The 125,260-nt window shown below is 40.1% G+C and overlaps 5 protein-coding genes across 13 annotated transcripts; 2 read left to right on the top strand and 3 right to left on the bottom strand.

The window, feature by feature from the left end:
- Positions 1-45,153: 45,153 nt before the first annotated feature.
- On the top strand, positions 45,154-79,400 carry LOC111263047 (serine/threonine-protein kinase D3). Of its 3 annotated transcripts, none has more exons than XM_022837790.2 (15): positions 45,154-47,216; positions 63,709-63,818; positions 66,738-66,917; positions 67,351-67,790; positions 68,713-69,013; positions 69,425-69,673; positions 70,075-70,353; positions 70,505-70,744; positions 71,720-71,917; positions 72,122-72,310; positions 72,577-72,717; positions 72,910-73,002; positions 76,207-76,302; positions 76,811-76,918; positions 77,325-79,400. In XM_022837790.2, exons 2-15 carry the CDS (start codon positions 63,780-63,782, stop codon positions 77,703-77,705), a joined length of 2,934 nt encoding a protein of 977 aa, XP_022693525.1. In that variant the 5' UTR covers positions 45,154-47,216; positions 63,709-63,779; the 3' UTR covers positions 77,706-79,400. The 3 variants fall into 3 exon arrangements, with proteins under 3 accessions (XP_022693525.1, XP_022693527.1, XP_022693524.1); XM_022837792.2 differs by lacking the exon at positions 45,154-47,216 and adding an exon at positions 54,599-57,282; XM_022837789.2 differs by lacking the exon at positions 45,154-47,216 and adding an exon at positions 59,769-60,417.
- Positions 79,401-86,294: 6,894 nt separating this feature from the next.
- On the top strand, positions 86,295-90,129 carry LOC111263048 (ribosome biogenesis protein BRX1 homolog). 2 transcript variants are annotated; one of them, XM_086969436.1, is made up of 6 exons: positions 86,295-86,434; positions 87,801-87,947; positions 88,144-88,305; positions 88,438-88,758; positions 89,108-89,192; positions 89,752-90,129. In XM_086969436.1, the coding sequence occupies exons 2-6, from the start codon at positions 87,804-87,806 to the stop codon at positions 89,817-89,819; spliced, it is 780 nt and encodes a 259-aa protein (XP_086825562.1). In that variant the 5' UTR covers positions 86,295-86,434; positions 87,801-87,803; the 3' UTR covers positions 89,820-90,129. The 2 variants fall into 2 exon arrangements, with proteins under 2 accessions (XP_086825562.1, XP_022693530.1); XM_022837795.2 differs by having other exon boundaries at positions 86,300-86,434; positions 89,108-89,290.
- A 729-nt stretch (positions 90,130-90,858) lies between these two features.
- ND-24 (NADH dehydrogenase ubiquinone) lies at positions 90,859-94,229 on the bottom strand. The gene is made up of 5 exons (XM_022837800.2): positions 94,082-94,229; positions 92,714-92,924; positions 91,913-92,066; positions 91,545-91,734; positions 90,859-91,320 (listed from the first exon to the last, which is right to left on the bottom strand). Exons 2-5 carry the CDS (start codon positions 92,922-92,924, stop codon positions 91,132-91,134), a joined length of 744 nt encoding a protein of 247 aa, XP_022693535.1. The 5' UTR covers positions 94,082-94,229; the 3' UTR covers positions 90,859-91,131.
- Positions 94,230-95,564: 1,335 nt separating this feature from the next.
- LOC111263049 (uncharacterized) lies at positions 95,565-104,278 on the bottom strand. Of its 5 annotated transcripts, XM_086969422.1 has the most exons (8): positions 103,735-104,278; positions 100,772-100,797; positions 100,296-100,487; positions 98,793-98,978; positions 98,299-98,455; positions 97,576-97,699; positions 97,385-97,461; positions 95,565-96,864 (listed from the first exon to the last, which is right to left on the bottom strand). In XM_086969422.1, the coding sequence occupies exons 3-8, from the start codon at positions 100,439-100,441 to the stop codon at positions 96,736-96,738; spliced, it is 819 nt and encodes a 272-aa protein (XP_086825548.1). In that variant the 5' UTR covers positions 100,442-100,487; positions 100,772-100,797; positions 103,735-104,278; the 3' UTR covers positions 95,565-96,735. The 5 variants fall into 5 exon arrangements, with proteins under 5 accessions (XP_086825548.1, XP_086825544.1, XP_086825547.1 ...); XM_086969418.1 differs by having other exon boundaries at positions 97,385-97,699; XM_086969421.1 differs by having other exon boundaries at positions 97,385-97,699; positions 98,299-98,452.
- Positions 104,279-107,310: 3,032 nt separating this feature from the next.
- On the bottom strand, positions 107,311-122,522 carry LOC111263045 (uncharacterized). 2 transcript variants are annotated; one of them, XM_022837787.2, is made up of 9 exons: positions 122,008-122,522; positions 121,226-121,573; positions 119,290-121,074; positions 117,581-117,636; positions 115,939-116,075; positions 109,707-109,857; positions 109,087-109,275; positions 108,664-108,789; positions 107,311-108,350 (listed from the first exon to the last, which is right to left on the bottom strand). In XM_022837787.2, exons 1-9 carry the CDS (start codon positions 122,087-122,089, stop codon positions 108,183-108,185), a joined length of 3,042 nt encoding a protein of 1,013 aa, XP_022693522.1. In that variant the 5' UTR covers positions 122,090-122,522; the 3' UTR covers positions 107,311-108,182. The 2 variants fall into 2 exon arrangements, with proteins under 2 accessions (XP_022693522.1, XP_022693523.1); XM_022837788.2 differs by lacking the exon at positions 121,226-121,573 and having other exon boundaries at positions 122,008-122,520.
- Positions 122,523-125,260: the final 2,738 nt, after the last annotated feature.

The following is a 125,260-nucleotide window of genomic DNA, read 5'->3' as shown; positions in this document are numbered from 1 at the left end:
TAGATATAGCTTAACAATATTATTTGAAAATGTATTTGCTTCAATTTTGGCTTAAAAACTTCTTTCGGTTGCACAATTTATGTATATACTTCAGGTTTCGCTAACTTCATCGTTTGCATTTTCGCAAGTATAGAAGCTACAATTATAGTTCAAATGCGGTCGACCAGTTTGCCGAGGGCATTCTGCAACGGAAATCATCTCTCTATTACAATTTTAGAGCTATTTATTTCAAAATAAAAAATCGTTAATAATACGAAGATTAAGAATGTTGATTACTTCACCACTACGAACCAACTCGAGTGTTTAGTTAAAGACGTGCCTTTCTAAAGCTAAAGACGTCCGCTTCTGCTCGAACATTTTCTGGAACGTTCTTACATTTTCAGTACTAGAATGCCCTTTTGATAGTGCAGTGGCAACTCGTTTGTTTACCATGCTTGAGCTGAGAACCAGCCATCTGGAGAACTTCTTAATGGCAGTGCTGGCCGTCAAGCTAAAAACATTTACTTATTACTAGTAGAAAAAGAAATCCTATGACCAAGTACCATATCTTGCCAAGTACCATAGGTTTAGATCTGTCCGAGGGAAGCATCTTGGTAAACCATTACGAGTCACATTTATAAACAATATAGTACTGCGAAATAAAGCAATACAAGCTTCTTGTAAGTCAATATATAACACAAATGATGCACTAGATTGGTGTCTTTCTTTCTACGTAGTGTACATACGATATACATACAAACGAGGCCCAATCGTCTTAATAAAATCACTCCTTTTAGCTCGCAGTTCATATTGCGATTCGGTCCCAGTTTCTTAACAAACCAACTGCTGTTCCGTCAAGGTATTTATTGCAGTGCTTTGTTGAATTTAAGTGACGCTTTAAGATAGAAGGACGTAGCTCCCATCGAAACGTCTCGTTTAGAATCGAACAATCGGCCTCACGTCTCCCGAAAAGACTTGAAATGTACAAGTATAAAAAAATCCATTAGCTTGTATGTGCAGCGTCGTTCAATGCGTGGCCATAAAATAGATATACGAACATGACCGGATTTTAAACGAGGAGGTCTTGCTGCTTGTCCTTTCTCGTTTGGCCATTGAAGTCTAAGTCACGCAGCCTGCTGACAGACATCTCACAGCGAACTCGGCAATAGAGCGAAGTTACGGGGAATCGGCATTCTGGAGAAAAGTTCTATCGGAAATATCTGTGACCGTAATCACTCAGCATACATAGTATAACGATAATGGGTAAGATGGTAACGAGAGAGTGGCACCATACGACAGTTGTGCATAAACGAACTCGCAAAATCTTTTTAATGAGATCTTCAAAGGGAACCTCTGCAGTAAGAATGGAATGTGACAAAATTAACGGAAGAGAGCTACGAGTGAACCGCGCGCACCTTACGGCAGGTTGGGACGCATCTTCAGCGCGCTCAGAAAAAACAAACTAGATAAACATATATAGCATATGTATAGTTATGGAATCCCCTAAGTGAAATCAGCCAGTCGAGTAACTACTTGTGAATTATCTGTGTGCTTACGAATAGTTGATCATAGAAGCCATCCCGCCTTGAATGTTGCAAGTAAATTAAGCAAGTTACCTCTTTATCGATCGGATCGGCAACTTACCTAGTGTTTACCTAGAAAACTTGAGAAAGTTCATGGTTTTGGATTCCAATTCATATTACTTTGGTGAGCAGGGAGATCGGATGTGGATACGGTTGGATAATATCTTTTAAGAGCGATAGACGTATCTGTGCATGTATACGACGTCCATCTACACTGAACAATATGATAAAGTCATAATGGACGCAAAACACAGTTTGCTTACCACTGTACTCTGTAGTAAAATGTTGTAAAGGTGTTCATTGAAAAGAATTCGCTTATCTTCGGTGCCTTACATAGGGCAAAATCGTATAATAATAGTATCAATTACCGCGCCCGGCTGACGTTAAAGCGTAACATTTAGTGATGTTTAAGATGGTGCAAGAAGATAAGGTGGCAAATTTAAGCATCTTCATGCACGAAACAATCATCATGTCAAAATGAGAATTTAAATGCATGGTAGATTGAATGTGTCAAAAGCGAGTGTACGACGTACTAGGACGGCGATCTGTATTCGCGTACATTCGTTGCATGCCTTGAGCCCTGTCATGGTGTACTAAATCTGTTAGCACTTCGGTGTGTACCACGCAACGAGAGAAACAATAATGAACTTTACGCATATTTGTTCTTGCGTGTCAAGTTTGTCTCTGGAAGGAAGCCAAGATCATAAGCAACAATTGAAACAAAAACGGAAGGCATAGCCCTTAGTTTTACCGTTGTTATGACGTGCAATCGGAAGATCAGCAGAACAGACAAACAAAAGGCCCTTTGTAACCTCCCACTCTGCAAACGACTGTTTGATCTGTAGCACATATAGACGTTAGAATGTAGCCCTATCAAGCCAAGCTTTTCCCCCACTTGATATTCATTTCATCAGCTATAATCGAGTCTTTGAATCCTTCGATTGTCGCTGTGTAACGACATGGAACGGGTTACGCCAACGAAAAGAACAAGCCCTGGCGTATAATTAATCTTCTGGCGGTCGGTGAGCCAAAACGAGCTTTTCCACATAATGTCTTCGTGTTAAAGTATAAGTGCAAACAAGATTGAAGGGTACCACTGATCCCTAAGCCCCTACAGGACGTCAAGAACTTCTAGACTATTTGCATTTTGTGTATATATTTTCAATACGAAAAATAAAATTAGACCTCTACACGTCGTTATCGGTACGAGCTGCGCCCGAATATATTCGTATGAATGTTGAACTGACCTTTTCTTGTTCCTTTCACGTCGAACTGCTCAGGCTATCCGTTTGTTTATTGAGGAGGCTCCAGATCGACATGGGATGTAACAATTTAATGACGTACCTGTACCCTAATTAAGAAACTCAATATGCGATTTAGCCACTGGCGTATGAAAACCCTCCGTTTTGCAATATCACTCAAAACACAAAGACATACATTTGTTTCCTTTAGCACTCGCTCAGATTGGAATTGAGGAGGATAGGTAAACATTTTGCATCCTTGACACACAGAATTATCGAATGTTTTTTGCACATTAAGCGAACTAGTTATAATAACATTATTATTAAAGACACACTAGCTACCTAAAGCAATTTTATGAGGTCAACACCACTCTTTGACACAACCATCATCACCATATGGTGGGTAAGTTTAAAAGAACATTGATAAGTTTGTCTCTGATAATTGATGAAGTTTCGTCGTATCAGGGAAAGATATATTTTGACTTCAATAAAACTAAATGATCTTTCTAAGAGCCGCTAGACGTCAGCCCTGCTTGTTGTGTACATAGATCAACCCATCTATTACAACGAACTTTAAAATCAAACGCTTTGTTTCCCATCAGAGATGATTTTGTACACGAGAGTTTCTAAAGAAAACCTACCGCATAAACTGCACACGAACTTATCCAATCACGTAGAAATTTTCTATCAGTCTCTAGAATCACTCCTCAATGACGTGTTACGTGACAACAGTTTCTCTAGGTAGAGAATGTTGCTTTCATAGCGCGTCGGTTTCTAAGCCTAATATGAAACATGGCATATTCATTTGAATTACCGTCATTTATATAGATACTGGGTGAAAATCACCATGTCCCTGTAAAATAGGGGACAAAAACAAGCTGGTCCCCAATTTGGTAGGCCCGACAATGAGGACTTTATATTAAGCAAGCCATAGCTGTCTACTGCCTGCAGAGCCGTGTCTGTATGACACGTCTAAACTTCCTTTGTCTTCTTTCATGGTTGTGCAATGTAATCTCCCTTCGAAACATTGTCTGGTCCGGCAGGTAATTCAATCATTTGACCTATGAGCGCTATAATATAGTCCAACAAGATTGTTCTTCTAGTTGCTCTATCACTTATGCCCCTATGGGTTTAGATTAGTGATCCTTCTTTACTGTTCGTGGAGCTTAATTAAGCAATGTCCGGATTTTTCAGCAATACACTTTGCGGGCCTAACTACCTCACGTGTAAGTTTGAAGGATAAAATACTAGGGGGTAGATCTGTATCACCTTACTGCTCCGCCGCATGGCAGCTGTTAATCACGTCTTAACGGCAGTAATAATCGTTGGAGGATCGTTGCATGATTTAGGGTTGAGGCGAAAAGCGTTCCTGTCTTTTAGGATTAAGCCAACCGGCCGAGTTGCAGGCAACTTAGAACAATGCAATTTCTCGTCGGAAAGGCTGGCCAGTCGTACAAGCTTTGTATCAAGACTTTAAGAGTAGCAGCGTTGTAAGAGGGGCTTCGTCGCTTCAAGTTCTCTTTGAAAGAAGGCTTTCACTTACATACAACATGAAGATTCCCATAAAACTCCACACAAAGTAAGATATTGCCTGTACCAACTAAAAGCACACTGTGATTTTCAGTATGTTTCATTTTGGTACAGAGATTGGAGGCCACAACTACTAGCTTTGATGCGTCACTTCGAACCAATAAAAAAAACAACTTTAGATATATACGATGAAAAAAAGCTTTCAGAATTTCTACATTAATTGTAAATGTTAAGCAACGATTAAAGAGGTTACATACAAATGAATCTTTTTGTAAATCAAATCGTTGTAACCATGTGTATCCAGTCGCCCTTTGCGAAGTAAGTATTGCCCTATTCTGCTCACTTCACGAAAATTGACGTTATATAAATAAGTATTTATAGAAAGATAAAATACGTTGTTTCCTTTTCATCCTTTCCATATCCGTATATTATCAAGATTTGCTATGCTAACAATCGGTAGATTCAACTGCAACTACTACGTTAAACCGGTTGGAAGGATCCCTCGATCTTGATGGCCATCAAGAATTGCTTTACCAATTTACTGTAACAAGCCGATTCAAAAGCCTCAGCACTGATTCAAAAAAGATCAGAGGGTTGGAGGCTAGTGGAATCCTTTCGACAAGATTAGACTTATTACAGAAACTGGGATTGCGCCCTTCGTTTTATGGGTAGTAGTAGCTATGATAGCGCAGAAATAAGTGCTTCTAACGCGGCAATAGTTCAGTAAAACCCAGATAAATTTGATGATAAAAACGTTTGAGTGGTGCACGCTCCATAAGCCATCCAATTTACACTAAAAAAAAATTATGACAGAATCGAGAAAATAACTAATATGCAATGTCTTTATTTTCCCAGGTGAGTCGGTTTCAATTGCAGACACGGTTTAAGTTTGTCTACGAGTACCGTTATGTTGAATTTCTGTATGGGCAGAAAGTTCAACTCTAATTTCTTGCGTTTACATGCATTTGGCACGTACATACATTTGCTTGAGTCCAGGCACCCTGGCAGGTTTCATGCACAATATGTTTAGCCTTGATCCTGGGCGCACAGAATAGCACTAATGGCTGTCTAAACCTCTCAGCACCTGGTGCCTATTTTCGGAGCTGCCATTCACAGGTTCCTTATCGTTGATGCTATGGAGTAGTAACAACTGCTCTATGCATATACATGTCTGCCGCCTTGATACATATATGTTTTCGGATGCTGCAGCTTACAGCGCAACGGAAGAACCGACAGACTATTTTCCAATAGTGTTGAGTAGCGCATCTCTAAATAAGTGAAAACTCGTCCTGTAGTGGGGGGAGGATAAGCTTCATTTTATTTCATGGAAGTTAGTACGTTCGCTTGCGGACGCTATGAGCTTAGTACAGAGACGAAAAAGATCCTGCAGAGCAATAGGGACTCTAAAAGTAAACGGATGACGTAAAATGACTATAGCTATGTTCGAAGTCGTTGCAGGTTTTACCTACACAAACTGCTAGATATCATCGAGTTTTTCTCATCATAGAGCATCAGGCGCAATTTAGAAAGTATAAATACTGCTATTATCGCAACATAGTAATGAGTTTTAGCTGTGATAGACCAAGTCGAAATTTCCAGAGCTGATCCGATCCATCTCGGCCAAATTGAGATACATCTTTGATGTTTCTCTTTGACAGCGGCGGCTAAACAGTCACGCTTCTGCAAATCTCTGTTCTAAGTGATCTGTTCTAAGTGTCTGTGCGTAATAGTAGCATTAGTATTACTTGCAGAATCAATTTTAAGCATATATCCATATATGCAATGTAAATAGTTTAAGCGTTGCTTATTTCGAAAATTTCGAACGAAACAATTCGAAATTGTCCGACCTCCTTAACACAAAATAGTACGGCACCTAAATATATATATATATATATATATGTATATGCAGCAGGACAAAATAGGTTCACAGTTGGGTTTACAATAGCAAATAGGTAAGTTCACTGTAGTACACAAACATAAGGTCCGACTGACAAATAGAATGTTTCACTTAATCTGTGAATGCTCAGCAACACTCTCTTAATTTCCTCTTTCTCTGAGTCAGAAAAAAACAAAGAAAAAGTGGCACAATTTTTCTTTATAAAACTTAAGTAAGGCAATTTGTATTGACGGAGTATGCTAGATTCGATGGAGCCTCTGGCTGCTCTTTCAGTTCATTTTGATAACTCGCCTGATATACAAGCAACTATTCAGGTGTAAATTTGAACCTAACCCAGTGCAGCTTTAAGCCTAACCCCGATGCTCTCTCCTAAAATAAATGTGTCAAATTAATAGGAAAAACGAATAGTAAAATTAGCGTAGGTCTCAAACAATTAAGCGATTATCAAGTGATGAAAAATGTTTATTGAAACTCCGCCATATTGTGAATCAAGGTACTGTTACTCAAATAACAGAGCTAGTACGCTAGGGCGCGATGACTTTTGAGAAACATGCTCACAACCGTGAAGGAATACGCTTCTGGCGAAGGCCTTCCGGTCAGTGCACGGCTAGTGTATCCTGTCCACTAGACCAAACTATTTACGCGCATAGATACCTGCATACCGATTTTTGTGATATGAAAACCAACCATGTTAAAAAAAAGCGTCAGGGAGTGCCCTAATGAGTCGTGTAGAAGCAAGCCGATCGAGCTTCGCTTGATTGCAATCAATTCCTATACTCCATCTGGAAAATTCGGACCGACGAACGGCTTACGCTGAATTTGGATGCTTTTTCCTGTTATCCTAATATCCTTTTTGCACCGCATCAATACTAATTATCGTTTTTTCTCAGTGCAATATCACTTTTTTCATTTCTTGGACTAATGGACAATTTATCATGGTACTACTATACCGTACGCCACTGCGTGGATCCTAGACGAGTTCCTATTTATTTCATCATATTTATTTACAAGTACACATATTTTATACATCATCAAGGTATTTCCAATTCCGCCCATATGTAACTTCTAGTGTATAGTGTAATAATGATCTGAAGCAATGCTTCATGCTCAATGGGACTCGAAACATATAGCAATAGTAATAGTACATATTTTTGCCAGCAATTAACAATATATATATATATATATATATATATATATATATGGCCTTTTCAGTTCTTTTCGTGGACACACAGAATGGACAAAAATAAATAGTATTTGCTTGCCTGCCGAGAATCGTTCGGGTTTATACATCAACTAATTGTCCGGTGAGCCATGTCTGTATCGTCGTTTCGTACAACTATAAATAATGTAGGAGATTGCGCGACCAAGTACACAAATTTAATTTGCCGTTTGAAAGATAGATTTGGCAGTTTTTCCTTCGGTATTAAGAGCATCATCAGCTATTTTAAGGTCTTTATCTACTGCACTATTTCATCTTTACCATAGTTCTGGCTCGATGATTGTGTTTCTATGAAGAGACAGTTGTGCAGAAATGATTTCAAAGAAAAATCTTCAAGTTTAATGTGCGCTGTCAACCCTAGACTGACCCGGGAGTGCTAATTACATATCCCAGTAATACTGGGTTTACGAGGAAGGTATTACAAGCTTCTACGACAAGTACTAATTAGAATGTCGATTCCATAAACTAAGCTTATTTGCTTTGCCACGTTATTTTTAGAGAGCAATTGATATTATTTTGAGGCGGGATGAAGTTTCTTTAGTTAATACTAATTTCCTTCTTGACTGTTCGGCCCGTGTCAGCGTCACTGCTTTCAATAGCAGCGGCCCAATCAGCTAAGGGTTCTCCTAAGTCCTCGCAACAACGGCAAGGAAAAGCACAAGGGATATTAATGTAAGTAGGAAACGTCCAGTATCCGCACGGGTAGCACACAACAAAGTTTGTGGTCACAACTGTTTTTTCAGGGCCATCATCGTGCTAGACCTCTCAGAAAGGAGCGGGTTCCTGCAGATGTTCATGAAGGTCCTGCTTTGTCGCTGAATAGCATAGGGGAGTTAACGCCCGGCAAATGTGTTATTGTTTATCCCTGAGTGGATAACAGCTGCACCTTGTGCCTAGGAGGGCTATTCATAACGAGCGAAACAGTAGGCTGTGCGTCTGTGCACGACACTAGGAAGAAATAAAAAGTTCTCTTTGCCGTTGCTTGTGACGGATTTACCAACCCAGTTAACCAAATGATGGGTCGCCCATTTAGGGGCATCTATAAATTCATACCTATTATGGCTAGATTAGCTGTAGCCAGTATAGACTCATTAAAAAGATGCCAACCGCGTAAAGGCTTGGATGCTTCTGGTGCCTGGAGGCTTTACAAGCCACGGGAAAATATTTGGTTTTTTAGCACTGAAATTATCTGGAGACATCAGTGGCTGCGACGCGCAGATGTTGTTTAGGAAATAAAAGTTGTTATTAAACAGAGAGCAAAGATAAGGACTTTTACATACGTTTTCAGCCAATGGTGAGGTCTCGGACTTCGAAATTAATTGTATTCTAAAAAGACCAAAAATCATGCTTTTCAAATAAGCAATCACTGCACGCTACACTTCTATGAAAAGATATACCGTGAATAGTATTTATTTGGCACAGAGAGAGGATGGAAAAATACTTATTGGTTTACCAAAATATCAGTTCAAGCCTGCATTTGGGATAATGCACGGAGCCAATTCGCTATGATACATACGGAAACATACTTTATGCATGTATAAACCAAAGCTGGCCTCTGGTATGATCGCTCATCTCTGCGCAACGTGGGACACAGAGAAAGTAAATCTCTAACGAGCATCCTTATCGAGCAGCTCGGCCATCCAGAGACCTGACATAATAAGCCAAAAAAATAGGACATTTTCAATTCCAAAAACAAATGAGAAAAGGTTTATCATCGTATTTTTGGAAACTATTTTAAGGCTAAATACTTGATAACTATCCACGGACAAGCTATCGCGGTCGATTGGCTTTTATCGAATCCTGAGAACCAAAAATACGTTGCTGGAATTATTTGCAGTTCTATACAAGAACGGGCTTCACAGCTCTCGTTCAGGGCCACGTGATCTGTTTCCAAGAACCGGAAGGCTTACTTTGCCGTAAACTTGTTATCTTTAGGAGCATTTTCCAGTGCTTCTTGAGCCGACTAGCAGTGATACTTCGCTCTACTAAGAACAGTTTGTATCATGCTTTTAAAACCAGCACGTGGTTTCTCACGTAGGATTTAGCTAGTCTTTATCGATTTTTGCTAACACTATGAACATAAACGTTCCCTTCCGTGTCGTCAAAGCCAGAAATAGTAACCGTTTATGAAGATTTTCGTTGTATATTGCTATGTGACTAAGCACAGTAACATATACCGCAATAGTTTATTTTCGTCACACAATCGTAAGACCTATTTATTGATATTTGTTTCAATATACTTAGCTTTTCCCCAGCTATTCGGGGTGATGTACCATATTGAAGAAGAAGAAAAATTCTAATTGCGACAACCAAGCGACAACAAGCTATATATACGTTTGGGCAACATCTCATTTTCGTAGGCATCATAAAAATGATCGGTGTGTAAATAATAAATCCATTCTGACCCACCTTGAACGAGGCGTCGTTCTTCTGACCGAGTCTCGATTTTGAATAAATATCTGTATCAGCTGAATTTATTGCACTAAATTCAATTTTATTATGTTTGGTAATTTACTGTTTTAATATACTATCATATCATTCAGGTAATTATTTCCGAAATGATCGAGTGGTTTTTAGGTCCGCTGCGAGCACTGTGAACTACAACTCATTGGTTTCCGTTTTGTGACGAGAACGCTTGGGCATCTGTTGTGTATGTAAATTCAGTCATTCATTTTGTGAATATATGATCGATTCTCCTATCTAGGAAGCTGACATTTATCATTTACCCAAATACGAGATATAATTGTTTTAGATAAACTATAGTGGATCTATAATGAATCTAGCCGAGACTATGTGCCCCGCAAGATTACTACTACTCAACATTAAGAGCTGTTTGATGGCGTGCAAATCAATTAGAGAATAAGCGGAAAAGCACTAAAGAATATGAAGCAATGCGGTCTTTCTACGTCCTTTGTGCCGTCGATCCTTTGTATAATAAGGAGTACCTTACTAATAATGTTCCGAGTTTTTACACACACTTGAAGCTTGTACTAGCCGTCTAGATGTTGACGGCTAGGATTGCAGAACATCACAGCAGTACTGTTCCCAGCTGCGTCTCTGTGATTCTTCAAGATAGAATTATGTCAGACCGCTCCAAGTCAGCCTGGGTTGCGTGATATCTTAGAACGGACTCTAGAGTAGAGACACGGGAGACACTTCATTTTTTTGACCGCACTTTGAAAAGGACCAGCTCAGCAGAGCTTTGAACTAGAACGTTTATCACAACGTCTCTTGCAGACTAACATTGCAAATCAAATTTGTGTCAGGCTCATGAATTCCGCCATTTAGTTGTGTTATAATAATGTATGGCAAAGCAATTGCTAGTCTCTGGCTGTATCATATTCGGCTTTATGCACACGGTTTAAAAAAAACAAACATTGCCATAGGTGCTTTCGGCTATGCCAGAAGTTTCCTTTCCTAGAAAGTGTGTGTCAAGTGATATGTGTCTATGCACGAGCTTGATACACACAGAGCTAACTGATCTATGTCGGTTCGGAGCCACACAGCATATACAAAGCTGGCTCGTCCGAACGATGGTGGCAATAGCGCGTACCGAAATGGGTTTTCTCTTGCTCGCTCTCGACACTTGGTAAAAGGGCCACGGATACAGGGCGTCTGGATACGAGAAAAAACACAACACACTCAGTCACTGCACGACCTTCATCTTTTGTGGACGGGCTGTTTTCCTGCTCATTGATTCCATAAAGAAAGCTTGCATTGTAGCAGAAAGTGATCAAATTCAACGGAGCGACATGTCAGAAAGAAGAGGCCGGACTCATCTGGAACTTCTCGTCTCAATTTCATACAGCGATTTACTGGAAGAACAGGCAGAGTAAGAGTCCGCGCGGAGATATCCATGCCCAAAAATTAAGCGCTCCTGCTACGAAAGCAGCAGAAGTAGCAGGTGTCTGCTCGATAGTTGTGATAATGAAAATAGTGATGGGCCTCGACGCTAGCAAACAAAGCACTAGAAAAGTAACAAAGAGTCCCATTAGTACATAGAAGGATTAAACAGAATGAAGAAGCTTTGATGAAGTAGCCGGGTATTCGACCTGTGCTTTCGACGTTCTAATTCTGCGTCGACATTACTGTCACTTTAATAAGCGTACGACGAAGTCCTTTAGCAAATCCATCAAACAGAAGATCCTAATTAACGTAGTATTTCAGCAAGAATGATTTCTACGCTTCGTTTGGTTTACTTTATTAAATAGCCCTAGTGACATCCTAGCTATCACAAAGATCACACGGTTGTGTTTCAAGTTTTCATATGACGTCTATAGGCAAAGGCAGACTCTCTTTTTCAGTTGACTCCTGACAGATACGAAAAGTAATATCATAATAGCTTTGTAGCTGAAGCACTTCCAAGACAGTCGTAGTGATCGATATAGAATCGGCGCACCTACTATTGGATGGAATCTTTAAGAAACACCCTGTACTGTATATCGTCATATATAGTACAGGGTGTTTCTGTTGATGCTATCATATGATTTGCCGGACTTTTCAACGCCCCACTAATATACGAAGAAAGAACAGTCCGGCTAAAACTTTGAAATGAGCTTTAAAAATTTCTGTGTTAGCTATATCCTTTTTGCATAGCTTTAAATGCAACCCGTTTTTACGAACGCCTTTTATTGCTCTTCTGGAGAGAAGCTTCCAAGTTCAGAGATCAATCATAACATAAATCTACCTTTGGTAAAACATCGAGTCAAGGAGCCAAGCTATATAGGGCCATTCCGCCCCACCCGATGGCTTAGCCTATAGCGTCGTAGATTCCACATCAGAATAAGTGTAGAAAGTAAAAAATTTCGACAGAACCATTTCCCAGTCATGTCGTCTGTAAATCAGAATCATGTAGAAACGATAAATAATCAAACACGAATGGGTATGTGTAAATCAATCAATTTGAGCTGTGTTACCCCAAGTGGGTATACACTAAAGTTGAAACGTATAAAATGCCCCCATAGAAATGCGCGTGCATTTGGCGCAAATGTTTGAAGGGTTACGTCGTTTACGTGTACTGACATTGACAGCGCATTATTTATAACTAAGCGAATATTTACGAGATAATGAAATTTCCCAAATGTCTTCTGCCGCCAGTGATCGACCGCTCCATGTTTTAAGTTGCAAGAAGTCGCCAGGGGACTTGTCGAAACAATCGTCGACTTCTGACAGACAATAACATTAGTGAATGATGTGATACCGGTTATTCATTGCGAAAAAAAAAACGTGACGATCAGGCAGTATCAAGTATTTTTGACGTGTTACATAAGGAAAACACAACTATACCGTGGTATACGATCCATGTAAATATAGCCTTCGAGGAAATCCTTTGTGAGCTACAATTTTTCTTTAGGATGGATCGCTTGGAAAGAAATTCTGTGTTAGAAGATTCAGTTGACGTTTACTAAATCCTAACTCGAGTAAATAAGACAATTTAATTAGGCTTAATTAGTAAATTTAACTACAGTTTGGTTAATGAGACGCCTTGGCGTATGTCGCTGATCTACTTAGTGTTAAAAACCTACCTCAATGAAACAAGGTAATTTTTTAATGATTTTAAAAAGGAACTGACACCAACCTGTAATTTGCCATTTTTGAATACCAATAGCATAATATTTCCTATTGAAAAAATTTTGACTAAATAAAAAAAAAAATAGTCTAAAAGCTTCCGTGATCTCTCTAACGTTTTCCGTCAGTGTTCATGTAGTCCTGTTATCTGTGTGAAATACATCATGGCTATTACATAAGCGGTGAAGCAGTTTCTTCTTTTAGGCACACCAATAAAAAATAGCCTTAATCTAGGTCATATGAAGAGAACTGCTTGCGTTTTGCTGACAACGAGTATATATAACGCAAAGATAAATGGCCAATAAGATCGCGACTGCTTTGATCCGTCTCCGACAAGTTGATGACGGCATAATGAACGCTGAGCATGTATAACGGTAGCACATCATGACTATGAACGAGGACATGTTTGTTGCTTGATGATGTTTATGTCGTCGAAGACAAACGTCTAAAAGATGAGCTAAGACCAATCTTTGTGCGGCAGAGATGCAAGTTTTATAAGGCGGATAACAGAACACGTTAGGCCTCGCAACACAAACAAATGTATATAAGTATAATCGTTTCGTATATGAATACAGTAAGTACTATTTGCAGTTGAGAACTGGTAACTGGTTCTTAACTGTGCCCCGTCATTTTCATAAGTTTCGATACATCAGCGTAAAAGGGGAGCACATCAAAAGGCATCAATATTTCAAGTATCCTATTGCTATTTTCAGAAAATAAAAGGCCATTTAAATAGAGTTATATATATACTTTGAATGAACTTCAGCGCACATGTAATTAATATTGAAATTCAAGTTTCTTCAAATTGATTACAAATCTCGTAGGAATGAGCTATTGAATCACATACTTCAACAATAGTTTCACTTAGTACTAGACCGCATCCTTCCGGTGTCGTCAATTTCTGGCATAGACTTGAACTTCAAAACAGTATTTGGCAACGGTCACTATACCGTCAAAAAATATGGCTTAATTAATCATTTTACTAAAATACGACACTCTTATAACTCTATAAAACACATGCCGCCCCTGTTGGCCAGTGAGCGGAATTGTGTCGATTAACATTGGATAGCGGCATTGAATGCGGCTTCATTGCTCTAAACGATCTTTGCCAAGAACGAGGCATCGTGTGTTCGTTTTTCTAGCTACCATTTGCCTACACCATTGCGCAGAATTAAACTTACGAATTTGAAATGCGGTAAATGCTTTCTCTTCTGATATTAAGTTCACGACTTGATTGTGTTCGAGATGTTTTGCTATGTCTCTCTAGTGCCTTTCGTGTCCTGATGAGGCTCATCGATGTCCCTGGTCCTCCGAAAGCTATTTTTTGTTCAGTTAATTGTAAGTCGCCCCAATGGAGCAGTAGGCCGTTAATCAGGGACAATATATGCGTAGACAGCTAACATTTCGACTTCGAGCTGGCAGCTGTATTTTTGACCGTATAATTGAGAAAACTTGGACGGGCTGCTTGTCGCAACGGGCACCGCTAGAGCCGCTACTCGTGGTACCAAACGAAAGCCAATTCGTCATAAAACAGAGTAGCAAACTCGCCATGGCTGACAACGGTACACCGCTTTCAGAATTTGAATAACGATTAGCTGCTATTCGATCTCTGGGCGCCGGGAAGAGTTGGGCTAAAAAAAATCGAGCCCCACCGAAACTGAACGTTTCTGTCTTGACTGATTTTCGTCTATATTACTCCTACTTTTATTTCTGCTATATTTTACTTCTGTAGAACCTGAGCGTGGAACAAACCGGAAAATCCTTATTAAAGTATAGGTTTAAAAAGTTCAAAAATTCATCAAAATGGCTGATTAGGTCTTCCAGGTAAGCTTAAACGGTTAGTTTCTTTGACTCTGCACTTTTTTTGCACGTACCTCAAATTTTTTGATCGTGTTTGCTTTTCTGAGACGTTTAACCTACTACCAGCCCCTAATTTACTTTCGCCTGGCATATTTCTTACGCAGAGTATTTGAGTGACATTCTAACGAGGTCACAGCTCTTGTTCGATCCTTTCGGTGGAAGGAAGTCGTTTGTGGTGCCGGAAGAGGTATTTTAAAGGTGACAACTAACTAGTGTACGTTCTAAACTAATTAAGTCCGTCATCCCGCAACAGTGGATGATGCTTATCAACATAGTTGTCAGGAATGACACTTCTGAGTCAATCTAACAATTTTTTTTTTATATACAACTAAACAAAATATATACAATTATTAATTTTCAACATGTGTCATCCGATATACTAAACACACTGGTATGTATACTGGGACAGATGAAAGCTTTGAATGTTTTATATTTATGATGTATATTTATTTCGTAATATTTCATCTGATATATAGGTATACCGTAGACATTCCAGCGATAGTAAAATGGGGCTTATAACAGATCGAAGGTCTGACAAATGCAAGCACATAGAAGTGATAGATATATATATATATATGTGCGTAAATGAACACATACCTCGAGTTATATAAAATCAGAGTGAAAAGCTCTGAAGCGCTTGTTCCCAGCAGCCGATGAAAAAGATTAGCCAGTATGCTCTGTTCTGAATGCAACAGGTGGATTGCCGGCTATACGGCCGAGGACGCCTAGAGCCGCTTGAACGACTGCCTAATTCAAAGTTGCCCGTAACGGTGTTCAATGAGACGAAGATTAAGTGATGGGCTGAGAAAGTACGGCTGACTCAGAGCCAAGGAACGGAAATTGCCTCCGCACTATATCGGGACGCGCAGGCGTCGACATTTGCGCGCTTAGTTCGATTTCACTGAAGACGTGAAAATGTTTAAGAAGAAGCTGTGCGAAGCCTTTTCCGCAAAACGGGACCGGTTTGCGGGAACGGTTCTTCGTCACTGTAGGGACACTGGTGAGATCTCAGTGAGTTTGAATGTCGGATAATGATGAACCTGAGTTTATTATATTTTCAAGTACTATTCGACAAATGGGGAGATTAGTGCTTTTTTCTAATTTGCCTATCGCAGCGAGGATAAGTTCCTGTAATGAGTTGATCCGCATATTTCGCTATTGTATGCCGAAGGCACCCGATCCCGTTCCCGAAAACCCACCCACTAGGGATTGCCGGTTGCGGTTGCCAAGGCACGACAATCGTTAGCAAACTCCAGCTGTGTCAGTGCTGAGGCTGGGGACCGTATTGCGGATCCGCACGCCGGTAACTAAAAACACCGCTTGCAATGCTTTGAACAGGGCGCAGGAATTAGACCGTTTTCGTTGGGTGGCGAATGTTGCGAGGCAGATGGACCGTCAGTTGATTCACTTTCAATGATGATACAGCGCGTTGAATTAATTCAAGTGGACGAGGACCAGTCTTGCCAAAATCAACCGAAGGCTCGGTGTTTCCAATTCGTCATCAGAATATAAAATAGGACATGTACGTAGCTGCGGTGTGTGCCGGCCTGCGCGAGAAATCTGTTTCATCCTGCTCCGCTTCCCAGGACGGGGCCAATAGTTGTAATCACAACAAGCACGTCCACTGCAATAGTGTGCTTCAAAATAGCGAAAGGTCTTTTTGTGTGGCCTGCTGTCCGGTATTTGTGCTGCATGGCACTTCCGATAACGTTAGACGCCGAAACCAGTTCCATCCGACACTCGCATAAGAAGATCGTGAGGAGCCCGGGGAACCGCAGCCAAACAGAGGATACCGGGAGCGAAATTTCGCTGGATACGTATGGCTGGCTTTCAAGAGACCGAATATTATGGGGTAAATATTTATGAGTAAATATATGCCTAAGGGTATATAAGATCAGAATAAGTGATTATGAAGCGCTCTTTTTTGCCAGTTACTGACCCAGCTACATTCATTTGTTTCAATGTACGTAGTGGCAGTAACGTAAATTCTTTGTTGATAGATATCTTAAATAATTTAAAAAGCTTTGGTCCCTAATTCACAAACCGTATGGAATTGGATTTACACTAATTAAGAAGAGATCCCGCCTTGCTGGTAAAAAAAAATACAATGTCATTTAAGTTCTGTAATGTACCAATTCACAGTTACACTGAAATGAAAGTTCTTTTGTTTGATGAAACCAGTTCCTTTGTTACTTGTACCGATTGACTTAGGCCTCGAGTTAAAGGGCGTCGGTGGGTGTGCCATTCGTTTGAAGTTTCTGCTGCCTTCACTCGGTTTTACGTCCTTTCTGTGCTCATTTTCATTCAGTATTTTTCGCACAGAATTCTGAGACGGCGCTTGCCTAGTTTCGAATCGATGAGACCGGCATTTGGGTAGTGGCTAGGTAAGTCATATTTATTACGCGAACGCATTAAACGTCGCGTTCGTCATGGACGTGTTTTTCTTTTTTGTGCGTACTTTACCCCTTGACTAAAGGTTCTCTATTTCGAGCAACAGTATATACTGGGATCCTACTGTCAAGCACGCTTTTCGTCTATTGCTTCATTATTTACCCAATCGACAGTTAGCTAGCATACCTCGAGGCACTTTATTTCCGCTCAGTTAGGAACCAGGAGCATTAGATGGTATACGAACCGGTACGTTGCACAAAAAAAAACTAATTTAAAACGATGCACCGCTCTAATGATGTCTGGTGTAATAAAATGCTTATATAAACGAGACACATTGTAAACACGACTTGTAGAATGAAGTGAACTACAACTTTAGACAGGCTACTTCCATCCGAAGTACAGATAGCGGTATGACTGAGGTGGCGAGAAAAGCACAATGCAGTAATAAATAATCAAGTAGACACCCATTCTGCGACATAGTTGAAACAACACAGCTGGAACTCATTCACACTAATAAGACGCCCAGACAAGTAAATTTGCTATCCTTCACACAATTCTCCAAGAAAAGATCAATTCAGAAGGTCAAGTACCACGACTAAGTTTTTTTTAACTTCCAATCTTGTATACTATGGTTGGGGGGTGAGCTTATATTCGATGAGCTAAGATTCGGTGGTAGCGTTTTCGGGGAGGATTCGAGCGGTTCCTGTTCTCTTAGGACTCGCCGTTGTAATTTTTAAGGGAACCCTATAAATTATTATATATATCAAAACCTGGTTTAGTGGCAACTTTTAATTCAGTTTAGAACTATTCCTTCGATGCTGGATCGAAAAAATCCCACAAGGGTCGATAATCAGCCAACGCGACGTTGGTGGGTCGGAAGTGGGGTACAGCAGAATACGGTGAAAATGGTCATACGAGTATTCCTGCCATCTCCTTACTTTCAACCTGTTTCTTTGCCAGCGAACTGTATAAAAAAAAGAATGATGCATCGAAAAACGCTGACTCACTCATTTTTTGCAGAAACTCAATCAACCAAAAATAAAACGGGCACATCGAGAGCCGCCTCAAGACGTGCCAGGCGTCGTGTTAGGGGTGCTAGTATCTGTGACGCTAAATGTAATGGAAAAGCCTACAAAAAAAATTAAAAAGAGTCAAAAAGATGTTATTAAAAAGGGTTGTTGAGCCTACATTAGGAAAGTTTAGAAGACGTCGCCTTTGCCGGTGATTGGTGATTCTTAAGCACCGTCACCTAAATTTATTTGCGCATCGTCAATATTCATAAAGTTTCGCGTACGACTTTTTACATTTATCAGTAGCGCTGATAGAAAAATGACAAATACGGATCCCCTTGGTCCTAATCGCCATTACTTCTTATTGTCGGTAATATTTTGTTGCTATTAAGAAGATGCGGATCATCGACATGATTTTCCGACATAATGTAAATCTGCAAGTTTAATACAGTATTAAATGAAAACGTAATGAAGAATGTAGACAAATATTATTGTAGATTATACATCAGACTCTCAACTGTGGTAAGCTAATGGCATCGTTCCTGTACTTCGTTTATATGACTGAAGGTGTCAGGCGACTCGGGGGACCGAGCAAACATGGATGAGAGATCCTATGCTAAGGGACGTCCGGATAGACGTTGAGACGTCATCAAACTAAAATTAGAAATTTTTCTTACTCTAGGATTCCGTCAGTATCGTAAAAAAAATATTTCGTAGACTCGTGCATTGGGCATTGCACGATATGGTTTTTACAACGGCCGCTTATACTTAAGCTGTGACCCAATACAATGGATTTGCACGTGCAAGCTTCACTTGAAGCAAGCTACTGTATTATACAGCTATAGTTAGACTATAGATAGCCATTGGACAGGGAATGACATTGTTCTGACTATGATATGAGGTAACATTCTTAGGGGGTGAGGTTCATATGCTTGTTAAGAGTAATTTAAATCGAGAGTCATTATCTGAAGTATAGTTATGGGTGGTTAGCTCATGTAATACTTCAATTCGAATCGCCTGTCAGTGTATATAGTAGCTGGAAATACTGCTGTTTGGGGCTGCATATTCAAAACATCTGCGAAGTTAATTACCCACTTTTGCTAGATATAATAGTAGTGGTTATTGGGTAGTTTGATCCCGCACTGATATACTGGCCCGATGTAGACGTGTGAAAATCTGGCTCAATGTAGGCAATCTTTGTGCGATACACTCGTGTGCTCGCACCTGTTGATACAAGAGATAACCCGCTGACCTAAAGGAGTGAACAATTGCAAAAAAAAAAAAGGATCCGAGAAGTTGTTTTTCCAATGGACCGCTCCCAACGGGAAAAGCGTTCGGTCGGGATCGATCATCTAGCGAATAAATTTTTTATTTTCGATCTTTCTTTTCCCTGGTCACAGATCATCTATATTTACTGTTTGTTTCACTAATTTGTCAAAACTAATATAGGGTATTAGGATCTCTGCAGGGGGCGGTTATGACTAAGCTGAGTTCCGTACTATGCTATGCTACGCTACTGTTGACAATACTATCAACTGAACGCTTTTATCTACTGTCAAACTAATTTCAAGGTCGAAGGGAATCGTTTCTAAGTGCTGTAATAATGGTAGAACATAGAAGTGTAACACTAAAAAAAATTGTTAAGAAAAATTAATTATTATTATTATGGAGGCAGGTACAAGTTCCAGAAAATAAACTCCAGTTACGAAAACCACACACGACCGTTATTGACGACTGGCGACCAAGGGTAAACATTGTCGCAAACCGTTGAGCAAGGAACAGACGTTATTTGAATTCAGAGCCACCCCGGTTGCTCTCTACGGAATCTGGGAACACCTCATCGACGCAGCTCCGAGAATATGACGGACGAACACCTTCGGTTCGCCATAGGCCTGTATTTCTTATCGTTGGACAGATACATATAGCCTCTAGGAGACATATGACTATTTGTGGAGGATTCGAGATGCCATTTCAAGCTCCTCACGACCCCTGTCTATTTAGAGTACATTAGTATAAAGGAAGAGAAGAATGGTAGAAATGCGAGCTTTTTATGTATGATACGAATGCTATGACCAATGACGCCCGAAAAACGTCGAACAGAACGAACCGGTACAGCCTTTGCAGTATACGGATTTTGTCATATCATATATAACACATCTTATATAAGTTTCAATTTGCCGGAAGCTACATGTATCTGCACCAAGGTGTGGTGCACTATGCTCCAGTACACGCCGCATACGGCGTTACGGATACGGTGCGGCACCGTCTTCGGACGGTCCCTGTGATCTAGCACGCCATTCCTTAAATTTCAACTTCATATATTCATGCAAAACAATTGAATTTTACTAAACACAATTCGTATTGGCCGTCTATGCAATGTTGCAACAAAAGCCTACCAACACGTTCCAACGCAAATGGGTCCCATTTTCCAATAGTAATAATAAAAGAAAAAATTTCGATCAAATTGAGCATTGCCATATGCTGCGTTTAATTCTATCTTGCTTCATAAAGCATATAGGTTTCTTCTACTTTCTTTATATTGTAAGTACTATGAAAGTGGTGCTCTTGTTCAAAAGCCACTAGTATATTGTCGTTCTGACTTTTTAATAGTAGAAGGACAATTAGATGAAGGACCACAATATGGCTTCTTAGGGCATCCAAATTACCACTAACTCAAAATAATAGAAAAATACCGAATGTATTTAGTTTGTTATTTCTGAGATGTTGGACAGAGTACACCATCCTTTACTTTCGTTAAAAACGTTATTTAGTAGTCTATTCCCGTTTGTAAATGATACGAAGTGGTTCAGGGAAATTGCTCAAGGAAGAAAAATCTGTATATATAGAGATTCGATAAATGAGCGAGTAAATGACCTAAAGTTATGGAATAACTTGACATATGGAATAACTAATGACAGTAAAAAAGCAGGGGTACATCATTTTCAAAATGACAACTACACCTCCACCACGAAACGTGCAGTTGAAATAACTTTCATATGTATAATAGCAGAAATCAATCAATAGCTGTTGTAAGTATTAATTAATTGTCTTATTATCTTTACAACGGCCTAGTCACTCTTGTATGCACGCGTTGTGATGAAACGTGACGATCATATCCTGAGACACGCATAGAGGTAACGCGGTGCATGTAATCAACGTTCATACGATGTGCATCACTTCGATGCGACGTGGAACGAAGCACTCTAACTTGCTTCCTATTGTAAGTTGTCATCAAAACGCTTACAGACGTGTGTTGAGTAAAATCTTAAGCACAGATGAAGTGCTAAGACATATTTATACACGGAAAAAATAATTTACGGGGTGGTCAAATTATCTGTATGATTAAAACCTCGATTGTTCAATTCCTGAATCGATTGTCAGCGGAAATAACCGCTTTCAGAGACTTCGCGTCCAGCTAAAGACAGCATGCGAAGTCGTGCGAAACAACTCTCTGATACTGGAATTGAAGTTGAATTATCGAAGAGCACATACGCTTTTGCCGACAGCCGGCCTACAGCATTGCACCCTACGAGCGTGAGGCAACGTCCTACAATGATAATAAATAAAGCTATGTGTCTCTATTTTACCTTATGTAACTGGAGAATATAGGTAGACACATTTTGCCCGGCCATATATGATTTCGTGAGCGAATGGTCAACGCTTAACGTTACTGACCCAGGCATATTATGTTGTAAGACTGCAGCAAGAGAGTATCGCAAATATTGTATTGGACTTAACAATTGGAATCTAAACAATGCCATGGTCGACAACAACGGCTTTTGCTAACAAAATGGCTATGACGATGTCATGGCTAATGGCAGTATGGGTTCTTATTGCTAAGTAGTATGAGCGTGTACTCTTCCACGTACGTCAATCTCATGCATAACTCAGTGTTGCGCTAGCGTTACCCTGTGAGAGGTTCTGACCGTCGTGAGAGATCCACGCTATCATTTAGGTTCCTATACACCCTACCTAAGAGATTCCTATTAGGTGGGTGTCCTCCTACCGCGCCCTTGAATGAATTTTATTCATCTAGGCTAGCTAGGTTTCAGTGAATAGCCAGATTTTGAAAATTCTTTTATAATAACTCCATGCATAACGTTGGGAGCGTTGTGTCTAATTGGCAAGTTCACTGAAGTCTGTTGTTGAAATTGTTGATGGAAATGTCTCAATGAGCCTTTTTTTGTATTGCTGAAAAATGTATCATGCTTGCTCACATTTGTCCTGCTAGATTACACTATTCTGTGTTATATCAAGTTAATTAATCGGCCTGATTAATCAATAGTTGTCCTGTAGCTCTTTTTACTAATTACGTACCTTAATTATCTTAATTGCACATAGTTGTTTACACACGATTACCTAATGTTAAAATCACTGCACTAGCGTAATTTCTAGCGAGTGTAGAACGATATTACATACTCACTTATCGAAATAATAACGTCTCAGGTATTTAGCTCGTGGCAGCTGGCTCCTTTCAGCATGAAACAAAGTCCATCCGTATGTCATTTTTGAACCTAAACCACTTCGCGTGTCTTTAAGTTCGTAGAAAAACGTGTTACTCTTGAACCGTCACGAGGTCTTCCTCCAATAAGCTTATCACTACTGGCAATGTTCTTTATTTGCATAACCCTAGAGCTGCTCACTCCCGCGTGTGTCCTGTCTCTTGTCTTGCTGTCATCGAAATTGCCTTACTTCACTGACACATACGTTTTCTCCGCATACACACGTTAGCGGATTCAAACCAGCTCTGTCGTATTCGTGTTCTGCAATAATGGTATATACTGCCACGTTTAGTCGTGGTAATGCTGATAGTTACGGCTACGAACCACCAGCTTTTCCACCACAAACTTGAAAAGGTCGTAAATTATTCTTTCATTCTCTCGTGACGCTGTTACTGTTATTTTTGCTCTAAGAGTCTTCTATTTGCCCTTCTTTATTATCTGTTAGTTCGACCTGCTGGCCTGGGGGAACTTTCTGGAAGAAGCAACAGCACCTACATACGTCTCTCTGCCGGTTTGTATTGCGCTGGCCTATCCATATTGGTTCATTGCACGCTGTAGTGAGGAAGAAACCACTTTCACTTGTATTCACTAGACCACTTGGCTCAGACATCTTTTTCCGTTTTCGACCGGATCGGAACAGCAAGCGGAAATAACCGATAGGCAGCTACCGTACATTGTTGCTACATGCCATAGCAGCCATCGTTGCTACTGCTGCAGCTGCTAATTGACGATAAGTGTTGTCGCTGCTAACCTCCGGCTGCCGCCATCTAGAGCATAGCTGATATTTTTGTCTACCTTTTTGCCTGCGTTACTGCTATGTTGGCCTGCTGAAGGTAACAGGGACCGAGTTAGAAGCCAGCTATGCGTGAAAGGTCGTCCTGTTTCTGTGTGATTCAGACGACACTCCAACCACACTCCACCACGTCTTCGAGAAATGTCGCTCCGGGGTCTATCGCCTGCGTTCACAATGGGCCGCCATATCCATGGCCTCTTCATAATAGATCAGTCACTTGCTGTTGCCGAAGTGCCTCCTGGTCGCAGTACGGCGCCCTGGTTTGGAGTAGTATTGCCATTATCTCACACTGAAGAATGCGCGTGTTTTTCGCCTAACATGCTCCGTGCGTAATCTCTTCTAATCCCCGTCCATCTGCGCCTTCTTCTCGGTCGTTCTTCAAGGGACTCAGAAAAACTTTTTGTCCTTCCATATGGTGTCCGTGCGTGCGCCTGCCTATCGTTGCGCTATTTTCGATGACAGTTTGATTTGGAGCATGTATTCGATCTCACTACAACAGAGACATTCACGTCGCTCATTTCCCTATAAGGTTCGTCAGTTCGAAAACGGTACCCGCCTTTGAAAGGCCCTGACCTTATGCCAACATATAACAAAACTTCTTATTTTCGAATGTTACAATAACTGATAGAAATGTTTGTCACCTTCATATGGGAAACGTTTTTAGAAGATTTTTATCAGTAAATGGGTACAGCAAGGGATGTCGAGTAAATAGCAGAGTATACTTTGTTGAAGTAGCTGCACTCACTGGCCTGTAAATTGTTCTTCTCATATAATTACCCTTAGGCGCAGACAGAACGCGAAGATGAAATAAAAAAAGAAAGATATATTAAAAAAAGGCGACTATAGGTAGAGTCAAAACATCGTCATATTGGAACGCTAACCACACATCGGTTGGGTGCTTCCGTTTGGTGCATACGTGCTCTCAAGCTTAGCGGGCTGAAAATGTTTTATTGCACAGATTTAAACTGGTCAGATTGGCTTCTAGGTTAACACCATTGCCTATTCATGCTAGAGGGCAACTTGGAAATACGTCTGTCACGAAGAGAGGGCTTTAGTTTGTCTTTGTTACAACTATCGAACAGTTATAGCAAAGGCAAACAAGCGGAAGGCGTGGTTTTATTTATTTATTACAAAATATTTTTTCCAATAAATTTTTCTTCAACACTAAATGAGACTCTTGTCTAGCATTCGGGTCGTCGGATGTAACCAATGTGAAAGATCTACACTGTTACGCTAAATATCAGTAGCTTGACCGTTCCGTAACGTACATTGCTATTGTTCGTTCCGTCAACTCGATACCATCCTCTTACCTCCAAATATTCCTTATCTATTTTTTTTGATGCACCGAATACCACTCTTCAATGATACAGGGAGGTTAAATGTTATCCGGAGCAAATCCACAAACGTAATAGAAAATATGAATTTGTTGAACAATGCTAACAGGCGTCTTGATAATGCCTACTCTTCGCGTCGTTGGGTTACTTTCGAAGATGATGCACTCAACGATAAACGGTAGCGTATCGTTAAACTGAAGCTCGTCAACAATGTCGCGAGATGATCCTATCAAAATTACGTTGAGGCTATTTCAAGCATTTAGGACTTGCAGCCCGCTAGAGCAAATCCATACAAATATATTAATGTTTTGTCTACAGATACCACTAACTGAACCAGAGATATAAATACTTAACGCAGAAGAGTATGTACACCTAGAAACCAGAAAACAGAAAACCTATAGCATTCACTATCATTTTGGTAAGGTGGCTGACGTATTACTGAACAGTTGAACATTTCCTCTAATAGTAGATAATACTATATGTAAACTTGATTTAAGTGAAAATTCATGCGAATGCTTTCCCATGTATCTCGGTTATATTGCAGATCAGTAATTACACAGTTTTTTTTTTTTTTTTTTTTTTACAGCAAAATAAACTTCTCGTTGGTGCCGTATATGTATGCACAGTGAGCCATGGGTACTAGTTCTTCTCATTATCGTGTTCCTGCTAAACCCTACCAGTGTAAACTTCCGATAAACGTTTCCTAAATGTTGCATTTGCTACAAACGGGAAAGCTTAGGGTCAATGATGCCTAGTTGTTATAATTATAATAAGAGGAGCGAAGAACAGACTCGTCGAGCGACAAAACCGTTTTGCCGCATTCCTATGTCTCATCGTGAATTTAAGAGCAAACCTTATAGTTCTACTACATTCTGACGTAGGTGCATCCTGTAAAAGCATGAGGTTATCCTTTATGTGATTAGGCTCAAGTGCGCGATTCACTAGGTAGCTTGGAATACGTTTAACGAAAATACCGCGGATGCTAGCATTACGATATGCATGTATGCGATTTTGTTGACCTAACGCTTAAGGCTGACATGTACTGGACCACGTTTCAGTTATGATCAAATACTCATTACTGATTATTAGATTTGTTTTTTTCCGCAATAGACTCACTTAGACTGGTAACGGACATTCGTCGATGATACGGTATCACCGCTCTTCTTTTATGCTAGCACTGGCCCTAGACAATTGACGTCGCAAATGGCCTTAGAAAAGATGTCGCACATAGACGAATTCCTCGGGTCGTCCCTCCTCGATCTGCGTACCCGCATCGAGTCTGTTCTTTTTCTTCAACTGCTGTCTTCGCTTCTTCCTTGGCTGCACACTGTCGTCGCGTTATCGCTTGCAATATACTACTGCCGTGCAACGGTGTTTTACGTTTGTATTCGCTTCTCGAGATCGCCGCTATTCGTGCATACGTCATTGACAGTTTATATTCGAAGGATGTCCGTTCCCGTGAGTTTGGAGGTCGGTACCATCTCCACTAACAGGTCTAATTCGGTTTATTCAATCCGAACCCTTATCTTTTCCTGACCGCTCTGTAGTTCGGGTTTTACGTCCGGTATCAGCGTTGCGTATGCTATCAAACGGCTGGCTTCGAACCTAACTTTTCCTAATTTGTGGAGACAATGGCCTGACTTGGTTGTCAGTGATAACGACGTTGATTCTGCTGATTGCGGAACAACCTGTGTTCTGACTGAAAAACGATCTGACTGCCACGTTGACAGCCACGGTTATACGCTATGATTTCCTTTGGCCTTCCGTGTTTTCAGTTTGTACTGCCAGTTTCTCTTGGGATGAAGTTCAGTGTGCTTTGCTCTTACACATCTACAACAAACTACAAATGCCTCGTATTTCTTTGAGGAACACAAGACGTCTATTAAAAGGTAAAAAAAATGTCATCGATAAGTTGAGTTTAAGTTTAACCCCAAATTTGAATGAGCTTTTCGGCATCAACTTGCGAAACAAGCTTTGGTCTTGGGGAAGACCTATTGAAAACTTTTCATGCCACTGACTTATCTCTATATTATAATAATACCTAAACGATTATATTGCCGAAATTCAACACATAGTTTGGGGGGTGAAAAATGTAGGGCGAAAACATGATACCATGGAAACCAGCAGTAACATGTTCAGTGTATGGGATAATTTCTAAAGGAAAGGAACTTCGATAGACACAATAACGGACCAAAAAAAAAGTCTTGAAAACAAGTAATTGTGGCTATACGACAACAAGTATCTGCTATTCACGAGATTTACAGCGTTGCGCCAGCAGGAGCCCAGTTTCCGAAGTAAAGAAAACACGTATCCTCTTTCAATACATTGTCCTCGCGATCTTTGCAAATATCATTTTTGCTTCGCAGCAATTTCACGCGATACTGCAGAAACTTCATCCTTGCACTCCTTTTCAGATACATGACTAGCTCGGGGATCCTTTTGCGACGTTCTAACACCGTCAATAGGCATCTCACATGATTATGCCCAATGAAGGTAGCAAACGTTATCGATAATGAAATCTGCCACGTTTCTGTGCATGCGCTCATATGTATACGGTGTGCTTCGTAAAGAAATAGAAGCGATCGACTTCGCCAGTAGACTGCATCCGTAACGCCTGTGTGACGTTCGGCTACTAAGCCTTTTTCACACTAACATTGTTGATACTGACCGGGTTTTTTTTATACTAAGGCTTAATACAGCCCTATGCATCTATAGCCTTAATGTCAAATATCCCGTTGCCTTTGACGGCTCACATGTTGTGCTATTTAACGCCGTGACTGTAAAATGAGGACTAAACAATAACACAAAATGTTCAACGCGTAACTTTAAGGCCGAGCTGTAAGGAACATTGTATCTGTTTTGACAAAGCCGAGTAGGCTCAAAGTGAGTGACTGAGAGCTTTATTAAGATTAGTGTTCCTTAATTGTCGTGATATTATTACGATAATTTATTAATGGTATTGTGAGCACAGAACACAGCTATAAGGCCATGCCGAGTAAAGCTAGAAGGATTAACCCTATTGTGCTTATCCTAGCAAACTTTATGAATGCATTACTTCAATGATAAAGCGCGCTCGCTTTATACTCGAACGAGTATATAAATAGATATACAAACGAGTGAAAAGAAGATGTGGGTTGCAGTCGTCAAACTTGGTCTAAAACGTAAAAGCTAAGACGGGACAAAATTGTATGTTAAAATTAAATAGTCGAACATGCGCGAACGTTCGACTAGAGCTAGCTTAGAAAAGTCTCGCTTCAAAAATTCTGGGATAACTTCTTCCTCACCGTCCTACTTAAAGCCTGACTTAACCACCTTACTAGTCTATTCCGTGCTAAATTTATGCTTAAAGTTTTTTCTAACCATGCCCTTGTGTCAATACAGACCTACTAATATCGTTAACTAATAATAGATATATACAACTTGAAGCGATAATAGTGTTTATGGTGCTCCATCTTGGAAGGGGTTTTGTTGCTAGAAACAGGTCGAGCTAAACCGTCCTTATATTCAACTGGTCCTGGGCGCTCGAATACTAGTGTCATTAATAGCGTAAGGGCAAAAGGGTCCTGATTTTGCTAATGCATTTCATTGAAGTATTCGTCGTCTCTAGCGCATGTGACCAATTTCTGTTGCAAGGAGGCAGTTGCTGAGGCGAAATGGCACGCCGCTATCACCATAGCCGACCATGTTTTTAATGTACTGACAGGAAATTAATGAATATGTGCGACGGCGAGTATCACTCAATTAGCTAACAAGTTTGGATGTGTCCTACAATCCATTTACCAAGGACTATCGAGAGTATGGAAAAATGCGCTATGTTACACGTTAGTCAGGAGCAACCTAACGTCAGAAGTTTCTCAATATGCTTCCTTGCGTACATGTATATAGAAAAACATATAATATTTTAGGGCAGGCCTACAATCCAGGGCCTGCTTGCTTTTAGTGTTTCGAATTATATTATTAGGGTAGATTGAACAGGCCGCTTTTAGGGTAGGCAAGAGTAGATCGAAATACTGACCAGTGGCTTTATATACTTCCAAAAACATTGTTGCTTTTAACAGCAGGTAGAATACATAACTATGATCCTTAACGTACCATATAGACGCGTGCCATCTATCAAGGCTAGTAATTATTTTCGTATAAACATTTTGCACGCTGACACTGTCCGGCCTCCTAGAAAAAAAATTGCCCTGAATTCGAGGGTGGAATGAAACCGTTAAGACTATAGGAGCTTCTGTCTCCATTAAACAAAAAAACAAACACCGCAGGCAGGACCCTTTACTTCGTCCATTTTTTATATGGTCAAAGATATCATTTACAAGTGCGTCCTTCATGTGACATAGCCATCCTTCATTTCCTGTTGTAATGTGGCGCTGAGTCGCAGCCGAACATTTTGTTTAGGATTGCTTCTTCTATGTGAGGAATAACAAACGGTTCCTCTATACAGCTACTTAAAAGAGTAGAATCCTGCAAGGAGTCGAGGATCCTACACTGAAGTAGAGGTAGAATATACGACTACTGACCAGCTCATTCTAAATACGTTAATGTCAGTTTATAGTAAATGCCACTTTATTCCAGAAGAAAAGTCACCTTTCCTCTTGTTTACCCCATTCCTACTTTTTTTCCTCTGTGCAAAATTTGGCTTTTAATCTAGGCTTGACAAAGGGTACTTTTACAGTAAGACTCATCAGTTCTCTTTTGCACATTGTGAGCCACAACTTTTTGCACTAAATAAGTATATCATCATCAGCTAATTAACAGTAAAGCAAATCAATGGAGAGTATTTGTGAACAGATAAATAGATTCTATTAGTACGGTACCACCATACTGTCGCTTGATCTTAACCACTACACTTATTTACGTGAACGAAAACAAACCTGATTCAAAAAGAAAAAAACAGTTACGTTCACACTAGTGACTATTTCATATTGCTAATACGTTTTAAAGTTTCGCCCTTGTAACGTAATGAAGTACCCACTGAACTAACGTCGAGTTTGCGCCCTCTGCGATAAAAATGCTTATAGAAGAAAAGCTTTCCGTCTATCCTTGAAGAACGTTTAACTAATGACGGTAATGAAAGCATTAGGGCCTATAGAGAGCTGACTTTAACTATCTATGAAGCCAAACGATCGCCGTTGCTGGGCCGCATTAATTGATGGAGACGTAGGCTCGTGCGTTACCTGCCTTAGAATATAAGGCCAAGCAGATTTTTTGTCCTGCGTCCTCGCATACGTCGTACACGCACGGTGGACGTCACGTTCACTAATAATTGTGAGAGCTTCAGTAGATACTCAGGTAAAATAGGCCGACCTAGAGATACGATAATTAAAAATCTCGTTACATCACATAAACGTCTCTATATTCAGTTATTTTTTTAAATACTGATTATGATATGAAGGTGTTATTCCTAAAAAAACACAGCTCCGAAAAAATGAAGTTAAAAATTGCGTCTTTGACTCTGCAAATGTGAACTTAATCGATGATTGATTAATTAGTGACATGAAACAGTGGCTTTCATCCACAGACAAGTTGTGTGATATGACCAATTTGAGCGATACCTTGAGTATTACCTGGCTCTTATCTGTAGCTGGATCCCTCGACAAATAATCTATTGGAAAGCAGTTAAAAAAGTGGAATCACCGGTCTGTGTTCATACCCCTCTATCAAATCTTGTATAGATATGATGAAGGAATCAAACCATTTAGATAGCTTCATATAGCAGAAAACAAACAAATCTCAGAAAGGGCACAATCTAGCACTATGCAGGCGCGGAAATATCATTGTTTGAGAAAAGATGGTTAAATTATTATCGGAAGGAAACTTGACACACCCTCGAGCCTAAGCGTTGTTGACCCTTTAGCACCTTTCATAAGTCGAAAGTTGTTTTATTTCTCTCGCTTATCATTGTCCTAATACAACGTAAACACAGTTCTGTATGTAGAATGCGTGCCCGGCCTATCACGCTAAGCCTACTCTGCATGCTGGAGAAAGCTTAAAACATCATGTTAGTCAAGCGGAGTTCCCTTGATTTATTACGAACCGTATTAAGCCCTCTGATATTTTGCCTGGTATAGGGTGTAATATCTAAAAAAGAGCGTAATATATGTATGGTTGTGTTATTCAGCAGCTCGCTGTTTATTCCGTCCATTGTGCTATCGAAGAAGTAAACTTCGTGTCATTGTCTAGTGCTCAAAATGAAGGAATTCAAATGAGAGAGAAAGAGTGTGCTCTGGGTGAGGTTGTGAGAGGGAACTATAACCGAAAGTAAAAAATGGCTATTGCGTAGGATTACGCTTGAAACGATCGACAGCGTTTTAGTCAATCCGGTCTTCTGCTAAATTTATCTTCAAATGTATTCTTTTTAGGGGCAGTGCTCGGCTTTCCAGATGTAGTAATTAGCATCGTAGCAAATGGTACTGTATTCCATAGGTTTAATGCTATCAGTAAGAGAATCTGCCGAAGTTAAACACACCTATACAATGTACAAGATAGCAATTCGTCTGGGGTTTGCCGAGCATCATAATTGATTTTTGCTAGCTTCTAGCAACTGCAGTCTTAGGTCAGTGGCCAGATTTCGTTCTGAAACCTGATTACCAGCGAGTTTGATAAGCCTTTAGAAAATCCTAACCGTGATGCAGTAGCTTTGAATGTTCAGTCGAGAATTTGATAGGTCGGAGGATCGTTGCTAATGGGAACGCTTTCAGGCGTCAAGGTTGATCCGTGCATATAGATATACATAGCGCGAAATAAAAAAAAACTTTGGCGGTTGGAAAACCTTCATTTCACATACGTTTAAATACTAGAGGGTGTGCAAACGGTTGCATGCACAACTATAACACTGAGGTATACAAATACCGTACTATCATTTCTATCGTTATAACGCTATAGAATATGAAAGTGCAACACCGAAACAATTACATTACTGCATTTTGCCCAAATCATACACCACAATGGCGTGGTTCCAAAACCTTGAATCCATCCAGGACTTGTTCGGCGCTTTACGTCGTTCGGTCTTGTTTAATGAGCCATTCCCGTTCACCGTTAACGAAAACAATGTTGAAATAGTCGGCATACAAAACGTACGGTTGCGTCTATATATATATAATTTTTACTATGTGCGGTTAATAAATTTATAGTGATAAATTTTATAGTATTTCAAGTGGATTTATCATGTGAGTCTTTGAGCAAGAAATGGCAGAATGGCGGTAAGTGTTGATCCAACGACCAAAAACTGTCGGTCATAAGACGCGCATTGGTGCTCTTTACTTCTGTTATTTTGTTTTCCTCTGAGTCAAGAAGAAAGGGTTTCCGCTTCACGTTTATATCGAACAGAGTATACGAGGAAGGCAACAGGCGTTGACCCTAGGTGACAGTCGCGGAGTGACACCTGACATTTGTGACGTAAGGGCCTTCGTGGCCCTTCAATAGCAGCTTCAAATTAGTATGTACATTTCTCGTCCCGAATAGCTAACAACTCTGGTTTTCGAACTCCGTTCAAATACGACATAACGTAGTTCAAGACATTGCATACGAAATGTTCGACGACAAGCTGCGCTTTGACGGAGAATTCTGCAAGGAGCAATATAGAGTATTTGCAATTGGACTTAGTCTGTAGACCTGCGAGCATCGAGTCTGAAAGAAACGGAAATACCCAGCTACAAAGATGTGCAAAGCAAAAGAGGTACAATAAGAGGTTCCCGATTAGGTTAATACAATAGCTGAACGCTGGTCATGTACTTTTGACGTACATCAGTATCATAATATATCCTGTGCTATGTTTATAACGTAGTACTACAGAAGTTGCAGGGATAGCATTAGAGTGTCCCTGCAGAAAATGTGATCCATATACAAATTCACCCTTGATTATATATATATATATGTATATAGGAGGAATGAAGCAAGTGGCATAATTTACCTTACTTTATAGTCATGACATGGTACCTAGCCGACCCATACAAAGCCAACATCTTCACCCATCTATGCCATAATTTGTTACTTGAAACGTGCGGCGAGCTTTTCAGTGTCCTCTTACATTAAGAAACAAATTACTAGATACGTTTTTGATCGTGATTGATTAGAGTGGTAGCGGAAACGTATTTCCCTAAAGAACTCAGGGGCACGGGATGGTCTAAATTTTAATCCGGACACGAATACACTTTGTTTCATACTGGGAACCTGTTGGCAACCGTGATCGGTACTGGACGAAAATGTTGAAACATTAATCCAAATGAATTTTTGAGAATTGTCGTTTGTTAATCTATCGTTCGTTCCCGATTCGCAGAGTGGAGTAACTACAGTCGCTGTGTCTCTAGACGAATCCTTATGCACTACCTTTTCAGAGTACGCCGTTTCTACAATGGCGCATATCAAGTTGTTGTAGCAGTTTTACACGCGCGTGATTTCGTTTTCCAAGGAACGACGTCCAGCTGCAGGCTGCCTCGCTTACAAATCGTGAAAATGTGCCAAGCACTTCGACACTTGTGATGACCAACTATCATACACTGTATGGATTTACTTTACAAAAGCATTAAAAAATTATTAAGTTTACAGACTGACACGCCGCACTGCGAAAACGTTGATTCTGTAAGATTAGTAAAGGTAAACCTATACTAGATATCCTTTTGCGTAGAGGAAGTTCTGAGATTCGGAATTATATTCACGCTTCAAATTATATAAGCAACGTTTCAGTACCTTCTCATTTTCCCAATTTATTGCTTACTATTCGGGAAGTGGCGATGAACTTTCGCAACTTCCACAAACCAAGTCCTCGATTTAGTTTCACTTTATTTCACTTATTTCACTAATATTGTATAACATGTTGCTAGCATGTAATTTCGTTTGAAGGAGACGCGGACTGTGAAAGCAGAGTGCTTTTACAAGCATTCTTAAAATCATGATTTGGTCACCTTAAGTTTATCAACTTATGGGTACGGTGGCGTGAGCATCGACATTTGAACTTAGCATCTACGCAAATATTCTTATCCGAAAACCAACGTTTTTGGCCTTCTGGCTTGCATTGGAAATGCTCGCTCCGAATAAACATCCTTTTTAAAGGGAAAAGCATTTTTCATTGAAACGCGCTGCCTGAGAGCATTCGTATGATAGACCTGTCGTCACCTGCCCCTCATAGCAATCAGATGCTAGAGATTTGCCTTCCATACGTCCAGGCCATACCCATTTAAAGAAATTACTATCGCGTGCGTATGAGATAATTTTGTTTGAGAAAAGTAGGCTCTGACCATGCATCTCCTGAGCACTTACTGCCCATTTGAGCAGTTTTTTTTGCTTGATCCATTTTCGTTTTTTAGATAAGAAAATCTTTCTGGTAACTATTACTAACATTTGACGGAAGGATTATTACGCACTTTGCCAGACATATCATGCTTGAGGAAATACGAAGTCGAATAGCGGAGTTTTTAGGCAGAATGGTTTGAGAAACTGCCTACCCTATTACGGGTAGGCAGTTTCTGAACCTATGGGCAGTATTACTTTTTCTAGCGAAACAAACATAACAATAGAAGCAATAAACGCTATCTTATCTATACAGACCCTTCTAGAAATATATAGCCGCTAACTTTATTACTAAAGGAAAAATGCAAACCTGTTACAAATAAAAAAATCGTCGTTGTTATTAGAGGATTCTGCTATACAACAGCTATATAGGTATTTGAAATCATAACGTCTCTTCTGGTCAGCATTCTCCAACGGGGTAGAGCGCTGTGCCCGACCTGCATAGTGGACCCGTTTACAACTATTCTCTGGGCTTCCTTGAGCTAAGCAGAAGGTCTACGCGTGCGACAAGAGCTACGACTGTGGGCTGATCTAAACCGCATATATACCCAAACAACTGCTTCCAAACTACTAACAGGTAGTTGTGGTAAAAATCAATAAGCAATGTTATTATTCTGAAAGAAAATTCGCCCTCTATTTGTATTTTTACTCGTGCAATTCATAAGCATCACACAGTAATAGCAAGTTGTCTTAAAAAAGTCAGTGCCCTAGCCGCTTTACCCAAGACGCGTCCGCACCACAAAAGGATGGTCCTGAGGTTCGTCCGACACAAACCGCTTCAACTACAATTTGCCTCATTTGTGTAATTAGATTCTTGCAAATCCCTAAGCAAGGAGCGGTTCTGTCTTCATAACGATTATCTTAGGACACAGGCAGAAATCTTTTACCGCGCTTCCGCGAAGCTGTCTAAGCTCCTAGAACTATATAAGCCTATCACTTGGCCAAAATATTGACAGAATGTACATCTTCTTCATCACAAATCACTGATGCTTACGTTGGTTGATGCTTGTGCTGCTACGGGCGCACCTAACACACTGTGTGTTCCGTCTTCCGATGTCACGTATTCGGCAAATCGACACTTTTCGTTAAGTAATAAAGAAGATAAGATTAGCACTTCGCTCGATGCAAGACCTCGGGATGATCAATCGCAACTATCACACGAAATTATTAGTAACTATATTTACATAAAAAAAAAAAGCTAGCTTCGGTTTTTTTCTATATAAAATACTGCCCTGCTAATTTGGGACTTTAAAATGACGTTTCATTCCCGTCTGCCGGGTAACATTTATCTCTACGGGTTTGCGCATATGTATTTACAAAACTCAGTTACAAGCCTAATCCCCTTAACCACTTCAAGCTCGCCATTAAAGACGAATCGATCTATGGACTAATGGATAAAGCTAATAAACACGTAGAAGTGTATCTGAACGCTAGACTAAGCCTCTTCATATTTTCACAGGCCTCTGCCGCTTAAAATACTATGCTAAATATTAACAGAAAACGCATTTATTTTGGAATCTTCTTATGTGGAGCTTATGTCTCATATGTTATATGGAGCTTCTTATGTTCTATACAGTAGAAAATAATAGGATGCATCTTCTTACGTCAAATCATCCCGGTTGCTAATTACGTATTTAGTTTGGCTGCGCCCATAATTCCGTACGTATTACATTCGATGATTGTTACGCTTGTCTGATTAGCTACCCATTACTTATACAATGATATAGATCTGTGGATATAGAGAATTATTTTCAACGAACACTGAGTTCGAAAGGCAAAATAGCTTGCAAAGCTTTGCCTTCATACGTTTTAGTTCATAGGCGACTCTCAACTTTGAATGCCTCGCAACTTCCGGCTCGCTACGGTTCCTCTACGAAAGCCGTGAGATACTTGCTTTCGGCCTGGTAGCCATAGACCTCTGTATATATTCTTCTGCCACAGTTGGCCTGTTCTTAATTTCTTCTTCGCACAGGACATACCCTTTTCCTCATCACAAGGCCTCTAACAATCAAACATCTCAGGCCACAGCCGTAATTTTCGTACGCAAGCTGACATTTTCCGTATGACCTGTCCCTACAGTTCTAGCCAGGTCAAATCTCTGGTCCTTTGCGCTTACCTTTGTAAGTAGTGCATAGCTAAATACGACTATATTCCCGCAAGGTCACTCGTATCTTTGATGGTAGCTCAACAACTAAAGGCTATTTTTCTTTATTATAAATAATATTTTCTCTACCCCATCAAAGAAATAAAATTGATAGATTACTTCCGTATAATTTAGATTTCTTCTGCTTTCTTCTCAAAGAATAATAAGAAAAAAAAACAAGTACTTAGATATTGTACAAACAGCATTACTAAACGATTCAGTCGCTTTTGAGTCTCGATATTTTATAACCACATTAAAATGGTCAGCTTCTACTTTGGTAAACAAGCAAATCGTCATCGTCAAGTATTTTACTTGGCAATTAAAAAAATAATGAGAGTGAACGTTAATGCCATTAAGTACTTGTTATTATTAAATAATATTCGTGATAGTTTTTAAGTGATTGCAGAGTCTGAAGTTGTAAAGCGCTTAAGGCTGACGGTTGGTTAAGAGAAATAGGCATCATTTCTTTTTCGGCCCGATGCAGCCCAAATGGGGTGGTCGATCAGCACGTGCTTCATAGAAATCCTAGGTGACGTGACTGGTCCCGGACCTCGAGGGTATCTCTGTATGGTATACATCGATCTGTCGTGCACCTGACGGCACTAAACCTTATATTGTTCTTGAAAAGATGCCAACACCTAGGCGTTACCTACAAAATGCACGTCGACGACCTTACATAGTATACGGAAATCCGACATAGCAAGGGCTTACTGAAAATTCAGAGAGCTATTGAGTGCATGTTTGCCTGTCATGTGGCAAAACGAATAGGGATATCCGTTCCAAAGTCTTCGCTTTAAAAGATTGCTCCTGATCACATGACACGCAATGTAGGTCAACGGCCCGCTACTTATATCGCTATCTACAAATATTTGGGGACTACGTTTACCGGACAGGCAAAAAGTTCCGTAATCACAGTGTAAATGAAATTAAGACAATCTTTCTCAATAGTGATTTGATTTTCAGGGGGTTTCAATCACAAGAGAGGTCTAAAAACCTCATATATATATATATATATATATATATATATATAGATCACTTCAACGTGTACCGGATAGATTCGAGAAAAGATTCTTTGACAGTAAAAAGCTTCCCAAAACCGCAACATCTTCCCAAATTTTGCTTGAGTATTTATCAGACTCATTTAGAGACTTTTACACCGTTTGACAAAACAACTTGGGAAGTAGCCTTTCAGTCAGCTCATTCAGGTTAATGCCCGACAATAATATGAATCGTTTTTTCGTTTGTCGTCTACTGCCTCGCAGTGCGCAACGAATGAGGCCACCCGAATTGTAGGCCATGTTATTTTAAAACTATAATCCCTTAGAGCTATTTGTGTCTAACACGAAGTGTTCCTTATCGTTATTACCATTAGCGTCCGTATAGACACTAAAGTACGAGTCATAAAATGCGATATTTTTAAGCCAAATCTGTTAGATAGAGCAAAATCTAGTTAATTAATAACTATAAATCGTTATAAATACTTGAAAATATAAAAATCTGGTGCAAAAGTCCTTTTCATAGTATCCGATAAAATATTTAACTACAAGTTAATGAAATGAACACGTTCTGGACGAGCTGAGGCGAAGAACGATACTGGACCGGGCTAGTCATGCAATGAAGCTAGGGTCAAGCATATTCGCATGGGGTAGAAATGCCCTCGCTTAGCTCCGGTTGTTGCCAAGCCAAGCCCCACCAGACATTACACCCTGGCGTTTTCGTTCGAAGGACCTACTGAATGCTAAAAAATTAAATGATGGCTAGATTATCCTTGAAAAGTTCTAATTGTAGGGTAAATTGTACACTCATAAGGGCATGCACAGGTAGACGAGAGTTTGTTGTACGATATTTAGTACACAGAGAAGTACCTCGTTTCGTCTACCTATATTTCTTTGAGAAAGATAGTTTTATGCTAAATATAGAAAACGTATGCCTATTCTAAAGGTATGAAAAGCGAGAAGGTTTCTTCGCATATCAATAATAACGTACTGACGTTAATGTATTCGTTGGGCATGGGTATCTCTTCTACAGGAGCGAACGCATAAAGGCACAATGTCGCAACAGCAGGTAAAGGGCCGAACTGCCGCCTGCTGACATATTGGAAAGCTACGTATCTATTTTTATTTTCACTATGTACAAGCTGTGCATGCATACATTTTACACGCACAGGCGCAGTGAGCACTGATACTGAAACAGCAAAGAACGGTTGTATTGCATTCAGAAACTCGAAGTGTGCACACTGCTTTACGGATACGCTCGAAAGATACAGTGCTCTCTTTTTTACCGAAGTAATTGTCTGATACTTCGAGGAAATGTTCCGTCTGAAGAACAGTAGAATAGCTTGCATAAATGACTTGATTACACCAGAAAAAAGCTCCATCAGGAATTAAAGGGATTAGTCACACTTATTTTGTATCATTAACAAGCAGCGTGCTAACAACTTTACAAAGCCAGCCTGAGTAATTTCGATTTTGCTCTCTCATCGTATCTTTGAAGTAGTCGCTCCTTCATTTATTCAATAATTCATTTTACTCGTTCTGGATTTTCTATGCAGCCTAGAGATTCAAATCACGGTGTACAGCGAAGTACCACCAGGACCGATTGCAGTGATTTATCGAAGTATTGTCTCAAGTGATCGTTGCAGTTAGTCCTCTATAGCATTCTATGTTCATATGGCGACCGGCAGGAACGGAATTGCCCGTTGATTTTTCTCAGCCGGATTTTTTTACGAATAAAGAAGTGAACAGGAATGTTCAATTTTTTTGCCAGCTACACAGAAAATAGAAATGGCGGTATCGCGCCTCTCTGACGGACCTGCATTGCCACCGTCCACCAATCGTTGAAAAAAAACCAGCATGGTGTATGTCGCGCTATAATACATTAAGGCACACACATGCTTACGCGTAAAAAACGTTGTCGTTTTTTGAATTAGTAGCTCAGCCGCCGAAACGTGGGCGGCAAGTTTCCGACAGCGTAGAGGACACAGACGGTATCGAATGGGTCGAAAATTTTTCGCCAATACAGCAACGCGATGTGGCCATTCGAAAGAAACTATTTGTAAAAATCCTAGGAAAAACAAATAATTGTCAATAACATTTACTTCAAGAGGGTTTTAGTTTCCTGGAAAAGTCTATATATGCAGGTCCTGGGTTTGAGAGCTCGGGGCGCCTTCCAATTGATCTGGCAAAAAAGTTGTTCTTCAAAGCTAGATAGTAGAAATATTATTCTTTCACAACCACAGTTAACATATAAATTGCATAGACTGGCTGATTTATATCTGGGTAAGCATACAAATAAAAAAAAAATGTTAAGGGCACTAATCATATCCAATCTTAATATCCACTGTTTTCTCTTGTGAAATCATAAAAACGAGTAATTATACGGCCCTGTCTTAGCAGATAGGGATTAGTAACGATTTCAATAGATTAGTTTCGTCTTTTTCCAGTTCAACAAGTCTCCAGTTAATTTTGGCAAAGTAAATCATGTTTAGAACTTAAGAGTAAAACAGCAATTTCCGTATCGCGTAGTTCAACATACTTGAATTACCTGTTCGACCTACAGAAGAAACGTTCACTTCAGCTACAATTCTTGATTTTGAGAAAAGCAAACTTTATTTTTACAACAAATAGTATTGCACTTATTCCAATATTCATAGACGTATTCCTCAAAGGAGGTATTTAATAGATTTACCATCACAGACAATTTGGCTGAAGTATCGTTCTTGCGGGTCGAGTACGTGACAAAATCAATTGGTGCATACCAAAACCTACCATAGGTTAAGCGGACCCGGTAGAGAATAAATTATGACCTTACCTTCAACCTTTAAATGTCATCTATTTCTCAAAAGTAAGTTTAAGGCTCTTGTAGGAAACAATACCAGTCGATCCGATGAAATAGGTTTCATTCTGATGCTGCCAGCATACGGTTGCTATTTTATTTTAGACAAGCTTTCCCTCCATATTATAGCTTTACGAAACCGTCGAGAATTCTAGGTACATTATGCATATGAACCATCGTAGCTAAACTAATAGATAATTACAAGAGAGAAATGGAAGCTTTTATTTTGAAAAGAGAAGGTTTCGAAAAGCGGCAATGGTCCTGCCGTTGGTGCACTAACGACGGGTAAACTATTTCTTATCACAGTGATACACTAGTTTACATTTATATTATTTACCGATTCAGGACTTCCGTTACAAATACATCTAGTTACAATCGAACGCTGCCATTTATTCGAAAAGCCAGTTTTACAGCTCACTAATCCGCGAATCCAGCGTTAGGTGACCTGGTTACCTTAAATACACAGGTCAGATTGAGATCTCGACAATTCTTCTTGAGTTTACGGGTGCATTTGAACGATTCGAAGCAAAACCACTGAGATCTGGTGACCTGACTAAAATAGTCAACATACATTTAGACATTATGCCGTCACCTGATTACGTTTCCCAGCGTAGTCAATGGTACTTTTTTAATACATATAGCACTTTGGATTGGATTATATGGGTAGACTCAATTTTGGTCATCCAGATACGTTTTAGCTATATGACTATGACACATATGTGCATGTTATAACATGCATACATTATCCGAAATAGAACAACATTGCGGACACGCCGATAGTATACATACATACGAACATACTTCGTTACATATAGTTTTGTAGAAGTGAATAATATCTTGAAGTCAATACCCCGGTAGCTTAAGGGCAGGCTTTAATGGGAAAATTATGAGTTTTTTTCTTAGAAAATACTGTCGGCGATTTGCTTCCTCGAAATCAAATTGTTTTGGATGGAATGGGAAAGCGCGGTTTATGTAATTCTGGCCGACAATTCAACAAATCTCTACGCAACAAATAAAAGCCCGGCACCATCTTCACCGCCATCGTCGTCAGTTGACTGTTCGGGGAAAATAGAAGAAAAAAGGGTAGACAATAGGATACGTTTGCTTTTCCGACCAGCGATAACTGTACAGTGTCAACGTAAGATCAGAATTAAAACGTGAAAATTTTCGATTGCCGATGATATAGGGTCCTGCCGCCAAGACATTGCGCTGAATCTTTGTACCTCACTCTCAAAAGATATCAGCTCTACAGGTTCAAACTTCGAATTGTGTTGAAGACAATGTAATGTAAATGCTTTTTCATCGTGGCGCCGACAGAACTAACCGGAAAGGCAGCCGATAGAATCTACTGCTCGAGTGAAATGATATCGATTTTTTAGCCTCTAGTAAAGAAGAAAGGATTGCAATATAGATTGCTTTGTGCGCCATACGAAGCTGGATAGTGCTAGCAATATGTTCTTTACGTTTCCCGCTTTTTTTTAAAACCAGGGGAGCCGAATCAGGGCTTTTGCAGTATCGAGTAGAAGATCGTTTGCAATATGAATTCGCAAATATGAAAACCTCAAAAGGAAATATTCTTTCATCGAACAAATGCATAATGATGAATCTTGTCTTAAAAGCACTAGGGCAGACATTTTGTTACACTAGTGAACCGTACCCAAAGGATGGCCGGATAGAAAAAGATCACAAAATACCTGAATGCAAGATTTCGATGCATCAATACGCACAAGAATAGACTGAAGTTAGACTCTTCTTGAAGAGTTAAAATTGTCTAGGGAATATTTGCTCACGAATATAATTTCCGTGGCAAACAAATATGCAACTAAGTGGACTAACAAGTTTCTAGCAACAGATTTCTTTTTTATTTTAGATTGATGTCGGCAAGATTACAACAGTGGGCCCAAAGCTGCGAACATCGTTTATGCAAGTATGTGTCTATACGAAGAAGAAACGCTGAAAGGTTTTAGTCAAAGGTTCTTTCGTGGTGCTCCATAGGTAACACTATTGAAGTGCCTTTTATCCGTTCTTCTTTTCTATACAGTCATTTCACATTGAATCAGCTAGACATTAATTGCGTGCACGCTGGCTTCACAGCAGAGGTCTTGTAAGGTGAATAGACGCTAGAACAAATTAAGACGCTAAAACAAATGCAACCGCGTCCGATCCCTCCGTCTATCGACGGGCTGTCGCGTCCATTTAAAAAAAGAACTGCAATCTGTTTCCAATTTTTCAACGTATAATAATCTATTTTTTAATATAATGAATCCTAATGGTTATTCATTATAACTTAAGCTAGATGGATGCCTTGTAGGCCTGCGACAACCATATGCACACGAACATTTACAGTATTTAGGCTCACTGCTCACAAGGCAGGAAAACAACGATCGGTCCGGTAGACATTTAACTCTCCCAGAGTATTTCAAGTTCGCTTTCATGTGTATATCTTAGCATGGCTAATTTTGTTGAGAATATTGACTCTATGCAGGTAAGTTCGGTTAAAACATAATTTACTCTATATTGGCATAAAGAATAGACAGGACTACTGTATCCATATCAGCCAAAAAAGGATTGCTTTACAATTTACAGCCTGCGCTTTACGGACTGGTCGGCTGATAAATCCTTCTGTGCTGGCCGTACGAATTCAGACAAGGAGATCAAACCGAACGTTGCATGCTTCAGTACGAACAATATAATCTGCGAAATAGAAAGACTTTCGTAGGCAGATATATATATATATATATATTCATACTTATCACAGCGCAAAATATGTAAACAAAACAAACGTTTACTACAGGTTCAGTAAAGTCTGCTTAAGAGGAACGATGATGTCTTTGAGGTACATACATGTATTTGGTTTTTTCGATTAGGTATCGCTGTTTGCTAGTTTTTCGTTTTTATAGTAGTCTATGCGATTTTCCTGTTGGCGTATGCCTAGATACATCAAAAAAAGAGTTCTGATGATGTGCCTATCGAACGCTAACCCCGCGTTCGTCTGTTCGGTGCACCTGCGCCTTGGAAACCACAATGCGCAGATGCGACGAAGAGAGCGTCAATAACAATCGAGTATAACACGATGGTAGCGTGGTAACGATGAGAACGGTGACGCCAACCATCATCATGATGGTGCTGGTGATGACGTCGTGTTAATCGCATCATCGTAACACTTACGGCTAACAGCAGCGCCTGGCCTATCTATATACGCTGGCTGCTGACAAGCAGCAGCGGCTGTGCGATCGTGGACCCCAAGTAATCATCTCTGTAGTGTCGATAGTCCGTTGAGTTATGGTGATCATATGATGACCTGCGTGGGGCTCATCACCAACGGACACTGCCCAGTTTTTTCACAGTCTATGGGCCATTAGTAGCCACCTTTCTGTCACTACTTGTCTATCTGGATGCTTGCAGCTGCGGCGACTGCCGTTGCTGGATGTACATCCTCGTCATCGTTAGACGAAACACCCAGATGTTCTTTCCTCCTCATACACCACTCCACAGTTACACCAGCATTTGTTGTTCAACGTCCAAGTGAAACTGGGGACGCTGTTGCTGCCGCTGCTGGTCGCGGCTAGAGCAATGATGCCGCTATTTGTATCACTGATCTGGGTGACTGACGATACATCAAGTATGTATATATATACGTATGTTTTGTACGTGGTCGCACACAGTACCTAAATTAAAAAAAGAGGATAGCAGCGAAGGAGACCGCCTCCTGACATACTACTACTATTATTGGCTGCATCCATTCCGTCTATTGGAAAACCAGTAGACCAAGAGTTAGTCATCGAAGACGTCTTCTGCGGAAAGGTGCACAAATTTTTTGCTAGTGTAGGGCGTCCATCGCAGATCCACATTAAGCAATGACTCTCGATCCAGGTGGGACAGAAAGAAAAAGAAAACATTATCGCAATTAGATGAAATCAGTCTAAACGGGTGGCGAAGAGTGCAACGGATGCGCTTGGGGAACACTAGAATTATTCTGTGGCCTTTGTTGTTCACAGCTAACACAATACCATGGCCAAGCGCTGCTTTGCTTTAAGCGCAGTCACCCCTCAATTTGGACTGCTTCGAGCGAATGATAAAGTAGAACGTGTAGCAAGCATTCGTTTAAGCACAGCGTCGCAAGCGGTGAGTAGTTGACAGGGCAAAACTAGCGATTATCCGTATCGAAAAAAGCTAACTGATATTGATATTGCGTTTTAGACCGATCGTTAATTGTCCACAATCGTGGGGCGGTGTAGAACAGGGGGTAAGGAGGAAAGTGGGTAGCGCGGCACCAACACCGACGGAGCCGAAGCAGACGACAGGTGAAAAGAAGAAGCGAAAAGTGGAAGAGAACGGAGTGTGTAGTATATCGAAGGCTGTAACGCGGTGGTACACAACTCACCGGGACCCGTTTCCTATTTTAGCCACGATATCATTAGTTTATAATAACTGTAAGAATCAGCAAGTGTAAACTATGCAACGAAGCTGTTTGCCAGAATATAAACTGTTTCCTTACTCGACTATTAGCTATTGAGTTACTCCTCGCCGTTTCCGGAGAAGATAGGTTCGTCCAGAATGTTATTACGGTAGCTTTTATAGTGCGGAACAAAGTGGACTAAGTGTGAGAATCGAAAATGAGTCAACCGAAAAACACCTATCGTGTAATTCTGCCGGGACAACAGAAACGACAGCTAACGATAATAATATACTAACATAGAATAGCAAACAAAAGGGTATCGATAGAAGGATATTTGTCCGCGCAGGACAAATAGAGGGGCTGAGCGCATGCATCAGCTGTAGCCACTGAGTGGGTGGCTGCATGTAGCTAGTTAGTCGCTCGGTGACTGCTTCATTATGGGATTAGATCGGCTATTCGCTTTCGAAGATCGATGTTCTGGTTCAGCTTAGTAAAGCTATGCCATGGTGGCTACCATGGTGAACCATGATAGCTAAATAGGCAACGTATTTCCCTGCTAATCTTAGGGACACGCTGTGGTCTAGTTTCGAGCCCATAGGGCATAGACAGACAGACAGACAGACAGACTTCGTTTGGTGATGGCTGGGAGCCAGCCGTCTACCTGATCAAGTGTCGAACGGCGATACCCGACGTAAAACTCGAAACACCGAGGTTTCGCGCGAACGTCAACTACCTCCAGTTGTTAGTCCCCTCTCCAGAATACATTAAACAAAAATATGACGACGCTTGCGATGAGGATAAACTCGATGCTGATCAGGTGTAGTCGCATCTCACTGTCCCCACAGACAAAGCTCAAAGCTGAGTGAGGAGCTGATAATGTTTTGTTTGTCTCTCTCGTTCTCTCGCCTCAGTTTTGACCGGCCGTCCCGAAGGTGATGGTTGGTTCGTGTGATACTATGCAGAAGCGACCCCATATCGTGCATTCGTGCTGCAAACTACACGCTATCTTCGTTTGGAACAAAAACAACGGCCCGTAGTGCCAGAAGCTGATACGATAAGCAACTCGAGTAGTCCTCGAGCGTCCAGCAGCAGCAGCAGCAGCAGCAGCAGCTGGTGAGTAAAACATCGATGCTGTCAGCGTAAGCTAGTGCCGTTGCTATCCATAATAGTGTTTCAGAAAACTGATGCGCATATTATGTGTGGGCTTGCCTGGTTACCACTGCTAAAACAGCACAAACGACGGATCAGGGCGTCCAATGTGTACCTGTAGAATATCCTATTGGCCGGTAAGACAACGGCGTTTTTGTTCTGGTGTCACTAGCGCAACTGCGTTGCTCCGTTCTGTAGCGACGGCACGAGTGGCCCAAGTGGACTGCTGCCGCTGCTGCTGCTGGTAACAGATGGCAAGAAGGTAACAGCAACGTTGTCGGCGGCAGCTGGGTTCTAGGCGTTTGTTCGTTGTTGTTACCGCTGAAGCTTACTGGTGAACGGAACGGCCACTCACAGCGGAGTGGGAACCCGACCGGCGCTGGGGCAGAAGTCAGTGTCGGTGTCGTTAGTGCTTTTACTCGTTATTAGACAGCGTCGCCATTTCGACTGGGACAGCTTCGGCAACAACAACAGATTCCGTTTGTGCTGTTGTCATTGTGGCCGGTGTGCTAACGCCAATATTACACAACAACAGCCGGCAACAGTCGTCGTCGTCGTCGTCGTTGTCGTCGTCGTCGTCGTCGTCGTCGTCGTCGTTGTCGTCGTCGTCGTCGTCGTCGTCGTCGTCGTCGTCGTCGTCGTTGTCGTCGTCGTCGTCGTCGTCGTTCAATTAACTGTTTACCGCTCGTGGCGCTGTTACGATCGCCAACAGTGTTTATTGCTGTCGCCACGGATGCAACTACTTTTGGTGCTGTTGCAAAAATCTAGAGCACGCGACAGATAAATATAGATAGGCAGACGACGAAAAGGCAGACGGACGGACAGACAAATCGGGCGGACGAACGAACGGACGGACATACAGAAGGAAAAAAAAGGTGCAGCGAGAGCTCTGAAGCTTCGATTGTTCGCCAGAACTCCGGCGGCAGGTGCTGCTGCCGTGACAGCGACGACGACGACGACGACGACGACGACAACGGCCGTCACAGCAGCCAGCTAAACCGTCTTATATTCGTCAGTCAAACAACTGCTGTTAGTACAAAGCGAATGAGGACGTTTTTTCGAAGTAAAGCTAAAACAACAGAAACATTAGCTAGGCTACTAAGGCCATACATGTCCCTGATTGCCTTTGGATGCGGTGCTAACTGTGATCCTGCTAACTGTGATCCTGCTAACTTTGCCCCATGTAAATGTGCTACGGGCTCAATGTACCAATAAGAGGTATGCGTGTGTGATTAGCGCGATAATTAGTGAAAATGTTTTAGAGAATCAATCAGTTGTGATCGAAAGCTCGTTGCCCGTTTGTGTCAATGTGTTGAATAGTGATCGATAGTAACTTATTGATGGGATGACACTTGCGCGCTGTTTGGCATATCTCGCGAACACTGACTTATCGTGTTAGAATACAACGAAAGATAAAAATGCCCCTTGCAGGGTTGAAGTAACCAATCAGCTATCTCTACTCACTAATAGTCTCTATCCTCTGATAGAACAAGATTGTAAGTATAGATAGTGTTATTATAGCAACAAATGGGACGAAGCTCATTCTAAAGAGCGTTCCCTACAACGATCTATCATACCACATAGCTATGTGATGGTTATGTTACTTATAATATCCATAAAAAAAAAAAGCCTAATTCGTGTGAATCCTGCTCAGTGTCGATCAGCGTATCGAAGTAGGTTCAGTAACCACCGTTGATCTGATTCTAATTAGTATCAAATCAAGTTCCGAATATAAATCAGTCACATTTTTATATTTTACTAATTGTGTGAATACTTTTCTGGCCCACGTTTTCTGAAGGTCTGCAGAACGTTTATAGAAATTTGTTATAACGTATATATCTCTGGCCAATAAACTCAACTGTGGTATTGTGAACGAATCATAGACAAAGCTTAAATCTACTGTAATCTTTTTCTGTACGGATATTTGCTATTTCTCCGGGGGTTAGGTCGCGCTAAACAAGGCGCGTAGATGAAACCTTAAAGGCTACAAATTATTTCCTTTATAAGATATAATGTACTTGTATGCTTTAAGTGGGCTGCAAAGGGGTTACAGTAAATCGTGCTATAAATTTCTACCGCAGTATAATCATGTTTTCGCATCAAATATGGTAAAAACAAACTTATATGGATGTCGTTATTTATAAGTCACAGTATTCACCGAATGCAGGAAATTATCTTGTAAGAAAAAATTACTTTTGCTTGTTTCAACACTGTAAGCCTTACTTATTTAACCCGGTGTCCACCTGGAAACTGTGTTATACATGAATGAGAGTCTCTCAAAAAATATAATTTTTAAGCTGATTACCGTTCAGCGTATCGCTTACACAACTAATACCTAATGCATATTCTATAATTTGTTCTTGCCCAAATGTATGTTGACGTTCGGTAAGAAAAAACGAAAGCAGACGCATTTTACATAGTTGAATGTTAACTTCTGCTTATAATTTTGCCATTTATATGATCGTTGTTTTGGTAAAATTTTGCGGCTCGTATCGATCCCATTATCAATAAAAATAAAAAAAAAAAAGAACGTTTAAAACACTTTGTGACATAGTTAGTACTTTTAAAAATACGAGCATATAAAGCAGAGTCGGTTGGTAGCAAGCGAAGGTCGTTTTTATTCGTTAGTACGACGATCGCCGTAACTACTGACTGTCTGAGATACGTGTACGTGTGCCTTTCGAATACGATACAATTACAATAATTGTTAATAAGGTTTTTTGTTATCTATGATTTGTATCGCTATCAGGAGACAGTTCGATGATAAACTAATGTAGTTGAAGCGGGAATACCTTGGGGCATTTCTTTCTCTAGACGAATGTTGCTAAACTGGTCATTCGATGATTTGTCACGGTAGCGCCCTATAGTTGTTGTATTTGGCTTGGGGTTTTTGGCCCTAGATAGGTCAACTCTGGCTAAGTTGGTAGGCAGAAGTTTGATGTCGGCGGGATTACCGTTTCATCGACTGCCTACCCTGTTATACGAAAAACCAATGCTAACGTGTTCGCAGATTCCTCACGGTTGCCCACAAGAGCAATGGTTAAGTTGTACGCAGCATCGGTTATATGTGCATGTAATTGTTTAGCATCAGGTAAGGGACAGGAAAAAGATGGCGGCCGCCGCTTATTTCAGAAACGCACATTTTCCCTTGCATCATTTATGGCGATAATGATGGTAGTAAACACAAACTTTGAGAATCGTTGTATAAGGACACCAGAAATCTACAACTTGTATTGTACAAGTTCTCGACCTTGTGATACACTAGTTGGGGCATTTAAGAATTTCAGTGGCGAACAGTATATATCAGTAACATGCTAAACTTTCACTTAGTATTTGTGGGCCAATCCTTTACGCGTCCTGGTGCATACTGAAATGCATATATATATATATATATAGGTTAAACTTTACTCTATATTGCGTTTCGCGCTGATAGGAATTGCAGCTTCGGTGCATTCTTACCAACGTATTTATGGAAGTTAATAACAATCCTGTTGTGTTTTGCAGTCTCTGTTTTGAGCTTATTTTTATATATGGAGAAAAACTCAAGTTACAAAGAACGCACGTCGTGTGTCGTTGCTCTCAACAAATTACAGTTTGTGTATTTATCTATTTAACAACATTAAAAAAATGAATTATAATGCATGGAGTGTAGCGTAACTCTGGCAATACATACGTTATCATTAGTAAAGGTTCTAGGTGCGGGATACGCCATATTTATTATGGCATCTTTTTTGGCAGATAGAACTGTGCCCGTCCCGTAGAGAGCCGGAGCGGCAATGGCCATCTGAATGTTTCTGAGCTAATCCACGGTGCAGTTGAATTTACTATGCTCAAACTCTTCATTATTTTGCTCTGCCCGTTACCGCCGTCGATATAAACGCACCAAAGTGCATTTTTTTTTTTTTTTGTGATAAACACTAACTGGAGATGTGCCGTGTTTTTGGCGTATTTTTTTTTTTTGTGTTTTTAATCATTTTGCTGTTTCGACTTACCTTGATCTGCTTGATTGTGGTATTTCCCGTTTCCTCTGCAAATTTACGGTAGGCGTCGTGGAGACGCTATTGAGCGATCTATTAGGGTCTAGCTATTCGCTAAAGCCTATTATTTATGCATTCACTGTATTTGCAATGAGTAATTGTATTTACCAACTTTTATCAGGCAATTTTAATATGCAATATGTTATGTAATAGAACGAGAAACGTTTTAATGTTTGATCGTATGAAAAAAATTATTTAAAGATTGTATTCTTGCTGGCTGTAACGCGGCCGAACGACCGTAATGTTAGTGGGTACCATTTATTATCACGACGTGTAGATGCCTGATGATGCTTCACGCATTGATTGAGTTATTTTGTTAGGTCCTCTACGTATTTCACGTCGAGGGCATTTGTCAATATTTTTTGAGTACTACGATAACTGCTATACTAAAGTCAAAAAATTCTACCATAACGAATACGTACGAATTTAAGTGATAAAGACGGAAGTTGACTCTTTCTGTTACACTGTCATTGTTTGCGTAACTTCTCACGTCAAATGTGACGCTGACAGTTTATTTTAAAGATGAGGCGATATACAATACTACGTTTACACCGGTATTTCCTCTTAGATTATTTCCTAATTGCTAAAATTGTTGTTAATGATCTATTGTGCCGTAGAGATTTAACATGTTTGTATGTCCAGGTTACCTGACCACAAGGGAATATTGCTTCTTAGAAGTTCTCGGATTTTTTTCCACAGCGAATAAATGTGTACTAGCTACCGATACAACTAGCTAGCACACATCGTTCAATTTTACAAAGTATACATTCCCTTAGCCCCCAAATTGTACAGGGTCTATTCCAATAGGTTATGTGGTTGAAAAAAATGGGCAAGGCGCGAGTTCACATGAGCAGGACAACGATCGTACGGGTGTCCTTCAAAATTAAAATGGATCATGAATTCATCAAACTTCGCCTAGAACAACACCAGTCTCTCGAATAATTTGTGAGACTATTTTGTTGCTCGCATGTCAAGCTTACCCGATTTCGATCGTAGGAAGTCATTAAAAAGATCTCGCTATAACGTAAATAATTAACAACTAGGTTTTGAAAAATCGTCTGCTGATGTTTTCAACTTAGTCATGCAGTCATGCAAATGGCGCGAGGTTAGAAATTAGACACGCTAAAACAGACCATTTTCGATGCATGGCCAAAATCATCTTAGCGCTGCGTCTCGGTTCACATAGCAACAAAAACTTTACGTAGTTAGAAGGTTTCAATGCTAAGTTAACTGAGTCTTACTGTACAATTGAGTACCGGCGAGTTATTCTGTGCGGAACGTTCAGTTTCCGACTGGAAACGGCTAGAAACAACATGTTCTTTATATACATATACCTCTTCCCCAAAATAATATACCTGTTAACGATGCGTTATAGCTATATAATCGCTGAAAGGTTTAGAATATATTTATAGTATACAGGCATTCGTTTGCGATCCATGTGCTATCATGGTTCGCGCCGATATTTCGCACTAAGGACATTGTCTAGCTAAAACTCATCTTGTAAAATATCATACCAAACTTTGAAAGATCGACCACCGTTTATAGCATTAGAGCTCATTAAACATAGTTTTATATAGAATGATTTTCAAAACAAATCTGATGTTCTCTTTTACAGGGATACCGTATTCCTTAAAAGGAATAATTTTGTATCCGGGTAAATATTCGCGTAGGGTCTTGCGGTTTCTCTCATATTGTTTCCCTTAATAATAGATGAGTAGCTTTCTCGTTGTTTGATATACGAATAGTGCATAGTTGAGTTTATCATGCCTCATTTCTAGTCCGATAACAGTCCGACTCTTGCGCCCACTGTCTGTATTGAAGCATTCACGCGAAAGTTCGACGTGAGAGGAGCTGGTACGCGCTACTTTTTATCCACATAGTGTTCAATAGCACGTAATATTTTTACTGAAACAAACGTTTGGAAAATGTCCGGCTTTTCTTCATAGTTCGTAGAAGCGTCCACTTGCTATTCGGTGAAATCGATCACTTTTGTTTTCGTACAAGCGTTCCGATTTAAGTAAGCAAACACACATTGATGTATACCTCAGCATGCAGGTTTCTATTTATTTGTCCGCAGTCGTTACATATTCAGGTATATAAGGGCGCCTAAAAGTAAGGATCACCTGTAGTTGACGATATCAAAAGCCTTTCTGGGGCTCTACTAGCTTAGATGTACTATATGTCGCAATAATCTTTCTGATGGAAATGAAATCAGCTATACGATTGCCGGCGATCTTCATAAATATATGTCGTATTACATTTTGCGCAGGCCGAAGTTATTATACAGAAATCATATAACGGAATCACTTAAGGAGTACGAAGACAAATTGCCTACATTACTGCATCCCTGAGCAACTCCTGATACGGTCAATCTACATGGACGTTGACGTTCCTCTTCATTTGCTGGATCAGATGCGCAAAATTTTACAACAATGGCTTTTGAAATAGCGTTCTAGTAAATGGCAGGGAGTGTGCACACCCCTTCCGTCTAGCAAGTTCTGACGCACGTCCGAAACAAACTGAAAATGGACTTAAGTAGGGATGTATTAAGGGTGTCTGAAAATCGAGTCCTTTGCGGTACAATTTGTGAGAGCTTTTACCCATGCTGTCCTCTTGAGCCACTGACCATGCTTAATGATACTTGGCAAAATAACGCAAACTCTTAGGTAAAGCTGTGTTTTCCCCGGGTAGCAGTTCTCAAAACTCCGTTCGTTGAAGTCGTCGAGGTCCATAGATACCTGAAGGAGTTCGCTTGCTTCAAGGTGTTGTGGTTAGCTTCACCTGATGTTTGCTTATTGAAAGCAATCAACTATCATTATTTATAGATCTCTATACATAATCTGCCAATTAGCATGATTAGTGAATGATATGTTGCATTGAAGTGTAGGCATTGTCTAATCCATTGACTAGGGTAACGAGGCGTGTCCTAATTTTGTGGTCGGCTATATACAGCATTATTTTTACTAGATGTAATCCGTATCTGGCATTCTAGTCGAACTGCAAATTGCAACTCTATATCATATTGTAACTGCCAAGTTATAGTAGCATAAATGAGTGCAGAACACCCACCCTGGATGGAAGTTGAACAGCTTATTTTCTGTTGGTTATAAGTCTCTCATATCTATAGATCCAAGCAAAGAAAATTACACAAAAGGAAAAAAAAACTAGCAAAACGTTACGGTATATGTATATGTATCATTTTGTTAGTTACACGATGATATACATATATATGTATATGTATGTTACGGCCATACCATAATACTGACCGTAGCAGGCGTCTATCAGTTTTGAACAAAAACACAAATAAATGCACATTTACCTCTTTTTGGCCGATGCTTGACAATTCACTCTAAATTTGCAGCTGTTTCATATGGACAGTTTCGAAGTACTACACTAACACTGAAAATGTTGTTCTTGCTAGCAGAACCTATAGAACTCGAGAAATATTCCCTTAAATAAAAGCTCACATCTATTCATTTTTGGGCTGAAATAAAACCAAAAAGATGCAATATTGTCTCTTCAGTGCTACATGACGCGATATGGGCTTACTAAACTTGAAGGCACTATATAAATATTATGTTGAAACCTTGAAACAGGTGTGTCTGTTGAGAGTTAATCGCCCAACACTGTGCTAGGGCAGTTCCAGAGTTTTATCTGGAAAACACGTAGTTCTTTAGAAACTGTGTAGGTCTGACTTCTACAGAAAAAGAAGTAGAGTAGGACGAAGAGTAAACGATTTTTGCTTTAGTTGATGGCTAGAAATCTCATTAAGGCAGATCTGTGACAACTTTTTTCATTTTATTTATATTTATATTTGAATTATTTAATCAAAACACGCTTTTGTATAATGTCTAACACGATTCAGAAGCAATTTTTTTGTTCTATATAAAACCTATCTTTAAACTGTAGTTAAGAGAGTTGCGTATATTTTAACCGCTACGAAATTTAGCTTCGAGGTAGAACAGAGCTTCAGGGCATTTTCTAAGGCCTCAGATGTCATTCTTTTGCCGTACTCAAATGCACATTAAGACGAAGTCACCATCACTGCATCACAGAATATACAATTACCTCGATACCGAAAACGGGAAGACGCTTCAGCTACGGGCGTTATGGCGAAATATATAGCAATCTTTGTCATCTAGTCGTACGCTTGTTACGGTCGCATATTTTATACATCAGATATTGTTATTACTAGCAAATTTTACACTTCACTCGTCTGCCTTCATCCTGTGTTGGAAATGATGGCACACTGTACTGCCGAGTGAATTGTGTCCTTCAAGAATACCTTGGAGAAAAGACTGAGTTTGTTTTAACATGTAAGCAAATATTTATATACTTGTGCATAATACAAAACTTGGCTTCAGGCGTTCGACTCCTGCTAACCTCGTGGGCACAAACCATAAATAAATATGAAAACCAGCTGTTTTCTTAGTGGCTGTCTCTAGTCGTTCTTTTAGATTACAGTGCTTTTGAAGAGTGCCAGAGAGCGCCAATATCGGGAATTTTTCTAAGGACGACGAACTTCAATGAAACAATGAATTGCAACAAATAATGCGAAAGTCAACCAAAAAAAGGAAAACGATAACGCTCCATTTATGTTCGTCGGAAGATTAAATAGGACGCACTGATAACGGAACTAATTTCTGAATTGATATACATCCTTCCCATACACGTCGTTCATGATCTTTCACGGGTCAATTCGAGTTTACGAACGGGTTGAGCGGAGCCATCGCCGTGCCTGGTGCTACTTCAACCAATTTACTATATATGAATGCACTGACAAGGGACGCTTGCCAGACACCGAACTTATCTAAAACCACGGTTCTTTTTTAAAAAAGACATTATGAAATGAAGGTACCTTACATTTGCTTGGTGCGATTCACTGACGTCGTCTTCGGGCAGCGTATGTACCTGCTCTTGATTCCTGCCATCGGCCGCCGGAGAACGCATTTATCTTCAAAATGATCACGGAAACTTCCTAACAGGGCACCTATTCTAGAAGCACCCAACCGAGCACCATAATGATACCTGCTCTTATTATGTTATTTATATAGCTCGGCCTCTATAATCAACGGAGTATTTTCCCAGTCTAGAAGAGCCGTTGGTTTATGGCGTTTGGATTCCACGTAAACGCGTATATTACATTTTGAGCCCGGTTCGACTCTTTTATATCCTCCCCTTTGCTTTTCCGTCTTTTCCCTCTGACTGATTTCGGCCAATCCTAATCGACAGACTGAAATGGCCAAGCAAGACCCACGAAAGAGGCCCGGAACAAACTATAAATCGCGTACAGTAACTTCAGCTGACAGATTCGCGTTTCGTCTGTCCGGGACTTTGTTATCGTAGAGTTGTTTCGAACGAAATTAGCAGCTAAATTAAAAGTACACGCTGTCCCTTATGGCCAGTGACTTGTCAGTTGGGATTTATTCTACCATTATGTGCATTTGTTACCAACATAGAGTAAAAAATATGCAGAAAAACGTAGACAGAGTTAGAACGCCATTGTTCTCAATTACCATGCTGTGGTCAATAGGCAAGCCTAGAAAATGATTCTTAAAACAGACAGATTTCGAAAATGATGCACAGTTAAGGTCAAATCATGGCAATTATAAAGATCATTCTTTCCATTAAATCCGTACGAACTGGCTATTATAACCTGACAGCTCCACTAACGTTGGAATCTACGCGTATAGGCAGAGATACGGTCGCAGTAACGTACACTATTTACAATGAATTTTAAGCAATTCAATCGATCGACGGTTTAAGCGACCGACCACCATGTTGATTAATATCATTGCCGAAGCTACACTAAAAGCGCAAGTATATGGGAGTTTTACCTGAGGCTAGTTTAATTACGACTCTCTCCAACGTTATGCCTTCGTTCTTTTTTAGTCAGCGTCGTGGTGAAGCTATTGGCTTTTTAAACCGTTAATCAATCTACGAATTGGATTGATCGAAAGTAAACCCAAGAGTCATTTGCGTTTCAATGAGCTGACCTGTGTTACGTGGGGCAAACTGCCCCAACAGAATATTAGCAGAATAGCGCGGTTCATTACTGCGGTGCTGTCAGAATGTCTTACGGAACGTATTTTACACCTGTCAAAATATTTGTCATTTCTTAGTATTATACTGAACGCCAAACTGCGCCGCCTTATGTTGCGCTGAAGGATAACGTATTATACTGCGGGCAGCGGCAGTCTATTTCGACGCTTTTCTACCACAAGCTAAATGCTTCTGTCCGACATCAATGGTTTTGGCCGTTGGCCTGGAAAAAGGTTTGTTGATTTACTACGGCCATTTTTCCATTGCTGCTAGTCGACTGATCGTTTTGGAGAGATAAAACAATAGAAGTGTGTCGCCTTCGTAGGACCACTTCGCATATGCTCTCTACACTCATACGACAATAGCTGACATTCAGCCTAGACACATCTGAACATTGCTGACATTATGCAACAACTCAACGTTGTTATCATCATTCCACCAATCAGTGACAGATACGCTCTACTGTTTATTATATGTTAACCTTGGTAAGGCTTGACTCAAACTATTTTATTAGGTTCGACTCGTTCCTGCTGCTGGGGAAGGTCAGGACAGACGACGTGAGGTGACAGCAGATGTGTCGACTTCTGCTGCTGTCCGCTGAATTTTTACGTCGACCAAAATCATTGTCGCGGTTTTATCTGCTGCTTAACCGTTTGTCAGTCCGTTGTTGTCACAATATTCCGAACTAGTAGCTTACACGCTAACAACAACAGCAAGCAAATTTCGGACGCAGGACGATACTATGATGGTTCTCACTTAACAGGCTTTCCTACTAAACTTTTTTTATCGTCTTCAATCATACGCGTAGTGCTTCCCCGGCGCGGGCAGGTCGACGCTGCTGTGGCCGCTGCCATCGCTGCGTCCCCTTTCCCCACAGTGGTATAAGCGGCGGTGGCTGCAGGTGCAAAATTCGTCGCATTCTGATGATCCGTTCTTCTGTCTACGTATACGTATGTGTAGATACGTGTTCTTTACCGCGGAAAGACACCAAGCACTACTAGCAGCGGTAGCAACAACAGCGGTCAAGCCAGACAGGACCGTGAAAACAAATAGAAGGCGGAAGCAGCGATGAGTGTATAATATTCGGATGGCTTGCGGATGCCCATAATAATGATTGCGTCGGGTTGTGCAGATGATGACGATTATGTTTGTACTGGCCATGACTGCCGTGATCATAGTGACCCTCGAGAGCACAGAGGGCGCTGTTGCCCCAGTATTTTTCGGCGGTGGATAGGCGCGACGGCGGCGCTGGCTTAAACCAGCAGTCGGGTCCATCTTCATCCCGTGTGTATTCCTGTTCGCAAGACGGTAGTCCTTCTCCGTTGACAGTTGTTGTGTTGCTTGCAGGAAAGCTAACGAAACAACAGAAGAATACGAAAAATTACGATAATAATGATGATTATGCTGAGAGGAGTAGTGATGGGAACGGTGTTGTGCGCGTGACTGCATGACTCAAGCATGCAAGAAAACTAGGAACGAGTAGGTAAGCGACTGTACGCACAGACATATACACACAAGTTGTGTATTAATATAAAAACTATTCCGAGATCGATATCTACATTTCGACAGTATCTCTCGGAGATACTCTCATTTCAGTTCGGGAATGGAACTCGATGTTTCTAAATCCAGAACGGAGCACTTATGTAAAAAATTGTGGAGGAAAGTCAAGCTGGATAAGAGTCAAAGATTCGGTGCTTCAGCGTTCGTTGTTTCGGCTAGTGAATTCTGATGTGAGGTGTTCCAAGTCAATATTGTTAGCGGTCCCGTTAGCCAGGTTATTAGACCGTCCACGTCGTGGCGGCAGCGATGGCACTAGTTATTGTTGATTTGTAGAAGCACCGAGTGAGCGACTGATCATTTGATTAATCGGCCTAATGCTCTCTATCAGTGATGAGTCAACGAGGGGATATAAGAACCGAAGAAGGCCACAAAATAAAGGCCAGAATCAGCTGGTCGTTGCTGTATAATGTCATTGTTGTTGGGTCCCGATTGAGCGTCGCTGGATGTTGCCGTGTTGCATTTCGACCGGTCAGCGGTAACGTACATATATACTAATCGGTCGTCGATTGATGTTTGTTATCTATTCTTCAGATTCCAAAATGTTGACTATGGGTGAGAGCGTACGAAAACAGGACAATTTCTTTCGTTGTTGATTTATCAGCAGCGACGCGCCCAGGGCAACTCAAAAATTGTTTATAGAAATTATTCGCGCGTTCGGACACGGCGGAACCAGCGCCGCCGCCGCCGCCGCCGCCGCCGTCGTCAGTGCTGCTTTTCTAGTAGCAACAGCAACAGCAACTGCTACTGCTGCGACAGAAGGAATGGGTGTCGCTCCTGGTGTATCCACACTAGATTATCATTGGCTGGCTAGGTTAATGCTGCCACTCTGCGTCTCTCACCCAGAAGGCCACAGCACAGCAAAGTCAAACGCTCTTGTGGCTGACTGACACTGATTATCTACTGAACTGATTGTGCTTTCTGCTGAGTGACGTGCTGCGCTCTGCTAAGTACCCCGCTGCCGCTGCTACTGCTGATGATGTGGAGCGGCGTGGGCAAAAAGCGCGCGGCTTTCTCTCTCGATGGCGGTGGTGGTGCCGGTGGTAGACTATGGCGGTGGAAAGTACTAACGGATGGACAGCCTTGAATAAATGGTATGGCTGTTGTTAATGCTGTTGCTACCGGTTTTCGACTGACGACTGACTATTTAATCTCGGCTTGGGCTTATCTCGGATAAGCTGTCCAATGTGCTGCCGCCGTCAATGAAATCTAACCGCACGAATCGATGACCGTCGATATTGGCTCCATGACAGATCCGAGTGAGCTTTTTTTTTTTGGCCACGTTTGTAAAGACGTCAAGCTACACTGCTTATAAATGACGGCTATTGTTCGGCAAAGAGTCAACTAGTAGATTCGATCAGATCACGCAACATCACATGCGCTCAATGTATTTTTCCAAGCTAATGGTTAAGCGGGAACTTCAAGCGCACTACAATTCACTGGCTGCCTAGTCGATATATTTTCAATGATATCAACAGCCGCACAAAGAACTCCATTTGTGAAAACCCAAACATCTTCTCACTGGATAGGATGACAGCGATGAAAAAAATGTCGTTTATGACCTTGGAAGCATGTCGTAGTAGGCATATTGTTGCAATCAAAAGTTGTGTTCCATCGCGTGCATGTGCTAGCGTTTTCTTAGGATAAACAATATCAGTAGAGTAACTGCGCCGATCGCGGGAACTTGGGTTCAGATATACGCTAAGTGGAGGCGAAAGTGCAAGTTGACTATGGTGGGAACTAAACGAAGCGTTTGACTTGCACTTCCATTTGCATATCTGCACTGTCTTCATTATTCTGCCAAGAAACTATGTTGCAAACGGCTTCTGCCACGCGGCTTTTCTCATACGTTTCAACGAATGAATTGGGACTGTTTTGTTCATAGTCGTACGAGGGTTGGTAATCCCCTTGCTAACGAGTGCCTTTCATCCAGATGATCAAGCAATAATTCAAGATATACTTTTGAATCAGGGCTCAAGGTTGGTTGAATTGTGACTTAGTTACAGAGCTCTGTGGCCACCTGTTATAGTCCTATTCATTCGATTATGCTGTTGTCGATCTGACATTTTTAACTATGCTATTGATCCGCATTGGGAGTGCAAAATCTCTGCCCTTGCTCGCTCGGTTGCTGGCGACATGTTTGTGTTGACTTCTCTGAACAGAAACCCAACGACTTTACCGGGTCTATCTCGGTAGGTCATTTTGCATGACTTTATCACATACGGCAATCTACCTAGTTTTATCAACAATTTTTGGAAAATCCCCAGCTTACCGAAAGGGCTATGCGTGGTACACGTGTGCATTGAGCACCAACTAGATTAAAAGGGTTATGGACGTCATACAAAATTGTCGATGACGGAAACGATAGCCGCAAATAGCATGTTGTGTGATTCGACTGTGCATGCCACCGCAAGCGGACAGGGTTGTCATCGAAATAAGAAGACCGAATTCGTATCTCCTTAAAAAGTGGTTCAAATGAATAAATAATGCTAAGGATCAGTTATGCTGGTGTTGTAAGAAGGAATATAAATGGTAGCTAATTCATACAATCGTCATGAACATCCTTGAAAACCACATCGTTTTCGTGCTTCGCTTGCTCTTCGCGGTGAATTGGTAACAAAACGTGGTTTCTAGAAAAGTGACTAGCGAGTAAAGCGTGTGGAATAAGAGAGATTCAAATCCGAGATCGTTCCCTCTATCTTCTCTAGCGACACCCTCATTTTGAGCTTCAGTTGACTGTCGCCCGAAATCTCGCTGATGACATCGATCGTGATTGTCACACACAGCAAATCAGTCATGCGTCACCAACCCCACCGTCGTGTCTTGCCTAAGTTGAACACTGTTTCAGTGCAATGTAGTGGAGTGTCGTGAGAGCTGTTCGAGTCAACGCGAAGTACTGTTACCAAACGAAAACATTGCGTGCCAGTTTATATTCAGCGAACGGCGTCTTCTTAGCTAACATCTTCATGAAGTTTGGCGTTCATGAAGCTCTGTCTCGGACTAGATAGCCTCTTTCGGGTGGCCCAGTATTTCGGACGGGACCAAAGAAAAAACGACAATGGTATGCCCAATTTGAAGCGACTTTTTCTCTTTACGAGTACTTGCACACTTTTATTCGAAACGGTACATCAGCGTTATCTGCTGCGAACAAGTTGTGCTGGTTATTTTAGAAGTGCTGCCCAAAAATATTTAACTATTCGTTATTTCAAATTAACAGCGGACCATGACCTGTTGTACAATATCTTTGGAATATTGTTATTTCCATTAAGAGCAGAAGTATTAACATAAAAAGATTTAAAAATTGGCAAACCCGCTATATTGATTAATTACTTTAAATCATTACCCGAGCGGGTGCTTACGTGACCAGCCTAATATTGTAGCACAGGATGAATATGTAGGGCGTGAATTCTAGGCCGTGAGTCAGCTGGGACCTTTTGCACTGCTTTGACCTCCAAGCAGGAAAAGAGAGTGCGACAAGATCTTTTTTTCTGGCCTTTTCATTATGTGTTGTTTGCTTAGTTATTGTTGTTATATTTCTGAGTTTACACATTTACAATGGCAAAGCAGCTTATACTTTATAAATTACATTTCGCATAATAATAGAGTAAGGATAACAGTCAGGCCGATTGCAAGGGTATTGCCCACTCCGTCTGCCGGATTGTCAAAAAAATATGAGGCATTTCCGACCAAATCAGGCTGGCTTTGAAATTAAATAAGTAATCACTCAGTCGAAATTTGCGCTGTTTCAAAATGGGTTACGTTTATTCCTATTCGCTCCTACTGAAAATAGTTCCTCTTAAAAATTATTTTAAAAGGAAAACTGTCTCTCGCTCTCGAAAATCACTGCTCAAATTTTTGCCATTGCGGAAATTAGCTGAAGACATTAGAGAAGAGGTCTTAAGTGACAGATTCTACATGAATATTGGGAACGCTGCAAAAATAGAGACTGGTCTCTTAGATGCAGGCGAAGAGGTACGCATTACAACAATTGAAGAAACTAAGGCACACAATTTAATGTAAGAGGTATTTTTTCTTGATTCACAAGCAACGTGTTACAGAATTATAATCCAAATGCTGAAAGCGCGGACTGAACTCACTAAAGAGGGGTGCCCCTGAAATGGACTCCAGGCCAATCGGAAATGCATGTGGTTTCTTGAACGTGTTATTTGTGGAACTTTAATCAACTAAAAAATGTCTGGAGCGGACAGTCAGGATAGAAAAGGCATGATCCAATCCCTAATGCTAGTTGGAGAAAACCAGGTGAAAGAATGGCATCGCCTTGGAGAAAATCGAGTTTTTTGAGGGATTTATGAGCTGTTGGTACGACAATCGAAAGCATACAATCTGGTTACTTGACGATAATGCAAGACTCGATCCCCATGCCTCAGCTACCTCTTGGACCGAACACAGGAATATTCAATGTTGACTAGGTTATTGTTCAAACCTAGAAATCGATGTGATTACAGGGCTTTCTATACCCTAAGAGGAACAACTGGTAGGCAAGCACAACCACTATCGACTCTTTTTGAAACTCCAGGGATAGATGATTTCTCTATAGGAACACAAGTGATATGTCTATGGCTATCCAAAAGCTGCCAGAGTGCTGAAGCGGGTGTGTAGAAAATACAAAGGAGTACATATATTAAAAATCATCATTCAAATTAGTTCAAAGCTTATTCAGCTTTAAATCCCGCCGAATTATGTGCCAGCCATTTCACCAAACAAAAATTTCTTCTTATCAATGAATACACTACTAACGGCATTAGCCTTAGTAGCACGTTCGCCCTTGATCAGTCAAACTGATATTCCAAGAACAATAAACCGCTACGTGTTTAAAAAAAACAAGTAAGATTAAAGTCAGATCTAACTTACCACGCGATACATTTGTCAGAAAAGTCGTGTGAGGACATACAAGTATAACACGTCATCAGAAGCCAGAGGAGATTGTATCAATGGGTGACGGAAGGAACTTGTAACTAAAGTGGTGACAGAACCCGACGTTCGGCAACTGGTAGTATAAACAAATTCACCATGTGATGCTTTAGTAGGAGACAGAAGTCTGTGCATTAACTAATTTCGTAATATAAGCTATACTTGCTTTGAACAGAAATTCTCTAGTTAACTTACAAGTGGCAGGCGTTTCTAAAGCTAACTTGAGTACAGTTTATTTAATTTATGGATCCGGCCATTTGGGCATTCGTATAACATCAAGATGGTATAAAAACGTGGGGGAAATGTAAGTTCAGAAAATATTTAATAGGTATTTGTATCCCTATAATCCGGCAGGTTACTGATGTGTAGAGTGTAGACGAGATACGTACCACTTTCAAATGCCTGCAAAAAACTGCATAGAAAAACAGGAATTAAGCTTCGATTGCTCTTAAGTTGTTATGAATAGAAACATCTAGAATGAGTCGGAAAAAATTATATATATATATATATATATATATATATATATATATATATGTATATACAACACACGCGAGAAATAACTGTAAGATATTGACTTTGAAAGAATACAATGAATTTTATTTTCGATTAATGAGTTACCGACTCTTTCACCCGGCTAACAAGGATAACTGAAGAAAAATCGAAAGACTTTGTTTAGACTTCTACTCATTTTTTAATAGATTTTTTGAGTGATACAATTTATGCTTGAGTGATACTCTTATACTTAAGCACGAATAAGTTCTTGAATGGTTTTTAACGTTTTTGACTTAAGAACATATGTATCATGTTGAATTTTACTGCTGCAGTTACGGTAGCAACATAACTTTTATTGCGCTTTGAATAGCAAATTCTGTAAGATTAATTGTATAGAAGCTGTTATTGAAAGTTTCCTTTTAATAATTACGCCTATATTCAATGGAAAACACCTTGCCATAACACTACAAGGATCAAGACGCAAGTAGTGGTAAAAAGTGGAAGTTAGTTCTATCAGAAGCCCTAAAGCGGATATGGCCGTCACTTCGTCTACTACATTTCAGGACAAAAATATCACTTTAGTGAAAATGTAACATGGACATTCACCTGGAACGTAAATTTAGTCGTAGATTTTGGTACAGCTTCTGATGTTCCGAGGGAATTGCGAAACCGTAGTATAACCAATTACAAATATCAGTGTTCAAAGCACCGATTTGAATTTGCTGCGTTACTTCGAGGCAAAACAGTAAACGCTTGCTTTACTCGTGGGTCGTAAATAAACTGTCGACAGTCGTCGCTATGGAATGGCCCACCTAGAAACAGGGGATTTCATGTCCAGCCTATCACGATCGAAAGGCCGCATCGGAGAAAGATCCAAACACATGATATATCTAATTCTACAGGTCGTCCTCTGCTGTCGACGTTTCAGGCACATTTTGGGTGGAGAAGGCCTCGGTGAATCGTAGGTCTCCCTTTGATGCCCCCGACAAGTCCGCCATAATGGAACTTCCACGTTTAAATGTGCTGCCCGCTGCAGAGGTGAGTATGAAGGTTCGTCTAGATACTAGGAAATATATAAGCGAACTGGTGTTTAAATTTTAAATAAATTGCTTGCATTATACGTTCAGGAAGTGTCTGAAAGGTCAGATGATCCTTAAATAATACCAGAAATTTCCTTCGTTCGTAGCTGTGTATGACGCGTCTCAAATATGTTAACACACTAAAATTAAGAAACTGAATATAACTTTTAAGTTAGTCGTATTTTATTATATTTAAAAAACAACTAAAGAGGATTTTGATTTAAATTTTCCAATCGTACTTTTCGCTTTTAGCAGTGTGACCAGGAAATGAGTAACGAAATCAGGTATTCTGAAATCAGTTACCAACTTGATTAGTTAATCCCTGTTTTGCTAATGTGAATATTGCCATTAGAATATATTATATGAATGATACTATACATTTTGTTGGCCGATTTTTTTCTTAGGTAAAAATTAAAGATACATAATTAAATTCAAACTTAACATAGGCGCCCTGCGATTCGCGCAATATGACATATGGCTGATCTTGAAGGGATCGCCTAAGCTCGGCTTCACTGAGTATCTATAAAATTAATAGACAAATACGTAATCATTTCAAAACATCTAACGGCTCCAGTATTAGACACTAACGGCTTATTTGGATAACTGTAACAACTTGTTGTTGATGAGAAAAATGACGCCTACTCAACAACGAAGTTGTTGAGTAGGCGTCATTTTTCTAAGTGTTCCGTACTTACGTCTGGCAAAGCTTACTGTTGCTAAAGTTTCACTTTGATAAATGCCTATTCTACTATCAAAACATCCTATTAGAACGTTTTGAGAGGATCACGTACATCTTGTCGGGGTGTCTACTTTTGCTTAGATACTATCTCGATGATGTCAACCTTATCCGTCGAAGAAAACATTTCTTTGGCGGTACTTCCAAAGTGTATTCAAGCTTGAGGTCATTGGTGTGAAACCACTCGACAGTGACCAATTATTTTTGGTACCAGATCTATTTCTATATAAAGTATTTTCTTACCGAATAGGTACCAATGAAATATCCTAAACCTGCAGAACCCCAAAGCACTACCTAAAACCTATTTAAGCTGAATCTCCTACTACTGAAATCCGCTCCATTTACAATATCATTCCATAGGCTATTGAGCCCTCTAGATACATAGACTATTGTTCCGGTCCATTCGGTTCTGTCTTTAAAATCAACAATACTGACAGAAAGGGTTTCAACTGAAAAGGTTAAATATGGGAAAGCTTTTTCTCCGCTCAACCTAATTTAAGTTGAAAGATGGCACAGTTGATGCTCTAGCAAATGTTAAGCTTATTAACGCACCAGTCTTGCACACAGCCGATAGCATAGCCTAAGCACAAAAATAAACCTTACGTATTCTCTGTAGGTTGTTGTTCTACAAAAAAAAGTACAGATTGGCAAAACTTAGCATATTTTAGAAGTTTTTTTTTTACCATTTTTATTGCAGCTAATCGCTAATGTTTGGCATAGAGTTTTATTATAAGATACATTTCATACGATCGTGAAAAAGGTCTGCAGGAAACTTTAGGGAAGTTGTGCAGTCTTCACGCCGTTATACAGTACGTACGAGCTTACCTTGTCTTTATATCTTGAAGTTATATTTACAATAACTAATGATTCGTCAGATCTATAGAAAATTGACAATAGGTTTAGTCTATTGGATTGGCATAATGCTAGGACCGATTAGCAACGGCAGTACGCACTACAACGTTGGTAGTGAAGACATTATAAAAAGTGACGTACGTCCTTTAATCCAGGCTATTATCAATGGGTCTCCTTAATGCAACGGACTTCTGTTTTCACTATTACATTACTTTTCAGCAAATAACCGTCGAACCGTGTTCCATATTGTTTTTTTCTCAAAAAGGGGCTTTTTTCTCTACGAGGGTGCCATGCTAATGTTTAGTACAGCGCTTCAATAACGTCTCTTTCTGGAAGAGAATACTTCTGGAGGATTTTCTCGAAAGTCTGTAAGAAATGCATTCGTTATTCTGCCCACGGTGGCGGACAGTGTAAAATTTACGCATCGAAGGTGCTAAGTCATCATTCCAGAACGTAGGCGAGAAGACTTGTAACTGTCGGTTGTAACGCTTGTCGGCTTCCTGCAAAAGAGACACGTGGCGCAAAGCAAATCTACACCATAGTAGAATTAATTATTGCAGAAAATAGGATTTTGAATCAACAAGTGCGAGAAATTTTCTCTACGAACTATATAGCTATATATATATATAGATATGGATATCCACTTAGGCTAGTAGCACGCTTTCTTCTATTTATTGAAATAATACCAGGAAAATGTACTGGAGAAATGAACAGAACTGATTGGACTATAAAGCGCGACATAGTCGTAGAATAATAATAAGAACTTTATTAATGTATCTGTTGTGATAAATGAATGAAAACAAATATTTGTGCTTAATAGAAGTACCTTGTATAAATCCTTAAATCTTAGTAAAGGTCAAAAAGCTTCCTTCCAGCAGCTGTGGATATTTATCACATACGGGGTGTCTTCTATACCTAACAGAATCACCTGAAAGTTGTTGTCCAAGTTCAAAAGTTGTTTTCGAAACCTTAAGGACGGACCTCGCTTCGGTCGGGTTGATACAGATTATCGAGGACCGATTTACCTATTAGGACATAGTCCTGCCTCAATCACTTACATCTACTATTAAGAGGGCCCACCCAGTGCTTTCGAATAGGTCGGCAAATCTATAGGCTATTCGGCTAGCAACTGGTTATTTAAATCTTTCTTTTGCCAACGTTGACTGCCGATACCTTTGTGTGTCAATGTTGAAATGCATTCGGTTATGGAAACCATATTGACCAAGAGCAGTAACTTGTACACATCAACTCTAATCTTGTTCTTCTTACAATGTTCCTGTTGTACTTCAGCTTTGCTTCGTGATGCAATCGGGTGTTCAACGCGACTCGGTGTCGATAGAGAGCTGTGACCTTAACCTCAAGTCACTAAAGGATCTTGCATGTAACTTCGTCGACCGAAAATTTCCAGATCACGGACTTAATCGACTTCCCGAGCGTTTACTATTGTTTCGACACGATTACTCCGCTGAGGTACCTGTCGCCAAAACCACACTTAGCTAAAATAACTGTAGTTACAGCAAATTGACCTGAACAGAACGTGTGTATGACTTAAGAAATGCTAAATTAGGAGTACGAGGAAAAGGGAGGAAAGAGGTTGGGTTGGGTTGGGTTGGGCTGCGATGCATTACAACCCTTCTAAAAAGTTAGCTTTTTAGATAATATTTCATTGTGAATGTTGTAGAGGTATTTTAGCGTAGAATATTCTATATTATCTTCTTTACAGAGTCTTTGTAGAAAAGAGAATATTTTGTATTACTATGCGTGTCCATGCGCGACCTGGGCCAAGCCGCAAGCGCGCTCACTCGAAAATCCAAATCAAGTTGAAACTAATGTACACTTAAAAAGTATTTCGGCCAATGCAATCTGTTCCACCATAGTATTTCAGTACTTTTTAATTTTATAGGCACTCTTGGTGCCTATTAACAGCGTATCCGAGATCAATGAGGGAACGTTGGTCGAGGTTGTCGTATCACAAAAGGACCCGTCAGATGACGTGGACATCAGGCCACACTGCCTTGCCGTTCATTCATACAAGTCGCCGACGTTCTGTGACTTCTGTGGTGAGATGCTGTTCGGCCTTGTGCGGCAAGGCCTGAAATGTGATGGCTGCGGACAAAATTTTCACAAACGGTGTGCATATAAGATTCCTAATAATTGTACACACACACGCAGACGGAGATCTTCCAGTTATCTTCCGGTGACACCACCAACTCCAACGGGCCATAAGTCATCGAGCCCCAGTTGTGAATTTAAGGAACTTGGCGGAGCTGGAAAACAACTTGGAACTCCCGCAGAAGTGACTCGTGCTGCTTCCTCAATACCAGCTTTCATCGATGACCACAGGTAGAGAACATAATATACTTCCATGTATGTAGAGATATTATCGTACATGTTCTTTAACATCATTCGTATTTAGTAGCTCATCGTATTGATAGTCCATGGCAATCGTGAACGAAGGACGTATAGTGTTAAATATAAATTTGTGTTTTTAATGGAACCGTTTCCTTGGATAAGCGACAAAGTATGTAAATAAAAGCATGACAAAGTACATATGTAAATCTACCCATACAATACGAATATTTTCTGGCAGGCTTTCCGGGAACATGCACGTGCGCTACAGACTGTTTGTAACAAAAACTCAAACTGCTTTCGGCTCTTAAGGTCAACAACGGTATACCAGGGCCTGTAGGTCATGAGAATCAATGAAATACGATGTACTACTGAGGGTTGTTGAGAACCTTATGTACCTGTAATGTAACGAGCTTCGAATGTATCCGTACAGATGCGTTCCATGCAGACATAAACTTGAGATATAAGCATGAACTAGCTGTTTGTTTGCGGAAGAAGAAGTAGGAATACTACATTTGACCTTTCCGATGATCCTGCAACATCCTGTCTGAGGGTGTATGATACGTTGTCGATTGGCTCAATAAAGCGGCCAGTAAGTTTCATTCGGGTCCATTTGAGCTATGCTTCAACATGTATAGCGTAGTTATTTGTTAGTTCGCGACCTACTGGTAGATGATCTGCGAATAACGAGGGACGTGCGCCATTTTTAACCAAACGCAGCGCACTCACCCTAGGCATAAATAGAAACCTCTAATTGCAGTCATTGCTTACGTTGTTTATGTATAAACATTAGGGAATCAGACCCCATTTTCAGTAACTGCGTATACGAGCATATACTATCACCTGTATTGCAATTATGTTAAATATAGTAGAATGGTATTAACATAAATATTTTTATAATATTTTTTATTTTTAGTGCTTTGTTGGCGACTCCTCCGTGTCGCGAGAAGCGTTCGCCGTCACTGAATATGGGCCGACCAGCCTGGGTTGAACGAGAACTTGCGGGTCGCATCAGGATTCCTCATTCATTCCTGGTACACTCCTATGCAAAACCAACGATATGTCAGCACTGCAAAAAGCTTTTGAAGGGTTTATTCCGCCAAGGAATGCAATGCAAAGATTGCAGATTTAACGTACATCGGAAATGCCAAGACAGAATTGCTATGAACTGCCCAGGAGAGGCCCCCAAAGAATGGCTGCCGGACGACCATATTGAGGTATTTACCATCTTTTATATTTTAGGTTTTCCCCATTATACATTTCGTGAATATTGTAAAAACCCCATGAAATTTCTAAATAATAATAATGAAAAAAGTAAAAACAACATATGCTAACTCTCTATTGATTGTAGCATCCTAATACTTTGGATATTTTGTGGTTTTACGTAATAGTACCTATTGATAATACATATCGATGTAACGGTGACGCTAATAAATTCGTTAACGTAGATTTTTTGCGCTACGATAATCTAAGCTTTAGGCCAAACGAGACGAGACGAGACGATGTTTCTTGTAGTCATCTATGGAGTATTGTAAATTGGATAATTTCAAATCAAAAATATTTTAGTGGATTCTGAGGATTTTTAAACCAACTATGTTGGATGTGTGTTTGCCTGCAAACTAATACAGGTTGACAATTCGGACACATCGGCCGACACGGCGGTCGATGGACACGCCGACAATGACGCTGACAGCGACAACGATATTGATCATGAGGGTCGCAGCAACAACAATCTTCACAACAACAACAGCAGCAGCATGAATCACAACAATAACATGAACCTAAACGCGACAACGGCTGGAACCATCTCTGTTTCGGCTGTGTCTGCTGGCGTCGGTCGGCACAACGCGATGCAACCCAGTGATAGAACGACCCAGGTTAGAAAACCAAAAAGAAAAGGGTCAAATCGTGAAGGCTGAGGTAGCCAAAGCGTTGCACAGTACTAGCGGAAAACACTTAGACAGACAATCATTGATTACCGTTTAGCTAAGCTTTGCGGATCAAGTGTTCATATACGATATGTAAATGATCATTTCCAACGGACCAATGGATTGGTGTGTATCGTGTGTGAATCTTCTAAGAAAAGGCCGATGACCACTCGTTTTGCTCACGTTCATATCTGCCACAAGTAAACTCACAACGTTCAGAGCTAGCACTCATTTAACAGCAATGATGTATACGTATATGTAAAATGCTCCTTAAAAAAAGGTTAGCTACTGTGTAATCATAACGGTGTAGTTCGGTTACTAGAAACTGTCGTACGGTTCTTCCTGTTTAGTTTCAGATGCTCTCCGATGCGTCGGGCAGAAGTGCTGGCGCTACAATAAGAGGAGATATGTCGGAGACAAGTCAAGACGGTGAAAACAAACAGGCACTTAATGAAAGCTCTTCGAACAACATTCCGCTCATGCGAATCGTCCAATCAGTAAAGCATACGAAAAAGCGAGGACAGGGCGCCATCGTTAAGGAAGGGTGGCTTGTACATTTCACGGGCAAGGATGCGCTCAAAAAGAAGCACTTCTGGAGGCTTGATACAAAAGCTATCACCATGTTTCAGGTAGGCTTCTGGCTTCTTCGGGGCATGATCAATGTTTATCTGGAACCACTAAGATGATACTAAGACGGCGCCAGGGGCGATGCAAAATTTTTTGCGATCGAAGGAATATTGATGAAGACAGCAACTGTGTGATCGGCTTCATCTTTTGCAGAACGAGTCTAGCCCAAAATACTATAAGGAAATACCACTGTCGGAAGTCGTGGCCATAGAGTTACGCAAGGAATTTTCACTGCAGCAATTTTGCTTTGAGCTACGGACAACAACATGTACCTACTTTGTCGGCGAAGAGCGCGACAAAAGTTGGGAAACAGCCATCCGCCAAGCGCTTCTACCGGTTTCTGCCACATCTGCAACGCCTCCAGTGTCGTCAAACATGACTACGACTGGAAAGGTACTCATGAAATAATCGAGGCCTAAAATCCCTGGTCCAATCCAGTAAAAATGAAGTAAAGAAATAGCCTATTAATAACATTATTATTGAATTTGTTTGGAATGTTAAACGACAGAATCGATCACAGACTCTTGTTATATGCATAGCATGACGTTTTTAGCTATATGTCATAGGGCACATGGCTATTTTTGTAGACCTCATCGTTAAATTGCCACTGACATTAGGTATCTAGAATACGGCAAGAAGCTTGACGATCTACCCCAATATGACCATTCGTGAGCAACACGAGCTTTTCTACTCAGTCGTGAATCGTGCCTTTCCTTGTAGTATCGAAAATCGTATGACCCCCATTCGACACAGAAAAACACAGTTGTCAGTTGCGATTCTGCGCTCTTCAGGTGGACCAATGTTAATAGATCTGCCCTTCAGACAGCGTCTGTCGTTGAAGGCATCGAGACATACTTATACCTTAACTTCAAGAATCACATTACCCATCTAATTAATTATAGTTACTTGATTTTCGGATACTTTGTTATCGATTCCAAAATGTATATTCGTCGACATAAATTCTATGTGAGCTGCTCGTTCGCCCGGGTGCCATACCAACGAAACCATGCGCATCATATGATGGTTGATATAAAAAGTAGCTTATGAATTATAAACTATTAAGCACTGAATGGTTATCTCTACTACCAAAACGCCTCAACATTCTATTACCGGTTATCCTTTCAGTACGTACTAGATTTACCTGCGCACATGCCCGTTTTTATTGTTGCTTATGTCAATTCTAGTAGTTTTGCACCTTCCTATTCATACATTTCAGTGTATCGTTTTTTCAGTAACTAGTTAAATATCAACAAATCTGTAAGTGACAAGACGATAAATAGATGCTTCTTGCTGAAACCGATATACGAAGTATTACCGAAAGTTACCCATTTTAATTTTGTAATTACATCTAAATAAAATAAATTTCAGGGTGGAACCGCAACAACTGCGGGGGAAAACGGTCAATCTGGGGCGACCGGAAGCGTTGGGTCGGCCACTGCCAACAGCTCAAACATGGTTATATCTCTCCGATATCAGATATTTCCGGATGAGGTTCTCGGCAGTGGGCAGTTCGGCATCGTTTACGGCGGTGTACATCGGATGACTCAACAGCCCGTTGCTATCAAGGTTCGAGCATGAATCACATTTTGTTTAAGTAACAAGAATAGGAATAGCAATGCTTTCACTCGACCATCGTTCTTTTTACAATTGGTCTATTTATTTTATTTATGGTACGCTTATCTTCTTTTTCAATAAAACAATATATAGATAAACCACATCTATTGGAATTATTTAAGTTAGTTTATAGCCATTGACTCATGCCATTTTCAGGTTATCGATAAATTGCGCTTCCCCACAAAACAAGAAGCACAGCTAAAAAATGAAGTATCGATTTTAGAAAACATCCATCATCCTGGTGTTGTGACGCTTGAACGGACCTATGAGACCCACGAACGAATTTTTGTCGTTATGGAAAAACTCAAAGGCGACATGCTAGAAATGATCCTACAGTCACCCAAGGTCCGTGCATTTATTTCGTACATTAGTTTTTGTTCGTTTGTTTTAGCCGCCTGAGGCAGTCAATCATAAGACGCGTCATATAGGGTTGGTTAGCTTAACATGTTGCTCAATCAATCAAGAATAAACTGATGATAGAACTATGTTGATTATATTAAGATGTCAGTTATAGAGGAAAATCAATTCGCTAACAGCGTGAGTCCAATTATAACCGACGAAACCGAATGGAAATTGTTAGCATGCTTTATTTCATCTGTGGCATTTTTCAGGGAAGACTGTCGGAACGCACAACTCGTTTTCTCATTTACCAGATCCTTATTGCATTGAAATTTCTACACTCACAAAACATCGTCCACTGTGACCTCAAGCCTGAGAATGTGTTACTTAGCAGTGATTCCGAATTCCCTCAGGTACCTCTTCTTCTCAGTATTTGTATACTCTCAGATTACGTTTCATTATTGCCACTCAGCTGTTTTGTGAGAAAGCATCGGTAAATCAAACAACCATCTATTTGTACTTCGTGATTAGAAATAATACAGTTTTTTTTTTATTTCTTTTTGCTCGCATAGTATTTTATTGCGTTCATGTGCATCTGTTTGCAGGTGAAACTATGTGATTTTGGCTTCGCAAGAATCATTGGCGAGAAAAGCTTCCGTCGATCTGTTGTGGGCACGCCAGCCTATCTCGCCCCTGAGGTATGTAAAATGCGAGAGTAAAAAACGAGTGCGTAAAGTGACCGAAATACGCAGGTGCGGGCAAAGAGATCCAACGAACGGTAAACGTTGATAAAAGAAAGGTTAAGTTTACACAAAGCAATATTTACTTAACGAAATCGTTGAGGAAAGCCTCTGCCACAAAGAAGAAAACATTATACTCTATTAGCGTGTTCGGCTGAAGAGCCTTCTTTTGTATCCCAAACAGCGAGTTTTCCTTCATTGTCAAGAAAACAATAATTTAAAACATTTTTACTTAGCGCCACGTGGTAGACTATGGAGGTAACGCAAATCCCGCCACTAATGCTCGTAAACGAAGATGTCAGTCATTCAACAAATATGCAGGGAGAATGCACGGTCTTCTGAAACCAAGCTAAGGTGTTTGTGGCGATGTTTTGTAGTCCTTTGACGTCAAAGTAGCTGGGTTCAAGATCATCATTTTTATACACGAAAACTCTGTGTGAACCGAATTTTAATTAATCTGAATATAAATATATCCACGAGTTATACTGTACTTGAGAAGTTCGAAAAAACCGCAATGATGTGCACACCATTTTTCAAAACTGAGTTGATTCAACAACAAAACTTTCTATGGATGTATTTATTGTTCAAGTATTAAGAGATATGCATGGTTAATCATGATCCTTTATCGTGGTTAATCGGAATTTCATACACTTATGTGCACTTCATCCGACCGACAGTGTGTTATAACAATACGGTTACCATAATTTATCTGAAAACAACCGCGTCTAGAATAACAAATACGAAAAAACGCTCTGTCATAAGATCTATCTGGGTATACAGGTTACGGCACCTAAACTGGGACAAATATTGATGGAGTGTTTGTCTTCCTGTACCCAACAAAAACTAGTCTCATCGTCGCGAACAACAAAGCGTCGCTTTCGAAATTTAGGCGAAGATCAGATAGTATCCGCTCTTTACGGACTAAACAAATCTAGCGAAAATAAAAATTACTCAAGTCGACAGCGTACGCTGCGGCAAGTGAGTATGCAGCTGCAGAAAGAACAGAAAGTAGACTTCAGCACAGCACAAGAAAAAACCCTACAATGCGAAATGCTAAGTTCATCACTGTCGTCCAGTTTTTTTAAGTTCGTTTTTAATAATCCTACTGATTCTATGAACGTGTTACCGGTGAGCATTCGAAGTTACGGATTGCTGATGAAGACTTCAGGCACACGATATATATCGGATAAGCCAGACAAATGCTTCCTTGGGATACTAAAACTAAGAGACTAAAGACCGGTGCTAATTGCTGTTCAGTTGTTTTACGAATGAAACTGCAAATCACCTTAGATTTCTCTCTATTTTTTTTCTCTCGTTTTTATGCTCGATCCAAAATAAACCTTGGAAATTATAGCTACGTTTTTCACGAGTTGTGTCTATTCTGTGTAGAAACACATTTTCATCATGTTCTGAGTGTGGTGTTCAGTGAAGATGTCATGTTAGCATACCTCCTTCAGATAGGTGGACACGTAAGGGAAAAGTTTACCTGCATGTTCTACGAGTTGTTGCGAAATCGTGGATATTAACAATGTCTCAAAAAAAGATCATATTCTTCCAATAATTGGCTTGAAAATACAAGTGTGTTCCTATAGGTAAACAGACCAGATGCAAACCTGTTGAACCACATCGTAGTGAACGTCGTTTAGCAGGAGTCTACGTTATGAAGGTGTTTATAGAATTGCAAAGGGATCATTTAAAGTTAGCCTATGAGCAGTTTGGGATAAAATACGACTGTCGCAACCGGTTTTGGCTTTTTTCATCGAAGTTCAACTAAATACAAGTGTCAACTTATGCTACATAAACCAATAGGCCTCATGGATCACACTTCAAATAAAGAATGTCACAGAATATATGCTCTCTCCACAAAAGTTTCAATAGGTTTTGCGCTTGTTTTGGTATCATTACGAAGAACCTTCCTTATGGTTACTCTCTACCGTTATTTACCAGCTTTAAACATTGCAGATTTAGTTACACGTTTTGCAAAAAGACGCGGTAACTGCACATTTGTTATCTAGCCTGCAAATACTAAATAAACTTACACGCATACGTACCCTTGACTGCACACCGTTCAACGTGTTCTATAAATTACTATTTCGTTTTTCTCCATTTCTTATTGTGATGGTCCACCTACTTTATTTCCCCGTCTGTTTCCCGCGTGTCCAGTCAAAAATAACGTATCTCAAGCGCTCGAAATTTGAAATTGACTAGCAGACGAATAACGGCCCAGATGGCCACTATAGTCACGACCAAGGCCGCTATGTCTATTTGGGACCCGTGTTGAAAGTGCGATCGTGGTGAATGGTAGTTACATTTATTAACCGAACTATCGGGAGCTCATGCAAAAAAAAAATCATTGAAATATACGTCTTTATTTGGATATAATTTTGAAACAAAGCATATGAATGTTCTAGTTCAGACACCGCACCCTGTATATACAGTCCGTTCAACTTTCTTTTATTTTTAGATTGTATGTGTACCATACGAAATCGTGTAAATAATTGATGATGCTAGTATATGCACGTAGCCTGGCCTGCATAGACCCGAAGGTGGTCACATTTCTAAAATGAACCTCGTTTTGGACCTATCTTAGAACGCACTTTTGTGAAGGAGAATGCTGTAGTAGAGAAATAAACTAAACATTTGATTTTCTTATGGTTTTAAATGTTCGACGAAATGCAAAAAATGGCACGCTAAAATGGCCTAGATATTCTCATCTTTTCAAATCCATTTAAAAATGAATGTAGTTAGGAGGCCAAGTGCAGAGAAAAACCTTATTCACACAAGAGAAAAATGTATATTGATAGTCAGGTTGAAGGGTTGAAAGTCAGAATTACACAAATTATCTGACCTGTATGCGTTGTTGAAAATCCCAAACCTATATAGCTTCACTATTCGTTACATACATAGAGACGCGGTGCTATTAAGTAGGAAAATGGAGGCACGTTTTGGGAGTCCCTGAAGATCTTATGAAGAAGACCTTCTTATGAGAAGGTAATTCCTTTGAGTATTTGCCGCGGAAGCGTTCAAAAATATAGTGCCCTCTGTCAATTTTTTCCTATTTTGTAAACGTCGTCACGACGTAACTATGCGTAATACAACTATCATAATTAACGGATTCCAATAAAGCACGTTTCGAATTATATTTATTTGAGCTAATTTTAGGTGCTAAGAAATAAAGGTTATAACCGTTCGCTTGATATGTGGTCCGTTGGCGTAATCATTTACGTCAGTCTTTCCGGCACTTTCCCTTTTAATGAGGTAAGATATTTTTCGCAGCTTAAAAATTCAGCTGATGTGTAATACACAATAGCCTTTTGTATCCATTGAGAAACTAAATGCAATCTCAGGATCAGATTTGCTAATGCATATCAATATGTGCTTCCAAGTAGAATAAGTAACTCAAGTTGGCTGTCAAGTTAACAATGAATCATTTGAAGTTACTGTCCAGTCATGCTATTCTGAAACTTAAAGGGTAGTTCCTATACAGCTGACTTTAGGAATAGTTCTTTAAACTATTGCGTGAAGTAGCATCACCATTAGTACGTTAACCGATTTGGCTTCTGCAGGCCCAACCACTAACGAAGAAAGGTTAGAGTCATTGACAGACTAATGTCCAGTGTCTGTTTTACTGATAATGAAAACCGTTTGCTTATTATTGGCTTTCTAGTACATATCTGTTTTTCTAAGATCAGCTCAGATCAACACGTAAGCATCATGATTAACTAATAAGCAAACTTCTGATAATCTGTGTCTGTGTGTGTTTTAGGATGAAGACATTAATGATCAGATCCAGAACGCGGATTTCATGTATCCCCCGCAACCGTGGAGAGAGATCTCACCTGAAGCCGTCGATCTTATCACTAACCTCTTGCAGGTAAATGATCAGCTCATTTTTCTAACTTGCTTTGCCTCAACTTGCTTGCTCCATGTGTGATCAATATACAACTGCTATATCGAAAGTAATTCTTCAGTTTATTGCTGCTCGTATGTTGTTTTGCAGTATTCATTGCACACACTTGAGCTAGATTCTAAAGGCTGCCTTGAACTAAGCAGAATTAAAGATAAAATTTCCTAATCTACAAAAGGAACCCTAATTCCGATTGAATACTTTGTCAACCAATCAAAACGTAAGCCTTTTTGAATATCTATTCAAGCTTAGCTCAGAATAGCGTAAAATAGCGTTTAAGCTCTAACTCACTGGTATAGAGAATCCATACGATGAGTTGCTTGTAGTCGAAACGACTGGGATCTCTACTTTCATGCTTTGCCTAAAATAACAGGTTAAGACAAGAAAGCGTTTAACGGTGGACAAGTCGCTGGTGCACGTGTGGCTGCAGGACTTCGATACGTGGTCCGACCTTTTACGGTTGGAAGCGCATGTTAAACAGCGTTATCTCACGCACGAATCGGATGACGCACGTTGGGAGGCGTACGCTCGACAGAAGGGATTGCCGTTACCGCCGCGCGCCCCCTGCCACGAAGCAGCGCGGCAATCGGACGCAGCTGAGGTTGAAAGTACACCAGGGCCAAGTATGGGTGAGACATCGGGTGGATTTGGCGGATCACATGCTCCTGTCCGACATAAACTTTCAGTGCAAGCTGAGGTGTCGGAACCGACAACGCCAACGTCCGAGCAACAGTTCAACCGCATCAAACTCTAACTTGGATTTGTATAAATATCGGAAGTCTCTGGTCAACAGGTCGAAAGCTGGAGCATATGACAAAAAATGGGCGTCGACCTTAAACTCGATCAGAAACGTAAACCGATAAGGTACCTATTATTATAGTCGTATGATATCGTGGCGCGGATGCTCAAACTCTACAGGTTGAACTTAAGACATTCTACGTTTGTCGGAAAGACTTCAGATGTGAACAGATAACGAGTGCGACGATCAAGTCGTTGCTGTATAGTTAATTACAACTAGAGAATATATAGTACGTAAATCTAAAGTAATAAAACGTCGTGGAAATAGGTACACGTGGCCAGTTAAATGCTACTAATGTATGGAGACAACTGAGGCCGACATGCGTACCTGGGTATATTCACAATAATAAGAGCAACAATAAAAATAAGGATTGTAATAAAATTATAATTGTTTACGGTTGGCAGTACCGACCATATCTACGTTGACGTGATTGTCTAACTGTTAATTGACTTCTATTTAATATAGCAGGCATAATTATGACGTGCTTGTACATAATAGTAGGAATATCATAGTAAATTTATAGATGATTCAGTGAAGACTCAGGTGCTTGGTAAACAGTAAGAGCAGCAGCGCCACCAGTAGCGTCTGCTATCATTGTGATTGTAGGCTAACTGTTTCTCGAAACGATACTCCCGAGCGAAATAACAACATAAGCAATGATTTGATGTTGATAAACATATGGTGACTTGAATCCGTCACAGGCGTAGTCGACAAACAATGACGATGAAAATGGAAAACAAGGGGAAACATTGTCAATGTGGAATAGCAAGCTACAACGTAAATAAACAGCAAAACAACACGCAAGCCTATAATCACGGTGCACGGAAACATTCAAAGTAACGACAGCTACATAAAGGGCAAAGTTCACAACCAGCGGTCATCAGTCACAGGCAAGGACAATCAATTGTCAGCCAATCACGAAAAACATAACGTACTTTGCATCACTATAACTTCGTAATTTATACCGATATTGAAATCAAGTCCACTATGAGCAGACGCAATACCAGTTACGTGACACCGGCATTGATGTCATCAGCGTAGGTTACTGTCCATACCGATTGGGGTATTTGTCTCATTCGTGGACACAGTGATATATTCATATCTTTCACACAATCTCAAAAGAGACAGAAAGAGAGAACTAACGAAGTTGGCGACTGTGTGCAGCAGGTGAATGTAAAACGGGTGCAAGGAGGGAAGCAACATGATGACTCATTAATAATAAGAGCGAGATGACAAACGTGATCATGGATGAAGATAAGAGACGATTAATGTATTAAGTCTAAACATAATTGACAAACTTAATGAATTGATTGTGTGTATACTATTAGCTAGCGACAATGATATGAGATGGATGTCAGTTCCGACTACTATGATAACAATCACAATAAGAGGATTGACAAGTTGTATACCATACGTAATGCTGATGATTCTTCCAGCGACTACTGCATAATAACAATAATAGTAAATATATTAATGGTACGGTAATCATGAGAATCGCAGAACTTGGGAAGGTTCACAGTAACTATAAATGTATAAGTATCTAGATGTTTACACACGAAGCGAAATAATGAGAAAAAAGAACCACTATGAAGGACTTACTTAAAAAAATATTGCTGCTAGAAAAAAAATATACAAAATGGTGACATCGAACACGGTGTATTTTGCGTTAAAAATAATACATCTTTGACATTTCTTTTTCATACACGATCGTATAGATACCTGCGCCTAATGTTTGTATGTGAGCGAGCCTTCGTCCATGGGCCTAGCTGTCTCTGGGTGTCTTGTTGCGAAATCACACAGAGGACAGTGAACTATAGGGATGGTGTAAACACATTTAAACGATGATTCCTAGTAGCGGAAAATTGAAATCGAACATTTATGTACATGTAGCTAGTGTTTGAGTAGACTGTGTATCTTTCTGTGAATACGTGTGTGTGTGTGGAAGCATCAAGAGAAATTTAAATGTACAAAATCATCAAAAAATCAAATTCTAATTTTTCAGACGGGACCCACTGGGCAAATAACAATGGGCAGTTTTTAAGACGTTCCGACAACAATGCGTAAATCAATGCTGACAAAAAAAATCTACGATACTGTACGAGTTACGTTTGATTTAATGATATACTTTGTTTTGGTTCTCTAAAGACAAACGAGAAATACATAATTCGTCGCTTGCTAAATCAAATGCGGTACAACAAAAAATTATTTCTTATGTTTATACCTCGTTTCGTTCCAAGATTAACACTCCATATACAAAAGTAATCGTTGAGAGCCACATTTAGACGATAATGAACTGATCGATAATGTTTTTTTGTAGAACTTTGTCCTACGTCGGCACGAAGAAATGGCGACGGTGCGTAAAAGGGCAGTTGGATTTTTGCGGAGACTAGCAGAGCCAGTCTGGACATTTTGACAAAATGAAGGGGCTAACCTTTCTCTTCACCTATATGTTTACGTTGTACCGTTACGAAAATCGTTGTTTCGGCTCTCGAAGACTTGTACTTTACCTTTGAGTTCCGAACAAATTAAGGCCATTAGAGGTTTATAATAATACTTTCTTCCCACGTGGGGATGAACAAATAAATTTGTCAGCACACGCAAAGCTCCTTCCTATTTGCTTGAGGGCTAATAGCCTTGCTGTACTTAAACTAAACGATTGTGGTTGTGTCCTGAAAGAAAAATAGAAAAAAGGCTCCATTCTTACATTTCTATTATAATAATTAATAACGACTATACACTGAAAAACTTCTGTAGTATAATACTTATGATAACCATACTCAGAAGTCGATATCAGATCTTCCCAACGTTTAATATCACTAGTAACGCAGGACCGATTTTGTCAACTTTTGCAGATCAATGTCTGACACTCTCTCAGATCTAGGTGATTACCTTAATGAGTGTTCAATGGAACCTAAGTACGAGACACATTTGAAAGAAATAGATACATTTTACGAATATAGAAGGCTATAATTATAGGCGTTTATTATAATGTACCACAACCATTAAGCGTCCCCTACAAACATTTTTGTCATCTTTGTTATCTCCTGCCAGTAATAAACGTTCTTCTTAAACTTAGTTGTTACACAGTCTGAAAAAACATTTTGTTAAACTTATGAGTTCTTTGACAGCTTTAAAGTTATCTTTTTTGCTAATCTGTGAAAATTAGTCTAGTTAAATCTGTTACTTCTCGAAGGGCAATGATAACGACAATAATCAACAGTTCGAATGTCAGATATATTTAGTTAATATCTGTGATGATTTTTTTTACTTCACATTACACCAATGGGCTGTATAGCTGTGCTGAAGGATAGAATTAAACCGAACCAAAATTTTTTTCCGATAGTCGGTAATCGCTAATTGACCGTTAAGCTTTATACAGCAAAATAGAAGTACAACAACCTCAAAGAAATATTATCATTAATCTGTCCCGCACCGTAATACTAAAGAAAAAAAGAAAAGCTTCAATGATGTCTCCGTTAAGCAATCTTACCCAGGAACAAACCCATCCGATACTTTAATGACACTTACATTTATGCTACCAAGTTATGCTTCGAACGTACGGTTGTCTCGTTTGACCCTAGCATCACAAACATACTGTTAAAACAATATCCCAGGATAAACAAATAACATGGTTATGTTTCTAGAAAAACACGGACGAACAGACAACAGGCGATGTTTGGCCGTTTAAATGGCGCTAAAGTATTCGCTATGAATTTGTTTATCAATGAGGCCTTCAAGATTTTTGTGCAAAGCTATTTTTTCACGACCATTTTCCAGAGCCTACGACATAATAGACGTTGCATCCTTGACACCAGTTTTGAACTGAAATACGCCCATTTGAATCAAACGCAGATGTTGCCTTCGTATATCTTTACTGCAATAGATTTTTTTAAGTCAGCTGAATATTACATGACCATTTAAAGATGTGGTCTAAGGAGCTGCTTCTAAATTGGGTTACTGAATGAGCCTACACACAAAAGACACGTCCTACCTTAGTTTAAATGAATATTGCTCTCAATACATCACTTTTCTAGCCTCTTATATACATATTATACAATACTGTAATATAATAAAACACAACATAAGAAAGATCAGCTGATCTTCGTGCCATTGCATTACAATATTAGTCTTTGAAAGTGCGGTTGGTGACAGCTGATATTCTCTGTTTAAAATTTTTTAAGTTTTTTGACATTTAGGGTAAGTGACATTTCATAGCGCAGTGTCACACGCAATTTGAAACAGAGGAGGTCGTATTGCTTCAAACCTTTAGATTGAAAGCTTTCACGTCTCACCACGGATTCATTGTACACACCTCGCAAGGCGTTTAGTAAGCAGGATTATGTTAAGTTCATAGGTACCTTAATATAAGGCAACAGGTACGCGCATGGACAAATAACAACGCCGTATTTGCTATTGGGTATACCAATGAACCTTGGGCCATGCAACAGTCGTGATAGTAGTTTACGTTTATGTAATATTGGTCGATATAGTTCCAAACCTGTAGATCAAATCCTAACCTGGAGAGACGTCAAATTTCCTACAATGAGCCAAATAATAATGACAATAGTAATAGTACTTTCGGAATATAGTAGACGACTTCACGTAATCGAGTTACGTTTCCTTTGTCTTTATCGCTTACTATGTATGGGAATACATAATCATTGTGTATGATGTCGTCATTTTATTATTACCTGTTACCTGATCGACCAGTTTCGCCATGAATGAGGGAATGAGTGCCATCAACACTAAGCTGACCTTTGCTAATCGGCTGCGCACCTCAGGCATTTCGGCACAGCAAACTACACTTGAGCCCCATGTGTATTCGCTGAGATTGTAGTGATTTACATTAAAATGTAGCATTGGAATTCCAATCTAAAGAAGCCCTCTTGCAAAAACGGAGTACTTATTCTTAAATGCGGACAGACTGAGGACTGGCCTAGTAAATAATTCAAAATCAGATAACCGGAGAGGTTTGTAAAAAATGATTATGATGGGAAAAACATTACGATGTTTTTGCCTCGAAGGCCGGTCCAGTGCTGACAAATACTAGCCACGTCCCCTTCACGGTTGTGTGCTATCGTTGTTACGACTACAGCTATCTACTGACATGCATTATGAATTACCTACTTGGATTATATATACGTGGTGATATCGTGTGTTGTCTAATTGACGGATGTAGCTTAATCTTTCGATGTGATGTAAACCCGCTTGTTGTAAATATTCCTTACATTTTCTCCCTGAAAGAAAAAAAAACTGAGATGCTGTAAGTGATTGATAACACTAGACCGGCGGCAATAATGTGGCAACAACTTCCCCATAGATAGCACAAGTGATTCGTAGTCGTAGAAAGTACTAAAAAATGTGTTGAATGCAAAACATCGAAGCGTACGATTATAAATACACGCAAAAACTATGAGAGTTACCGATTTCGTGCTAGATTATAGCAGATCCTTAAAGACTGGCGAGGGCTTTTCGCAACAATAACCGGGTAGATCAAACTGCAACACATGCAATTAATCAATGAATCAAGCAAGCTAGTAATGAGGATAATGGCGCATAATTGTTTTTTTAAGGAAACATCACATTTCCACTGAAACAAGTTAAACAACAACGATATAGTCAACGCAGGATTATAACATACAATAATAACTAAGAATCTTGAACATAATTGATATATATGAACGAAAACATCTGCTGCACGACGTTTGTCGACGTTGCTTCTTAGAAGGTGAACCAAAAGGTTAAACCGACGATACAGGATGCCTAGCGAAAAAAAACTGGAATACCATGACCCCAGAAGACACAGCCATTCAGTCTACTTGCGTCAAATTGAAGTCAATTGGGTGCAACAAAGCTTTTTTCACAACAAACGTCTTAATAACACGCAAAAGACCATTACACCGTTATTTCTATATATATATATATATATACGTCATCGAATGGCTACAACAAAAACATTTTGAAGAGTACTGTCAATGTATAGCGGAATAGTCCTGAACCTGGTTTTGTCGTTCAGGTAACTAAAAAAAAAAACACTCGAGACCTAATTAAGCCCATTAACAGAACTATCGTAACAAATTAACCGAATACTCGAACGGGGTAGCGATCCTGCAGTCTAACGAAAATGGGTTATACCTATCAATTTCTCTTCCATTTCCCTATTATTCTTCACGCGATCGGAAGAAGTCCAATGAGTTCCCAGTCGCTATTGGTTGACAAGTCGGTTAACTATGTCGTCACATGGAGCACAAACATCAAAAGCAAATAGGTTTACGTGTATGATTATATCCGAGTAGAAAAAAGTGTTTTTAACGAAGATTTTCCTGTGGTCTAATATATTCAGTTACTAAACAGCGCCAGCAAAATATTACTGAAGAGAACGGGTCACGACGTCTAATAATACGTAACAATTGTAAATTACTGAGATTACAATACAACGCAATACTCTACACACCGATCATTCAAACAACACCAGCACCGCAGTTCAAAATGAAACGAAGAACGCGATAATGACAATACGACACATAATGAAAACAGCGGCTATGTACGTTAAGATTATTCGAGAAGCACGTATATTACAACTATTGTTCAAGATTCTCCCCGGGTCGACCACCTATATCAGGATAGAAGTTCACAAAATGCTTCATTAAGTGGTGGTAAATGTAGTTGATTGGAAGGTGTCGTAGGGGGCTAAAAACAGGAAAGCCGATTTAAAATTTTCCGAGGTACACAGGATGGTTTTGAGGGCTCCAGTCGTTTCTATAATATTAGAGTGCAGAGACCCCCTAAATATAAGTGTTTGCCATTGGCTATTTTTCAGGCTATTGTTTAGCTTTCGCTTTATACATGGCACAATCTATTTATAAAGTAACGCGTAGCAATTTTTAAATGAAATGGGTACAAAAAAAGCTACTCAGAGAGAACGAACGGATTAAATTTCAAAATCATCCTACTTTTGTAACTTTAAACTTATTCAGATCGCACATAATTCGCAAAGGCTTTGAGAATTAGTTCATTTAGAACTAAGAAAACACAGCCCTAACTTGCTAATGGCAAACAGTTATATTTGCATAATTATATATAATTGATGGAAGATTTGCGTTTAACTAGTTACTACAGCAGAGAAATAGCAGTAGAACGATGCAGAGACACCAAAATTTTTCTTGTATTTTGATTCTCATGCAAGAGCTATGAATTTCCCAGGAACACAAACTTACTTTACATAAAACTATAGAGAGCAACAATAATTGGCAATAGAGAAAAAGTTGCAAATTGACTACAACATCGATTAACTGTATACAAATATACACATAGTCAGACGTATCCAAGCATATCAGTTTCAACTGTCATTAAGAGTTTGAGGGTAAATCAAATACATATTGTCATATAAACATAGTCTATATTTGAAAAAGCACATGTGGAAAAACCCGCTACATCAGATTAAGAGTATCAGCGTTGTAGTACTGAAGGGTAGTCTCTGTCACAATATGCTAGATGAGTCTGGGTAAATCCATAATCAATGAAAATACTGATAATAACGACTGTCAAGTGACTCTCAATAGACGTGTCCCAGCCCCCAGAGGAAGGAAGGAGCTATACAAGGGATTTTTCACTTGTTTGCGGCCTTCAATGCCTATATGAGTAAATCTACAAGGACTACTTACTTTCTACATATATATATATATATATATATATATATATATATATATATAGATAATGAGATCAATAATGAATCAATTTATTATTACCTACCGTTGCCACCTAATGTGTTTTTATTTAGTTTACTCAGTTCACTAAAAATATTTTTCAGTTTAGCTTTCGGAAATATAGGCAGGTCAATAGTCACAATTCTATGCCAGGCATTTTGTATTTTTCTTATAGGATAAATTTACTTACCAGTAAATTGTGACCAAATTAGTGCTCTTATTTATACTTACGTATATCAATTTGCATATTTCATCTCTTATTGTGTTCTTTTTACTTCCTGCAATCCGTTTTGCCTGAAATTATTTTCTTGGATAAAATGAATGACGGAAAACTTTGTGCAAAGCTTTAAAGGTGGTACACGTGTAATAATAATCTAAAAATTTGTCTAAGTTAATCCAAGAAGGAAAGAGAAATAAAAAAAAAATGCGTAACCTTAGAAGAATTTTTGCTAAACGATATTGTAATATCGATAGAATTAAACCGTAATATTGGTCAATTGGTTTGTCTATTTAGTCTATGATGCAGATATTGTTGTTGCAGAGTAAAGCAAAAAAAAGGCGAAAAACTACGCAGCATTCAACATAAAAGTGGAAAGTGATACAAGGCCGTTCTGTGTGGTCCCCCTATAGAGGGCTCAAGTACAATTTTTACTTCCCAACTATGTTCATGTACTAGTCCACATTTGTCAAGCAAGAACGATAGTTATTATCAAAGGCATATTATTGTGTTGTTGTTATTGTCGTTATACATGTTCAAGTTGTGGCGGGCTTCATTTAGGTCGACAATTACCAAGCTTCGTAGCGGGTATAGGGAGGCACGTTTGTTTTGATGAGTACAACCCCGCGTGTAGAATTAACGGTGCTATTTAGAGGAACCGCGAGGCATCGGGAGTTTGACTACATGTGTTTATTTTTACTGGAACTTACTGAAACACTATTTCTTTTATTGTTTATTACACAGTTTAGAGCAGCATTTTGGTGAGTGTCGATATGGGCAGATAAAAATGCAAAAGCTAACTAAACTACCTTTTTTAGAAGGTTTATTAATAACATAGTTTATATGCGTCCATCACTACCAAAGTGTAATTTTTATGTTATGTGGGCTGAGTGTGAGGCTTAGTTATGCCGATTGTACCCATTTGGATCGAGATAAGTACTTACTAATCCTCGGTTTTCCCCGAATCAGCCCATATCCTCATCTTCAGCTAAAAGCAGGGAGCGTCTAGCATCACAAGACTATTAGGTTGAGTTCCCCTAGTCAGGTTTTTAATTTTTCCAAACGAGTTAGCTACCAGCACCTGAGTGTAACCCTTCTGGCCGTGCTCTGAACCTAACAAGATATAGTCTAGCAGATTATATCTTTGTTCAGTTGTAACTTTACGAACCACTTTTTCCTTCAGGGTTCTCTTTCCCAGCACCTTGCCTGTTGCTCAACACTTTCGTGGTCGAGTGATGAAGCATGTAAACTCCCTTATGATGTTTCCTTCAGACAATTTTATTTTTCCTATCATTTGTCCTTTTCTAATATGCGTCAGCACCATATACGTCGCCAGCAAGTTATTTGCTATACTTTTTAGGCTTGCAATGCAAAGCGCAGAGATGTCCAGTAGGACTTTTACGTATTTTATGAAGATGGCTTTGAAACACTCAGTGGCCCGCCAGAATCTGTGTGAGTTAGTAACGCAGCTTCTACGTGAAATTCAGGCATGTCTGTTAGGTATGATGTCTTCTACTGCCGCTTCCGGAGCAAAATTAGGTATTACCTTCCAGTCTGCTTGCCACATCCGTAAGATTTTGTCGTCCGCATCATCCATTGGATCGTGCTGGAGCATATGCCTATCGTTAGCTCTAAAACTAGGACCGTGTTTGTGCTAACCATACTGTGGGCTTGGATAACCCTAACTGCAAGGATTCGCTCGGCATTTCTAGGCAGCTTCTTGACCATGATTTCCATAGGTTCGGGTAATGTCTAAACAGATGCGCCGAAGAGCGCAACCGCCTCTGATACTACTGTCAAAAGCCTCCTCTCCTAAACTAAACAGATAACTTAGTGTTTATTAACAAAACATAATATTTCAAATAGGTTTTCTATGTTTATTTCATAAGTCATATCTGTTAAATACTAGCGAAATGATGCCATGACGGTAACTTAAATTACGGACTGTTAAAATTTAAAGTATATTGTATACTCGACTAAGTAGTGTTTTGTTTTCATTATATACCAATGGGCCTTAAAATTACTTACTGGCCATTAAAATATTGAATCTAGAGCTTCGATTAGATTTATAAGTTGATCAACTTATAGATTCTTCAAGTAATAGTAGTATATGAATATGTATATCAGAAAATGGCCAAGTGGAAGATTTTGAAGAAAAAGACGGAACGGGCTAATTCATCTGCCTCGGATTCGTCAGATTCGGAAGCTGAAGTTCCACTAACGCGTAAATCTGACGAAACGTTTAAAAGAAAGTACAAGTGGACAAACAAACAGGTATGAGCTTGTACTCAATTATGAATTCCTACCATTTTCATTGCCCTGTTATAGTTCATGCTTTCTTTAAAGTTCTGTCGTCTTCATTCGGTAGAACATGGTCTAATTTTCGTAGCCTCAATGCTGAGCTTTTTTAGCCCGACATGCGTTTGTTGATCTATATATCGATGTAATGCCATCTATACGTAAATTTCAGCGTCTTCTCATTTTTGCTTCTCGTGGAATAACTTATCGAGACCGGCATCTGATGAATTCATTTCGGACAATGCTTGCTCACTCAAAGGAGGAATGTAAGTTCGAAAAAAAGGATAGTTTACTAGCCATCAACGAAGTTGCCGAAATGAAAAACTGCAACAAGGTGAGATTGCAACCGGTAGGCCATTCAAGATTTCAGAATCATATATTCTTTATACAGAACTAAAATAATGAGCACCTTTTACAGTGAACGACATTCCATTTTTGCTTATGCTGCTTTTGTTATTAATTGCAGGTGATGTATATGGAAAACAGACGTAGATCTGACACGTATATGTGGCTAGCAAATATGCAAACTGGTCCAACTCTCAAGTTCCTCGTGCAGAATGTTCACACAATGGAAGAACTCAAGTTTAGTGGCAACTGCCTTCGTGGGTCTCGGCCCTTTCTATCGTTTGACCCAGCCTTCGACTCTCATCCATGGTCACGTTTAGTCAAGGAAGTTCTTGCTCAGACCTTTGGAACACCGGCCTACCATCCACGCTCTCAGCCCTTTTTCGATCATGTCTTTGTGTTTCGATTACTCGATAAACGTATATGGTTTCGAAACTATCAGGTAACTAATCCGTTTTACAATTTTATTTTAGTCTGGCTCGTTCACGGGCTAGGAATACGTTCAATGCCGAGGCCGTACACCACATAATGGCGACCAATACGATGACTGGATCTTTAGTGGTCGTGAGCCATCTACACTACCTTGACAATAACTTATATTATCTCTGGTAAAAAAAAAAGGGAACTTTTTCAAGGCATACGTAATGACTAGTATGCTTTAATTAACTAGTAGTCAGATTCTCAATAAGACGGCCAACCCACATCTATTGAACACCGTTATAACTTCTACGAGTTGCAATTTGTTTCTGACGAACCAGAACGCATTATTTTTGCTTAAATATTTGACACAGATTGTAGAGGAAGACGGATCATTGGTGGAGATAGGGCCGCGATTCTGTTTGAATCTCGTGAAGATCTTCGATGGTCCCTTCTCAGGTGCAGTAATTTATACGAATCCTCATTATGTAGCCCCCAATAAAATGCGACGCCTAGCACAAAAGGAGAATAAATACATGGAACGTAAAGAACAAAAGGTAAAACTTACCCATAATTTATCACAAAATCACATTAAATATTATCTTTGAGTATTTTTTGATGAAAGATGTCTTAATAAGGAAGATTAACAGGAATATTGATAGAAATATAAATGATGATAATGTAATTTTTTGTAAAGATTTTAATATGTGTATTATGATAATAGTCGACCAGTTTTAACTAACTCTCTAAAATGCTTTCTTAAATTCCGATAAGGAATGATATTCAGCGAATATCTGTCAACTATCTTTATAAATTGTTGTGTAAATCATCCAAAAATGATTCCGAAGCGGTGGGTTAAACGACTTTATTAATGTATGAAGGAAAGCTGCATATAAGGAATAACTGCAATTCTTATGTGGCCGAAACTGCATAGTTCTCAGAAATTATCTGTATGAGTAGCTCTTGTAGTCCCTGCGAATGTTAAAGGTGCATGCGATTGCTTGGGACTCACTTGTAGGCAAAACGCCAATTTATCGAGAACCTTCCGGCGCCGCCGCCGGAGGACCCCTACATGGACGTATTTGAAACGAAACCCCCGGAAGAAGCCGTTGGAATAGAAAAGAACACATTTTACAGATTAGATCTAAATGCTAAGCGCAAGAAAAAAAATAAAAAATCTGAAGAAAAAGAGTCTAAAACAACTTAAGAAGAATAAAAACACCAAGCAGATCCGGAAAGGATAAGGTCTTTGGGAAGGCATAGACGCGGAATCGATGTCAGACAGTTTCATTTTGTAATCTAAGCTACTAAAGTTGATGATAAAAACAGAACCTGTACATAATTGAAAAAATTATATAACTTTAAATAAATAAAATAGTTTCTTGAATTTTTGTGACACGGCGTTTCTTTCAAACCGGACGATCTACTTTGTCGATGTGAGGCATGTGCTCTGAGCTGACAAACGGCAAATGCAGCGCCGGGATTGCATTTCGCACGTCACGACAAAAGCCAAAAAGCATATGCTCTTGTATGGTGTGCGTATCAATTATATTGAAAATCTGTTCGAACCAGCGTTTACGTCATACATAAAGTATTAGATGAAAATAAGGTAAATCAATAATATTAAATTGAGGTTAATGAAAGACTTATCTACTGAGAGACCTAGAGGGGTACCGCGAAATACAGCATTAGAATCGTACCATAAATAAGGGAATAATCAGCATCCGCACAAAAGAGTTGCCTGTGTTTATTAAACGATTTTTTGTTATGTAGTTGCTTTTCCGGTGACAGGATAGATACGGCGTCGGATTTACAATTACGAGGTCTCGGGTGCGATGTTAACAAAAAGCTGTAGGATACTTTAACAAAAATGAAAGCATTAGTTTCAATTCACCGTTCTGTTACTAGCATGAATCTCAGTATAGGCTTTACTTTCTACTGATAGATTTAAAATGGATTTCTGCCGTGTCACAAGCGCATTATAGCCGATTCTACATTGAAAAATTGCAGCCTTTGCAACGTTAGAGCAAAAAGCTCGCATTACGTAAAGATTAGTGGTAATGCCCTGTGGCACTGGTTATGTAACATTCGAATCAAAATACTTTCGAAGAATAATTGCCTTAGGTTTTCTTTTTACTTGTTTTATTGAAATTGAAAAATTCAACGTAGATGTTTTGTTACAGTATTCCCCGTTGATTCTACCGTTGATGCAGTAGTTCGTTGGTGTATTAAGTGGCCGAAATGGAACATCGAGAAGATTATTTTGACTGAATATGCATTCAACTCGAAATTAGGTCTTTCGACTTTTCGCGCAACTAAACTAAAGCGTTCACATAGTAACCACTCCATTATTTTTTTCACACTACCTGTATTGACAATTAAGGGGTTTAATTCCTCACTAAAGGTCAGCGCGAACCTTGAAACCTGGTCCCTTTGGAGGTTCCTTCAGGCTAGTCAGACCACCGGCAGGTTCACTTGCTTTTCGGCCATTATACGGGCCGATCTTGGGCTTTCGGCCAGCTTTAATTTCATCTATAATGTGGTCCACGTCTTTATTGGTCAAATCCTCATAATAATCATCATTCACCTGTTTCAACCAAAAATATTAAGCGAAATCGTTATTACTTTTGGTAGTCGCTTTTAGTGAGCGAGATTCTGCAGTCGGGTAAACTATGTCTTGTTTGATTATATTTCAGTGGATGTGACACTGCATACACACTGTGTTTGAAATGATACGCATACAAGCATGCAACCGAGTACACGTATGATTCTTTCCATAAACAGAAATACAAAAAAAGACGCCAAATCAACCTGAATCATAGGCGCGTTCACGCAGGCTCCCAAACACTCGACGACACTAAGAGTAAATAGACCGTCTTTGGTAGTTTCACCGTTCCTAATGTTAAGTTTTTGCTCGATGTGCGCCTGTATGTCCTCAGCGCCGCGAAGCATGCATGGAGTGGTTGTGCACACCTGTATGTGGTACTTTCCCATCGGATCCCTAGTGAATTGACAATGATGATTCAAAGAGAGACAAATCTAATTAGTAGATGGATCTTATCATTAACGTTCGTATGGTATAATTCAAATTTAAATGCTAGGTATTTGTCTATACTGGATGGTGTAATACTTGATAACTCTTTTAATTTTTTTTAACACTATCAGATCGAAAACTATACCTGTTGAACATTGTGTAAAATGTAGCTACTTCATACACACGCATTCTAGGCATTTTCAAGTAGTCGGCGACGTAGTTCATAGCTGAGATAGGCAACCAACCAAACTGCCGTTGAGCAAGATCCAATAGCGGAATCACTGCAGCGTTAGAGTAACCTATTCAAATTCGACATACTTTTAGGTACACCCAAGGCTCAAATTTTCATAAGGTACTTGCCGTGCTATGCGCACACTGGACACTTTGTGCATTTTGATTAAGCACTTGCATAGCTTCAAGTAAAGGCTCTTGAGAATAACATTTTGATATGGATAATTGCGACGGATGCTGAAATAGGCTGTTTTCTAAACACGTAGACACTTTGCAAATAAACTATTAGTTGAGTAAGTCAAGTGCACTAAATAAGTTGGAGAAGACTAAATCGCGGACAAACGGAGCCTCTTCCGATTTTCGCTAGTATAAAATTGCAATAGTAAGGGTGATGTTTTATGATACATTATCTTACGCTAAATTTTTAATTTAATTCAAGGAAATTTTTGTTCATTGTAAAAATATATTTCTAGCACTTCAGGGTATTTTTTTTTCAAGTTTTGTCAATACGAGCAGACTAAGAGTGCGAAAATGGAACGAGTGAAGTCGTTCGGTACCATACTTTTATATCTTTTTCTTTAACGCAGACCCCTCAATTCGCTCTTTTAATACTGTTAATTTTTCGTTTAATTTTTTATTTTGTTTTTTTTATTCTGTAAATAAATAGATAAAACAGTGATGACTGGGAGACGATATGTAAATCACTATGCCTAACCTTCCGGGTATATATTAACAATGGCCTGAGCTCGCTTAAGGTTTTCGGGCGTGAATTCAAATTTCATATCAGGATTATTCTTTTTGTCATCTCTGTGCACGAAGAGTTTGTCACTCCGAACAACCAACGAGGTTTGCAGACCCCGAGCGACCGCCGAAGGCGCTGTGTGCCGGACGCACGCAGTACCTCGTAACACTGTTTGAAGCAGCATCTGGAAAAGGACAGAATAGCAAAGACAGAAGATTTATAGGGACTAAATTGGGCTACTGTAGATACTATTTTTTATACATCAGAAAAACTACTAAAAATAACATTTCGTAATGGTACTAAATTTTTTGAACAGCGCAATATACTTGGATGGAGTTGGCCTAACACGTAATACCACACAGTTTCTCGTGCCTAGTTTAGGTTTCAACCGCAAAATTCCGCATTTAAATAAATTTCCAATCAACTCAGTTAAGGTTTATCCGTAGTAACAATATATATATATATATATATATATATATATATATATATATAAACAAGAATAATGCAACAATGATAAGTAACGTTCAATCTTGTGTTCAAACCTGTAGCAGATATACGCACCATATTGTTGATGTGGACTTCAGGGCACTTTAAATCTAAGATTTATAGAGCTATTATGGAAAAGAGGACTGCGGCAGTAGCTTCAGTTCTTTTGACTTTGTTTGCATGCAGATGTATGTAACATCTTCTAGTCAAGAACAATACTAATAGATTAACGATGACAGGTTCGTTGTTTACATTAATTATTTAGCTATTATTATTCACTTCATAGTAAATAGTTCTATAACGATATTTTTCTTGGAGTAATTATCTAATCTCTGTTATTATTAAACGCACAATCGCTCTACTAGAATTAGAAAGTTTATGCTCGAAGGTCATGTAGCAGACACGGGCTAGCTTTGTGCCAAGTTACTATCGAGCTTCAAATATTAAAATATGTGAAATAATAAAAATAAAGGATGGAATATAAATTTAGATACAAGTCGTGATACCAGAGCCTATCACAACTCTTCTTTCTGGATTCAGAACGTTTATCCAATACTAAAAAGGATACCATCCGGCTGTAGAGCTACTAACAGTCTCAAATAATGTAATTGCCTCAAAGATCATAAAAACGGCACTGATCAGGCAATTTCATACTGTTTCATGTAATCGCTAGACTTGATTCCCGATTTTGCTTCGCTTACTTGCCGCTCATAGATATTTACCATATTCCAATAAGTTAAACCTTTTTTTTTTTGTATTATCTGAAAATCCAGCCATTATGTATAATATAACATACATTTCTTCAAAGACAATTAAAAAGGAGACTTATACTAAGAGATACTCGTTTTCACTCACTTTTTATTGCTATCAAAATTCTTTTCTTTCACTCTGTTTGCCACTGTAACTGCGGTCACCTCCTAATAATCGGCTTTTCTATCCCTTAGAACAACAACAGAAAAGCGACAACACGATCCCAGAACGTGCCAAGTCCTTACAGCTGTTTCTTGTAGCAAATAAATGAATTATTGTTGATGGGAACCTTTTAGAAAGCTGCTGAGCGCGGACTAAAAGAGTCTGTGCCATTGTGGAACAGAAATTTCTGTGTAGAGTTCGGATCCTAGCCATGGGTTATATAGCAGAAGAAGAGTTCATACAATTCCGCAAAGCATTCGAAAACGATGAACAGAAAATGACTGTTTATGCAGAGAAAATTGCGGTGGAAGAAACACGATGGCTTATTAATACAATGACTATTAAGGACTAAAAAAATGTACTTCTTCTTTTTAAACTATTTTGCTGCTTTTTCTCGACATATGTAAATTTCATCACGTGTGCGAAAATGCTATCACATATGTTAAATATAAAAAAAGGTGTTATTTGATATATTATATATTACTATGACCCTTAAGCTGCCATGATTAATCAAACAAGGCAGTATATGAGATTTCCTCATACGGTGGGAACGATCGTTAGTTGTATCTGACTATTTCTGACTACTATTATTTATCTGGCTGTATATTACTATATATGACTATATGCACCATCAAAGGATGTTTAAAGTAGATACTCTACGATGGAGCAATTATCCATAATACATTATAAAGGCAGAGATGGATTTTATACAACAAAACAGCTACACATGTTTACACATATTGCCAAGAGCAGATGGGGCAAAACGATTGTTTGAAGGGGTAGAACAATGATTGTTATGCAAAGCAGAACAAAACGAGGAGGCATTTCAATAAAAAAAAGCAAGTCATCATAACTAATTCTTTAAAATTACAGTTACTGACCATTCTACGTATAAACCAAAGAGATATCACAAGAAGCATCACTAATTTATGTTTTGACTCTTGGGAGGTTTCCCCGAGCTACTTAAGTGTGCGCAAGTTATATTTTCTACCATAAATGGATTAGATAGTTTAGGTACTCTTACTACGAACGTTGCTGCTCCTTGTTGTTCACCTGGGAATGGGAACTCTTATTACTTAGTAACGCTTTTTATATGCCCTTGAGTTCTTGGTTAATGAAGTTATCTAGGCATTCCATTTCTATTTTATTAGGGGCTTTTTTTGAAGTGTTTTACACTCAAAAGTGAAAAAAGTACGCGCACCCCTTCTCTCATCAACTATACCCCACGCTGACTTATTTACGGCTTTTGACACGTTCTAGGTGTGCTCTACTACTTAAAATCTAGATGGCTGTACCAACACTAAGGTAGCCCTAGAGCTGCTGGGCGTACCACAGAACTATTATATTGAGTCAAAAGCAAACAGAATATCCTGACTTTCGACTTTACTTAGACGTGTGCTCACACTGTAAATGAAAAAACTAAAAATCGTTTAATACAAACTTTCTTTACTAATGATCCTCATGCGGGCGTTCGTATATATTTTCAGTAGAATAAATGAAACATAAAAAAAAAACTCTTGCAAATCAGTATATATCTTCGTTCCTTTGTACGATATTACCATAATTCAATATTCGACCGTGGCCCATTACTGCATTTATTGCTGGCACTTGTATTTCAGTAAGTTCATTCATTGTTTAAACCAACAGGTCCAACATATGTTGCAACCAGCAACGCGTTTCGCTGTTGTTTCCATTGCAACACTTGCGCAAAATCCATTAAGTACTTCCCAGTTACGTTTAAAAACAGTAAAATCTAAATCAGCATTTTCATTAACGATTGTAAACTTCTTTGTTGAAAAGTAAATGGTATGACACTCGATTTTCTGACCGCTACAGGAGTTACTACAAGTTTAAAATATGCTCAACGTCGTTGGCTTGCCGATTGTTTTAGGAGGAAAATTCGGGAAATGAATCCATAGTAAATACTATAAAATCAAATTTCAGCCAAGTACTAGATTTAAGCTACTGGCTAAATGTTGGCTTTAAGGATTTCGAACCATCATTGGACTGTTATTTACCATCCATATGAGTCAGCAAGCTGCTTCTTTATATTGTAGTATTGCGCCCATTAGGGATCTAAGCAAAAAAAAAAAGCGTAATTTATGGTGACTTAGATGATTAGAACTCTAACCAAAACGATCAGGGATCACTGAATCAAGCTCCGACGGCATACATCACACAAGTGTGTGATCAGAACAAAAAAAAACAAAGCATTAATAACGACGAATAACGGTCACAATGACCTAGTGTCTGATCCACCGTAACTGCGGTATTAGAACTATTGCTTTTTCAAGCCTAAGAACCAAGTGACGGCTCTCGAATGTCGAACGAAACATCACAGGACGTTGGCGTCTACGGTGGAGATGTAAAAGTGTTATATACACTAGGCTATTACAGTGAATGCCCAAATATGCATGGCTTTGGAGTCAAACTGAGATTTGGTTTAACTTACATGTATTACCAGTGGTATATGACATGCATCTAACAGTTCTATAGTGCCAGATATTTCTAAACTCAAACATATAATTTAAATTGAAAATTATAGTCAATCTTTGATGATCATTGCTTAAAAATAGGCGAAATGACCTAGCCACGATTTAGCCGGGCCTATACGACAGTGAGATACGATGATGTCGGACCATGCGGCGAACCATAATACCCCTGGAGTGCTCGCGATGAAATTCGTAGACTGAAGAGCCTTCAGGAAGGGCCGCAAACAGCGCCGCCTGTACATAAAAGCAGACGGAAGTTAATTTAAAATTATTCGAAATTGATTCGAATATATATTTGCTACATTCTATTATATATCGTTGTGCCTCTGTATTAACAAAAAAAGGTATGTATATAAATGGCCAATAATAGTCAAATCTTTAAAGTCAATCTTACCAAAGTTTTACGGCGTACAACGTAACCGACTTCAAAGCAAGAGTATTATCAACCTGTTTTAATCAGTTCACTTGAATTTCACCAAATCCAACATTTATGAATATTATATCTCTAGATGCTTCAAATAATTTGAAGAGACATGGATAGTACATGTAGATGAAACAATGTCTTAATGATGGCATTAAAAAACGAAGTCTTTGCTGAAGTAGCCATTTTATGAGTGACTTTAGTGGTTAAGAGATAATTAACGTCTTATTAATGAAGATAGGGACCGCTCTTTGTGAATAGAATTAGAAACAATCATTAGACGTTCGAAATGACTACTTATTTTTTGGTATACTATGAATAACTTGGGTGTACCTGGACCTCCTGAGAAAATGACCATCCTTCAAAAAATTCTGCTTGCCGATCATTCACTATAGATGACAGCGTGCAACCTGTAATCACAAACGGTTCTTCATCATGCTTTTGCGCTATGTAACTTTTATGGAAATGGAAGAAAAATATTGGACCATCAAGCTGGATGACAGATTTGTGAAAATACCGATCACCTGTGAGCGCTGAGCCTAGCGTCGTAATGCAGTGGCTTCCGCAGGCTGTTGGAGAAAAAAGCCGTTCAAACACCGAGCAATATCTCAGGGTGCAATTCCAGATCTGACTCTGACCGCTGACCACCTGCAAACCAATAAAAGGGCTGGGATGCATTTTTCCCTTTCTCAAATAGTCGTAAATTTCTGTATTAAAAATTCAGCTGTATCAAAAATAGCTTTTTAAGCTATATTGATTAATTTTCAGACTTTCTAAACCTAAAGTCTACTGAGGATCCTTTGCTTTGTCCCACAAAATTTTTTGTCGAATTTTTTAAAGACTGGATGAAAACTTGTCGATTGCAAGCAGTAAAGAAATTTTTTTTTTTTAATATATAAAATCCGTTAAAAAGTTTAAAAAATCCGTCCAACGGGAAAGAATCGGATAATAGCTGATTTTTTATTATCTAGCACTATCTAGCATCATCGTTGTTTACCATGACAAGCTTATTGTTTTGTTCCAAAAACGACTAACTTTCGTATGGTACCAAGCGGATGAACGCATGCCCGCTGCGACAGACGAAACAAATATATTTTTTTTTGTGAAGTTCAGTACTTGAAGCTCTCAAGAAATCACTGCCGTACTGCTTTTGTGTCATACCTTCAGTGGTGTGATACTATTTATCTAGAATCTAAAATCTGTATTTTAGTTTATTGAATGCTTTAATATTTTAATTGATTTCTCACCTGACTCAGTTGTCGCGGATGCGGCGCAAACGAATCTAACACGAAAACGTATAGATGGTTCCGTTTGCGGAGAAGAGCTAAAAATGCGGGAGTAACCTTCTCGATTAAAACTGTCGGACGGCTGATCTCGTTCTTGATCTTAATTGTGATGAAACTGCTGATAAAGACCCATAAAAGAGCTCTTTTATTACGTGCTTTTACGTTACATAACTTTCCTTTGATTTAGAAATGCGTCGAGTCCTAAAGCATTGAGTGTATCTTACACTCTAGGAAGACTCAATTTCAATAGATACACATCTAAATCGATTCCTCGAGACGATCGAAAAGTGATTCAAGACTCAAAGAGAAATATCGAATGCAGGATTCAATAGGGGGGGATCCAAAAGGGAAAAAAAAAGAAAATAATTCGCCAGTTTCGTAAACTAGACAATATTTGGTTAGTTAGTCAATGATTCATAAATGTGGCGGCTAAATGTATCCGTTTGTTGGATTACTTGTTCGGACGGCCGTCGAAAACAACAACCATTGGTTTGAAGCAGTATTCCCGCTTGATGGTGTCGTTGGCATACATGTAAGCGAGCTGACCGCGCAGGTTCTCGTTTTTGGTGTGGCTGAAGATGACCAAAGTGAAACATACAGACGAATCCAACGCCGTTTCAGTACATGGATCGAAGCCCAATCTGAATGCATGAATAAGAATTAGAAGTTACCGCGGTCACTGTATTCTATATGAAAGCGAACCCACGAACAGACAATTTCCGTGCTGTTGTTAATAACGAAGCTAACATTGTGGATTATCCACACTGTAGCTACAATTGTCTTAGCGCTCAAGATCCTGTTTATAAAAAAAAAATAGAACAAGTGATCTGCAAAGGTTTAAGAAAGAACTTTAGGGTTATTCAAAGCATTAAACTATGCTAGGGTAGTAATAATAAGAACTTAGAGTTATGCTCTGACAAGGTGTACATATATAACATGATCTAGGGGAAAGGGTGTACGAATTAGATAGTACTCTAAATCTGATTTCGTTGTTCACAGCAGCCGCTTGTTTTTAGTCATTTGGACATATACAAATAAAAGCTATACACTATCGTAGGCTAATAATATACCATAAAGCTCAAGCTTCCTGCCTTACTCTCAGATATAATTGCGCCGATTTTGTTGTTGCAATAAATAAACCTGAAACTGCGTATTCTAAGGACCAATAGGATTTTCTGTTGTACAATAACTAGACGAAAATAGCTACTAATGATAAGGTTTTTTGCTGATAAATTCTTCTGAACGTTCCCGAAGCATTTTGGAAGCAGAGTCCAAGTATGTCTTCTACTTCTAAATGTAGAGCTTCTGGAGGGCCAGCATGGAGAGTACTTTTGCCATAACAGTTGACAATAAATGATGCATGCTTTGCGGGTTATCAACTTCACAGACTTTTTTTAAAGCAATATTTTGCTTATAGTAAGAGCTAGACGAATTATCTACATGAAATGCTAACAGACGGCATTGAAATATAACAATTAACACTAGACAGGCCCCACAAGTTCAAGAAGTCCCTGAAGTCCTTAGTATTCATTTAATCACAATAACCGCCTTATAGTGTAGCAATACAATAATAAGAGTTTCAATTCCAGTAGCAGTAATTTCAAATAACAATCTGCCTAGCTTGATTTAGTATTTTCAGAAACGATTTCCTAAGTGACGTTTTGTGGCCTTCAGTGGCTCGTAAGCTGCTTGTTTCTAGCAGAATTGTGTTGAATGAAGATCGAAGCACGAACTGGCTTTCCAACAAATAGTTCGAAATGACCGTGGCGAAAATATAACAAGCTGTACTAGTTTCCCTCTCAGCCCTTCTGACCAGCCAACGAAGCAATGTTGATGTCTTCCGCTTAATGTGGTACATGGTCGACGTATCCCCAGTTCAATACGCAACAGCCAGGACTCATGTAATACGAGAATGCACATATCAAAACAAAGCAGAGTAAAATTGAATCGTTCGTTACCTTATCGAATGTAGCAGTGGAGAAGAATGTGGCTCCTCTTGAGTGCCCGATAGCGCCTTATACAGGCCGAAAAGAACCGCGAAGACAAAGAGTACTGAAATAGCAAAAACCAGGACCCCCAGCGCCACCTGTTTGGTATTCATCATCACCGCTATAGGAAACAACTATCCCTGATGTATTCAGTCTATTCAGCTGTAACAAAGCCAGTTTACCATCATTAGAACCTAGTAATAAAAGAAACAATTATTTTTCATTTTATAGAAATATTAACTTTTCGTTACAACGATCGGTTTCGGTCAACGCTATCAAGTGTCTACCAGCCTACGCTATACTTACTTACGATTTTACGTACATAGTTACTTAATGAAAGCTAACAACTGCTCTCGGGATTCGAATTGTTTGTAGACATTGTAATAAGGTTTATCTGTTTGAAGTACTGTATTAGCTGAAAGTCAGCAGAATTGAAAGAAACTTACCGTTTTTGGAATCCCTGAGGTGATCACTACATTGTCAAGGCGGGCCAAAACGGGTAAAGCACCTTTTAGTTTCAAGACGCAAATATAAGTTACATAAAAAAAAATTGTTGCATGAAAGGGAGTGTCTTAAATAAGTGACTAGCGTTGCCTAACGTAACGAGGGACCAGCTTCATATAGGAGCCTATGTATAATAGTTACGTTAGTATAAGTAGTATGGTATAATAGTTATAATAATTCAGACGGGGTGTGATCTAAATTTTTTTGACCTCCAGGGAGTCAGAAATATTGAACTAAGGCATTTAGAACTGCAGTCTAAGGCGTATGGAAATCCGCCAAGGTTAAAGAGTGGGTTAAAAAAATCCAAAAATAGACGTAAACGATATTGTAGTGAAATTATCTTTTTCAAAAAGTGCCCAAAAGAATACTGACAAGCCGTCATGCCACAAATATAGTTCTCTATTTATTACGTAATAAAGGCAAGCCATATAATATTATCTAGGTTAAGGTGGTTCTTGCATTCATCCACTTGACGATCGCCGATTTTAGCCGACACTTAACTAAAAGACCCATGCGAAGATATTAAGCGACAAATTGAATTTAGAGGCATAAAACAAGCAAAGTTTTTTTTTGACGTATTATATGAGAATAGAAACGAGAGCTATATAATACGGAACTAGCCGAAAATGTAGCATACGACATAAAACGAGCTGTTATATGTAGCCCTAATTTCTGGATACCTACGTGGCTTATTCGAGGTGCACAAGAACATCTCGATGTTGACTTTTTTTCTTTTCTGTCATAAACCTAAAAAATACGAGCTCGTAGAGCATAAGTAGGCATATAAAAAAAAAGGCTTGCATTATTTTTCTTATATTATATTTTCTGCCTAATCACTGCCGTGAATCGAACAATCCATTGCATACAATTTTATTTAACAGTACCACATTACAGTTTAGGAAAATCAAATGTCTTGTGGCAGTACTTTTTTGGTTTCGATTATTGCAATTAATAAAATTAACTTCCTTACTCAATTTACAACGGTTTTAGTATTATGCTACTTTACATGCACTGTATGCACGCTCGCTTTTGTTAATATTCAGATATCGATACATTATAAGTTATCAGTAAATGAATTTAGAACAGGCAAAGCAAACCATAACATCTCATTCAAATGTTTTACTGTTAATTTAAATGAGTGCCGTATTGGAATTTTAAATTTTACAAGTGTTCTATATGAAGTAAAACCTATGCTCCTATTATTAGTGAATCCAAGTTTACTTATACCTTGTTTTACCAGAAACTGAACCTCCGCGCAATCTTCCTAGTGAGAAATTAACTCTAAGTATTAAAGAATTATTCCATGTACACCGTAAAGCAACTACATTCCAACTATCCGAACGTGTCTTCACCGTTTCCACAGCACAGGGGTACGTGACCCCTATTTGGACATGCCAAAGTATGCCAGTTGCTAGCATCCAAAAAGTCAGCATATACGATTTTGGCAAACATTGTACCCTTATTATCATTAAGTTTAAATGCACCGCGGCTTCGTCATACCAGGAAGCGAAAATGGCAATTGGTAACAAAAAAAGAACGATACGTTGTAAACATGCGTTACGCTAAATCAACATTAGTTCATTGAAATAGGGTCTGGAACAGCGTTATATACATATATAGATATACGTGTATATGGTCCAGGTGAGTCAATAAAAAATATAATGACCTTGGTGAATTTTACTTTTTTGTTCATTTATTGCGTTTGCTTTTTGCTCTACCCAAACTTCTGTGATTTTTACCTACTTTCTCCCCCACTGTTACTAAAGTAGAAAACCGTTATTGTATAGCGTATAGAAAATCCTCCCGTCCAGAACAACACTGTAACATGCACCGGAGAAACAACAGAACTTCTAACTTGTATCATCTATCCTAGCCCGAGTTGTTGTTTGAATAAGCGGCTTCCACTATAGCGTTCTTTTGTTTCTAATGGCCAGACGATGAATGGATAATCGTTTGCTTGCTACAACGGTAATTATGTGTACGAGAAATTTTAAATGATTTTTTCGCTCTTATATAACGAGAGCATAAGATTTTAAGCGAAAAGTTCATCTCATAACATAAATTTTGCAAAGCATTTGTTCGAAGGAGGGCAAAATCCTTAAAAATGAATTTCGAAGATAGGTACGCGTACGGCCAACGTTTATTGTAGCCATGCAGATATTTTACGAGTCTAACAAATCGAGTCAATTTGTTCTGTTCCAGTGATTTGGAGGATTAACCCAACACCAACGGTATTGATTCTCGGCCAATGTCTGGATTGCAGACTTATGCATCCTTGACGTTTCAGAAAATGCTACGTTATGCTTTTTCAATGTCGTGCCAAAGGTGCTTTAGTAAATTAATGAAACGCGTTTTTATACTCACGGTAGTCGTGTTATTGAAAGCTGCCTATGTTGTGTGAGTTGCCAACTTGTCTTCGTTTGTTATATATAATGGCATTATCAAAGTTACCCAGTAAACTTTTCTGATACTGCAAGTCCGTTGTTTAGATATTTACTTAGCATACGATAGATATTTAGTTGTATAACAGATGATTCTGTATAAATATCGTCAAAAGTATTATGCTCCACTGTATTAGTTAACCGATAATACCTCTTTGTATTTCGAGTTTTACGTCCGATATCGCCGTTAGACATTCCATCAGACGGCTGACTGCCAGCACGAAACGATGCCTGTCTATACTCGGGTTCCAACCTAGACTACGTCGTGCCGTAAGATTATTAGGCTACAGTATCTAACCAGATACATCTAAATGTCAAGCCAAGCATTTCATCTGAAGCGACATGATAGGAACTTATCTTGAATATCGACAAGCCTGTAGAATTATATACGACGCGACGGCACATTATCCTTCAATCAAGTTCATTGCTTTGTGCAAGATCTTTGAAGTCCATGTTATACTTACGATGTTAACGATTTTCAGCCTTTGTTCCAACATATCGTCCGGTCACCAGACGTAATATTCCTAGCTATTTATCCTATTTACTAAATCTTCTCAACGGCAAGGATGCGTTCTCGGTGAAGATCCACTTTTTGGAGTAAGCTAGGCTTTGTCTGTGATTATACCATTTTGGGCCATCGCAGGAGGATAGCAAATGGGTCGAACATGATGGAGTATTTAGTGCGTTTCTGTCTAGGTTAACCGGCAGGTGATGCCATCCCTGACGTAATACAATACACACGCAAACTATGCACAATAAATAACAATATCCAGTCATTCAGGTGAGTGAAATAGAAAAGTTTTGCTAAGGTGCAACAATATGCCACCACAGCTGGCAAGGCCTATAATAATTACTACAAAGAAAGTCATAGAGACTATATGAAAGGCGCGAGGGATTGCGATGTTACGCTATCAACAAGGTACACTAAGTCGCAGCTGCCTAACGCAGACAGGATAGACCACTACACCGCGCGTTACCTCAAACCCGGAAGCTCGACATCTCCCGAATGAAGCCCTCGATAGGCCCCGGGTATAAGAGGCCCTCGCCTGTGACCGGACGGGCCTCTCCACCTAATGGATGGGCTATCCTGTCGTGCGACAGGTCGTGGATGAGGAATCGGTCTTTGTGTCTAGTGATTCCATGGCAAAGCACAGAACAGGTGGGTCCCGATACGCTGCACTTTGTCTAATCGCTTTCGGTAGAGAGTTCTTATTACATTGTGTTTTTTATCGGTGCCACCGGACGTGTAGCCGACGCAAGCAAATGCTATCAGGTGTCCAGCTGTTACCATATATTACGCGATGCTATTGCCTTCTCTTGGCTATACTCAAAACTGAAGTGCAACAACTGTCATAGAAATTGGACAAAAGAAATATGACGGGGATGATCGTGTTGTTTGTGCCGTTTGAAGCAAGCCGTTTTCTAAAAGTACCCGCATGTGGAAATTCCTTTAACAAAACATGGAGGAACATCTTATCCTAATGATCTAGAGAGAACTGGAGAGTAATAGTTGTTTTGAATATGCATTATTCCCAAAACATTTGAATTAATTATCACTGAGTTTTTTTTGCACTACGTATGCTTACGGTGTTCCTAAATTATGGGATTGTACGGTCCAATCAAAACGATTTAAAGTCAAGGGGAGTTTGTCTTAATTTTTTTTTCTCTATCTACTTTTGGAAAATTTCCTTTTTTTATCCATGGCACTTTATCGCATAGCTTTCTCGCGGCCTCGAAAAAGAAAATATAAAGCCTATTGTTTGATGGAAAAAATCACTACTAACATGTGCTCTCCTTATCTCAAGCGAATTTTACTTGGTTTTAGAGTTTGCCTAGACCATCATAAAAAGCTCTTAATTAAGTATAACTAGGTTCAGGCTTCAAAAGGAAGTAAATAAAAAAAAAAAAAAAGGTGAATAAAAATGCGCTCTATATGACCTTACCCTTACATTGCTCCCCTTGGGTATATGCCTAATTTCGAGCCCTATGACCATAGTTAGCATATTAGGTCTAATTTATGTAAAAGAAGTCTTCAAAGCGCATGGGCTAACAAAACAATACTTGGTATATACTATACGAAGCTGTGTTAAGCGTAAAAAGGGACGAATATAATGAGTTCGGAGCATTTTAACAATTGTCTAAGTTAACAAAATTAGTTGTCTCGTGCTCGTTTCAGTATGCGCACATCCATAATATAGCTTTCTATAGAGGCACTTGAAAATACAATGCCCTCATTTGACATCATGGCAATAAGCAAATTTTCGATAGAAAGGCCTGGCATGAATTTAACTTAGAATACTGTTTAAATACAATTCGTGTTTGTTAAATAAGTGACATCACAGTTTAGTTTAATAGATAAACTAATTAACCTTCTTAGGAACGACAGACCGTTTCCTTGCGCTTTGATTTGTCCATCGCTCTTGTTATGTTGTAAACAGTTGCAACTATTGTTGCTATATAGAGAACGGAAGGGGATTATACTCTCTACCGGAAATACCAGCCATAGTTCCGACGCCATATAGGAAGCTTACCCCATATCAGCTGCCGTACAATTGGGCCTTTTGATATAGATACACCCTTTAACGTATATTTGCCGAACAGTCAAATTGTACGAGTGACCCCATTGAATTTAGAGAATATTAGGCGCAGCGTTGGCAAACTACCGCCTAATATTTTTGTGCGATTTGACGCTTTTGACGTTAAGTGACTCTAGTTTTAAGCGGAGTACAGAGATCGAGAGAAGGAGAACAGCGGCGCTGCTCTTTCCTGATGAGCTGTCGGCGACCGGCCGCCGCCGCTGCTGCTACTAACTGCGAAACGGACTGGCAAATACATGCGGCCTGGGGACCACAGGCCTAGCACACTTAGGTAAAACGGTAAGGAAAGTAAACTTTAGGCGAGTGGATTTTTGAGAGAGAAGAATGTGCCATGGAGAGGTGAGGGTTTTGGGTAAGGCACGTAAGAGACCCTAAGAAGAGAGAGGAAGATAGATATAGAATGGCAAGACTATGGCATATTATGTGATGCCCCAAAACAGCTGCGTTTCACGACAGACGTTTGGGACTACAGATAGAAGAACTGTGACCCTAATTCAGCCTGACGAATGTTGAGATCAGGCAATATCGTGGCGTGTAAAGGCATTCATTCCTCCGCTTTAGCGAATCGCAGGGGCGACCGAACGTACCGGAAAAGGACGCACTGTTTATGGTTCCTATATTACAACTTCGTAAGATTGTTCCGGGCTTTTCCCGATGTTCGTGTTACTAATACATAATGTAACGAATCGTCAGTCATAGAAATACTAATGTAATAATGCAATAGTAGCTCTAGCCTATTATAAGCGCTCTTAGCTTCGCTCTGAAATGGGCTGGAAGGATGCAACAATCACTGAAGCTAAGCATTGCGATATCAATAAAACCAACAGCATCTAGTCGGTGAAACGTTTGTAAAAATAAAGCTTCTATGTAAAGCATTTTGACTTTTGCAGTAAGTATAGAACCAGCCAATTAAAGGAACTTGTTACGCCTTTTAGGCTACACGTGTCGAACGCGGGGATCTATAGTAACGAAGGGCTATCTTAAAGCTATTCTATATTTGGAGCTTAGCCACAATGTTAGACGCTTCCAGTAAGTTTTCTTGACAAAGCTATCAATATATTTTTTATAAATGAAACAAAAAAACATTGACCTTTCCTCAAAAACAATAGACTAACTATGTATAATCTAGTAGTCTAGGCCTTTAATTTTTCTTCTAAAAACTCTCAAAGTAACTATAAGACTAAGTCAACGATTCATAAATCCGCGTTTATCCAGTTTGACGTTCTATATTTGGACTAGATCATTATATGAATGATCATAATTAAATTACCTGATAAATTATTAAAGTGACTGCCTGCCGGACAGTAAAAATATGCTGGGCCTTTTTTTACCACTGCCTTTGCATTGGTTAGGAACTGCAAAGTAGGCTAATGTGTATATCGGACAAGTAAATATTTTAGTTGTTGTGATAGTTTTATTCTACTTCTTAATAAGCTCTGTAAGTTCAATAAATTTCACTGGATTTTTATTTATCAGTAATATCAATAATGAGTATCTACTACAAGTGTCCATTATATATCCTGGGGTCCGTAAAATGCCTGTCTTATTCTACCAAATAGGGTCAGATAAGACGTTTATTAATGAATATATGGCAATCTGCGACATGTAATATTCATAAATTTTACGTAAGCTATTGTTTGGTCAATTTCAACTGCAACTACTAAGAGTCGATCGACCACTGTATACAACCGTAAGGGTTGCCTGTGTCGCTCTACCCTTACGACTGTACGCCCTTAAGGAAAACAGATGGTAAAAGACACCCAGACCCTTTCGAATAACAGATTTTACTTAAGGCATCTAAGTAACTGATCAGCTTGATTTGCCAACTTATACATAAACAGTAGGATAATGAATGTCGCTCAAGGCGGTCATAGGTGATAAATGCATGAACTTCCATGCGACAAATGAGTCCACTACATATAGCTCTTAGCGTTCCCATAACAAATACTTAGCACTATAATAATTGATTTATATACAGTGTTAAATATTTCCATGGACTGCATGTACAGGATCCACAGGGTTACACAAACGTTTGAATCGTAATGTTATTGTTAAATAACCCCCCAACCACTGAAGTAAGCGCTATCCGTGGCGCAGCTTCAGTTAATTTTCGCAATATGGCTTCGACTGAGTTTGAACTAGTAAGTTCTAATTGTTTACGTTATAGTAAACTATTATTTATTGGTAACTCTCTTGAATAGGCTATTGTCAATGACGTAACATTAAACGTAACCTTAGTCTAAATTCTAGGCAGTCCCTTCGAAGGTTCGTTAGTATCTCTTGTCTTTCGCGATCGGTGTTGTCTTCGATGAATATTACGCCGTATTAACAGAGATAATCTGGTTAATCCAGCCTATAAATGAAGACACCTTGACATAAACACCGGGTACATCCTGTCGTCCGCAGCCAAGGCCCCAGGACACAAGACCTTTCAGTTCATAGAAGCCTCCCATGTCACATACCATCGGACTCCCACCGTCGCCCTGACAATTTCAACAAAGTGATACATATATATAAGGTACCATACATAGCATAATACGAAGAATATATTGCGCGCCTACGGTAACCTACAGCAAGAGGGGAACCTTGATTGAAGCTATGTTTCAGCTAGTCTGAATTGGTCAAATATAGATGGTACTAAAAGAAACGTATGGGAAAGCACGCAAAGTTCTTCTAGTTCTCACAAAGGCTATCTGAGATAAGTATATACACTACGAGGTCGAATTGGTAAAAGCGTAAACCTAATGTGATCTGACAAAAGTGACTGCTATAATTCCGCTAAGCTTTGAGGCTGACCTGACATGCATCGTTGCCTTTTTCCCCACCGGCACAGAATGTGCTCGCAGGGAGTTTGAATAGCTTCGCCGTGGCCGCGCTTAGTTGAGCGACGCACGTACGCTCCTCAACCATAGGAAGCTCAACCTGAACCGCAATTCACACGGTAAAACAACAAAGCATTATTGTATATACGTGCCTCAAAAATAAATGTCTCAGAAGCTGTGACGAAATAGGACTCGTTAACGGTTGACGTTTCATGGTCGTCCTACAACAATTCTGCTTCAATCGAGATCAATAAAAATAACAATAAACAATACGAATTTGAGCATTTGATCGAAGCAGGTTAATAAAAAAAAGTAGTAAATAGTCAGAAATTAAATTTCTTTTCGAGTTAGGATCTTATACGGCTTTGGGCTGTTGTTTTCTCGTAAATGTTCCCACCTGCCGAACGCGCATGGCAACGGGTCCTCCTTCTTGTAGGGCACCGTAGCCCGTAACAGTGCATCGGGTGGATTGGCCTTCCTGACCTTGTGCTGCCTGTTCAGGATTCTTAGATCCTTGTTTGCCTGGTAGACACACAGTACAGGCTGCTGATATTGACGAAGAGTTCACATTGAATGGATTCAAAACCTGTTCAAAATAACAAAAAGTGTCCTACTTGTAATAATATGTCTCCAAAGTAAGATTCTTTCATCGATCATAATTTCCTACGTAACTGGTCGAATAGTAGTAACACGTTACTATAGAACATTTCAGCCATCTAGGAAAAATTATTTGAGTTTTCCGGCGCTTCGTCTTAGAGAGGTTCTACTTCTTAGATGAACTGTCCTATTATGATGAAAATTAGCTGAACTGAAAATTTAATAGTAGGAAATTTTGTGGAAACGTCGTTCCAGTTACGTTTAAGGACAAGATCTAGCTAACCCAGTAGCAATTGTCCTACTTCCTTCAGTACGATTTACATCGTAGTGACAGAAAATCGTGGTACTAAATTCACTTAATTTCTATCATAGGCAAGATAATGAAGAGCAAAAACCGGCAGTTAAGTAACTGATATGAACCTTAACAAGCGCGATGTCGTTGTCAAGTGTGTTTTCATTGTAGTTGTGGTGTATATAGCTAGCCCAGGCCTTCTTGCGTGAATGCCCATGTCTCGCTGTGAGATCAACCGATCCCACCTCGACAAAGAACGTATCTCCATTTCGGACGTACCTGTATGAAACAAGATATACATCAAAATATAGAATTATGAACCACTATAGATATTCGCTAATCGTAGCAATTCGTAATGACTTTGATTCTAGACATCTACTACCTTTTTATTACCAACCTAAAATAAATGAATGAACACAACTCAGACTGGTTGTAGGACAATTTGCCTTTATTTAGATACTTTAGGAAAAGGTAGCAACTCTGCTCACCCAATGCTGGCAAAGCAGAGCAGAACTTCAACGAGCCGTCAGCCAGAACATAGAGCGTTGTTAGAGGGACTTCGTTGCAGAGTTCAAAAATCCATAGGGAAAACCTTACAAGATGGAGAGCCCTAAGGCATGCTGAAAAGGGACAGAGTCGTCATACTAAGGAAGCTACTTCCGCGATACGAGAAGTTGTCATGGACAGCATTTGGGAACAAGAAGCAACGGAATTAGAGAGCGAAACATTAGCGATTGTGGCGGCCGAAACCTCACGGCAGCAGGATGCATCAAAGGAAAGCACCGGGGCCATGTTTTTGGCGACCTAGCTCTTCGTCAAGAAGTTCCCCCGCTAGTACCAGTCATAGTAGCCGCATGAACTATGCGGGAAGTTCTGCTTTCGGCTGCCTGAAAGAAGGCGGAAGTGGTAATTCATCCCAGAGCGAAATAGGGGACTTGCTTGGTAAGCTGCTTACCAAAATATTTGAAGCGCTCATCCAAGAAAGGTTACGATCATTTGCTGAGGAGCATGGACTGATGTTTCACAGAGAGTTTGGATTTAGCAGAAGTCCCTCAATATTTAGGGCGAGATATGGCACCCAAGGTCTAACCCACGTGTGGGTGGACGCTCAAGATTCGAAAGTCATTCATGGCAGTACCTTTAGACGTCAAGAAAACCTTTAACACTCTTCTGACCAGGATAATATATAAAACAATGACTAGGAGACTGCACCGCCCTATTTGGTGCGCGTAATATCTAATTTCTTAAAAATTGATAACGAGCGAAAGAACCATCATAGAGGCAGGGGTGCCCCAAGACTCTATACTAGGGTTATGGAAGATTGCCTACGATAATATCCTAGGGCTACGAAATCTTTCAGGCAGAATAGAGCTCCTGATGCATGCAGATCATTTGCCAGTTGCGGTACAGGCAAAAACGGCTACATAGATGGACCTATACGCCAGTAAGGCAGTCAGCACAATCTCGGAATTGACGATGAAAAGTGGGTTGGAGTTTGCTCCGGAGGTATAACGAGGGCGTACTGCTTATAAGAAGAAAACGTGTATGAGAAACAAATCTTAACCTAATGGTAAACAATAAACAAATGGTAAACGGTGTTAAATATCTGGGTGTACGCCTGGCTAAAGGACCTAGCGGGCTGCTTTATGTTAAGCACCTACAGTTATGGCGAAAGCTAATAGAACGACGAACGCTCTAGCAAGGGTTCTGCCTAACATATGCAAGTCAAGAAGGATGAGCAGATGGAGGCCTCTGACGTTGGTCGCCAAGTCAGTAGTGCTTTTCGGTTCTTCAGTTTGCTTTGGATCGTCTGTTGGCTTCAAAACAAGTAAAAGGATTCTCCGCTGCGAATTTCCTAAGCACATAGGGCAGTTAGTACGTCAGTAGCTTTTGTCTTAACCGGAACATCCCCGTAAGACCTAAGGGTTGAGGAAAGCAAGTAAATGTCCCAAACGCTTTAAGGAAACTGTTGCGTGGGCGGTTATAGCATTTGGAAATCCCGGAGCCGTCGTCCAAGAACTTATTTCAGACATCGGGAAATAGCTGGAGCGTGAAAAGAGCGAGCTGAAAAGTGGACTCTTACGTAACACAGATCGTTAGAGGCTATGGGGATTGTTTGTCTTTCCTACACAGGACTGAAAAACCCATTTGACCCATATGTGTCCATAGCGAGCAAACGGCCGAAATTGACTTTGCCAACGCATTGCTAAACTCAGTTTCGAAACCGTAAGGACAACAGCCACAAACAAGGTCTTAGCTAAGTAGAGATTCCTTTTCCGGGTTGTCTAGAGTGCGGCTAGAGGAGCTTGTGAAGTCTATGTGCGCCACCACTGGGGGGGGGGGGAACCCGGAGTCATCGGAGCCAAAGAGGCCCTGAAGGCCTGAAAAAGAGTGGCTCAAGTTGTAATGGAGAATGAGATTCTTCTCGGCCTTGAGAGACTGCAGACGGCGCGATTAGAATTTCGAGTTTACAGGTTTTAGGATACAGCGTGTCTGGTGAGGCAGGCAATACGGAAGTGACCACGGTCGATTGACAAGTAGACATCTGCTTTTTCTGCTGGTCCGGAACGCTCTTCAATGAAGTTCCGAACTGCCAAAGAGTGAAACTTAAGGGTGTGTTAGCAGCCTTGGCCAACCCAAGTCCGGCCGTAGGGTAATAGTATCGAGATTTAGTCTATATATGAATTGTACAGACATGAAGACATTAAAGCGTTCCGTTCCATTAAGTAAGTAGGAAGTTGGTCTATATAAAAGCGATTTGAATTCAATCTGAACTATTCATTGATAATCCATTAACGTAATTCTACTTATATATATATACTACTAATTTATTTACGCTAAACACATAAAAAAATCTATTATTTAGGAAGGTGTTGGTATTTTCTATTCATATTATTGTAGCATTTTGCTATCAGGTATTTCCTTTAGATGCTACAAAACTATATATAGATGTTTACAAACATGACAATATTATACATGAGCTAGATATGGTCAAAGCTATTTTTCAAGCTGCATTTCAATATGTGTACACATGGTTTTTAGATGGCACGATTACTCAACCGCTAAACGTATAGAATGACTGGTCAAAATCACAGGTGCCAATTCATCTTCAGCTGTGATAGGGTTACGGAATAGACAACTTAATTTTTTCCAAACGAGAAAATCGGTCCAATAAACACTAACAATATGTTTACTTTCAGATTGTCTGTTGCTTCGTTCGATGCTTGCTTCAGAATAAAGTTATATTACCGGCTGTGAGTAGTTGTCGTCGAATAGGATCATCATGGCCACCGATTTGTTATTGGCTTTTATTTTTCTTTTCATCGGGATGGGAATGCCTTTCAGTCGTTCAATTGGCGCCTTTATTGACTGTCATTTAATTCGTTGCGCGCTGCGCTAATCGCTACTAGAAAATTCTTCACCGTGAAGTTCATTACAGGGAGACTGAGCACAGGTAGCATCACATTGTACTGCTTGACACCGAGGGGCTGTTCGAGAAAGTAGTCTTCCTTATAGATTCGCTTGTTGGAGTGGTTGATAGTGGCTGGGTCGGAGATTGAACGAACGAATATTAATGACTTTTATTAGAAAGCTTTTCATCGTCCTGTCTTTCCGTATCTGGGACTAGATCGACGCGAGTCAACGGCGTCGACTCCTGGCAATCGTCTACGTGAAGATACGATACTACGCCGCTGGCCAGTGAATCATCAAAAGCAAGAATTTTACGTCTTCGAAGACATTTTTTCAGTTGGTAAGCTGTTGCAAAAATAAGACCTAAAATTACGGCGCCTACAGCCAGAACAATGGCCACTATAGTGACACTTGATACAGACTCGTTAGAGCATTTTTCATCACTGAGATCCCCACAATTATTGTGATTGTCGCAAACATGAATTGCGCTAATAAAACGGGATCCGGTCAGGCACTTGAAACAGCCATGCAACAGCGTATCATTGCCTTCGCATTTTGCCTTGAACGCGGTAACGACCATATCAAAACCACGTCCAGTAGCAGTAAGATTTTTGACGGAGGACCGATTAGCGGTCATCCACGTAAGTTCCACTTCTCCGTTATTGGACACATTGAAGTGATTAGGAGAATCTCCGTCAAATAAATTGCCAAATAATGTCACAGGTTCCGAGCTTCCCGCTAACCTCAGGGTCAAATTGTCGAGCTGACTTCGCGTGACCAGCGTCTTCATAGCTATAATAAGGCCAATATCTTTGTGAGACGCATTCAGTGTCATAGTGCACTGTACTCCGCCCAGATACAATTTCCTATGCGGCCTTTGGCTTCGTATAAGAAGTGCCTCGTGGAATCGGATTGTTCGTAGATCATTCTCGCAGTAGTCTTCTACAGTGTATAGATGCCGCTGGAGTACCCCGTAGGCGTGAGTGTGAGGGGGCAAAGGATGGTTAGTCTGGACATCCGTCGCTGTCACGCCCTTCCTCATCGTAGACAAAAGCAACATACCAGCCGCACCGAGCAGGTAGTTTACTTTTGCAATGTCAATCATTTGCTAGCTATTCGTTATTTCCAACTAACTAACTAACTAACTAACTAACTAACTAACTTCAATCCAGCGATGCGCATGCCTGTATTTGTGCCGAACAGCAAACCGTCACGAAACAAGTTCTTCAGTACGAGAGACAGACAGAAGTTGCGTCAACGATTCAAAGCGACTTGCACCGGTGTCCTGGCTTTTCACGAACTATCCTATCGCACGTAGACGCTAACGTATGGGAGTGCTCCTGCAGTGCCAATGTTTTCTAGCATCGCTCACTCCAGCGTTTATGTATTGCTTGCGAGACTTAAAGGCAAGTTGTGTCGAACAAAAGAAGTACGCTACGTGACGCGGACTCTAAAATAGCCACTCAATTGAATACGCCTTGCGTAAGGAGTCACATCTCTTCAAGCAGGCACATTCACTGCGTTCTTCAGCGTTGTTTTTCGTTGTGTTTCTTTTGAGTGGAGCTAGTTAGAAGAAGCTTGAGGAAAGAGAGAAATAAAGCGAAAAAGGCGATCAGTCGTCCCCCATCTACCTTTTCTCGGCTCGTGGACGCCAAGCATGGACCATTATCGTCGCATTCAAGAGAGAATGCCGGCCGTCGGTGTGCTGGGCTACAGCGACCGCCCGCCCGCCCGCCCGGTCAGCCAGCTGGCCGGTCGAGAGACAGCAAACAATGGCAGGCAAGATCATGTAAACGCCCTTCACTCGTAAGAAAAGGGATATAGAGTGGCTACAGAAAACTTGCCTCATATGGCTTCGACACGAATAACCCGTAAACCTAACATTCAATCATCCGATATTAAGGTCATACTGACCTTTCTCGTAGGCTGATTAATCGATGGCATAGAGTACGTACTAAACCGTTGCCTAACAGCTGCAAAACGTTGGAAATTCTCAAGTGTCATGCTGCTACGGCAAATGATAAGAAACAAATAAGCCTAATTAGACGAATGACAAAAAAATTGTTAAAATTTACGTAGTACTACGTCAAGAGGGTACCATCAATCTTGAGTTTGGAGTCAAGCTAATAAGCTATCTTTTTAAAATAGGGAACGCGAGACATTATCCACAACACAAACATGCGTCAATTTCGTATATCTCTCTCTCTCTTAACAGAAGCGTATCTAGGGTCGAAACTAACGAAATTGTGAGCCTGCACTTATTTCATTTTTAACATAAAACTAAGTAAACTGAGTAAAGTCTTGCGCCCAAAGCACTAAACTGTAAGCAGAGTCTAATATTTGAGAAATATTTTCAGCTCAGCTACGGCCAAGAGAATACCTACGTTAACTTTAAACCTCAGACGCTAATAAATATTTTGAACAGTAGAACAAATACGGTTTATATATGTATTGCGTATTCTTGAAACGGAAGCAAAATATAAGTGAAAATATCGTAAGGACCAATTTCAGATGTGCTAAAAATATGAGTTACACGATACGCACGCTGGCCGCATGTACACCGCACAAAAATGAAGAACTCAAATTATTAGAAAAGAATAGCAGAGCCCAAGATTAATCTCTTATCCTAAATGCTATGGCTGTGAGTTTGGCGTCCTATCGACCTCGTCGCCGAGATGAGTAACCCTCATTAGATGGCAAATTAGTCATTGCTTTCTGTTTAGGGCTTATCTGAGAAAGGTAGTCATTAAAAATAGGGGATTGAATATTTCATTAGGTTTAGATCAGCGATTCGATTGCTCTATAATGGTAATTTTGCTCGAAATAGGGAATGAACCGCAATACCATCACTGCTAAATATAGTATGCGTATCTTGACTATCACGATGCGAACGGTAAAAGACCACGAAATTTGAACGTAACAAAAAGCAAGTGTTGATTTAGAACTAACTTGGTTACGCAATGAGCTGCGGTGACTATCCATTGAGGACCGATAAGGGCTCCACCGCAGACATACTGGCCTTTCTCGTTGTAGATAGCCGCCTGCCAGCACCAATCTCCAAGCCCCGCGTCTTTACCTCCGATTACCTGCCAATAATAAGATTCCACGAAGGATTCGCAGCATATCGTATGAATGCCTAAATAAATACTACTCCGCAGTATTCAATTATGAACATAATAACAGCTTTCTAAAGATGTGCCTATTTGTCACATAATTGCAGTGTGGCCTTTAAGAGAAATCGTAGAACGACGTAAACGAACGGATCGTGTATATATTGATTATTTCCGTCGTAAAACGGCATATGGTTAGGTATCCTGGGACATTTGCAGAGGACGGCATCCCATGGTCTCCCAGCATCTCATGGTCTGATCTGACATTAGGGTATTATACAGTATCTGGACAAACTTGACGCCCATCGATGCTGCTCAAAAGTTTTCCTCAAAACTTATTTTACCCCAACAACTTGGATCATGTCTGATGATCATGATCAGATGATCTGGAAAATTTGTATCGACAGTAGCTCAATTCTCTATTTGCTGCGGCTCTTTTCGCCTCGGCCTTAAATAGTGGTTATCGTTTTTGTTATATGTCTCCTAGCTAATATGTTTACGATTTCCATATGTGCATGCGAAGTGTACAAGTCTATTCATGCTTTTTATTGGGAGTTTTCAAATGTTAGCACTCGATCTATCATGTGCAAAACGTCATCCTCGTTGCCTCCTGGGCACAGCACTCATGGGAGCTGATCCTATGTGCCCCAGTTGATTCCGGAAGAGGTCTGCGTGCCCGCAACCAACGCCCTTCCGCAGACTGTTTTGTCAGTGAGCCAGCTTGATGGACCTTGATGTGGTATAGCATTCGACACAACCACAGGCTGCAATTGGTAACTTGGTTATTGTGAACTTTTCTTTCGACTTCGTTCCGTTTCGCTCGTTTCTGCTAATAGAGAAAGTGGATTGTTTACTCGTCAACCGTAACGTCGTGCTCCTCTGTATATGACGTAATGAAAGGCCTTCTTTTAGCTTTGCGGGAAGGAGTGGTATAAGCGTTTCACTGATTTCAGGGCAGCTAATTTGCTTTTACCCTACTATAGACATACTTACTACTACCGCATGTTACGTAAAAATGTTCGTACTTGGTTTTTTTTTTAATCAATACTCTTGCATTTGTACTGGCTCATTAGGCGTTCGTTTATTTGAAATAGCACATCTATATGACTTCTACGAAACTTAGTGCGATGTACTGAAGTATACTTCCATATCGCATGTTGTCCTTGTCATAACTGCGTATACTTCATAGCAGTGGATTGCCCTTCGTAGCGCAGAATGCTACAAAAGGACGCAAATCCATGTTACTTTTCGGTAGGTAGGTAGGTAGGTAGGTAGGTGGAGTAACGGTCCACTCGAAGAGGGACGCAATGTAGTTTCCCACTACATCAAAGCTTATTGAAACGCTATAGGGCTGTACACGAATTATGTTCGTGCTTGGATGACTTCAAATAATCTGCACAGACGCTAGTCAAACAAACTCGTAAAACAAAAAATCAAATACTATAATGATTACGTTCCGTCAAAAACTAATAACTACGTACTTTTTGTTGTCGAGCGCCACTGCGCCGTCCACAGCTGAGCGGTTCGCGTGAAAATCCTGAAATATATTATATCTACTTGTTTATTAGAGCTAGACAGCCATCTGTGTTCAACTCAGAACAGAGATGTTCTAAACATACTGTAAGTTGTGTCATAATAACAAAATCTGGTTGAAGATGGAGCCTGTATCTATGGATTTCATCTTCATACCAACATGGTAGACCTATGCGGAACAGTTAGTACCGATTTTGAACACATGTAAGTGGGCGAAATGACACCTACGGTTGCCAGAGGGTTACATATGGTAACTTGTCTACTATTATACCTTATAACGATCAATGTCGGTGTTTCAGAGTAGCAGAATTTGATAGAAGACTTATAAAGTGTTATAGCTAGATCACAGCTAAAAGAAAACACAGCTATTTTCTTTTTTAATTCTGAAGAAATTGGTCACAAAAAGGTGCTTTGGACGATAGCCTTCGTTGAAAGCCATTCTTAAACTTCATGTAAGTTGCTCCAGCCAGAAGCTTAGCGAGATTAGTGGTTCACAGCATAAAGACATTTTACATTGAGCGATTAAAGCCAAACTTAATAGGCGTGGGGCGTTTCCTTATACTACATTATGTAACTGTTCAGAGGAAAGCTCGTTTCTTGAGCCAGAATGGCATCGAGTTTAGACAATTGAGCAAAGCATAGTTTTTCTGTATAGGTCGAAAACATACGATGGGTGTATCCGTTCCACAATACTTGCAGTTACGGCCTAGCTTTTTATTTGGAACCCACAGCGAAGTCAACCCTTTTATAAAGTTATATTATATTCTTAATCGACTCTTTAGTTTTGTTATATGTGATACGTTACGTTTAGCAATATAAGGGTCATTTAAAAGTTGCCGTTTAACAGAGCTAATGCTTATATTGAAAATATGTTAGCATTTATGGCCTCCTATTCTGTAGAAGGGGGCTGACAATTATTCAGCTGTTAAGGATTTTATTGGGTCTATGTAGTGGAGTTATCTTTTACAATTTAAAATCTTAGACAAATCATTTTTTTGCGAACGTATGTTTTCTAATGACACTTCGATAGATGCCGTAATATTCCGAAAATCTACGGGTAAATAACCCTAAAGCATTTACGAAATGTATCAAAAGCGTTTGCTGCTTGAACATCCAACCCTTTTCAATAGGACCAGCTACCTGAGGGACCTTTATTCACTATAAAACCCGAAATTAAACCCATGCTTCGCTAGGAAGCTGGGCTTCAGGCGTCTATCTTTGCATAACACTGTTCCTATTATGGATTTTCCACGTCCAGGTACTCTTTAGGGATCGAGTAATTCAAGTTATCTGACATCTGAAAGTACTGTCGAAAAATCTGGATAGGCGCATTATAACGATCTAGCTCACTAGTGCGTTAGCGCCCGTATGAATATCTCGGGCCTTTGTATCTGCGTCTACTTCACTGGGTAGACGTCAGAGTAGCCTGGGTAGAGGTCGATACCACAAATTTTAATGGATTTTTAGATAGTTCACTTTAGCCCCTGTGTTTTTTGTCGATTAAAATTGGCCTGCCTGGATCTATTTTCCAATTATTCTATGTAAAAAGAGCATTGACAGTAGCTCATAGCAAATGAACCTTTATAAAGTGTGAATAATGTTAAAAACCTAATAAAATGTTAGGCATTCACTTTAAAATTGACCGATCGATACTAACCCTTTAAGCGCGTCCCATTCGATTCCCTCGAAGCCTGGGAGTGAGGAGCAGGGAGTATTGGTGGTGAGTCCGTAAGCGAAGGTACGGATATGATTGAAGGAGAAGCAGCTCTAGTGGGAACGAAACCACCTGCCGTTAACACGGGACTACTTGCGGGGGAAGAGGGAGTCGGCTTGGCTCCAGTATTAGTGATAACAGGTTCTGATTGGCCGATGGGCCGAAATACTCGGTTGAAGTTCTTGCTACCCAAAAAAGAACTTTGATTAGGCGTATTAACATGGTAGGAAGGACTTTTTAAACGAGTTCCTGATACAGGCGTAATGGAAGGTACCAACGGCTGGGAAGCGCTGAGACTTGTAGGCGACGGTAATAACATATCTGTGCTTTCTTGAGGCAGAGCAACAGGGGATTGGCCGGGTCTAGGCCTTAAGGCGGGGACAAAATTACCCTGAGATGCTGGCGGGGACAGTGGCGGTGATCCGGATGACAAAGGAGGACTGTGGGGTTGAGGTGACGTAGCAGGAGCGATGGCTACCGGCGGCGTCTTTGGCCCATTCGGTAAACGCTCGGATAATGCGCCACTTTGCTGTACGATGTTTGTAGGAGGCCTTACATTTATCGGTTGAAGTTGAGACTCTTGAGGTTCACTAGATGGGTTTAATTTATTGTCACCATGCGGAGGCAGCTCCCCAGGGCTTGGCCGTTGAGCGAAAAGGCTTCCATCTGTAGGCACTGGTATAAGACCCCCTGGTGGCACGGAATGTGGCCCTAAGGGACCAACTTGATTAAGAATAATGGCAGCGCTCAAGGTACGCTTGACGTCACTCGTATCGGCACAGCACATATAGCCGTCAGTGCACTTGAAATGTGGAAATACGTCATTAGAGCCAAAACAAGTGAATTTCATTAGTGGGGCAATACAGCTGCCGGGACACTGTATAGTACTGGCAATTTTCGTTACTAATTCAGCACTAGATAAAGGACCGATGGCCTCTTCTTGGATAGGAAGCGGTAGTCCAAATAGTTCACCGCTAACCGACGGTTGCTTATTAAGCGTAGTTGGCACAGCGAACCGCGACGAACCGCTCAAAGGAAACGGAGACTGGACATTCGGAGGGCCTGTTAAGATGATACCAGGGCCATCAGGTCCACGGTCATTGGTGTAGACGTCGCCACCTCCTGCTCGACCCGGGGTATCCAAGCAACAGATGGTAGCAGGTGGACACATAGTGGTTTCCGTTGAAACTTGGTTACCTTTGCTACGGCACGCCGTATGCATGAAACCCGGAAGGCAACGACCAACGCAGGTCGGCAGAGTCAATGAGGCTGGAGGTGGGGAGGAAGTCGTCGTTGGCGTTGAGGTCGCGCCTGTGTTCAGGCAACACACTCCGCCTGAATTACACGTTGCCGTATAATCAACTTTGTCGCATAGCAGACTGAAGAGCGATGAAACGCAAGAGCCAGTGCACTCAATTGGCCTACCCGCCTTTTTCTCAATCTCTATAGGTTGTTTGCTAGATTTGCCATCTTGTCCTGCAGTCACTGTCTGTCCGTCATTCTCATTTGCACAACAAAGTCCACCATGACCACACAAGCCATCGGCTATAGAAACGCGACAATAAGCGGCAAATGTTTCTGAAATACACGCGCCCGGACAGTTGATATTGGTGATAGCAGAGCCCGTCTTGTATTTAGGGTCAGTCGGAACGGCTGAAGTAGATGCGGATTTAGACTCATTCGAGGTGTTTATCGTCTCAATACGCACGTCCGGTTCGACACGATCGCCTGGAATCAATGTAGACACATGTCGTTGTGAGCCAATAGAGCAGGATACATAGAAAATGTACCCCACTGCAAACATTCGTAAAAACAAAAGCTCGACCAGGTGCTATTTGGTTAACAAAGCAGGCTAGGGAAGTTAGTCAGTTAGCCGTACCTAACAGTAGAGCTGTCGCGTTGATGGAGTGATCAGCTGGTGGAAACGGGGGCTGCGAGTCGCTGGTAGAATCTGAATCACCCTTCAGAGGCTGGGGTGTTGGTTTCGTAGCTGGAGTTTCATCTTGTCCCTGTCCACCGGTGGCCGGCGCGCCCTTTACGAACGCGTTGCCGATTTCGCTCGACGACGCCACATTCACTGGACTTTTTGTGATACAGCAGCGGAGATAAGCCGCATCGCATTGTGCGTCCGATAACGTTTGCTCGCAGAGCAGGGCGGTGATTGCATGCACGCATTCGCCAGGACAACCCTGGTTTTTACTCGTCGAAGTTAGGCTACCCAGGATGCCTACAACAAGTCACGGTTACGAGGAGTCATCAACGTGAGGTTAGTTGGGAGCAGGAGTTCGTCGAAGCGACGGAGGTCGTGCTGAGAGTCGACAAGGTGAGATAGCACCATCACACTATAGTACAAGGAGATCATAGGATAAGCAGGAGGCCGCAGAGGACAAGTGCGAGAGAGTGTCATCTCCACAGTACAACAACACGAAAAGCGAACATATCTATTTCCACAAAAAAAAGGACAGTCAATGATGGCCTCAATTTAACCTTCAAAATTCAGCAGCTAATGTCTTTGCTAGGCCTTTGGTTGGGTGTAATCACCGAAGGAGTTACTTATAGAGCAAAGCTAATAGATTTTAGTTTACTGCACATCTTGAGAGCGCTACAGCATGTTATTATATCAAGTGTAAATTCCAAACAAACTTCTACCGTTCCACTTACCTGTTATCAGCGCACTTGTGTCTTGTGCGCCCGCTCGAACAACAAACACGGTCAGTATAAACTGCTTTAAAAGAAGCATCATGGCGCACTAAAATTTAATATCAATTAGCTCACTATTTGTGATTGCGGTAATTCTGCGTGCACCGAAAAAAGGTCGGTCGTTGTTTAGGGGATGCTGTCACGAAAGGATCTCAAACTCACATCATTACTGCCGATTGTCATGTTCTACGACCGGACCGCTATGGATTTCACAACGAACTAGCGTACACTTAGGTAGCGTATCGTTGACGTACGACGATGATTTGAAACAATGGAACACGGCATGAGATGTGACAGCCAATGATATGTTTTGTATCATATAGCTGCTTGCAGTATCGTAGCTACTAGTGACGACGACTCGTTGCCTGTTGTTAACGGCAACAACAGCAGCAGCAGCAGCAGCGGCGGGTCAACCGTAGAGTTAGCCAGTCTGTTGAGCACGATACGGAGCGGAGTCAAGCACGGAAATCGACGAAGGTAACAGCAGCAGCAGCAGCAGCAGCTTGTGAAGACCTGCTAACGACAGCAGCATGGATCTCGGTCGGATCTTCGACTCCTGGCTGTTCGGGGAGAGGGATGCTGCTGATGGCGATTGGAGCAAGGGCTTCTTCTTAAGCTGTCATTTTCTGGCAGACGACGGTGAAGACCCGGCCCAATCGGGCCCAATGCTGTCGGGGACATGTCGAAAGCCAGCGCCGAGGGGAGCAGAAAACAACAACAGCCACATCGGAACTAGCTCTTCAATAGTTCCCCCACGGAATTAGTGGAGCAGCGCAGTAGCGGTAGTTGTAGTGGCAGTATTAGTAGTTCAACCAGCTGCGATCACGATTGGCCGTCGCGTTAGATTCATGCTTGAGAAATGTGTGAGCTGCGGCGGCTGACTCGACCGGCGCAACGGTGAAGTCAGCCGTTGCCGCCGCCGTTAAAGCCCGCAACTTTGTTTTGGCCGTTACTCGGTTATACGTGACTGTTGCTAAGCCGGCTCAGAGCTGGTTTGAACTGAGTGAAGAGACGTCAATGGCCTTCACCTACCTTCGGCGCGATGTCGCCACCGCAGAAGCAGCAGTTACCATAACAGCGAACAGCATTTCTATTCCTCAGCTAGTGATTTCTTCGAAGACACCCTGTGACCGCCGCCGTCAGCGTCGATACCACGCGTGGCTTCATACAGTCGGAACGCTACTATCACCCGACAGCGAATGATGTGCTCTGCGCACAGCTGAACCTTTGAAGCGACTGGTACTGAAGAGAAGATGTATCGACGATGACATTTCGATATTGGCGACCTGTAGTGAGAACTGCCAGCTTGGCGGCGGAACACAGGACTCGTTGATGGTTGGCCGATTCGATAAGGCCGTCCTCCATTCGATCCAAACGTATCCTGCAATTTTAAGAAGCTTTCTCAAATTCTGCTGTTCCAAGTCGGAAATGCTGCTCATAGATATTCTAGACACTGTTTTCCGCGTTGTAGGAGACCAATGACAGTTATTCAGAGCATCGCACGCAATCCTAAACAATGCGCTGACGTCTAGCGCAAATGTCAAAATAGAGCACCATACCATAGCGTTTAGAAGCTTGGAGCGTTCCTCTGACATAGTTGTTTTATAGTCGAATCCTATCCATGGCTATTTGGCGTCTAATTGAATGAATAGTCAGTCAAATGATTCGAATTGAGCCTCTAGCTTCTTAGATTAAAACGTACGTACATTTCAATGGGAATCGTTAGTTTTGCACAGATTTTTCGATCAAATGAACTAATCTGTATATATTTCCTGTATCGCTCTTACCATGCTAGCGACGATTTCGGTCGTAGCTGTTGTTTCAACCAGTCGTCTATACCGCGTATATATATATGTATGTAGTGATTAGTTGCAACGGTAATCGTGCATGCTCATTATGACATGGCTGTATTTGTAAACATTTAATAACCTACTCAAGTTTCTATAAGCGTACATATGTATAATGCTCGTTACGGTCTGTCCAGTCTACGATTTTTCTCGTTCAATTTAAAATTATCTAGATTGCATATTTAGAATACGTGTGCACAATCGTCTCTATTCTGAAGAAATTTATCTTTATCTTTTTTTTTTTTGGATCTGTATGATAACGCGATGATTGAGTTCGGTGTCAATAAGGTTAAGTTCAAACAATATATCCGAATATGCTTTAACAAAAATTATCGAAATCGGGAAAATAGTTAGATCTGCTGGCGTTTCCACAAAGGTCCTAACAATGATCCGAGGCGAAGAGTTATACTGATCGTTTATTCTTCGTAAGAACGATTTATGCTTTGTATATGTATATGCGACACTATTTGTCTACCCATTAACAATTTCCATAGGAGCGTTGCCTGATCGAGGTCAACTTCGTGTGGAAGCATATGAGTGTAGCAGCGTACAAATATCGCAGAGACTCCTCTCAACTCCAATCAAAGCTCAACTTGTTCAAGTAAAACGCATTGACCCCGCGTGGGTAGGTGATTCTTAATGAAGGCCATATGCTCTTCGACTGGTTTGCTGGCGTGACAATATATGATACTTGTGAAGAGAATTCATCCTTTGGAAACAAAATTTTTTAACAGTCTTCTTTTCGCACTCCTTTTATGGAAAACGTCCGTAGAAGCACTCAGGTACACTTTCCAGCAAGGACTTCCCTGAGGCACTTGACATACTTCAAGCCAAGTTCATTCATAACGAAACTTAATTGACAGTCTCAGAAGAAAAGGCTAAACCTGTAGCTGAGTTTGTTGAATCACGGCTGTTGCCTGAAACGCGTCTTAATCCCAAAATAATTATTTGGCCTATTGTATATTGTAATACCGCATATACAGGCTTTGGTTGATTATCTACAGCGCAAAAGTCGCTTTAGAGCTGAGGAGACGGAGAAGCGAAGGCGCAAATATGAGTCAATGACCTATCCAGAATTTAAGCAGGTCCACCCGCGTACGCTTACCTTGACTGAGGCCAATACTAACTACTGATAAGGTTCTTGCCTTTTGTATCGAGTGCAACAAGACTACGGTTTAGCTTGTATATTTGGTAATGGTATCGACAGTAACTACGATAAAATCAGATTAACAGTGTGATATAAAAACGGTCGATATGTGTCTTTGTGAAACGAATACTATTCGGTTCTATGCCTTAAGTCCGTTAAGTATCGTCTTTTCAATCGTTCTACTAAAACGATCTACTGCATATACGATTTACTATATAAA

The sequence above is a fragment of the Varroa jacobsoni genome, unplaced genomic scaffold, assembly GCF_002532875.2.
Source record: "Varroa jacobsoni isolate VJ856 unplaced genomic scaffold, vjacob_1.0 scaffold_727, whole genome shotgun sequence".
In the NCBI taxonomy this organism is placed as follows: Eukaryota; Metazoa; Arthropoda; class Arachnida; order Mesostigmata; family Varroidae; genus Varroa; species Varroa jacobsoni.
This window is presented reverse-complemented; position numbering and strand designations above follow the sequence as displayed.

Excerpts from the sequence above, each read along its gene's own strand:
- LOC111263048 (XM_022837795.2), top strand. The coding sequence starts at position 87,804 with ATGGCCAAGTGGAAGATTTTGAAGAAAAAGACGGAACGGGCTAATTCA. Across the intron at positions 87,948-88,143 it reads ACAAGTGGACAAACAAACAG|CGTCTTCTCATTTTTGCTTC; the intron begins GTATGAGCTTGT and ends CGTAAATTTCAG. Across the intron at positions 88,759-89,107 it reads TATGGTTTCGAAACTATCAG|ATTGTAGAGGAAGACGGATC; the intron begins GTAACTAATCCG and ends TATTTGACACAG.
- LOC111263047 (XM_022837789.2), top strand. The coding sequence starts at position 60,339 with ATGAAGCTCTGTCTCGGACTAGATAGCCTCTTTCGGGTGGCCCAGTAT. Across the intron at positions 66,918-67,350 it reads GACACGATTACTCCGCTGAG|GCACTCTTGGTGCCTATTAA; the intron begins GTACCTGTCGCC and ends TTAATTTTATAG. Across the intron at positions 70,745-71,719 it reads ACATGACTACGACTGGAAAG|GGTGGAACCGCAACAACTGC; the intron begins GTACTCATGAAA and ends AATAAATTTCAG.
- ND-24 (XM_022837800.2), bottom strand. The coding sequence starts at position 92,924 with ATGCTGCTTCAAACAGTGTTACGAGGTACTGCGTGCGTCCGGCACACA. Across the intron at positions 91,735-91,912 it reads TTTTACACAATGTTCAACAG|GGATCCGATGGGAAAGTACC; the intron begins GTATAGTTTTCG and ends TCAATTCACTAG. Across the intron at positions 91,321-91,544 it reads TGAACGCGCCTATGATTCAG|GTGAATGATGATTATTATGA; the intron begins GTTGATTTGGCG and ends TGGTTGAAACAG.
- LOC111263049 (XM_086969418.1), bottom strand. The coding sequence starts at position 100,441 with ATGATGAATACCAAACAGGTGGCGCTGGGGGTCCTGGTTTTTGCTATT. Across the intron at positions 98,979-100,295 it reads CCACTGCTACATTCGATAAG|ATTGGGCTTCGATCCATGTA; the intron begins GTAACGAACGAT and ends TCATGCATTCAG. Across the intron at positions 96,865-97,384 it reads CATTTTCTCAGGAGGTCCAG|GCGGCGCTGTTTGCGGCCCT; the intron begins GTACACCCAAGT and ends TTTTATGTACAG.
- LOC111263045 (XM_022837787.2), bottom strand. The coding sequence starts at position 122,089 with ATGATGCTTCTTTTAAAGCAGTTTATACTGACCGTGTTTGTTGTTCGA. Across the intron at positions 121,574-122,007 it reads CACAAGTGCGCTGATAACAG|GCATCCTGGGTAGCCTAACT; the intron begins GTAAGTGGAACG and ends GACTTGTTGTAG. Across the intron at positions 117,637-119,289 it reads GAATGGGACGCGCTTAAAGG|GATTTTCACGCGAACCGCTC; the intron begins GTTAGTATCGAT and ends AATATATTTCAG.